This window comes from Ursus americanus, chromosome 15, assembly GCF_024610735.1.
Source record: "Ursus americanus isolate L20-20 chromosome 15, mUrsAme1.1.p, whole genome shotgun sequence".
Classification (NCBI taxonomy): Eukaryota; Metazoa; Chordata; class Mammalia; order Carnivora; family Ursidae; genus Ursus; species Ursus americanus.
Window position 1 is genome coordinate 44,305,910 of NC_142141.1, and position 144,179 is coordinate 44,450,088.

The window sequence follows — 144,179 nt, forward strand, 5'->3', positions numbered from 1 at the left end:
GTTCTTCAGCAGTTGGTTTATCTTATATTTTAACTTTTTCTTCTAAATTTAGAGCCTTAAAAATATGGCGACAGCCTTAAGGAGCCCAAAGTTTAGGTTTCAAATGACTGAAACTATTCTGAATCTTTATAAAAATATTGTATTTATGTTTTAATGTGAGTTCCCTGGAAAAAAGTTCAAAGCATTCATGATATTCATGGAATTTTTATATCACCCCAAAAAATACATGGACTGCTTAAGTCCATAAATTAGAATATCAATATTTAACAATATTACTTTATTGGAATAAGAGTAAAAATGCAGTAGGCTGGTGATGTCAATAGACCTACAGCTTCTTCCCAGCTCCATTTACTTGTTCTGTTTTGTTGGTAGGTTATCTTCATTTCTGGGTGCAAATTTTCTCATATATAAAATGCAATAAACAAAAAGTTTAGATAGGTAATACTTTATGGTTGGAAAGGGCAAGAGAGTCCTGGGGTCAGACATCCAAACTATATGAGCTTTTTTGCCTAGGAACTTCCTGTGTTAAATTAAGATATTAGCAGTATTTACATTATAATGTATTATGAGGAAACATGATTGTTCCTAGAATAACTTCTGTTATTACTATTATATTATTAGGAATATTATTGCTCAGGTTTATTATATTCAGGTAAAGATTATTGGGACTCTCCACGTAGAAAAGCATAAGAGAACTAGCTTAATTTGATGACTAATTTCTTTGTTCTTGAAATTAAGAAAGATAAGTCTAGAAGTCAGTTACAACATTATGAATGTATACATCCATATAAATCATATGGCTCCTTAAGTTGACATAACATGCAATGAAATATTTTGTGTTGTAAATATATACATATTAAAATTAATATGGAATATTTACTATCATAAATAGAATACTAGAAGGTTTATTGCTTGAGGTTAGAATGAGTATATTACACTTGGATCTTGGAGACATGAGTGAGTTATAAAAGTCTTTTAAATATAAGTAACATTTGGTAAATTTTCAATGGTAATAAAATTTAATAGTGTCTCATATCATCACATATTTTTTTTTCATCACATATTTTAAAGCCAGGTATTTAACTTTCCTTTTTCTAGCATTTTTATGGTTTCTCCCTTTTATTTATTGAATTATATTATGAGTACAAAGTGAATGACATTCTTGACTTTAAAAACGTGGTTTATTTGTGCAAGAATTCATTCTGGTGTAAAAAAAATAGTTCAAACAAAAATAGTGGTAATGATTACATGCTCCTGAATAACATTCATTAACATTAACTTGAAAGCTATTTTTGTGGTGAATGTTAACAATTTGATAGTTTAACCATAATCTGTGTAAGATAGAGTTAACATTACTTATGAAACATAGAAACCATTTTAAGTTATACTATTTAGTAAATTTGTTCTATAATCAGGGATGGATGCCAAATATTTATTCAACCTTTACCATGCATGCAGCATTTCCTGGGTGCTGAGGTTATAGCAGTAAACATGATACAAAGAGACTCTAATCACAAGAAGATACTCTCTAGAGGAGTGCTACAAATAATAAATGAAATAAAGATGGTATTGATAAATGCTAAGAAAAAAGGCAGTGTGATGGCGAGTTACTGAAGGGGTAGGTTGAACAGGTTGTATGAGGCAAGTTTTTTTGAGAAGGTGAAATTTGAATTGATTCTGAATGGAGGGAAGGAAGTATTATGAGAAACATTATTTTAGGTAGAAGAAATGGCAGACTCAAAAGCCTGGACTATTAACAGATTTGGTAATTTTATAATACAATCCTAATTACAATTTTAATTTTAATATATAAGCATTGCATTGTTATATTATGCCTACTTAGATACTTATAAACTTAGTAATAAGAATGTGAACTGAACATTATCCAGTTTTCATAGTAATGTTTTAACAATAACCTGCATTCTTTTTGCCTCATTAAATACTTAGTTCCAATATAATATATTTATTTTTTATGTATACAAAGTTAGACTTTCACTAAATGTTACTATTTATACAGTAGTGGGAATTTCAGACAGCTACAGTAGAATATTTAAATATTAACTATGAGTGTTCTAATTATTACGTTCTCAGTTTCTGCTATTATAAGTAGAAGATGCACTGAAGCTGAGGCAGGGAAGATTATCTAATTGTGAGGAAACTAATATGCCTGAATATATCTTTGTATATTTCTATATTATTATCTGTAATGATAAGGGACAGTTAGTCTTACAACTCTTTCTTCCCCCCCCTCCAATCCATAATAGGATTGATCCTCCTTTGTCCTGAGTTTTGAGGGAGATTCTATTCTTTTTGAAGGCACTAGAAATAGCAGAATCTGTCCTAGAATTTTCTCAAATGTCTTTAAATGTGGATTCCTTCCTATCTGTGTGATTTTATCTTAGACATGATTTTCATACTTCTAATATAGTTTCCAAAAGAAAGAATCTAATTAAGTGACTGAAATTCTTCTCTACTTCTGAGGATCTGCTTCCTGTAGGTTCTGTTTCCATCACTTTGTCTGTTAGGTCATGCCTACCTTTATTTTTTGGTGCTTTTCTGCCTTCTCTTTCTTTTTTACTGATTTCCTCTCTTCAATGATCTCCAGTTAAATTTTCTGAGATAACTACATTAAACTAACTTTTATTTCTTTGTACCAGTTTTCAGTATTTTCCTAACCATATCTAAATTAGATGACCCCTTCATCTTTTCTTGGGTACCGGATATACAGTGCATCTACTGAAAAAGTGACCTTTAACCTCACAAAGACTGGTTGGACACCCATCTTTAAAAGGACCCGTGGGGGCGCCTGGGTGATACAGTCAGTTAAGAGTCTGGCTTTTGGTTTCTGCTCAGGTCATGATCACAGGATCAGGGGATAAGCCCCACGATGGGCTCTGTGCCCAGCGTAGAGTCCACCTAAGACTTTCCCTCTCTCTCTGCCCTCCCCTTCCTCTCTTTCTCTCAAAGAAATAAATCTTAAAAAAAAAAAAAAGACCTGTGGACATGGTACTCAATGTATATCAAGAGGTCTATAGCATTTGCACAAAGTAAACAATTGTAATGACAACATTCTCTCCCCAAATAATGTGTATATAATATGCTTCTCATCCTATATAATAGTGTTTATTTGGCTAAAATGTATTTTATAGCTGTAAAATAAAAACAGAAATATGGCAATTTGGAGTTTTAAGATTATATCATGAAAATTTGTTGTTTTCAATGAGGAAACACAACAATGTGTTATGGGTGAACCACGTTTTGCTAAATTATTCCTTTAGTAAGTTTTACATTGCTTAACTATGAAACTGATTCATACACCGCATTGGAAGGTACGTATATGTAACTTTTGGTCTGATCCTAATTCTATATCTCATAACTCCCTGCATCTCTCTTTGCTAACCAAAATCTGACTGCCCTTCTCTTGAGCTACAAAGTTAGGGAACAAATCCCCACAGAGTAGGGAAAAATGATTATTTAAATGTTAACTGTAATGGTTAAGAGTGCAGATTCTTGAACTAGAAACACCAGCTCCACCTCTTGCGTCCAGCATGGTCTCAATTATTTTACTTTATCTTCCTAAATTTCAGTTTCCTAATGTGAAAAATGTGGATAATTGTATTCTTTAGGATTGTTGTCAAGAATGATTATGATAATACATGCATCAAAGTGCTTATCATAGTAGCCATTTAATAGATATTAATTTTGCTTACTATTAGTAGTAGTAGTAGTATATTCACAGTATACTCAAACTGTCAGTTTCCAGCACTGTTTTTAGAGAATGTTACCACTGTATTTGGGAAAAGTAATTAAATATTCTGTAAACGTTTTAGGACTCTCCTTGTCTAAACTCTTAAAAGAAGTTAAAAAATTAAAAATAATTATACCTCCAAATAATTGATGGAAAGATGCTTTTGGCCTATGCTAGGGTTTTATTTGATTAGGCAACATATTTTCTCCAAAGAAATATACACTGGCTTTTAAAAGTACCATATGATCAATCATGAAAGCAGAGAGTAGGAGTAACAATATGAACATATTGGAAAAATGGAAGAAATGTTAAAAATTATGTAAGCAATCACACTTTCAAAAGGCACAGGACACTAAAAAAAACACTCCCAATTATAAAAGCATGAGAAATGAGTTTGGAAATGTATGAAAAATTTGAATCTTGGAAAATATTTGTTTAATTTTCATTATTAATAAAAACAGAGCCAAGTTATCATAATGGTTTCTAATAATATTACATGCTATTTTAAAGTGAAAAAAAACCCCCATATATTCTATAAGATGTGATCTCTCTCTTGAAAGAGAGATTTTAAATTGGGAAAAGAATGACTCAGTATGACCAAGGATTATTACAGCAAGAACTGACATTTTGTTTAATTGACTCATTTTACAGATAAGGATAACAAAACACCAGGGAATTTGTTCAAAGTGATCCTAAAGGAGAAAAACCAAGAGCAGAATCCAGGTCTCCAGGAATAGATTATGTGATTAAGATTATTTTATCAATGTCAATCATTATATTTTTACAAAGTTGTTCTAGATTCATGACCCTTCGCATGTAAAATATGGGATGTTAGTAGACATGGGTAGCTGAAGTTAAATAATGACTGCCATTTGATTCACCTCTGTGGTTGGGCCTACATGTCTTCACAAATCTTGCCGAAAGAATAGGATGAACCTATTGAACTTAGAGAAAGAAAAATAGGTTCATGCCAACTGATACGCTGTCTGCGAGAACTAAAGTGGAGTTGACTAACTGTCCAAATTTTGTATGGTGCAGTAACACTCCAATCTATTGTAGTAAAGAGAACAGTGGATGGAAAATAAAAAGACCAGAAAACAGGGGGTGTACATTCATTTCTTAAACTGGAATTTAATTTCTGCACTCTAAAAATTATAGACTAGAAAACATCTAAAGGCTTTTTCAGTTCCAAAGATCCATTTGGATGTGGATGTGGATCCACAGATGTGGATACCTCTGTGTGTTAGGTCTAATTACATGTGTTCAGTTGACCTTCTCCATATTGCCTAAGTGTCCTCCACTGATACCAGAATTTCCATGTATAAAAAGAATTTGATTTGGAATTTCATTACTGTTCACAAATATTCAGAAATGTATTCCTTGGTCATGTCCACGGCATCACTCTGTTTCAAACATATTCTGTCAGTCTATTCACAACTATAATAATGAATTCAAATTATCAACCACCTGAGAGAAATTCAAGTTTCAGTCATGTGTTTTAAATCATTTTTTGTGTATAGATAAATCGAATAGTGTAATCTGCTCATTTGACTGAACTTACATATATTTCTGCAGTTTTACAATTGTGTTATTTTTACATTATTTATATATACAAATTATTTCTATATTAAAGCAAAGATTGAGGGATATGGAACAATTTGTTAATACAACTGTTCAATCATTGGGAAAAAAAGAAAGTATGTCAGTTCATTAGTTTTAAAGATAAAATTGGATTCATTTGAAGGACATGGTTCTAATGTCAAATCCCCCAAAAACATTCAAAGAAATAACTAACAAAGGCTAGTTATTTCTTTGAGACATATTTTGGCATATTTTAATAAACCTATCCTTGGACACCGTTTCATTGATTTATGCCAACAAATAATCTATCAGCAACTTCAGGTTTTAGACCCCCTCAGTTAAACCTACAAGAAATTACTATCCTTAGCCATGTTTTATCTACAGTGTTATGACAGTAATAAGAAAAGCATGAGTATGTAAGATAAGTTCTCCCAAATCACAAGAGCAACACCCTCTGTTTCAATGTAATGTCCTGAGAAAATATAACAATACAAATATCTGATAGTCAAACATTTTGCCTTCACAATCTATTTACATGAAAATTAATTATTTATAGGTAAATTATCTCCTCTCCTTTTGATTTCCTACTGGAGTTAGATTTCCTTCTCATGTTCTGAAGAAGGAAATTAATCTATTCATTAATTAAATTAATCTTATTGAAAAATAACATTTGTAATAAGGAAGTACAGATTCTGATTTTCTTTGGCAATGAACCTTTATTTATGTTATCTTGCCCCAGCCTGTGGGGAAAATGGATAGCAGCTGTGTTAGATAAATCACATACACAATTAGCATACAGGATCTCTTTGCCAATCATATTGCTGAATTTATGTAAAGTACCATATATTCCTGGTATAAGTTTTATAGATACATCATATTTTATATTACTTTTAAGTGTTTTCATGTACATGGAAACAACCTCAATATTATTAGTCCTATTTATATAAACATAGAGAAAAATCATGTGATTCCCCTCCTTCCTCTAGACTCAATATTAAGAGATTTACTTAATGTTTCCTCCATCTTTTGTAATTTATTTTTGTAATTATATGATGGTTGAAAAAATAATTTTCTTCTAGGGGAATATACAATCTTAGGACCATAAGTACAGTACATAATACATCAATGTTAATAAGCCAATATCAGACCCAATTAAATTTACATCTAAACACAGTGTGCAATTCATATGTGAATCTGATTCAAAAATCTCAAAGTCATAAAATCAAGCTGTTTAGCACAATACTTTAGCTCCCTCTTTTGGATGGCCTAGACTGCAATACAAAAATATGAGAAAATGTCCTAATATGTCCTCTTTTCAACTGTGATTATATATTTGAGTTAACTTATTCCATTATTACACTGCATACGATTAATCATTTTAATCTGTTTTCTAAAAAATAGGTCAAATTTACTTCTGGAATTTTTTTTTAACTGAGTGAATGCTAAGTTACTGAACACTTCATTTTAAAGATGTATTTTGACAAAGTGTTTTAATATATATTATTTAAAATGAATTAATATTTACTTAATTCTATAAGGATTTTTCAGTACTATTTCTCCAAATAAAATATTTGAGATCGGTTGTCTCATAAACTATGTACTAGTTATCCTTAAAATATGTAATAACCAAGAAAACTTTTAAAAGTATTGAGCATCAGACAGTATAAATTTGGTGAATTCTTAATTTAAAGATTCTTAACTGCTTTCAGTAAGGACATAAACAATAACACATCAAGATGTATAAAAGAAGTAATTCGTGTAATCTCTTCGACATATGTACATTATGCAAGTATGTGTCGTGTGTGTGTGTATATATATATGTATATATATATATAAATGTGTGTGTATGTATGTGTGTATAACTACACACATACAGTTAATGCTTCAAGAACACAGATTTGAACTGCACAGGTCCACCTATACATGGCATTTTTAAAATAAACACAGTATAGTACTGTAAATGTATTTTCTCTTATGATTTTAATACCATTTTTTTCTCTAGCTTACTTTATTATAAAAATATAGTATATAACATTTACAAAATATTTGTTAATTGACTGTTTATGTTATTGCTAAGGCTTCTGGTCATCAGTAGCTATTAGTAGTTAAGGTTTTGAGACTTCAAAAGTTATGAGTGGATCTCCAACTGGGTGAAGGTTTGTTGCCCCTAACCCCCACACAGTTCAAGAATCAATTGTATATAATAAATATTAAAATAGTTATATCTATATCTGTATCTTATGCTATTATATTATCACTGAAAAGTTTAAAACTAACACTAAAATAATTCAAGCACCTGAAAATGAAATGATAGTATTTTGTTTTAAGCGTTCATATTTCTTGCAGTGATTGAACTCAATGCATTAAAGCATTTAATATTGAATAGCCTGTCAATTATATAATTATACTGTAATTGATGGAATTTTTGCCTTCCAGAAAAAAAAGATTAAGTTATAATTTTACATATCTGAAAGTATAAATGAAGGTGTATATTGTTTTTGTACTTTTTTGCAAATGAAATGTATTTTTTCAGCTTTATTTTGGAAATAGAAAACTTTTTAAAAGAACTGAATTTTTTAAACAGTAATTGTCACTATACTCAATATAGTAGACAATTAAGACAAACTTCCAGATTAAAATATCTTAAAATTACATGGAACCTCCTTAAGACTCTCTCTTCCTCTCTCTCTGCCCTTCCCCCCAGCTCTCTCTCTCTCTCTTAAAAAAACAAAAACAAAACAAAAAACCTATTAATGTTATAAAAAATTATATATTTTCCAAAGTCCATATATCGTCGATGAACACTAGAAATCTTTGCATGTAGGGAAATAACGCTCACTCTTTTCTTAAATATCCTATTAAAAAAAATACTGAAGGTATTTAAAATCATTGTTTCCAATGAATGAATTTAATAATATACTTCACCTGTGCTTATTTATATATTATTTTCATATTTCTTGATTAAATGGCCATTTTTCCCGCAGCTAAATATGAGTTGCCTGACATCTTTGTACTAGTTTTTCTGTTCTGTGCATCTGTTGAAGTAGAAATTAAATACCAAATATGCAGAAGCTTCACCATGAGCTTGCTTTTGCATGTATAAATGCTACCTAGGCAATTACATCTCCTCAATTTATTCACAAAATGGCACCAAGATCATACAAAGACAAAACCAGCACATTTACTAATATTTTATAATTATAGAGGCAGAAAAGAGAGAAATATTTGGAGAAATGGGCTGAAACTAATTCTGAGTTATGAAATGTGTTCAATATGTTATTTTTCTAATGTTACGTATAAGGAGTAAGATGAATTGAGCATTTTAGAAAAACCAAAGAATGTAAAAAAAAGAAAAGACAAACCAAAGAATAAAAATTACAAAAAAATGCAAAATTTCGTCACTTAAAGAAGGTCATACGAAACTGTGAGCATATATATATAACATATATCAGTTTCTCAATCTATCAATATGAACCTCTTCAAATCTATATTCTCATCTGTAAAAGCAGATGCATACCTAATTTTTCTAGTCTTTAAAGCTGTTTTTTCCTTTCATAACCAAATACCTAATTCTAGTTGCATGATAAAAGCAAATCTAATCCACCCTAACAATTATTTCTTTAAAATACCTATGTGTGTTTTAAAAATTCTGGATTTCACCTGTTACCATTTGCTTAGAATTGCTCTTCAACTTTCTCAGCCCATCTCAATGCCTAACCCTAACTAGGCTCCTTGTTTCCCTCAGCCCTAATACCAGCACAATATAGTAGTGAATAATTATAATATAATTTAACACCCTTGATAGAAGGATAAAGAGAATGAAAATAATGTTAGGGAACCAAAAGGCATCCGGAAAGAAAAAAATTACACGCAGCACATCACTGCTAGATCTGAATTTCACAGGCCATGTAGTTTCCCAGGACAGCCTCCTGGCCACCTCCATCCTTTGCTCTCAGGTTGCTGCCATGCAGTTGGAGACCATTTCTCTAACCAGCATGCATTACCTTGACAGTAACTGTTACTTGGGAGTTCAGAATCCTCAAGCGTTCTCAGACTATGGGAAAGTATTTTAAAAAGTAAAATAATTTACTGATAATACTATTTCAGAGCATATGTGTTAGGAAATAGTGGGGCCTGAAGTTGAAAAGGTAGCATGAGTTCAATAATAGACCTCTGGAATAACAAGCAGAGGGATTTGAACCTGCTGTAGGTGGCAGTACCAGAGGCTCCTTTACCAACATAGACCAGAATTTACAATCTTAGGCTCTGAAACTAGATCATCTGGTTTCCTATTCCAATGCTGTCATCCTAGAGGGATAATTTGATATACTGAGCCTGAATTTCTTTATCTATATAAGCAACCCATTATAGTTTTCCCTATATGTTTATTTGTGAAGCTCAATGAAATAAACTTGAAAAGTATGTGCCCACTATGATAAAGGAGATATAAGGCACAAAAGTATTTTAAGAAAAGTAGTTTAATGTATATATGTGAGAAATCAAAGAAGAGCCAGATCGAGGAAAAAACAGGATATATGAAAAGTAGTAAGGTGATGAGTTCCCGTATTTATTAAACCTGAAGCTTGTCATGTTGTAGAAGAAAAGACAAAGAAGGAAAAATAATAATCATAAAACTTGATAACATGCTGGCACCTGAAACTGTAAGTGATCTGAATACAACCCTTTAAAAAACTATCAGGGTTATTTTAAGTGAATGAAAAATATGTCTTTCCTGTCTGCAGATTAAGAAACAAGGTGTTCTTTGAACCTTTCTGTCTGCTTCCTTAATTTTTCTCTCAATCTCACCAAAATTTCATAAATAAAAAGTTATCATACCCTAAGTTTTTGACTCAAAAACATTTTTAACAGCTGGTTGAAGAAAACAGAATTTCATTTTCTGGATAACTTCCACATTGGACTTAAGTTACTCTTGAATTAGGAGAAAATTCCGTGGCCAGTCATGCTGAATTTCCTCCGAAAATGGATGGAAACAAATCCTCAGAGTTAAATTCAATCACTGAAGAATTCCAGGGTCACAAATAACTAAGCTTTAAGTAACCATTCCTGTAAGAGGAATAGCATAGAGGTTTCTAAATATATTGGCCAAATGAGTTCTCCTTTTGAATTGATGGCCAAGTGTAAAATTCACAATGATTGAACTTTTTTAAATATGAATCTTGTAATGTGTTCACATTGTGGCATTTTATGATGAGCGATGTGTTTTTTTCAACAGTCTCTCTCACCTTCCTCCCTCTCCTCAACCTAGTACAGTCCATTGATTCCAGTACTGTGTTGTAGAAATGACTTGTGAATGTATGGCCAAAACCCACACTTGATACTGCACTAGCGTTCTGGAAAAACAAGATAAAAAGTTTACTAATAATAGGTACTCATGCTGGTACTGTCTATTAGAGATTTATTGAGATGCTACAATATCAATTTCTGCAGATGCATTCAGTTAAGGAAAAAAGTAAACTGCTCAAAATCTGTAAAATGTAGAAATATTAAAGGTTACATTATCTGACTAATAAAAATTATATAAAATGTTGGTATACATTGTATTCGTCTGTATACATCCCCTCTCCTATTTACCTACATTAGTTCTGATGGTGATGGTGACAACCATCATCATGATGAGATGATGGTGGTGGTGGTGGTGGTGGTGGTGGTGGTGGTGGTGGTGGTGGTCTCATTAGATTAGGATGACAAAATCATGAACTAAAAATGATTTTTCATTGAGCTGTTACCAGGAGATTATGACATACTGAATATTCTGAGTCACTGTTGTTGACACAGGTGACCTTATATGCTTAATAAGCAGAATCCTATTAGTAAGACAGCTATGTCAAGTGTTTGGCAGAGAATATGGTTATAATATTATGCAACAAAAACATTAATTAAATCTGTGAATCACTATTAATGTCCAAGTAACCAGATCTTACATTTTAGAATTTACATTTAGTAACAGACACCTTCCTAAGAGGCAATATTTGAAGATATGTTTTTGGCTTTGATGAATATATTTCATATCTCCGATGCTTAATGATGCTATTTAAGCAGCAAACATATGTTCCTTTGGCAAATATATAGAGAAAAAAATAAAAATAAACTGGTCTTATCATATGACAGATTGAAATGAGTTTCCTACAGAAAGGACCCCTAGCATGAGGTGTAAGAAACTTCAGTAAGGCCTAATTTTAGGTTAACTGAAGCATTTTTGCTTTTTAGTTTTCTGTTTACAGCAAAGAAAATATGTCCTAATGAAGATCAGTAGTGAGAGCATGATTTAATGTGAAAATAATACTCTCCCTTGGGAATGCTGCAGGTTATAGAGATAATTCAGTCCTTTATTAACCTCTTTGGTTGTGCAGGATTTCTAAGTAAATTTTAAGCATTTTTAACTTTATGGTCCTTAAAAAATTAGATTCAATTATGTCCAATATGTGTAAAGTGAAAGATAACATGTTCAAATTATTGAAATAGTTAGCTACAGTTAGGTATTCCTTTTTTTTTTTTTTAGTACTTTATTTATTTATTATTTATTTATTTATTTATTTATTTATTTATTTATTTCAAGTTTTTATTTAAATTCTAGTTAGTTAACTAGTTAGTGTTTCAGGAGCAGCATTTAGTGATTCATCATTTACATATAACACCCAGTGCTCCAGTTAGGTATTCCATTGTATCCCATCTTATAGGCATAGACTAAGGACATTGAGTCATTTGAACTCCTGATCCATTATTCCTCCACCAAATCAGATAATAATTCTGCACAAACCTCTGGGTACATTATAAGGGTAGTTAATTGTTATTGTAAAACCCTTTTGATTCACAGATTATTTGTTGAAAAATCTCAGGAAAATTAGGGTAGCTGAGAGTAGCATATGGAAATAAAAACAAAAATAAATCAATGAAATAAGAAAAGGTCCTTGTATGAACAAACAATAATTATAATAATTCAACCGTATGCATGTGAAGTTGGGGCAGTGGGGTGGGAACTAAAGAAATTTGCCTTATAAATTTATATATGTATTATATAATACATATATATGGGTATATATATATATATATACACACACACGCACACCCCAATAAATCATATCAGTGACAATTTCACCACACTGTTCTTTGATATTTTGTTTTAATTCAAATCCCTTGATTTGTTCAGTAAAGGAAACAGCCTATGTTAATTACCTTATTAATTATCAATATTCATACTCCTTTATTTGGACTACAGCACAGTGATATATCATGGGTACTAGAGCCAGACTTCCCAAGTAGAAATCTCAACTACCACTAGAAAAGTCCAATGCCCCCTCCCCAAAAAAGGGAAAAGCCCAATGCCCCAAAGATCACAGAGAACACAGCTGCTGTCAAAGTTAGGTGTATTAACTTCCTGCAATAAGGCATACTGCCCATCATGGGGAAACTGGAAGTAATCTGGTTAGAGAGAGTAAGGATAGGCTTATTATAGAATTTGGGAATATGCTGAGGCATTTGGAAAGTGCTTATAAAAGCAGAGATCAGCACTTGATTGGGTAATATCAGGAAATCAGAGCAATTCTATAGATGTATATTAATTTATATATAGAAACCTGGAAAAATAGTTTGAAGTTGTCTTTGATAAAGAAGTAGTAACCAAGAGAGGAAGGTATTTTTTGGTCATTGTGGGGCTACGTAGTGCCTCTGCTTTTGCCTTACTCATTCACAGCTACTGAGTGAGTTCATCTGATGATGATATTCTGTTAAATTGTTGGTGTTCAGCAGGGGATACCATAGCTTAGTTCCGAGTCACCAGGCCAGGTACCAGCTGTCAGCAATCACAGCTGATTTTTATTTTCTCCCTCACCACCTAATGGATGTTTACCTTGGACAATTTATTTAAACGCTGTGAACGTTCATATTTTTTGTGTATAAAATGGGAATAATTGCACCATCAAGTAGATTTTGAGAGTGTGATTTAAGTGATATGTGTGATTTATGATATACGCATCAGTCCTAAAGGCCTAGGGTGTGCAGTTAGTTTCAAACAAAAAGTTTCTTTTTCTCTCCCGTTATATGTGGGGGAGCCCCTTTTGTCCTTATTTTGGGTCCTAGGCTGGGACGTCTTGCCATACTTGGTATGACAAAGGAAAAAAGATCATGGCAGGGTCGTGCAGCAGTTCATAAACCTTCTCCTCAGAAAGAGCACATTGAATACCCACTCAATCTTCACTGGCCCAATAGCCACAGGAAACTTAAAGATGGAGGTGAAACAATTCCAGTGGGCCAGGAAGAGAAAGACAAGGCTGTCTCAAAACAGAATGAATGATTATCAAAGCTGTAAGGCACTTAGCACAGTGCCGGGTCTATAACATGTACTCAACAAATGCTGGAGAGAACAATAGCGAACGACTGTTACTATCATCTCCAGTTTCCTTCCTGCCTTAAGATTTAATAATAACAATGTATTTATTATATGTTAGTTTATTTTCAGATAGACTTTCCAGATGATATAAACACTGAATTTCTGGGGTGCCTGGGTGACTCAGTCAGTTAAGTGTCCGACTCAGGGCATGATCTCAGAGTCATGAGATGGAGCCCCACCTCCGCACTGCACTGGGCATGGAGCCTGCTTAAGATTTTCTCTCTTCCTCTCTCTCTACCTGCCTGACCCCCACGCTCCCCACCCTTGCTTGCACATGTGCTCTCTCTCTGGATTTTTAATAACAGTGTCTGACAATGACACATAAGGAAAAGTTTTCGTAACTGTGTTGTGCTTGAATAGGTGAACTCCAAAGGTAAACATGCTAATGGATTTTCACACTAAAATATTTTTAAACTTTAGAGAGTATTTGAAATTTGAAACCTAGGAATAGTTCATGGTTGTTGCTTGTTTCACTTTTATTATTATTATTTTTTTGGTCTGTTTAGATTTCATTTGACTGGTAAAATTAAATAATCTGTAGATCCATTTTGAAGTTGCCAAATGGCACACCAGACTCATGTTATGCTGTGACTGTGTATCACTAATTGAAAACATTACCATTGGTGATTGCTATAGTAACATTTAAACTGGCATCAGTGCCAAGAAATCTTTACTATCAATCTGATAGAGCTCATTTCACAGTGCATTTCAAGAACATAAATGGAATTTTGCTGGTGTCTTTATTCATACAGGCTGAGGAAAAAGAAAAAAATACATACGTGTGTTTTAAAAATAAAAATATATATTTAAAACTAAAACATATACATGTTTTAAAAATAAATATGTATGTCTTAAAATAAAAATACATTTTTAGAGAAATGCTTAATGCAAGTGGTTGTGATTTACATATAATTTTATATTTTAGTATCTGAGTAGCTTATATAATTTTCTTCCACATTATGTTATTCTTCAAGTTGAATTGTAAAAATAATGTAATATGCTATATGTAATTCAATATACTGAGTATTAAGTATTTAAATTAATTAAATTATCTAGTCAACACATTTTTAAATCTTGTGTTCTGCACTGTGCAAGTTGATTAATATATGGATGAAAAAAATCATTATTCTGATTTTGAATCCTAGTCAAAAGTAAAAAATCATAGTCAAAAGAGATAGTCATAAGTAATTTAAAAATAACCTTAATTGAGCATTTTTCTAATATTTTAGAGAATTAGCAGCAATTCCATGAGCATTATTGTTATTATTATATAATAATATTTGAATATTTAGAGATCATTTGGAAAGTCCAGGTAAAGGAAGATATATATATTTACTCATAAAAGCACTGAGATATAGTCATTACATAGTAAAGATTATCGTTTCAATCCAATGGTCAATTTCCAGTCCCCATATTCCTGATCACTTGGCTTGATGTCACTATCTCTTATTATTCTTTCTTTTTGGCATATAAGAACCTCCCACCCTCAGCCTGTCCTCTCGTCCCCTTCACTTACCTTTCTCAGAAACAACTAAAGCAAGACAAGCACTCCATTGTTGTAGGACCTTTGCGTTTACTCTGGGTGAAAATATTTCTCACACATATCTACTTGTATAGCTCCCCTTACTCCAAATTTTTACTCAAATAATACCACCCCAATGAGGCCAACCTGAAATTTCACTTCCCTTCTTTTACCCAACCCCTATGTTCAGATTCCACTATATTGCTCCATTATTCCCAATAGCACAGATTACCTTCTCTCTACTGTTTTCATATTCATTATGTTTATTTGGTAGTGTTTGTCTTTTCCTGCTTGAATGTAAGTTACATAAGGGCAGGAGTCTTTATATTTTGTTTGTATCTCAAACACCTATGTGTCTGGCAAAAGTATACACCAAATAAATATTTGAAAAATAACTGGATGGCTCACTTCTAACAGAGTAGAAGTTCATCCAGACCATATATATACAATCTTACGTGTTTCCCTAGAACTAGTCTGAGACTTGGATTTGGGTGTAAATGATTGATTAAAACTGTGCTTTTCAGGAGAAAACTGTAAAAAAGGGAATAAAACAGGAGAAAGAAGGAGAAAACACACTGACGTGGTCTCAGATTGAGTGTAGCCTTGCCTGATCCACACAGAGAAGGATCCAGGCATAAAATGGAGTAAGAGTTGACCCACCTTGGGGCAAAGGATCTACCTATGTGTACCTCATTGTCATTGATGACAATGGTGAGCAGAATAACTTCCCTAGTTTGGTGGTTCTCACCAGTCCAGAAAATTTCTTAGAAGAGGTTAGCTATAAGCAGTTAGCAGGCAAACCCAACAACAGGTGCCTAGTGAGTACGCTGGCCTGGTAAATGGAATCTGTGTGGAACACAATAGTGTCTACCACAGAATCCAGATTAACACTTAGAATAAACTATGGATGTACTTATGCCTTTAAAATGCTTAATGTAATAGTTTACAATGACCCTCTCAAAGCTCATTTATAGTTTCTTAGGCAAATGCATATTATTTTATTGCACACTAACAGAATATAATTATTTAATGACCTAATCAATAGTTTCAGTCTGAAGGAAAGGAAGACTATAATTATGTATTATGAATCTACTGTTTTTCAGATTCTTTTTATACTCATGGTTTTATTTAATCATTTTATCTCCTTATAAGGTAAGTCTATGATTCCCATTCTAGATATAATGAAAATAAAACTTAAACTTGCCTAAGCTCATTAAGAGAGTGACAAACTCAGAATATTAATCCATATGTCCTCCCTCTGGATTTACTGTTCATTCCACTCTTCTGCCTACATCTACAATGTCACTGTAAAATTACCGATTTTTCCAAACTTAAGTCCCTTTTATTTTGAAACTAGCCCTAAGAAATCTTAACATCGAATTTATATATTTAAACTGAAAAATATTACATCAATACTCTAGTCTCCAGCTGAAATCTAACATCTGTCTCAATTATATTTATGGGTATGAATACACAGAAGTATTAGAGATTTTGTGACTTTATCATCAGCAGAAATTAAATATCAACCTAAGTACCTTGTATGTTCATTTTTTTTCTTTAACACTGTGGTACTAATCAGATCTGCTGCTGGGTCTTGTTATTTATCGCATTAATTAAGAAGCATACATATTATTTTACCAAAATTAGTTTTTAGAAATAATTTGATAGCTGTATTCTAATAAAACAGATTTCCTTTTTAATAGTTATATCCTGTATCTTAATTCATGCTTTAAAAACATTATTCTCTCAGATTGACAAAATGTTCATGAAACAAAAGACTGAGATTTCTTTTTAAAATCTTTAATACTCTGCAGAATATTTGAAATATTTAAAATATTTAATTAAAAAAATTTAAGATAGAAAATATTTAAAGTATTAACTTCTATATATCTCCGCTGTGGAAACTATTATAAATGTTTGGATATTTGTGCTATAATTTGCTATTCCAGAGCTATTTAATTTCCCTCCTTTCCTCAGTACTGCCAAGCACATCCTACCACCAACCACCTGGTCCCCATTTCCCCCCCTCCTCACTCTAAGACATAAGCAGGCCAACAGTTTTGTCCGAACCATTGGTTTCTGGACCTAACTCAAGAAGGAAGCTCTGTCAAATCAAATACAGTTTTAAATATGAACAATTTTTAGTACTATGCACGCTTTCTTAAATGAGAAATACTTAGTGTAGGCTGATGGCATGTGAAACACTCATTAACTTGAATCTGACAGACTGTGATGTTCATTTCTATCACTGGAAGCTGACATGAAACCACAGGCAGGAAATGCACTTATACCTTTCTCTACTAATTAAAAATCTGAGATATAAGTTTTTCTTTCATTTTCCCAACAGATTATTATTAAATAAATTCAAGGTGTGAGATATATATATGATTTCTATATTTGATACATATATATCATGTATAGTGAAACATTAAGCCATAACAAAACGAAATCTTGCCATTTGTGACAACATGGATGTACCTAGAGAGTATTATCCTAAGTGAAATAAGTCAGACAAAGATAAAGACTGTGTGATTTCAGTTATATGTGGAATCTAAGAAACAAAACAAACAACAACAGCAACAACAACAAAACCCAGAAGAAAGAGACTCATAGATACACAGGGAAAAAAATGCTTCTATTGTCAGTGATCTCTTCAGAATTATGTCATAAATAACTCCGGTTATATACGTATAGACGATATTCCTAGATTGTAAACTCCTCAAGGAATCTGCTATTCTGTTCATCTAGAAAAATGTCTAGAAGAGTAGGCATTTTGTGTATATTTGGTAAAAAAATTAGCATGTAGGTTTTTCTGATGACTTCATGATGTCATTATTTTACATGTAAGTTGCATGATTTACTTATCCTTCCCCTACTCTTAGACATTTAACTCATTTCCAACTTTTCTCCAATGTTTCTGTCAAGATCTTTTCAGGAAACAGATGACATAATTGGTGATTGGGAAAGGTTTAATAGAGGGTGTGAGCAGGGTTAAAGGAACTAATTAGGGATAGTGCCATAGCAGGAATTCATAATAGCATAAACCTATTATCCCTCCTGGCCCTAAAGGAGCATGGTGCTGGATAAACACTACTTCAGAGAGAGTACTGGTTATTCTAACAGACACCAGCTATCTGAAAGGAGCTGTGGCTCACTGTAGAGAAAAGAAACCAACTCTGGGGTGCAGTGTGGAGGAACCAACTTCCCTCCTTCCACCCTTCATCTCCTGCTTGTGCCTCACACCGGCTAAATTCAAACAAGGACCAGTGAGCCTACTGATATAGTTCCTAGAAATTTATCTCCTGCTGTACTGAGCAAAGAACTGAGAGTAGATCTGAAGGGGCAAACAAAAAATGTCCAGTACATCCAATAATAAATAATGTTTTGATAAACATGCTTATACCCAAAGCTCTCTTTCAAATGCCTAAATTCTTAAGAAACTTTCCTAGAATTTGACTTACTTAGTCAAACACTGTAAACCATTTTAAGGCTTTGATGCTTCCTAACAAAGTACTTTCAACAAAATTTTATGCATTTTACTCTCATCATTGTAATATTCCTCTTTTTATACCAAGAACTATGCCCATCCTGTTACCCCTTAACAGCACTGAACACTTTCCTAGTTTTTTTCCAGAGTTTAAGCTTTCATTGTCAACTATTAAGCCATGTAACCTTCAACCTTAATTAAAAGGCTTATAACTTTAAATATAGAATCTGCATTTTCTTATTTTCCATTGAAACTGAAACTAGTCTTTTTTTTAAAAATATTTTTAAAAATTTTTTAAGTAGTCTCTACACCCAACGTGGGGCTCAAACTCACAACCTGAGATCAAGACTTGTGTGCTCCACTAACTGAGCCAGCAGGCACCCCAAGACTGTGTTCTTATTTTTGTACTTCATGTGGAATTTTAACCACTCTCGTATCTAGAATAAGATATATCTCATATCTGGAATATACTGATAAAACTCAATATTCTGTCAGTCCTGACAATTCCTTAAATTCCAGACTTGAATGTCCAAATGCCTATGGGTTCTCTCCACTTGGATACTGAATAAGGCATGTTCCAAATCAAAACCTTGTTTCCCTATTCCCACATACAACCTGAATTTCTCCAATGCCTCTAATCAGCAAATGGCAGCTCTAATCTGATGTTCAAGCCAAAGCCTTGGATTCATTCCTACGTCTTCCACTTCCATTAATTTCATCCCAATGAGAACATTCTCTTATTTGGATTACTTTAATCGCCATTTTCTCTGTCTCCTTTCTTGCCTTGTAAAGTCCATTTTTCATATGCCAGTCACAGTTACCCATTTAACATTAAGTTATGCCAGGATTCTCCTCTGCCACAAACCCTCATGTGACTTCAATGTTACAAAGCTTAAAACTCCTTATTATGGCTTGTAAGACTCTAGAAGTCTGCTGCCTCTCAAACCTCATCATCGGTAACTACCTCCTTGTTCACTCAGCTATAGATATACTTATGTCCTTTCTATGACTTGAAGGCTTCTAGCATGAACATGCTTTCCTCCCCCACCCCTTCCATGCTAAGTGTTTGCATTTTGTTAGTCCCTTTCTCAAAACACTTCCCATTGAAATCCTCAAAACTCACTCCTAAGTCCCTTCTGCTTTCTGCTCAGATATCACCATAATCGGGACTCCCCCATTTGACCATATTATCAAAAATAAAAGTAGCTCCCCCAACACACATAATTTATCCTCTCTATCCATTAAACTTACTTTATTTTTCTTAGATTTTATTTTTAGAATAGTTTTAGATTCACAGAAAAATTAAGAACACAACATAATGTTCCAATACATGCTTTACCCTAGTTTCATTTATTACTAACATATGATATTAGTATAATACATTTTTACAATTAATGAATCTATTTTGATATATTGTTATTAACTGAAGTCCATAGTCTATTCAGATTTCCTTTGTTTGTATCTAATAATTTTTCTGTTTCAGAATTCCATCCAGGATCTCACATTTCATTAAGTAGTCATGTCTTCTTAGGCTTCTCTTGGCAGTGGCAGTTTCTCAGACTTCTTTCTTTTAATGACCTAGATAGTTCTGGGGAGCACTGGCCAGATATTTTGTTGGGTGCCCCTCTATTGGAATCTGTCTGATGTTCTTCTCTGATTAGCCCGTGTTTGGCTTGGAGGAGACCATTTTCATGATACCATATCAAAGATATTAATATCTGCTTGATTTAATATTGTTGATATTGACTTTGATTGCCTGACTGAGATAGTATATTTCAGGTTTTTAAACTACAAAAAAATTAATAATAATAATAAATAAAAAAATACTTGTTTCTTCCAATTTTTATGCTATACTCCTTGGAAAGAAGTTACTATGTGCTTCACACACACATGAAGTAGGAATACAGGATCTCCTTGCTTGAGGGCAGTTTCTATATAAATTATTTGGAATTCATACCTAAGGGAGATTTGTCTTCTCTTCCTCAATGATGTATTGATTGAATCATTTATTTATATCAATCTGAATTAGTGGATATTTATATTACCCATGCAATCATAATGCAATACTTTAGTTTCTTGCTCGAATTAATCCAGTTTCGGCCATTGAGAGTTTTTTTGTTCTGTGAACCTTTGACACATCCTGTCAATGTAATGTGTGTGTTTGTGTGTTTGTTAAGTACTCCTTTACTTTCTGGCCTTGCAAGATGCTGCTGGCTCATCTTGTATGTTTCCTGCCCTAGTCCTAAAATCAGCTATTTCCTCCAAGGAGCCCTGGTTCCTTTAATTGGAAAACTATGTTAGAAACAAGATCTGGGTGCTAGGTGAGTTTATTGGTACTGGGTAGCATTGCTGCTAGGCCATTTCAGCTGATAGAACAAAGAATATATATGTGTGCATACTAACTTGTATATATGTACATATCTATAATTATTTCAATATGTAGCCATCTATAAGTATATCAAAGTATATGAGTTTTCATTAATGCCTCCAACTCCAATCCATCACCACATGAATTGTACTGTTCTCCCTTTGCTTATCTGTAAATTCCCATAATAACAGTAAGAAACCTGACACCCAATAGCTGTCATGTATTTACTTAATTGTTCAGTTTCAGTATCCACGTACAGCAGTACGAGAATTGTTAACCTATATCCTCGGGAGACACAACTTTATTAACTAGAAGGCAGTGCATGTGTGCAATCCCTTTCCATTTAGTCTTAGAGACTCCACTCACTTCCAGGGTTATTTAAGTCAGCACATTTTCTTCCCCCTTCCCTTCAATGAAGTTGTTTCAAACATTTGTAATAAGTCAGATTCTCTTATCACAGTCTGCATTCCTTCTTGGAGCTCCATTCCTCCAGCCCCCAACTCCAAAGTGATTTCTTCTTCTTTCTTTTTTTTTTTTTTTTAAAGATTTTATTTATTCAACAGAGAGACAGCCAGCGAGAGAGGGAACACAAGCAGGGGGAGTAGGAGAGGAAGAAGCAGGTTCATAGCGGAGGAGCCTGATGTGGGGCTTGATCCCATAACGCCGGGATCATGCCCTGAGCCGAAGGCAGACGCTTAACCGCTGTGCCACCCAGGCGCCCCCAAAGTGATTTCTTCTTATTTGTGTACATTATGGTTCACTCTGTGTTGTGAAGATGTGTGGGTTTTGACCAATGCATAATATCACACAGAATTCACTGCTCAAAAGTTCCTCTTGGTTCACCAATTTATCCCTATACCCCTACCTACCCCCAACCCAAACCACTGGCAACCACTGATCTTTTTACTGTCTTTACAGCTTTGCCTATTCCCAAATATCATATACGTAGTTTGAATCGGTCTGTATATAGCCTTTTCAAGGCTGGATTCTCTCAACACTATTTATTTAAGTTTCCTTTTTTTTTTTTTTTTTTTTGGTGATACGTGATAGCTTATTTCATTTTATCTCTGATAATATTCTATTAAGTGAATATACCATAATTTATTTATCCATTCACCTATGTCTTGTGCCACTTTCAACCTATCTGTAACCAATATCGTAAACTGACCAGGCCCTATGACTCTTATGATTAAGACGCACCCTCAGCAATAACCATCTGGAAACTTTAGGGGGAAAAAAAGGTTTAGTACTTGCAGCTCCTGGAATGTGCAAGACACACCTGGGGCACAAATGAGGTCCTGGGGAGGAGGCAAAGGTGGATGGGGAGAAAGAAAGAGTGGGGGGATGCTGAGGTTCTGCATTTATTATAGTTGATGATGAGAGCCCAGGGTTTCTCAGGTTCACCATTTATTCGTGAGTTTAAAAATTAAAGATCAGGAATTTAACACTAGTGAAGAGAAAAACAAGCAGCCTAAATGATCAGTTATCTAAATCAAACACCATCTCTAAAACAAAGAATCCTCAGAGGAGGGTGAGGGAGAATCCTGTTCTTTATCTAGTTATGTGACTGGCAATGTGTTTATTTGAGATAATGACAGTTGCAGTGCATATTCACACAATTTTGTTACAAAAGAAAAAATGAAGAAAGAGAGAGAGAATGAAAGGAAATACAACTGTTTGGGCTGACACTACAACTTACTAATTTCCACCCTCCCACCCCCCCCCCCTGGTTTTTGGAGACTATGAATAAAATTTTTATAAGCATTAATGTGAGTTTTTGTATGGACATTATTTTTCAGTCAATTAGTGATATACCTACTATGTTTTGCTTCGTAAAAGACTTACAGTCTTTCGGTGTGCCTGTATCACGGTACATTCCCACTAGCAATGGAGTGTTTCCACATCCACATCAGTTTTTGAATTAAAACCATTTTGAGTTAAACTGTGTGTAAGATACACATTTGTATCTAGATTCATTTAAAAAATTTTGCACGTGGATGTCCAGCTGTTCCAGCAAAATTTGTTGAGAAAGTTACCTTTTCTCCATTGAATTGCCTTTGCCCTGTTATCAAATATTAGTTCACTAAATTTTTGTGAATTGAATTCTGTACTCTCTATTCTATTCAGTCGATGTAGTGTCTATTCTTTTGCAAAACCATGCTGTCCTGATCAATGTAAACTTACAGTAAGTCTTAGAAATTATCTGCCAGTTTGTTTGTTGTCGATGATGATTTGTCTTCTGCTACCATTTCCAAAAGGTAAGGCATTTTGTTGAATTCACTGCTGTGTCCTCAGTGCCTAGAACAGTCTTTGCAAATGGCGTGATTTTTATCAATTTGTTTAGACAATGAATGGATACATGTCCACAATTCATTTGTACTTCTTTTTAAATACTTACATAAGTCCACTATTTTGTCACTAGCTTTGAAGAATATTTCTTACATGTCAGAGTTATTCACTTATTCTCCATAAAGTTTGTTGTCTTTTTTTCCTCCTTTTGTCAGGTATTTAAGAAATTCACCTGATTGTGAGAGGTGTTGAGATTCCAGTGCTCTTAAGACTATACTCTGCTAGCTTAATTGCTCCTATGCTAGCTTACTTGCTCTTTCTCATTTAAAGCCCTCTCTGCATCTGACCTCTTACATCTTCATGGACTCGTTACTGTGCTTTGTGAGGTGTTTTGTTTTGTTTTGTTTTATTTGTGTTTTTACCCTCAGGGGAAAGTGTTATTGCATGTGCTTGTGTGATAGGATGGTGTGCATTCCCACAGGCTTTGTTATAGCCCAATTTCATGCTGTATATTATGTCATTTTCCCATACCAACTTTTAAATTTTTAATCTAGTTTCTAGCGTTTAAGAACACATTGACTAAAAATGTTACTATTTGTTTATGATACTATCAAATCCTATCTGCCCCCCTACACCACTAATACATTAGCCAACATTCTTAAGTCCTGAACATGGACAGCTCTCACTTAACTGTCAATTTTTCCATCTCTGACACTAACTAAAATGATATACTTGTAAGGCATATCTCCAAATTAATATACAAAATAGTACCCCCCAAACTGTCTCCTTTCTTCCCTGGTCCTCTTATATTACAGGGGGCAGAAATATTGAATAGATATCATAGTATCAGGGCAAACTCCAAAGGGGGGTATCTTCGTAGAAAAAGATCATACAAAAGTTTTGATCCTTTTGATCCCCATTCAGGGGACCAATACTGAGAAAAACTTGCCTATTTCTTTTTCACTGAAAGTCGATGGATTTTTTTTATATATCATATAAAGTCATCAATCATTATTTATTTTCCTAATCTAGCTTCACTATCCTTATAGATTGTGATTATTTTTCTCAGATTCTGGAAATAGGTTGTTTATGTCTCTTTATATTGTATAATTCTATATATTTTGTATATGTCTTTACATTCTATTATGTACAATGTTATTATTGTTCTTTTGATAGGACACTGGCAAAACCTGATTCAAGAGCTTCTCTTCTAATACCAGTCTATCCTGCCAGTTTTCTAATGACCTAAAGCTAAATACTAAAAGCTGAGAGTTTACTTATGCTAACTATTCAGAAATCCTTATACAAAGGTGGCAGCTCATATTTCTTCCATCAATTTCTGATTCTCTTAAGATCATTGTATAACATTTATTGAGGTAAGGGTAAATCACAAATTGCAATGTGACCATAACTGAATATGAGGTTGCTGAAAAAAAATCCATTAATGATTTTAGAGACCTTAAATATATATTGAATAAACATAACAAACTAATAATCAATTATATATATTCATATGTATGCACACATATATTTATATAATAAATTAAGAATCATGAATTACTATGAAAAATAGATATGTTAAAATATATATCCCCAAATAGTTCCTTGATTATGTACAACTCGTAATTTTAATGTCTATTCAAATTTATAGAATTTATTCTTTATATATGTGTCATTTACCTAACTGAGCTTTCAGACTTGTCTCTCCAACTGATATTAAAAAAACCCCCATAGTATGTTGGAATGATCACTAGCCAAGGAATCAAACAATATGAATATCACTTTTGCCCAAGCCATAAAATAATTGGGTAGACAAAACAGCTTTCTTCATCTCTCCAATCCTCATATATCTTATCTGGAAAAAGATTCAAATTATATGACCATATCCACATTTTTTAAAAAGATAGATAAGTTAATGTATGTGGAAGTACTCTGTTGATTACAAACAGTATAATATAATTAATCACATACACTTGTGTTATATGTACATTTCATCTGAGAAACTGCCTGAAAAACAAGATTGGAATTTTTAAAATAGTTTATCTGAGTTTACACTATAGGGATAGGAAATAATGATATAATTTAAGTTCAGATGTAGATTTTCTATGCTGAACATCCTACTTAACTACAATAATGCACATTTTTTTGATTCACAAATAGCCAACAGCCATTTTTCTCAAATGCAACTGAAATATAATTATGGGAACAAGGGAATAATAATAAAACAATTTTCAGTTTTTAAAGTTAACAAGATTCAAGTGAATTCCCTGATTACAAAATCAAAGTTTAAGCAAATTTAAAATATTGTACTTTATAATGCATCCGATGGTATTTATTTATCAACAAAAATATGATTAAAATGCAGAACATTTAAGGCTGATAGAGATAATTAAGCATAGAAAACTTAGTAATCAGCTTGTTGCTATTGAATGAATAAAGGATGGGAAGAACTTTTAATAAACCCCATGAGATAAGAGCTTGCTAACTTTAAAACAAAATGCAATAAAAAATGTTTATAATGTGTACTTTTGTCTAAGAGCAGAGGAATGTATGGGTGTTAAATTGGCCACAGGAGGGGTATACTAATATTTCCTAAATGTGAAAGAATTATGCCAAGAATTATGAGGAAAATAAAGAATACATTTAGTGAAAAGGATTTAAGTTCAAAAGTCTATAATTTATACCAACCCTATACTGAAGTTCATACTTAATCCCACGTTATGTACATTTTTATACATATTACTCTTATTTCACTGGAAATAAGGATTGCAGTTCATTTGCTAAGAAAAAACCCACTAGAGTTCTTTCAAAGGCACATTTCCTCCCAGTTCAGCTCTTTCCATATCTCTATTAGCTTGTTTACGCAATGGACTATTAAGTCAATCTCATTTGTGGTCTCAGACTCAAGTTGAGGAATATCTATTTAAGCATGAGTCAATTAATTTTATAAATACATATTAAGTACCTACTGTATATCAATAATTCTTTTATGCAGAACACAGTGTTTTACAAAATATCCTACCACTATACAAGTTACACTATAACTAAACAGCCAATAAGCATACGATCCACTAAAAGAAAGATATCATTAAAATCATGGTAAACAATATGTAGTAAATAAATGGATGGTATGAAAGAAATCAATAGAAACCAAAATAGGATAAGCTATTTTTGAAAAAGTTGTTATAGAAGACTCTTCAAGAAGAAGGGCCATATGCACCCCAATGTTCATAGCAGCAATGTCCACAATAGCTAAATCGTGGAAGGAGCCGAGATGCCCTTCAACAGATGACTGGATTAAGAAGTTGTGGTCCATATATACAATGGAATATTACTCAGCTATCAGAAAGAACGAGTTCTCAACATTTGCTACAACATGGACGGCACTGGAGGAGATAATGCTAAGTGAAATAAGTCAAGCAGAGAAAGACAACTATCATATGATTTCTCTCATCTATGGAACATAAGAACTAGGATGATCAGTAGGGGAAGAAAGGGATAAAGAAGGGGGGGGTAATCAGAAGGGGGAATGAAGCATGAGAGACTATGGACTATGAGAAACAAACTGAGGACTTCAGAGGGGAGGGGGGTGGGGGAATGGGATAGACCGGTGATGGGTAGTAAGGAGGGCACGTATTGCATGGTGCACTGGGTGTTATACACAACTAATGAATCATCGAGCCTTACATCGGAAACCGGGGATGTACTGTATGGTGACTAACATAATATAATAAAAAATCATTAAAAAAAAAAAGAAGACTCTTCAAGAAAGCAGAATATGATAAGACTGAAAATAATGAAATGGAAATGGCTCTGGATGAACCAAGTAAGATCGTTCCAGCTCAGATTGTGAATAAAGACCCTGAATTGGGCAAGCACTTAAAGCACATGAAGGAGGCCCCAGATGGGCGCATATGGAGGAACATTACTTAGCAGCAGTATAATTAGTATCAGGAGCACTGACATCAGTCCAACAGAATTCAAATCCTGGATGCCTTTCACCTTCCCCACAAGTGCCTACCCCCTTATGACACTAACAAGTTACTTTAACAAGCAAAGCCTCAGTTTACTCCTTTGTCTGATGTTTTCATACCTTTCTTGTAGCATTTCTGTGATGGGAGTTAAAGAAACAATGCTTGAAAAAAGACTCAGAATAGTGTCTAGAACACAGAATGTAAGTTAGAATGAATGTTGGTTGCCAACCATACAGATGGAGCAGTGGAGCCCACGGCAAGGGTGTACCTGGATTTAATTCTCAATTCTTCTGTCTCTACTTACAAAAACCTGGGCAAGTCATTTAACCTCCCTGTGCCTCAGTTTCCTTATCATAATATGAAGGATTATAGAAGAACCCATTTTAAAGAGTTGCCATAAATATATAAATTAAATTAAATTAGATTAATAGGACAGTGAACCATTTTGCTTCCTATGATTAATATGGCAGAAATGTTATTAGTAGCAGCAGAATAAAAGTGACCAGAAATAAGTAAAAAAACTTGATTCTTCATTTTTCTAATAGATCATCTTTTCCCTGCTATAAGCAACACTCCCAAAAATAGCACATTAATCTTCTCCGTTCACAAACTAATAATCTAAAAGTTATATTTTAGTTGTCTTTTTTGGCACCTTCCATAATTAATACATGAGAAGGTAGTATCTACTTTTCTTGATACGTCAATATGTGGATTATATTCGGATCTTAGGTCTTGAGATCTAAGAAGTGGATCCTGAGGCAAGGATTTGTAAGCAAGTGATTGTTAATAAACTGCTTCCCGGTCAGGAAGTGAGAGGGAGCTTGGGAAAGCAGTACAGAAAGAAGAATTCAAACAGGGTGTGATTTTGAAGTTCCAGCCTCAGCATAATTCTGTAGGGGAACTATGGGATGTAAATAAAGTGTGAATTTCTATACTTCTGCACCTGTTAGACAATAGCTCAGGGATTTCATGGGAGATGATTATAAACTTGTAGGCACTTTAGGCCCCCTGCGCATGTGAGCAAAGTGGTTCCAGTAGCCAAGGGAAGTCCTCCAAAGAGAGTTGCAGGTGCAGGTCATTAGAGGCAAAAGCATGCAGAAATTGTAGTGCACGTAGAGTGTGTGCCTGTGTGTGTGCATATTAAAGAATGAAAGAGAACCTGAGTACAGTATCAGTGTCCACTCGAACCACTTCTCTATATGCCATTGCCATCTCTTTCTTGACTAGAGAGATAGACTTTAACTGATCTTGCTCCTTACCAGATTTCTTGCCTACCCTCCAACTATTTTCCACTCTGCAGTCAAGTTGATCTTTTCTAAACATTTTGTGTTAAAATCTTCGAACTGATTTCCATTGCACTGAAAATGAATGCAATTTTTTTACTTCAGCTTATTAAGACCTACAGCATACTGGCCTCTGCCTAAGTCTCTGGCTCCATCTAATACAACTGGATTTTTCTGCTTAAAGGCTTATATTCCACCCAAAATGGGCATCAGAGTTAGAACAGACCACAGGAAAGGAAGAAGGCTCTCCAATTTTGCTTGCAGGAGTGGTCAGTAAGAATGATGGTCAAAAGAGATCTCCCAGGGGGGAAAAAGCAGGTGACCAGTGCAGTCAGCTAAGGAATTTTTTGTATTTTATCAAAGTGAGACATCAGCTGTTCTTGAGATTCTCTGGCTGCTCATTTCCCACCTCACCATCACTGTTCAACAAAATGCAGGGCATGTTCTGAGCCAGTGGCTACTAGAGAGTACTTTGCCATTGCACTTCTCCCAAGCACTTTTTGACACTGTAGTTTTCTGATATTTATTTCAGAGTTTTACATCTGTTGTGATTAAATTTACCAATTTCCTGTAGTTTACAGGATTATGAACAGCCACATAAAGTCTTGCTAAAAGATAAGTACCATCACCTGAGATTTCGGAGTCAAAAAGTAATGTGATTTTGATTTCTCTCATTTCAGAGTGTGTGGATTTGTGACCAGACACGTGTACTTTGTTAAGTAAGATGCTTTTTAAATAACAGGTATGGAAATTAGAGCACACATGTGCTGGATAGAGTCAACAGCAAGCATCCATACCATTATCTGGCAATCACCATTCCCTACCTGATATATATACATATACATATAATATATTTGATGTATATATGTGTGTATACAGACACACACACACACACACACACACACACACACACGGTTATACAGAAGCAACCATGGTTGATGATGATGATGATGACATTAACATGCTGAAAATTTCTATGATAGCACTATACTAACCTCTTTACATATATTATCTTTTGTAAAACATACCATTTAAGGCTGTGTGTCTACAAATTAGTTCCAATACTTACTAACTGTACATTTGTCAAATTACTTAAATTCTTCACACCTCAGTTTTCTTGTAGATACATGCTGTTGTATAAATAAAGTCCTTGTGTTACAAATAACTATTACTTTGTATTGATTAAAGTTCAAAATAAAATAAGTAACAATACCTTGTGAGTCAGATACTAATTATCCTCCTTTTATAACAAGTAGTTGAGACCAGTAAACATCTCCAGAGCTCACAGATAATAAGGGATAAAGCCGAGCTAAAGGCATGTGTTTGATTTGTATGCGTTGATAACAACAACTGACTCCAGAGATATATGGTCTAGTGTTAAGCATCTGGCCTAAGACAGGTAAATTAGAGTCCATTCCCAGAATTTTTCAGACTCAAATTAGAAAATATTATCAGTTGTTTTCTGGATTGGAAGATGTTAAATCTGAACTTTAGATATTCCTCTATCCCATCAGGTTGAGGAGGCTTAGTTGAAAGCAAGAGAGGAGAGAGGAGTGAGCGAGAGAGAACAGTACTAAGTACCCAAGCCCCTAATTCTTGTTTTCATGAGCACAAAAGGCCCAGTTGCTTCTTTGCTCCTTTCATTCCTTTCTTTCCACACTTAATTTGATTTGCTAATCCAATGAATTATTCTTTTGCCTATACTAGTTTGATGGGTTTCAACTGCTTACCCAAATCACTACCAGCAGCAGCATTATTATAATTTCACATCTTCTGAATGAAATGTGTCACAAATAAAACCAATTTGCTAATAAATAAAATTAATTCTGAAATACCAAACACACTATCATTTTTTTCACTTCAAGAAGAATCAACTTACTATCTCGACCGAGAGACATTGTTGCAGAATTCCAGATCAAATTACCTCATAGCTGAGACCCCATATCTAATTTTACCGTACCAATTTTGTGTGCTAGTTTTTCCTATTATTTTAGGAAATAAATACGTGTTATTTTTAGTTATCAGGTAATATGTTTCTATTTAGAGCATGCTCTCTTCAGGCTCTAATAAATTTGAGTAATTTATTCAACTGCTTGTTAGAAAAAATACAGTTATAGTTATATTATAATTATATTATATTGTAATTATATCATATTATAAAGAATCAACATAGTATGATGCTAGGTATTGCAAGACACAATCCAAAAATTATACATTTGGTATAATTTAATTTACCTTGAGGGAACATCTTATCATGTTACAGAAGAACAAGGAAGAGGAAGAAGAGGAAGAAGGGAATAGAAGGAGGAAGAAGAGGAGCAGGAGGAGAAGAAACAGATTGTAAAAGTTGATAAATTGTGCACAGAAAAGTGTTAAAATATATGAGCTCATATATATGTATATATTAATAAATACACTAGTTTTATTGGTCTTAAAGACTTTAGGAACACTCAATATAATCTTTGGTATATTGTAGGGCTTAATTTTTTTCATATATAGCATTTTAAATTACAAATGTGTTCTCATTCATATGCTGCAATACAGTGACATTAAAGTCAGCCTTTAATTTCCTGTTTATTTGTGCTACATGTCTCCTTACCTAGCCATGTGATATGTGTGGTTTTAATGATAGTTCACTGATGTAACATGGAAAAATAATGTATATACAATATATTATTTATAAATTTTGATAACATTTAGAAATGTTTTATAGTTTACAGGTTATGTGAAAATGAAACACAACCTAATAAACCATTTTTCTCCCTCTACTCCTCAGGGGCATCAGACAGTATATTGAATTTGATATCCTGCTGAAGCTGCTTATAATGAGGACTTACCACTGCCTATCACTATTCATCTGGACCTATATGTTTTATACAGTTGATGCTATCCCACTACAAGAAAAAGCTAATAGTGATTTAGCAAGCAAAAGGGTAGTGGATCTGACAAAAGATGATGGTAAATTGTTACATCGCACCAAGCGTGGCTGGATGTGGAATCAGTTCTTCTTGCTGGAAGAGTACACAGGTACAGATACACAATATGTTGGCAAGGTAAGAATTTTTATATGATAAATCTAGAAACTGAAAGTGATAGCAATTCAGTTATTTTCATAGCAACTTCCTGTGCCAATTGTTTAAAATAATGAGTATTTAAAAATATTTGACTAATTATGATGTGCAGAAGGCATAATATTGCAAATGTCTGCAGTAGGGTAGAACGGGGAATGTGATTTATTCATGTAGCTAAATGCAGGTCAGTATCCATAGCAAGCCTCAAAATAAAATGTCATCTGTGGACTTGATTCATTATCAATCAACTACATATGACTTAATTTTATCTGTGTGCATCTAGAAGATTTTAAAAACTTACTTCGAAATTTAACATCATGTATAAATAATAACTTAGTGTGCTATGTGAAGTAAAAAAAGTACAGTAATGTATCAAAAATTATATTGGTCTCTACTAATAAACAATTTATCATAATTTGAATAGTATGCTGTGCATGAGAATAAGTACAAATATTTCTATCTAGATGGTCTGTTTCTTAATATCAGTCAAACTGAACTACTTCCTGCCTGTAAGCCAGACCAAACGATTCTATGAGAAGGAGAAAGAATAGAAGTAGAACGAAGGCGGTACCTTTAGGATGGTTAAAGCCATCCTAGCAGCAGCAGCAACAGGTGCTCATTAGCAGTCTGGAACAAATGGCAACAGAGAATATGTAACTCTCCCTTCTAGATTCATAACCTTTGTCTTCCAGTTTCTTCTCTGTCTCAAAATAGATGACACGATCTTTCCAATGTCCAGAATTTTCTATTATCTATCTTCCCCATACCAATCTCATTCATACCATTCTATGTACAGGACAATTCCTTTGTTCACTGCATTGTCCCAGATATGTGCCTAATGCTGAGATATTTTCAAATTCTAAGAATAAAACTAAATAAACAATGATGAATACTAACACTGCCCATAAATCATATATATTGTTTTCTTGATTCTTTGCACATGATACTAGAAGTGACTGTGATGGTCTGAGTATTTTTTGACTTACTTGAAACACAAGGCAGATAGGATAAAATAGGCCCAAAATAAAAATATAAAAAGTACCTGATATCACAAAAGTCATGCCTATTGCTTTTAAACCAGAAATACATTTATTCTATGAAAGTGCCAAAATCTTGATCTAATTTTTCATTTTGTGTGTGTGACAGTGTATTTTTTTTCAAATGTAGCTTCTTTTATCGGAAGCCTATTATTTCCCCCTCTTTAGATATCTCTCTCCCCTGGTTCCATAGGTCATACTCATTTTGCCCCATATAGTTCACTTGCTGATTCCTTTTTCCCTCTCATTTCTCCTCAGGTTAGTCATAGGGCATCCCCCTGCATCCCTCATTTAACATCACTTTCCACACTACAGTTAATAACTAACATCAGGATATTTCAAGTTCAACTGACAAATGTTTGTGTCTAAGGACTTGAAATTGCCTTATGATTCTTTTTCTAAGGCAGTGTATAAAGGACACATCCAGTTCAGGAGGTCTCACATAGAAGGTTTCGTCCTTGGAGATTCACAGATGCAGAAGAATAGCCACAGATAAAGAGAGATACTCAGTCTCAAGGCGATCAAGGCTCTACTACAAGCATTTATTTTAAGCTGTAAACAAAAATGCTTCCTTCTAAAAATTGAGTGTGCACTGATTAACAGATACCATTATTGTGCTGACATTTAAAAATATACACTAAGCTTCAGATCTTTCTGTACCACCCTGCTTATTTTTAATTAGTTCAAAAATCTCAAAAATAGTTACTAAATGTGTGCATAGTTTTATTTAATTAGTCTTCATAAAATATTTTATCACTTGTCTTTGGAAAATAACCTTTTTTTTAACCCATGGACAAGTTAAAGTGTTCAATTTTTGTACCAATTTATCTTTGACAACCAGATTATAAACCAAAAGTGCAAACCCATTATAATAATCAGAAAGATAATCAAACCAAAACTGTGTCAACTATTTTCATATTGTACTTGGAAAGCAACATGTATGTGAAAGAGAAATTTCAACAAAATAAAACACACGTATTACTTTTTTGGGGAAAAAAAAGATTTCTCTGTTTTGTAATAGGGCCTTGTCTTAGATGTGCCATGTAGCATATATTTAGTTCACTCTTAAAGTGGGCTTCCAACTACTTCTTAGTATTCATTAAGTTCTTAAGGGTCTATTAATTCTCCTAACCTGTTCTCCTAGCTTTTGAACTCATTATACACTTGCATATGCAGAGACTAACTAGGCCTTCACACCTCAACTTGGTCAAACATGAGTTCTCATAAGGACTTAACTTTTTGAATGCCAGATTGTTTTCTTTTTGGCCACACTGTTCTGTTTGCCTAGTCTTCTAGGATCCACTGCATTGGTGAACTTCATGTGATGTAAAGACCTACCATATTTACCATGCACCATGATTCAAAGAGAATAGGTAGCTTCTAATGTAAAGAGATTTTCATATTTTTTCTTAGTTCTACAGAAGGTTGGTATTGCAGACAATGTTAAGACCTCTTTTAATTTATAGGTGATATAAAATTGTATAAAGTTGGAAGGATATGTAAGCCTTGCATGTAAAATTCAGGGTTTGATTCTGAATTTAAAGGAAAAAGTTTCAAACAAATAATAAAGTAGTAGCAGCAAAATTTAATAAAATATACTTGTGCATGCACTTAAACATGAAACTTACAAGGGTCAGTTCTGATTGTGCCATTCAGTAATGGTGCAGAACTTACAAGTTAATTAAACTTTCCAAATTGCAAATTCTTTTTAGGTTAAATTGTCACTAAGATTTCTTTAACTGCAAAATTCTGATGTAGTCTAGGATTGTGGATGCAACTGCATTTGAGGGCAAGAAGAGCTAGTAAAAATTTAATGAAATTTGCGTGTGGATAAATCTAAGGAAGTGGGATTGCATATGGCATGGTATGCATATGAAACACGCATGCCAACACACACACACACACACACACACACACACACACACAGAGACTAGCTTAATAAGATGAAGTTAGACCACTGCTGTAAAAGGCCCGGAATTCCCTGCTGAGTTGTTTTTACATACAGCATGGAAAGTGAGTCCTGTTGAAAGCTTTTGTACTAATTCATTATCGATGGATCACAAGTGTGGGATGCTCACTTTGCTTTCATTGTCAAGATGGACTGCAGGAGGAACAAAATAAATTATGATGATATTTTTATAAGAAAAAACGGAGACTATTTCTGTATGTCATTTCAGACTTTTGTAATACAGGACAGAAAAGTGAAGAATGCTGAAATTAAGAGTAACTTTTGTATTTTAACTATACTGGATTTAAAATTAAAAAATTAAAACATTAAATTACGAGTAATTTTTGTTTTCCACAATCATGTAGTCTGGAGTTTGGCTGCTCGTTTTTGGTGGAAGCTATCAGATTTATTAATTCCATTTTCTGTAATGAGGGAATTCTTTCTTAAGAATTGAGGTTCTTTCTTAAGAGGATTACAAAGTTATGACAATTGCCATGTAGTTTCCCTGTAGTCTGAATAGAGACACGTGGCTGAATTACTTAGGCAAAAGAGTAATACTGCTCAAGAGAAGAATTTAAATAAATTTAACAATAAGTATAGCAAAGGCTCCTGCTATTCTGTTAGAGAAACTTCACATGTATTTGATTTCTTACACATTAGATCTAGATCTTGAGGAACTGTCCTCAGGACAATCCCGAGTTGTTGTGGATTAATAATTAACTGATCATATGCCTATTATGCAGAATTGATGTTTGATATCTAGTTATTAAGACACAATTATTACACAGAGCGATACCAAATTTACAGGTATAGTGTTTATTTCTTCTGAAGGAAAACATTAGTATTCATAAAATAATTTGAAATATCAGCTTAATTGATTATTACATTTTAATTCAAAGCATTTGCTTTGCTCAGAGTGAACAACATCGTGCCATGGAACTGCCCGTAACTAAGCACCGTTTAAATACAATATATATATATATTTTTAAAGATTTTACTTATTTATTTATTCAACAGAGATAGAGACAGCCAGCGAGAGAGGGAACACAAGCAGGGGGAGTGGGAGAGGAAGAAGCAGGCTCATAGCAGAGGAGCCTGAGGTGGGGCTTGATCCCTGAACGCCGGGATCACGCCCTGAGCCGAAGGCAGACGCTTAACCGCTGTGCTACCCAGGCGCCCCTAAATACAATATATTTTTTATAGAGTTAGCTCTAAATTTTTTATAGTTTTTTTCAAAAACTTTTACTATTCCATAGCTGAAATCATCATGAGTATAATTAAAGAATTCCAGAATGGAAGAGGATTTTTAACATTTATCAAGCTCTTGTTTACAACTGGGTACAACTGATTGAGGTGTTAACTAAAACAAAGGCAAACACAGGTACCCACAGGAAAACGGATAGGAGTCTGGCTTCTATCAGACTAAGTGATGAAACTGTGGGATGACTCTCTTTTGTACCTGCAGTTATTGACATATGCACTAAATATTGATATTTCCCCAAAGCATACATAAAATAATGTACTCGGATAGGCAATGTTCTCTAGGCTTTCAGAAAATGGCAGGTTGGTGTGTACAGAAACAGAAATAAAGTCTCAAAGTTCCTGAAGGATGTTTGATAAATTTTTATAGTATATTATAGTGTTTTTCAGAATCTAAATAAATTATCTTTATAAAGCTTCACTTGGGCTGCAGTTCATGTGGCAGCCGTTTCAGATTTACGGGCACATTGTATCCCCAAATTCTCTTTATAGGTTAGTTGTTTAAAGCTAAAAACACATGAGAAAAATATTAAGCATTAAGGCTAGGTTCTCTGGACCGCCGACAAAGGCTTATTTCACACTGAGTTCTCTAAAACTCTGCTTTTCTAATAGAGTGCTATCATTTCATTCCGACTGCTAGTTCCCTCGTTGCCAGCACTCCATCACCACTCCACTGAGCCACCACATTAGCTCACTAAGTAGACTTTTTACTTGACTTCACTATTTTTGCAATTCTTAAAAACATATGATACACTGTTTCTTGCATGACACCAATCTCCAGGACAACATATCTATAGAAAAATAACCCAGATTCACTTAAGTAGAACCCCAAGTATTCGATACCCAGCCTACGCTCTGTGTCCCCACAACTATGCAGCTTTAGCTCTGGGCAAAGGGAAATTTCTTCTCTTCCGTATGCTTGACTTCTATTTTATCAGGGTCAAAGGCCTTTTTCAGGGAGTATCTCACCCCTTTGTCATAACTTTATCTCTTCTCCTTGCTTTCAATCCTATCTCACATGCATTCTCCTACAAAACGCCCATTGTCACTCTCTCCAGCTAGAATTTCCTGTCAAATTATACCAGCTATCAACTTATTCAAGGCATAATTTTAATTACTCTGGTCTAATATTTTACCATCTAGAATCTGTGACCTTTGGAATCTGAATTTGTATTGTACTGAATTTTTTCTTCCCCGAAATGTTTGACATATGTATTTATTTACTCAAAATTAATATTCAATTGCTATCCCAATAGACCTCTGTTGAGCATTTATTACTCTGGGTGCTGAGATATTGACACTATGAAACACTAAAAGAGCAGAGAAAGTTAAATTCCCCTTTTCCTGACACATGTTGCACCACAGTCAATTCCTTTCCTATATTTCCATTATACTTGAGGCCCATAATTGCAACCCAGGATCCTCCCATTTTGCTCTATGCCCTCAAACAGCACATACCTTCGAATCACTTTTACTCCAAAATAATCTCTATGTCCTTAATACACATAATCTGAAACAGGCATTAAAAATTAAAAGATAAGATTAAATAAATTCTGACTTTGATTAAGGAACTGTAACTACTTCTAGAAAAATTTACTTTTAAAATTTAAGTAAACTTCTTTTTTCTGGAATATAGCAACTGTTAAACCATTCAAAATATAGTATGGCAGAAAATGCTTATTAGTATTATTACCAAATATATGTGTGATTTTTCCTGACACCTTCCACCAATTTCAGTGCTTCTGAACTATTTCTAAATTTTCAACATTCTCTTCCTCTACTTTCAAACTTGCAGAAGATCACATTCACCTTTACATATCCATCAGTGTTTGGAAAAAACAAAAAAGAAAAAGAAAGAAACTTAAAAAGAAGTAACAGAATCTCGAGGAGGGTCTAGAGGGAGGATTGTGAAAAACTATTTAAGCACAAGCATCATCTATCATTATTATTATTATTAAAAAAGTAATTTGTACTCCTTAAAACAAACTGGGTCCATAAAATAAAAAAATAATGGGAAAAATATCAAAGAAAAATATAATCACACTACCAAGATAAGTTTAAATGTTTACATATTTATGTTTATTTCCTTGTTATATATTTTAATACTGTAGATTTTAAATTACTTATACATATATTTTAATTTGTCTTTCTTAATTAATTCTTTGTTTCTGCGTATTGTTAAAATTTCAGTATTAGCCACATGGTATCATATATATAGTTTTTGATTATTTTTATTTATTTATATATTATACTATATATAAATATATATTAAATATATAATATATAGTATATAAATATACATTTATATTTATTATTTGATTTCATACTGTAATTGAGGTCATTCTAGATATGCCATTGAATATACACTCAGTGGAATTCCCTCAGTAAATATCCTATTTCATAGCCATAATTTTTTAGGGATGTGATTACAAAAATCATCATACTCAGAACTATACACTAAAGGATGCACAAAAATGATTTCAAGATCAATGAGTAAGTGATTTGGCAAATCTAAGGGGAAAGAGGGCTTTTTTTTTTCTTTCTAAAATGGGAAGGGAGATATTTGTAGGTGGCGATTTTGTGTGGAAGTTTTAGCTTCTCTGATGGTTTCTATAACAAAAGCTTTTCTTGAAAAATTAAAAGATTCTCCCATGGTTTATGTTCTATCGATCTTACTCTCTAAATACAAGATACTCTACAAATACAAGTTTTGTGTCTCCTTATTCCAATTCTTACTGTGAGAAGAATATTAAAAAGTTCCATTTTTTAATTCCTCTCTTTACCTCTGTCAGGTTTTCTTTATTTTTATGCAATTATTAAATGCATGGTCAATTATCTTTTATGCTTCTGATTAGTTACTGATGCTCTGTTGTTATGAAATATCACCTTTCATCTTTGATAATACTAATTGCTTGAAATTTACTTTGCCTGACACAAACTTAGCCACACCAATTCATTCGTGATTATGTTTGTACGGTTTATAATTTACATTCTTTTACTTTCAGCCTTTTTGTGCAATTTTATTTAAAACACAGCTCTTGTGGGATGCATGGGTGTCTCAGTCAGTTAAGTGGCTGCCTTCGGCTCAGGTCATGATCCCGGGGTCCTGGAATTGAGTCTGGCATCGGGCTCCTTGCTCAGCAGGGAGCCTGCTTCTCCCTCTGCCTTCCCGGCTTGCCACTCCCCCTGCTTGTACTCTGACAAATATATAAATAAAAGGTGGTTTATTGGTTTTTGCTTTCCTACCATGTTTTGGGTCAAGTGAATGTATTTTTTAATATTTGAATTTGTTTTTTATAATTCATCTTTAACCTATTATTATATAAATCAAATAAATACGATATATTTTAGCATGCAATGCAATAATCTTATAACAATATGAATTTATTTCCTCTGTCAGCCTTTATTCTATATTTGTCATATTTTTTCCATCTGTATATATTGTAAACTGTACCATATTTTGCTAATATTTTATTATTTAAGCATTTCATTATTTATTAAAGACTTAAAAATATAATTTTGTATTGTGTTATGTTATATTTGCTTATGTAATTACCATTTCTGGTCCATACTTTTTAGTCTTTCATATTGATATGAATTTCTGTGTGCTGTCATTTTCTTTTAACCTGAAGACTTCCTTTAGCATAACTTGTAGTTTGGATCTGATGGAAACAAATTTTCTCAGTTTTTCGTAAATCAGAAAATATCATTATTTCACTTCTATTTTTGAAAAATATTTTAACTGGCTATAGGAATATAGATTGGCCTGATAATTGTTTATTTGTTTTATCTCTTAGCACTTAAATTTTTGCTACATTGCATTGTGGATTTTAGTACTTTTAGTAGGAAGTCAGTCTTTATTCTTATCATTGTTGCCCTATATGTCATGTGTATTTGTCTCTGGTTGCTCTTAAGGTTCTGAGTCTTTTGCTCTCTGATGCTCTATTTCAATAGGGATTGTACTTAGATACCTGGATGTGTGCTGGTTTTGTTTTATAAAGATTTAATCTACTTATTTATTTATTTAGAGGGAGCAAGTGGGGGGACGAGCAGAGGGAGAGCGAGAAAAAGAATCTTAAGCAGACTCCACACTGAGTGCAAGCCAGATGCGGCACTTCATCTCACAGCCCTGAGATTATGACCTGAGCTGAAACCAAGAATCAGATGCTTAACGAATTGAGCCACCCAGATACCCCTAGATTTTTTTTTTGTTTAACCTGCTTGGGATTCACTGGCCTTTTTAGATCAGTGGGTCTTTTTTCATCAAATTCTTAAATTGTATGCATATTTTTATTTTTATGGTCTGCTCTATTTTTGGCGGAGGAGGGGAGAACTCCAAAGACAAGTATATTAGGGCATTCCACATTTTCTCATACATCGCTGAGACCAGGCTATATATTTTTTCAATATATTTTTATATCAGTGCTTTAATTTGGTTAATTTATTTTTAATGTCATCAAACTTGTTTCTTTTGTTTCTGTGTCCAATCTACTGTTACACATTTTTATTACAGAAGCTACAATTTCCAGTTCTAGGTTTCCTTTTCTGTCTGGTTTTTCATATAATTTATGAAATCCCTTATACACTCACACATTATTTTAGTATGCCCTATAAATTCTTTAATATACTTATGACAGTTCTTTTTAAAGTCTTTGCCTGTTAAATTTAACATCTGAGTTATTTTTATCTATTTCTATTGATTTTTCTCTTGCTATATTTTTCTGCTTTTTAAATCACTTCAAAATTTAGATTACATACTGGGTATTATGGGTAACATACTATGGAGATTCTGGATTTTGTCTTCTTCCTCTGAAGACTGTTGAGTTTTGTCCCAGCAGGAAGTGAAATTGTGGGATTTTACTTAGATTCTACGTAGGCTTTTATAATTCATGGCAGACTCTTTTGTTTTGTTTATTCCCTAGTCCTGTGGTGTAACCCTAAATCCTAGTACATCATCCTAGCTCCTAAGTTATCACTTTTCTGCTGTTTTATTGGATATCGCAAAGTGTTTACCAAACACATTTACCTACAAGGAGCATTAATCTTAACTCTTCATTCCTAGTATCTGAAATGACTAAAATCTCTGCTTCATTTTTAACTTTCAGACTGTTCCTCTTCTCTGTATTCCTTGGAGTCTTAGTCAATACATGGCCAGTTTAGAAGTCAGCTACATGATACATGTAACATGCATTCAAGGTTCAGATCTCTCTCCTCTGTGGCTTCCTCTATTTCTAGAATTCTTCTCAATTTTTAGCCATTATGGCATCCATGAATCCTGACCTCTGATTTCTCAATTTATAAAGAGTGCCGCTTTCTGCTTGAACTTTCTCTGCCTTCTGAATGACACATGAAATGAGATATACTTGCAAGGAAAGAGGGTTAATATGGAAATCACTTTATCCCCTATTTGCTAGTAATCCTCCCAGTTTCTGTTCCTGGTTTTTATCTACTGACTTTAAAGTCTTTTTTTAAAAAACTAATTTGTAAAGAGTTAATTATTTCAACAATAAGAGTATTGTTCCCACACAAGTTATGTTCCATGACTGGAATCAGAACTCCTACATATTTTTTCCTTATTAAAACTTGTGTTTCCTGTAAATATATGTCTTATGATTGAATATATGTATAAAAGGAAGTCCTATAAGATATATTCAGCAATGCAAATGCGGTTTAAAGCCTATAGGTTAAAAATTATTTCATTCCATTTTCATTTCTTGAGTAATTTTTCTTTTCCACAGCATAGGAAGAACTGAAGAAGGACCTGGGCATTCTTGTAAAGTGCCCTAAGAATACCACATAAGTTTTAAGTTCCTGTTTTAAATGACTTTTTTCAGATTTTTAATTGAAATAGTATTGTCATAAGAAAGATGGCTGAAGGAAGCAAATTGCTTGAGGAGAATATGAAGTCATTAGCATATAGTATTCCCAACACTATATGGGAATAATGGCAGTGACTAGGCAGAAGTATGTATTTGAATATAACCCTTCTTTATATTCACCACTTTTCCTGGGTTTGTTGTTTCTTCATCGGTCAACCACTGTTGAAATTCAGCCAGTATACTTAATAAGTTAAAGGATAATAAACTTTTAGGGGAAAAAATGTCACAAGCAACTCTATTTCAATCAATAACTATTTTCCAGTAATTGTGTTGATTTATGATGTGAAAACACATTGTTTAAGTTCTTTCTTGCTTAGAAAATCACTCTTTGTAGTCACTGTAGTATATTTCATATTAATAACAATAAAAATGCAATATTAAATATCTTTAAAGCCCCCAAATACTCGCTTACTTATTGTGATAAGGGTTTTCACAAATCTCTGGGGAAAAAAAAAAAGCTTTATCGACTTCTCTATGCTTATCCCAATAAAGCATGTCTTAAACTGTCTTAAAGAAAGTCTTCATTTCAAGTAAGTGAAGTCATTTTTTTATGTGTACATGAAAAAATAAAAGTGTCTTGGTCAAATCACAGACAAAAGGTATTTGTTTACATATATTATGAAACCAGTTATCTAATATACAACAAAACAAAATAGACTATACTCCATTTGTCCCAAAATTTGTCATGAAATATATTGATTTTTAAAATAAATTTTAAATTCTAATTTACAATGAGCTAAATATGATTTCCACACAAATGAATATATATGTTTTACTTCAAAATTAATATAAAAAAAGGAATGGTGAAATTTTATTATAAAACGGATATTAGGGAAATCATTAAAAGGAATATAATGAAAGATCACAAATACAAAGTTATGTCAATATTTCCCATAAATTCATTATAATGGCAGCTCTGAAGTAAGTGAGGAAACTTCAGTATTTGTCTTCAAATTACATGGACTGAAGGTACTGGAAATTTTTCATTTTTTTTTTTCTTCCTACTCTTGTTAGTCTGATATTAGCAATGAACAACTTGTGTTGCTGGTGATAAATTGGAAGATCAAACTGAAAGTTAAAATCTTTGACCATCCCCAGCCAGAGAAGAAAGGCAGGGTCAGAGATGAGAAGGGTACATATGGTCTTAGGCACTGCCTGGCCTTTATCTCTGCAAAGTACCTTGTCTGGTCAGTGTTTATGGGAAGAACACACAAAAAATGCTTGAGTCAGAAAAGTTTGTTTTGTTTTGTTTGATATAGTCCCAATAGTTAATTTTTGCTTTCCCTTGCCTGAAGAAAAATATCTATAAATATGTTGCTAAGGCTGATGGTTAAGTGATTACTGCCTGCTTTTGTATTAGGAGACTTATGTTTTCAGGTCCCACATGTAGGTCTTTAATCCATTTCAAGTTTATTTTTGTGTATGGTATAAGAAAATGGCCCAGTTTCATTCTCTTCCATGTAGCTGCCCAGTTTACCAACACTATTTATTGAAAGGACTGTCTTTTTCCCATTGTATATTCTTGCCTCCTTTGCTATAGAATAATTGACCAGTTAAGCATGGATTTATTTCTGGGCTCTCTATCCTGTTCTGTTGATCTGTTTGTCTGTTTTTGTGCCAGTACCATGCTGTTCTGATTACTATAGCTTTTTACCATATCTTGAAATCTGGGATTGTCATACCTCCAGCTTTGTCCTTTTTTCTCAAGATTGCTTTGGCTACTTAAAGTCTTTGGTGGTTCCATATTAATTTCAGGATTATTTATGCTAGTTCTGTGAAAAATTCTATTGGTATTTTGATAGGGACTGCATTGAATCTGTAGATTGCTTTGGGCAGTATGGACATTTTATTGATATTAGTTCTTCCAATCCATGAACATTATGTATCTTCTCATTTAGTTGTGTCATCTTCAATTTCTTTCATCAGTGTCTTAGTTTTCAGAGTATAGGTTTTTCACCTCCTTGGCTAAATTTATTCTTAGATATTTTATTCTTTTTAAAAGTGCAATTGTAAATGAGATCATTTTCTTAATTTCTCTCTCTGCTACTTTGTTATTAGTGTATAGCAATGCAACAGATTTCTGTATAACTTCATATCCTGGAATTTTACTGAATTCATTTATTAGTTCTACAAGTATCCACTGATGGATGAATGGATAAAGAAGATGAGGTCTATATATACAATGGAATATTATTCAGCCATAAAAAGAATGAAATCTTGCCATATGCAATAACATGGATAGACCTGGATGATATGCTAAGTGAAATAGGCACAGAAAAGCAAATACCATATGACTTCACTTACATGTGAAATCTAAACAACAAAACAAACAATAGGCCCTCAAATACAGAGGGGAAGTAGGAGGGAATGGGCAAAATGGTTGAAGAGGATTAAGAGGTACAGTTTTCCAGTTGTAAAATAAATAAGTCATGGAGATAAAAAGTACAGCATAGGGAATAGAATCAATAACATAATAACGCTGTATAGTGACAGATGGTGACAACACTTATCATGGTGAGTATTGAGTAATGTACAGAATTGTCAAATTACCATGTTGTATACCTAAAACTAATGTGACATTGTATGTTAACTATACTTCAATAACATATTTAATGTACTGAAACTGTGTAACATTCAGAGTTCCATTAAGTTCAAGACAACAGTGCTAGAGTGGTTGATTATGAGAACTAATAACACTTAGAATTAATTTCATGAAGATTAGTTTTTGACCATTTATTAGAAGTTTTAGAGAAATTGAAAGAAAGTTGGTGAGGCATAAATGCACATTTAAAAATAACTCTTAGAGATGCCAGGAAATTGGTGTTCCATATTTGTTCCCCAGATTTTGCCTGCTAATTTTATTCTCTTTGCTTTGGATCATTCAGCCATTATCACTGTGTCCTTTGGTATTCTCTTTAAGTTCTAAGTCAAAGGCAGTAACACAAAATGTTAAGATTTGGAATGAGAGTGCAAAAAGTTCAGCTAGAAAATTGTGGATAATTAGAGTTGATCAATAATAAAACAGTCTCCTTTCTAAAGTAATAACACTCCCTCTCTCAAGTGTGAAGGAGGGGATAAATGTACACTGATAGTGGGGAATTTATAAATGATGAAAAAAAGTAAAGAAGAAAATATAACCCCCAAATTCACTGATAACCGTGGTTATGATGAGATAAATTCCTCTGGTAATATTTTTTATCATAAAATTTGTATGTAGTAAATATCTGCAAAGCACAAATTGTGTTCTGCCTGTGTACCTAAGATTAAAGTGTGAGCATATTTTGATGTCCTAAATGATTTTCTAGAAACAGTTTTTAATTGCTATGTGACATTGTGTCAAATAGGAAATAACATTATGAAGAACCCCATTACAAATAATAAAATAATGACTGTAATAAATAATTCTGGAACAACAGATAAGGATTTTAATGAATGCATGTGTGTTTGTATGGGTCTGTGTTGCCAACTTGGTTGGTTTAAGATGTACATGTACAAACTAATGTATGCACATCTTAATTGTACAGCTCAATGAGAAATTTATTTACCTATTTGCCATTTCTATTTACTTATGTTAATATGACCAAGATCACAATGTAAACAATGTTTGGCATCTAAGAAGATACCCTCTCATTTAGCCCTTTCTAATCAATGCCCTCCCAGAGGTTACCACTTTGCTGATGATTGTACAGTACTCCATTGCTTAAATATGCCACAATTAATTTATTTATTCTATTGATAAATGATTGATATGCTTCTAACTGGACGTGATTATATATAAAAATTGTGATAAAGATTCATGCACATTTTTACTGTCACATGTGGATTCATTTCCTTTGGGTATATTTTAAAAGCAGGATTGCTGAATCACAGAGTGGGCACAGATTTATCTTTAGGAGATGCTCAAAGTGTTTTCAAAGAGATTGTACCAACTTACACTTCCTCCAGGAATTTGTGAGTGTTCCATTCACTTACTAATACTTTTATTGCTAACTTTGCCTTGCCACTTTATAAAGGTTTTTATATATACAAGTCATTTTTTTGAGAGATACTGAAATTATTTTCTCCTAATTTCAGCTTACTTCTTCGCTACCATCATAGTGTCTTTTAATGAATAAAGTCTCTTACTTTTAATTTGCTTCTATTTATCAATCTCTTCCTTTGAGTTTATTAATTTTGGTGCCCTACTGAAGAGACATTTGCCTATCATTAAGACAGTATCTTTTGCTTTTTTCTGGAAACTTCATTGTTTTATCCACCATGTTTAGGTTATAAGCCAATTTAAATTCATTTATGGACTAGATGTACAATAGAGATCAAAGAGTGGATACAGACCTAGATTTGCTCCAGTATTGTTTTTTTAAAGACCATTTCTGTATCTACTTCTAATGGTCACATTTGTGTAATTCATGTGGCTGTTTATGTGTGCATGCGTTTGTTGATCTTTTCATTTATTCTTATGTTAATACCAGCTTGTGTTAATTGTCAAAGCATTATTGTTTTATTTTTTAATCTTGTCATTAAAGTCCCTCAACCATGTTCCTCTTCTTTAAGATCACTGTGGTTTCTGCATTTTCATAAACTTTTATAATTAGCTTGTCAGTTTCCGCTAGTCTCAGGAACAGTATCAGATTTAAGAGACTAAAACAACATACCTGTTTTAGGAAATGTGTGACCCTGGATTGAATACTGAATTTGGTAGCATATTATCATAAATTCACTATTAGAACAACTGGCATATTTGAAGAGGGACTGTTTATTTTAATGTTAAATTTAAATTGTTTTATTATATTATTGTTTAACTTTATAATTATACCATGATTATATTAGACGATTTTCTTGTTTTTAGGTTATGGATGCTGAAATATTTACTTGGAGGTATCAGTTGATAAAAAGTCTACAAACTGATCAAGGCAATTTTAATACATATACTACATGCCATAATAGGTATAACAAATATCATATACCTACAGAAGTATATAAATCAATAAGGAAAAGATGAACAGGCAAACATAAAAATGAGCAAAATGACTGAATAGTTATTTCACAAAAGATGATACCAAAGTGGCCAATTAGCATATATATAATAAGATGCTCAACTCATTAGGGAATGCAGATTGAAACCACTCAAACACCAGAATGACTAGGAGTAAAAAAATAAATAAATCCCAAGGGGAAGTGATGACACGAACAAACTGGAACTCTCACAGATTCAGAATGAACTACAAATGCTAGAAACATTGAAGGAGACTTATCTGGAAAAATACAATATGCCTTGATGTTGGAAGACTAAAAATTTGTCTGAAGATTAAATGCCATCCCAATCAATATCCCTGTGTATTTAAGTCTATTTTGAAATAATTTTAAACTTCCAGAGGGTCACTCAAATTGTTCAAAGAACTTCCATACACCGTTCAGCAGGATTTAGCAATTATCGATATTGCTAATTTGTTTTGTCACTCTTTCTGCTTGTACAGATTTCATATTATGGCAGAACTATTTCAATGCTGTCTTTACTTCAAGGATGTTTCCCTTCTTGAGCTCCTCAGAAGGTCTGAAGTATTTGCAAATGTACACGAAGTTGGCAATAACTGAAATCTAATTTCTGTTTCCTACTGATAGAATCTGTTCAGTTTCTTAGCCTTCTTGCTGACATTTTCTAGGAAGTATTTTGGAATTGGATCTTGAGCATACGAAGTTTAGACATCAACCTGGAGATGTCAGCAGAGAAGTGGGGGGCTCCGTTCCCTGTGACTCCTAAGATTGTGCTCTCCAATTTCTAGCCCCCTGACAAACCCAAATTCTGACCACTGTCTTCTCAGCCAAATAATACCACTTCTCTCTGCCTAGACTCTAACCCCGTATCATCACTAACTCCGTAACTGGAAAGTACCCTTTGGGGAAGAGTCCGGTAATGGAATACGCCACAAAAAGCATAATTCAAGGTCATATCCTTTGCAATACTCCCTCTTTTGATTGGTCATCAGTTTTGTCTGTCTGTCTGCATATCTGTTTTTGATCACGTTTTCACAATTATTCCCAGTGGGTGTATTTGTCCAATGCAGCTAAATACCAAGATTGCTTTCGAGAAACACTTCATAATGTGAATGCAGGGTTCATGCACCACTAAGGCTTATAATATTGTAAGATTTAAGTATTTTTCCAATGTGCCTATTCAAAATAAGATATACCTATTATTTCTTTTACTATTATTTATTTATTTGAGAGAGAGAGAGTGCAAGAGAAAGAGTTAGAGAGAGTGAGAGTGAGCACCAGCAGGGGTAGGGAGAGGGACAAGCAGACTCCCCACTGAGCACGGAGCCAGATGCAGGGCTTGATCCCAGGACCCCCAGGATCATGACCCAAGCCGAAGGCAGATGCTTGACCAACTGAGCCACTCAGATGCTCCAAGATATACCTATTATTTCTGTTTCTTGTTTTATTATATTAGGTAGAACTTTCAGAGTGTTTTTTTTTTTTATCATAGGTGATAGTGTTAATGCCACTCTAAAGGATAAGTCATTGATATTTTGAGATTTTCTAGCTTCTTAAGACACATGTTCACTCTTTCCTTTCTAGGCAAAAAACTCAGATCTTCAAATGAAAATCTGCAGTGGCCATTTGTAAACATTTTCTATTCATTTCCTGTCTGGACCAGCAGGTCTGCTTTAGAGTTATTTGTGCTCTTCCAGTCGCAGCATCTCAAATGCCTTGTGAGATCAGTGATTAGTGACCCTTCTTTCCAGGGCAATTTTGAACACCTTCACTCATTCCATCAATATATCAGCGAGACTGTGAGGGCAAGAACTCAGGTGTCACTAACTAGCCTTTATCTTTTGAACTATCTAATCTTTCCTTCTACTGTATATGTAACAGAATTATGTAAAACAAATGCCAACATCGCCAATTTGTTTCTACTGCATTTTATAAAAACCTTTCTTTTTTTTTAAATAAAAACCCTTCTTATCTATTCAGATGGTTTACTCCTTGAAAAAATAGATTTTTTTCCTTATAGTTCAGTGACTGACACATATTAGCACTCAGTTCAATGTTTATTTTAATCCACGTTTTTGAGCACAGGACTGTGATATTATCACTGTTATCACTGCACTCATGAAGCACAAGAGAGAGCTAAACTAAACTGGCAGATATTTTCCAAACTCACTGAACTGTTTTACTGGAGTTTCGCAAAGGGGAAAAATTATATATCATGCTTATTTACTAAGTTTTCTTCATAAGTACAAAAATCATCATTTTGCTCACTAAATATGCCCTTAACATGAAGACATGATCTTAACAAAATGAAGCAGAAAGACAAAAAATTAAGTTTAAAAATATTATGTAAGATAATTAGGCAAAAATGAGCCATATTAAGTAATAGAAATATTACATATTTGTTGGTTGATTTTTCAATGTATTTTAAATTGTAAAAATGCATTATAAACACTTTCTGGACCTTAAATTCATTAATGATATTATATTAAAAAGTGAGAGCACAATACAAAATGAAAAAAAATCCATTCAAAGAAATATCCATTTACAGATATTCCCTAAGTTGTATTTGGTAGAGAGACAGACACTCAAATTGGTGAAACGTATTGTTAGAATCACTTGAAAGGCTTCAATCATGAAGAGGTTGAAATTGATAGATAATACTCTATAATTATATACTTGTGATAAATTTAAATTCAGTCTGTGCTGGATATCAATAGTTGATACAGCTTGCACTGCTAATCTTCAAGGAACTTTCTTCAGTAAGAGAATACAAGATAAAATAGTTGCCATAAAAGTGACTGCAGGTAAAGAACAAAAGCAAATGATGTATTTATGCAATCAGATATCTAGCACAATATTTTAAAGGTTACAGACCATGGGTAGCTTAGCTTTTCCAAATTTTTAAGGCATTAACTGAAGCCACAGTATACAGCTAAAAGAGCACATTCAACAATCAATTTAAAGCCCATCTCATGACCAGGTATCATTTCGAAGCCAGATAAAAATATAAGGTTACTATTACCTTGCTGCAGTTAGCAATCCTAAAATTAAGAATCATCATTCTCACTCTTTAGTTTCTTCCTCCTACCCCCAACCTGCAACTAAAGTGCAGAACTAGAAGACATTTTTAAATGTGTGACCATATGCTGTGAGTCCTGATAAATATGCTTTTAATATTTAGCCTGACACGGCCATGGTAAAGCATCTAATACACAAAATAGATTCAAGAAAAACAAATGCATGAGTTTATTCCTCTTCTGTGATTGATCTGGTCCTATTAATTTATCTTTCAAACTCATAAGTATGGTGACATATCTGTTTCTGCTGTAAGCAGTCTCTCAGTGTCTCTTGTCAGTTTTCTTATATTAAATCTCTAACTGGTCCTATTCCCTCTGATTTTCATTTTGTTTTTCAAATTACCTTTATATACTCTATGAGAGTACTTTTTCTATATCATGTTATCCTCTTCAAACATTTTTAGTGGTTCTTGCCTAGGGAAAAACTCAAATATGTTGAGATTACTGTTATTTTAAAACCATTAACAACAGGGCATTCACTATTCTTCATAGCATAATCACACCATATTTAATTTACCATTTAATCCCCACAACTCCACAGTTTATTTATACCTTCCATTTTATTCTCTGCATATTAAATCCTGTTCAAATTTAAAAGGTTTACATTTGATATCATTCTTACGAGGGGTCTACCCATCTGCCAGTCAGTGGTTGCTATTCTTTGTCCTGTTTCACTTTATTTTATAATGTTTTTATATCTTCGTATCACACAGTTGTATCTGTGTGAATGTGTGCACACACAGGTGCATGTGCATGAGTTGCTGTGCTCGTGTATGCTGTGAGTGATTTTTGTGCAGGCTATGAAAAGAAAAATTAATCTTTTACATTCCAATGCCCTGGCACAGTGCAAGCAGATACATACATGCGTGTGCGCAAGTACACACACACACACACACAGACACACAGACACACACACACACACACACTTGTTAGAGAAATAAGAACAGCTTTCTCTGTAAAGAGACTAAACATCTTGAGCAAATATCCTAAGGAAAATTCCTGTTGTCAAAGTGTATTTCAGCCATTAGTTCATTTTAGCAACATATACAAATAATAATAAGTTGCATGAAAATAATTCACTCTAAATGCCCTTCTTTCTGACTTATATTTAATAAATTTTGTGCATTGAGGATACACTGGACAATACCATTTAAAGTTGTTCGTACTGAAGAGGTATTTCTCTAAAGTTGGAATGAAATAGTGGGAGTGATAATACATTGCTGCAGTTAGCACTCGCCAGAGTATAATAATTGCCTCTTGAAAATGATGTGTTCAAGGCAATAACCTTCATTTGTATTCTATGAGATATAATATGACCAATGAGTGAATCCTAATTTTCTCTCATGTCATTTCACTCCTGGTAATATGTGCTTCATCTTGACCATTTTCATGGTGAATAATGCTGGAATCATACAGTACACATTCTCTTTTCTGACTTTGTGGTCAAGGCTAGAAATAGAGGCTCCCATTTTAGCTTTGCATAAAGCTGAAAAGAAACAGAGTTTGCGCTTATGTCAAAGGAATTTCATAGAATAAAAGGTAGCTGAAATGTGTGAATTGTGATAAGAATGGCCCCTTCTATGTCAGAAGTATTTCTGAGGTTTTTACTGCTAACATTCTTTTCCCCGCTATGGATCAGAAAATTTAAAGGAAATGAAAGTTTAAGTTAGTATTCAATTTGAGTTATAGGTAAAGATCCCAGGACCATTTTTTATTATATTCACACTAGACATCTGAGTCAGTGTAGGACTTGTAATATTTATGAGAAAAATCATCTTATTTACATGTATACAGGTATACAAGACAAGGTCAAATTTCCAAAATGAGTTTTTTTCTCGAATAAATAAGATCTAATCCATGTAAATCAATGGAAAGAAAATTCAGTGAAGGCAGAGAAATGAAGGTTCTGATTACTAGTGCAAAAACTTCAGGATGTACTCAATTATTCTATCATACTTCTTTGGAGTTGTTAAAATTATTTAGTTATTTTCCATATGTATTTTAGATTAACAAGCCTGGTAAGTATGATGTAACTTGAAGAACAAAGCTTGATCATGAATATCCAAGCAATGCAATTTTGGGAAAACCATTTATTTGAATATGGAACCACATTCATCATGTATATGTATATATATTATCCTCGCTAAGGTTACTTCTCTTTACACATTTCTAAAGTTAGGTGAGTTGTTAGAAAAACAATAAATAAATTGATGAGGATTTATTTTACTCTTAAAACAGTGTGCTTTATGTTCATTTCTTCATTAAGCTATTTGAAAATTGACTTGAAAATTAATTCATTAAGCTATTTGAAAATTGACTTGAAAATTAATTGACTAGTAAAAACTTTAGGTCAGTAACTATAATTTAAATTGTATGTAGTATAAAGAAAAAGACAATGACTATTTAGTTTTGTGAAATTTCCATAAAAACAAAAACCTGACATCCCTCGAATTACTAGAATTAAAAATTTACTACCACATTTTAAAATTTATTTTTTAATTAAAAATTTAAAAAGTATCATTAAAATTTTCAATGATTTAAAATTGGCTTTTCATGAAGAAATTTTGAAATGCAAAAGACTTACTTTGAAAAAGGTATATAAATATACATGTATACATACATTATATACATACATACAATTTCTCTTTCAATCTACTAGAGGAATCAGCAGAACAAGAAAAATAAATCTAGGGTTCTTGATGTCAGAAATAAAACAAGGAAAAAAGATTTAAAAGAAATAATAGATATATAGTATAGATATCAAGAGAAGGAAATTTTGAATTTTTAAAGTATCGATACAATCCAACTCTACAACTATGTATTTTTGGTCTGTAAGTTTTAGACACTATGCTAGGATATCTCAGGTGTACAGTGAATGTTGACAAGAATCACATTGTTCAATAGCAATGGGAGTAGGAGCATATAAAGGCAAAAGCTATTTTTTCACTCTAATTTATTATACTGGTATTTCAAAAATTTTAAGTGACTATCATTCTGAAAATCCTTTTCTGGCCAATTAATATTAAAACAGATTCTCCACCCACAATAGTAAAAATTATATCAAAACGATAGTGAAATGAGGTTCTTCTTCAATGAGCCTTGTAAAAATGAAAAAGCCTGATACTTGGCAAGAGATTTTGAAGTACATTGTAGCTGTAAGTATCCACAACTAACACAAAAGAATAAAATAATAGCTAACAGTTGATACAGCTATACCCCCACTACAAATTTTCCCAGGAGATATATTCTTAGACATATATGAAGATATATGGACCAGAGAGCATTCATTATAGCACTTGATATAATAACCAATGACAACAATGAAGGAACCAAACTAACTACCCATTCAGTGAAAATTACTTAAACAAGAATAAACAATTCCTTCATTGTGGAAAATGAGTACATGAAACTATATAAAATGATAGAAGAAGTTATCTGAGATAAATTAGTGAAATATTTTTAAAAAGTGCCAAGAGATTTTAAGTATCAGGAGGATAAACAACGTCAGTTAATAGTTACATATTTATACCTCTGATATATTAGACTGTGTTTCAGGTCAGTGAGGTGAGGACAGTTGGGATCTTTATGTTTACTTTGGTTTACATACTTGTCTAATATCTCAATTCTTTATCATTTTCATATATTGCTTTTATAGTAAGACAAAGTACTAACACCTGTATCTAATTTGCATGGCATGAAAACCTGTCCAGACTTGGCCCCATCACTCTCTTTAAATTCTATCCATTACCCCTGGCAAAGGTTAGACCCCTGACCACACTGAAATGGTTACTGTCTTCAGATCGTGTCATGTTCTTATACCTCTGGCATTTTATAAATGGTTTGTTATTTTTTAAGTGTTCTAAACCACCTCCCACCTCTTTGGTTTGCCATTTACATAATATAACACCTATTCATCTATCAAAACTCACCTCATACACAATCAATTCCAGAAAAATTTCCCTGAAATCTCTCCAGGTTTCTTCTCTTTTCTGAACATACTTCTATATGTACTCTAATAATACCATTTTGTATTTCCTTTGTTGGAATACCTAGCATTCCATTCAAATGTAATGTAAATCCATTAAATGAATGTTATTTTTATCTCTCAGATACAATGTATTGCATAGTTGATGGTTCACAGTGGGTCTATAATTTGTATCTAATGAAAAGTAAAATAAAGATAACACAAAATAAAAAATAAGAGTTTGAGGGGCGCCTGGGTGGCACAGCGGCTAAGCGTCTGCCTTCGGCTCAAGGCGTGATCCCGGCGTTATGGGATCGAGCCCCACATCAGGCTCTTCCGCTATGAGCCTGCTTCTTCCTCTCCCACTTCCCCTGCTTGTGTTCCCTCTCTCGCTGGCTGTCTCTATCTCTGTCGAATAAATAAATAAAATCTTTAAAAAAAAATAAGAGTTTGAAAAGTATGGACGTAATGTAAACTAGGATGTGAGTACCTCTCGCTGTTTCTCCCTAATGGAATATAAGTTCCATTTAGCAGGCATTTTCACATGTGTGGTTCATTGCTATATGCACAGTGCCTAAAAAAGTGCCTGGAATATATTTTGATACTAAACAAATGGACACATTCATAAGTACTCTTTCTGAGGAAACTTGTAATTCAAGTCATTAAATAACTTTCTCAAGGATTTTGATTTATAATCAATTTAAATTTGGATAGATACAGTTTTAATTTCCAGAGAAGCAGTCCAACAGGTCTTCGTCTTGAATCTTTTTGTTGTTGTTGTTATTGACTTGGTCTTGAATCTTATGAGCAAGGCTACTCCTTAGAGAAACTTACTCAGGTAAATACTCTGTTTGATGACAGTGACAGGAATTAAATGACCAGGGTAACAAGTATAAGGAGAGAAGACAAGAGAAAAGAACACTAGAAAAAAACAACAGAAGAGGACTCTAAGACAGAAACTAAGGAAGGCATATATTTTCAGACCAAGAGTCAGAAAAATACATATAAAGACAAGCTTTGGGAGAACCACAAAAATTCATATTGCAAAGCTCAAGCAAGGATAATTTGCAATAATTGTGTAGTAAATGATGCCACAGTAATGTATTTATTTAACTGGGCTAAGAGAAATATTGGGCTTGTTAACTGTAAAAGAACATTTCAATTTTGTGGGTAGAAGCCAAATTGTGAAGAACTCTCTTGGGAATGTTAGAAAATTAAGTGGAGAAAGTTAGTAGAGACTCTCTCATTTATTGTAGGAAAAAAGAAAAGGAAAAACAAGTGGTAGCTTTACAGAAATTAAATATTTTGTTCTTTGGATGGGTAAGTGGATGAAATCAGATGATATATGTTTAGAAGAATAATCTGAATATGGATTGCATCTTCGATGGTTTCCTACAACAGCACATCCTGAGACAGAGAGCTCTGTATGAAGATCTCTCAGGAAACACTCTGAACCAGAACCAAAATGGAAGTAAAGATACAGGATTGGACAGAGGAAGCTGAACAATACCATGGTACAAAAGCCAATTCCATGAAGAGTTCTAGATCTAGAATTGCCCTTCACAGCTACCCCAAATTGAAACAAGGAGTGTGGGACTTTGTACTGTGAATCAAGCACTGGCTGTGGGGAGCCCAAGGGAAAGGGTTTAACCTTTGGGTGAGGTGGTTTCCTTTCACTAAGCTGCAATAACAATAGAACTTTATCAGTGACCTGGGCAAGAGTGCCCTAGTTCTGAAGAGAACAGGTTGATCAGAACATACTGGCTTAGAGCACTAAATTCAGTTGGCAAAAACAGCATATAATATTATGATATAATAGTAGTATACATAGATTTAAACCCACCAAAAAGATTTATAGAGTTGTTTAACATTTTAACTGCTTATGAAAATATAAAATGTTTTGTTTTATTTTATATTGTCACAGAATTACTTTAAAACCTTTAATTTTGTTGTTGTTACTACTGTAGCAATGCTTTTGAATCAGTTCTACATAGAACATGAGAGAAAATAAACCAAAAAATCTAGTACTCTAGCTCTTTCTGTCACTATGGGACAAACCCAGAAGTGTTCACATAATTAGGTTAAAATAATGAATTCAGTTTCTAGTTGTCCAATTACTGTTTCCTGTTCATAAAGCTCAAAAATGTATCACCAACTACAAAAGAGAGACATTTTATTTTAATGATGTAATAGGAAAACTACTTTACAGATACAGCCTAGTTAGAAGTCAATATTTGCTGGATGTTTTAATTATAAGAGACTCCATTTTGGGGGGAATAGATTTACAACTGTTTTGTTAAAAAGGAATATCATGGGTAAAGGATATAACAGTTTCTAGTAACTGATTAGTCTCTTCATTGTCTGTCCCAGTAAAATCACTAGGAGACCAATAAGAATTAAAGTTATTAGCTAAAAATTCTTACCAAGGGAATAAGTGACTGGAATTTTGCTGGATCAGAAGCTTTTCTACTTATCTCTTACAAAAAAATTACAAGGCTTCAATATAATGGCATTGAGAAATCTATTTGATTCATGAAGATGAAATTCTTTTATTCAATCAACACACTATTTTTCTGGGAACAGAAAAAGATTAAAATGGACAAAAAATAGCACATAATTTATAGTTTTATATATTTTATGACTTTGATTCCTGTGTATTCATTGAGAAAGGATATGCCATAACTCAGTAGACCAAATTTCTAGAGAGTAGGAATAACTGTTTCCTTGTGATGCTCTTAGAAGTTTGGCTTTAGTGAAATGTAGAATTAAAAAATATTTCTCAATCTTCATGTTCTAAATGTGTGTATGTGTGTGTGTGTGTGTGTGTGTGTGTGTGTGTGTATGAATCATCATAGAGGCTTTCTCTATATTGAACTTAAGTTTTATGAAGAGAATCTTTCCTTGAACAAAACAATAAAACAAAACACAATGACAGCTCTATTACAAAGCTTGTGAAATACCATTCACAATTTCTTGATTACATTTAACATAGGTACTCATATCTTTTTTTTTCCTTTTAATGGAAAACCATAATATTAACGCTGCCATGAACCTTGAATGTAATTTGGTAAAAGCCCTTCAATTTAGTGAGATGGATTAAATGTCTTTTCCAAAATCATACTAGTATTTATTCAGAAAGATTTTCAAATTCCTAATCAGTGCTATTTCTTTCTAATAATCTTTAAGCATACACTAGGAAACATAGAATTGGCATTCAATGTCTTTGTGCTTACTCTTATTTTTTCTATGAATTTTGAGGGGGTCTAAGATGTAAGTGACATATCAAAATTAACTTAAAAGTCCAGCAGATAGCTTCTCACAGGGGATTAGAGCCAGAAGCTGATCCACTGCTAAACTACAAAGGAATGTAAATTATTTTGATACTGTTTTATTTTCTACATTTTCCTCTAAGCAAAGCAAACACTATCCTTGAAAAAGGACAAAGTCCAAATACTGTAGATTGAAGATCATATCACTACCAGTAACTCTAAGTGATGAATTCTAATATGATTTAATGAGTTCTGATCAATTGTCACTGAGTATTTTTAAGTATTATAGTAATTGTTTTTGCAAATAATAGTAATATGGGTAATTGTTTAACTTCTTTTATATTCTCATGAAATCACTGTCCAGATTAATTTGTTCAGAGGAGTTTTTTTGGGGGGGTAGGAAAATATATTGACTTAGCTGTCAAGAAGGTTCTTTTTATTAAGAAAATAATTTTTTGTTTACAAAATATTTGATAAACTGATTACAGAGTGAGATATTTGAGGCAGAATCTCAATCAATGAAACACTGTTAAAAGGATAAAGTTTGGGGCTTTTGTCCTGCTGATGGTTTGTCCAAAAAAGGAGGATAGAGATCAGGGAGATTACTGGTGACTGGAGGCTACCTGTTCTGTGTGGTGAAAAGTCCGTAAAAGTCAGAAAGAAAACCTTGGGTTTGACAGCAAGAGGGGCTTTAACATACTGAACATACAGTGAATGCTAGGTTTCTGTGTAGTGGTCAAAGTACTGTGCCTAGTCTTTTGTATAATAAATAAATCTGTCCTTTTAGCTTTTTTTGTTGGTTTTGTTTTATAATGCATTTTACTCTGTTATTATGATAAATCGATTTTGAATAACTATCAATGATGAAATGTTACAGTACGCTGTATCCATTTTTAAGAGTTAAAAAAATGAAAGTGAGACACAAATTTCTGATAAATAAAAAGCTTGAGAATTAAAAATAAAACAATAACAAAAAATCCTGGGTCTGTTTATTTGCTTTAATACTATTAAAGCTTCTATTTTCATATGCCCCAAATAATTAAGTATATAAATAAGAAGGTCATAATGCCAAAATGAGAAATATTCTGCATTGAGGTACCTTAATAATCTTTCACATATGAAATGATTCTAACTCTTGTCTGTTAGGGACAAAAATAAACAGAAAACACTAAAATAAATGGAGTTGCTACAAAGAAGGAGACATTTTCAGAAGACATGATGAAAAAGTTTCTGCTTCCTCATTAAGCTTTTCAGCCAACATCTATAATTAAAGTCCTATCTTGAGTGGAGCTAGACTCTCGTGGTTATTAGCATCAGTTAGAGGGTTAGTCTTCAGTGTGGCCTGGCCAAGATCTTGCACTCAACTGTGCTTCCCTTTGTTGCTTTTGGACCCGATTAAATAAATAAATAAATAAATAAATAAATAAATAAATAAATACCTCCTTCAATAAAATAAAAATAGTAAACGGATCTGTTAGTAGGTATGTTGGTTGGTTCATTGATTAGTTTGGTTGGAAATCAAGTGGGTTAACTGTTTTTCTTTTCTTTTTTCTTTTTTTTTTGTTATTATGACATGTTAGTCACCATACAGTACATCATTAGTTTTTGATGTCTGGGATGACCTGGAAAACATACAAGAGAAAAGTGATGGAATACAGGCACTCTTGATAATCGTTCAGCTAGAGAGGGCTTTGGATTTTAATAATACAGTAAAAGGGGATTTGTGCAGTTTTATCTAAAATATGAAGGTCTAAAATATACCAGCTGATACCCAATTTACAATTGGAGCTATAATATATATTTGAAAATTAGTGTCACCTAAATAACAAAATATTCAAAGCTTCAAAATCATATGAATTTTCTTCTATTCCTACCTACCAGTTATTAAAACCATGCTACTTCTTAGTTTGTATTCTAATTGAACTCCGAACACTTTCCAGAGATTTTTGTTTGAAGTAATTTGTTATTTTCTTTTATGTTGAGAAAATTTATAAATACCATTCTCAACAAAAAGCCTCCTGTAAATTATATTATTAGTTTATTATTAATGTAATTATATTATTAATTATATCATTAATTGAAAATCTAATATGATGTCTAAACTTTTCAGTTGTTTTATGAATGACGTGTGGGTGGCAAACTTTGTGTTCATGCGTGGATTATCTTGATTTTACCCTCACATTTAATTAATAATTTTATTGAGTATGGAATTTAGTTTCAAAATAATTTGAACATGGATATAAGCATGCACAACAATGAGCACTCGTTTATCTTTTAGTTTTCAAGATTGTTGATGACAAGTCTACTGTTTACATAATGCATACTCCCAGGCAAAGTGATCTCCTCACTGAAAGCATTTAGGATGCCTTTTCTTTATGTAGTGTTGTAAAAGTTCATGATAACAGAAAGGAAAGAAAATCAAATTAAAGAGGATCGAAATTATTGTTTCACCACTTTATCTCTCTTTAATTTTTTATGCAAGTACTGCTAACATAAAATTAACCATTTTGACATATATAATTCGGTGGAATTTAGTACACTTTCAACATGCAACTATCACTTCTACCTAGTTCCAAAACATTTTCATTACCCCAAAAAGAAAACCCATACTCATTAAGCACTCACTCAGTAGTCCCCCTGGCTCCAGCCCCTTTCAACCACTAACCTATTTTCTGTCTCCAGAAATTTATCTATTCTGGGTATTTCATATAAATGTAATCATATATTATGCCATCTTTTATTTCTGGATTCTTTCACTCAGAATATTTTTGAGGTTCATTTACACTGTGGCACATATCAATATTTCGTTTATTTTTTCTTTTTATTCCATTGTATGAATATACCACATTTTGTTTATGCCTTCATACATTTATGGATTTTGGTTCCACCTTTTTGCTACTGTGAATAATGCTGCTATGAACAGTCATGTATAAGTATGTTTTTCAATACCTAGAATCTGTGACTTTGGTACATTTATGTGGCAAAAGAGAACTGAGGTTGGTTATCAGCTGACCTTGAGATGGCTGGAGGGGAGTAGGAAGTTCGGAAAGATGGAGGGAAGAAGGGAGGGAGGAAAAGAGAGAGAAAGGGAGAAGCACAAAAGTTTCAGAGAGCTACCATGTGAAAATCACTTGACCTGCTATTGCTGTTTTTGACGATAGAGGAGGGAGAGAGCCAAGGAACCAGGGCGCCTCTAGAAACTTAAAAAGGTGACGAAATAGATTCTCCATTAGAACTTCCAGGAGGGAATGTGACCCTACTGATATCTTGATTTTAGCCTGATTAGACTTGTCAGACTTCTGACCTAGAGAATTGTAAAAGCCAAAGATAATAAATTTGCGTTAGTTTAGGCCATTGAGATTGTGGTAAATTGTTACAGCAGTGACAGGAAATTAATACAGAGTGTAACTAAGGGCTTCTGAATATTGGAACATTTAGCCTGAACCTTGAACAGCAATCAGAAATTAATACTGCAAAGAAGTGAGGATGAGACATTTCAGATAGTAAGAGCTAATGTTTGAAAAGAGAGATGAAGCCAACAGCTAAAAAAAAGAATAGTTGAGGAATGAGAGATTATTGATGTTTGGTTTTAGTTTACAGTGAGTATTTCACAGCTTGTTACGAACATATTCTAACAGTCCAATATAAATTATTTAAATTGAATTTTATGATGACATACATGACAGAGCCAGAGTCTGATTTTATGAAGTTTTGTCACTGTTATTATAATTTAAAAACTGTCATTTAGTTTTCTTCCTTACATCACTACTTTTTATCTTCACCACAGGAGGGGAGTTCTTATTTATTTATTTATTTATTTATTATTTTTTTTAAAGATTTTATTTATTCGAAAGATAGAGACAGCCAGCGAGAGAGGGAACACAGCAGGGGGAGTGGAAGAGGAAGAAGCAGGCTCATAGCGGAGGAGCCTGATGCGGGGCTCGATCCCATAACGCCGGGATCACGCCCTGAGCCGAAGGCAGACGCCTAACCGCTGTGCCATCCAGGCGCCCCAGGAGGGGAGTTTTTAAAATCCAAAACGTGATGGTTTAGTTTTCCAAGAATGGGAAAAATTGGGCAGTTACCAAAGGGAAAAGTGATAAGTTTTTCAGAAATCTAGTTAGTTAATTCATAATCGATAATTAATCACAAATGAAGGAAGCTGTGGTGAATGCTGTTAATTGGAATTTAGGTATTTATAGAAAAGAACAAACAATAAGTCATCTTTCCACAATAAAATTCTAACATGACTTTAAACAAGATAATTAATCTGTCATTCTAAATCGAAGTGTTTTTGATCAATTATATTGAAATCTACGGTGAAAAAAGAAAGCAAATGCAGGTGTAGTTTCAGTGAGTGAGGAGGAAAGTAATGACTAGATAAATTTGGAGAGGTAGAAAGAGGCAAGGTGAGGTGGGTTCTTGAAAGCCATGGTAATCTACTGGTTTTCTTTGTGTTTTGTGTTTGTTTGTTTTTATGTTTTTTTTTTTTAATTGATGTGTGTGTGTATGTATGCGTGTATACGTGTGTGTAATCTAGTTCAGTGAAAAGCCATAGGTGTGTTTTAAGCAGGTGATTCATATAAACTGATTCTATTTTGAAAAGAATCAGTCTGGCTGTTGTGTGGAACATGGATTCTAATGGAGAACGAGATTCAAGGACACTGAACAGGAGGCCACTGAAGTAACTAAGGTGGTCAACAGTGCTGGAAAAGATAAACTAAGTTGAACTAAGATATTAACAGAAGAGTTGAGACCATAATAAAGAGAAAATGACTTCAGTGTGATCAATTGTACAAAGACAGCACTACTTCCCACAGTGGAAAAGCAAGGTAAAGGGATGAGTAGTGGATGGCTCAGAGAGAAATATTCATTTGGCCCAATAAAGTTTTATTTTATTTTTATTTTTAAAAAATATTTTATTTATTTATTTGAGAGAGAGAGAGAGAGATCACTAGCAGGGGGTAGGGCAAAGGGAGAAGCAGACTCCCTGCTGAGCAGGGAGCCCGATGCACGACTGGATCCCAGGACCCTGGGATTATGACTTGAGCCCAAAGCAGATGCTTAACCAACTGAGTCACCCAGGTGCCCTGGCCATATAACATTTTAAATGGTTTATTTGACACACTGATAAGTATAAAAGGCAGGCATTTAAATATTAGATTTGAAAAGACAGTGGAAAAATTAGGGATGAAGATATGTATAATTTGCATGGAAAGTCATTTGACTAAGTAAACTACTTAGGAAGAAAGTATAAATAGAAGACAGGGATAAGTACTCTTATTGGATAATGATAAATTCGTTAGGGTGGTATCCATGGCGATGTCTAGGAAAGAATGCTTTGTGAGCGTACTTGCAGTATACTGGTGCATAAGTTTTATTTTTAATAAAATTTTTGATGTATAATAGAGAAAATTTAATAGAATAATAGTTAAAATTTCAAATTGACTCTGAACCTAAATTATATAATGTCTTTATATATATCATGTTACTGACTTATTAGGTTTTCTAAAAAAGAATGTTTGATATATTACTAAGTATGACCTTTAATCTTTTCCAATTAAAATGAGGAAATATATTGCAGAATTATAAAAACTTCTACAAACACTGAGATTATACCGAAGTTAATGCGAAGAATCTACCACAGGCAAGTATGTTTAACTCTGAGACTGCACAGAATATCAATTATATAACATGCTTCCTAATTACATATTTATTTAATTTTCTTTACTGTTTTAAAACCTCCTCACTACTCAACTTTGTTCTCTCCTTAAACTGTGTGTTCTTTAGGAAATGGAGACATTTTGGTTTAATACAATGAGAATTAGTCTTAGAACAACAAAATTCCTATGGATATTCTTTTCTTTTAAACTGAACCTATGTGTTGAAGATGAAAGTTTTGAGAAACTTTTATTTTTTTAATAATGATTTTTTATTATATTATGTTAGTCACCATACAGTACATCCCGGTTTCCGATGTAAGGCTCGATGATTCATTAGCTGTGTATAACACCCAGTGCACCATGCAATATGTGCCCTCCTTACTACCCATCACTGGCCTATCCCATTCCCCCACTCCCCTCCCCTCTGTATTGAGAAACTTTTGAACCAAGGAAAAAGATACCTGTGAGAACAGCGTTAGGATGTCTCTGATTAAGGAATTATAAATAATTGTTCTTTTCTTTGGAGCTAAGACAAGTGATTGGGAATTGTCAAATCAGACTTGTATTGATCAGACATATTACCCAATATCAAGCCTTACTAATAATTTCAAGGATACATTCAATCTATAGAAATACATGAAGGAGAGAGAGGTGGAAAGATTCAATGCAGCAACCCAGATCCCCGCAGGATGCATCTCCAGCCAATGTCTAAAGAAGAGGTCTCTAAGTGAAAAGAATAGTCACCTGCTCTAGAAAACCAAGTGTATTTAGGTTACGAAGCACCTCTATTTTGTACGCAAATCGCTCACATATACTCACATGAGACATTTTCCAGAGAGCATGTCTCATTAATCATGGATTTTTTTTTTGTCATTGACTTAATAACTATAGGCAAACCTAAACCAGAGATAGCTCACTAAAGCATTTAAAAGAGAAGTATTATCCTCCTACCAAATACCGTTAGTTTGTTTTTAGGACCTCTATTCTTAACGTGTTTACAATGAGGTTAGGTCATACTCACATGCCTTCTTTCAACCTAAAGAGGGTCTCTGTAATAATGCAGAGGAAACACGTTCGAGGTAAACTGTTTAACTTCCTAGACTAATCTCTGTCCTCAGTCAATATCTCCATATTTCTAAGATACATTTTTATTATCTCTTTTATAGCATGTGCTATATTTTCTACAAAGATTAATCTTACTAACAACGTGACAATGAATGGGATTTGACTCATGCAATTTTAAATAGGAATTTCCTTTGCAAATCTTGTTAAACATGATGATATCCCCTTTGAGTTGTTTTAATATTCTTTTATCAGTGTAATTTCTCTTATTCCCCTAGTGACGACAGTCATTTGAACTTTTTATACATTGATGTAAGCATTTATTGAATGTGTAATTTTTATAAAGCAACTTTACTTCCTTTTCTGGAGAATCATTTTCAGAGTCCTTTCATCAAGTGGTGGCTTCAGTTTAGCTCATAAAATATTTTCTCCGCCTGGAGAATTATTATATACATAAGTCTGGTTCTAATTTAATTCTCTAAATCATGTGTTCATCATATAGCTCTGTCAGAGAGATTAATGTCGTAATTTCCCTATGTCCCATACTTTCTGACCAACTGAGATGGTGACCAAAGAACATTATTCTGTGAATTCTGGGTTATGTTTGGATTTGTGGACATAAAAATGTTTCAGTTACCATGGGAAAGGTACACTGGCTTTCATGTCTCAGCACTGTGCACTATTGTCTCCTACTCCATCCGTACCCAGTAGAGATGACTAACTAAATTTTGCCCCTCTATTCAAACTCAGTGATTTGCACCACAGTGAACACTCTTTTTTTGTAATATTCAGGCCATCAGAAAACAATGATAAAAACCACACTTCTTTGTGATGACCCCACTATTACTTAAATTTAATATAGTATTCACACAATTGAACTTCCTTTTTTGCCTCTCTACGCCACAAAGTCATCGACCTTTAAAAGCATCAGAGATTATGATATCTGGTAGTCTTTCCTTGTAATGAATAAGCTCTCTGTACTGAGTAAGCTCTCTCGTTGTTGACAGCTCTGCTAAAGTTATTATTAAATTAAGCCATATAATTAGAGCTTTGTCTTCTCTCAAGCCCAGTTTCTAGCCATTGCCAATCTCCTGGAAAAGAGCATGTTCTAATGTTCCTATTTGGATAAGCGAGATGTTTTCATCATGCTGACAACCTTCTAGGAATGTTATTTCAATCCTACTGAGAATGTCCAGGTGAGCTTCTAACATATCCACAGAACGTTTAAAACAACGGGGCCAGTGCTTACAAGTCAGCACATATGTTTTTGCCAGAGCGTAATGAGCAAGAGTTCAATAGTTCTTCTGTGGGAATAAGAAGTCCTGAGGTTTCCCCTTCCACGCACCAAGGGTCATCATGAGCTCTGAGAGGGATAACTATAGGTTTACTCTCTCGCTCGGAGATGCTCCCCTGGAGACTGCACCGCTGCATTCCTTCCTGGTATATCAATCTTTTTATGGACACCTTGTCCATTTCGTGGTATGTCTCCCATTTCTATTTATTACCTTTCCACCTAAGGTTGACTTTTATACTTAGCAGGCATGTTATTTACCCAGAGAGCTGGTATTAAAAGTTGTTTTATTAACACTTCTTATCCATCCCTGCCACCAGCTCTAGACAGATTTGGGATCTGACAGGTAGAGAATATTGGAGGTAGAGAATATTGGACAAACCCTGCTGTTTGATAATGAAATTGCATTTACAGGTAGCCCTAATTAGGCCACAAGGGTTGATGTTACGACTCATCCCAAAATACCTTTAAAAATATGCACTGGTAAATTCAGTGACATTAAAATTAGGTCTTAGGTGTTCTTTACATATACCAAATATTTAAATAGGTCTGACATCACTGGATAAGTAAGGATGGAAGAAAAAATTTCTTAGATGGAAAGACGAAGTGCTTTGTAATTTCATTTCCCCATGCGTCTATCCCTACCTCTAGAGTCTATGAACAATTCTTGTGAAGATCTCACTTTACTTCCTCTCATACTCAAACGTAAGGACATGTTCACTTGAAGTATTAAGACAACCCACAGAGACTTTTCAGTCACCTGTTTTGAATAACAAGTGTTTCAATTGCTTACTGAATAGAGCACTTCTCTGTGCATAATAAGTACTGTGATATGCTTACAAAATTTGTTTCCTTGATTCTATCTATAACAGCATAAAATTATGTAACTTCAGTAGAAGAAATATACCTCTGTAGCCCACACTGATGGAATTTGTTGTTCTAATCCTTTAAATGTATCCTTTGATGCCATATCTGTTATGTGATTAACAAAACTAAGAATCAGTGTCAGGCCCTGATAACATATTTGTATCCCCCAGGGCTGTGCATAGAGGTTGGGTGGTATGGGTATGCACGATGTCATGCCTAATACTTCAGAACTTTAGCCACAGCCATTTCAAGCAATTATTTTTCTGTTGATATTGGATGGATTTCTGGACACATTCGATAGTTTGTTGGATGCCAAGGGCATTTGTTATCTCCCCGCACATCAGTGACTGGCTGAGCCCCAGCATGTCCTTTCATTTTATAAACCCAGATAAATAACTCCAGATATCTGACTAAGGCACTGTCTTGGCATTTCATAGCCTTTATGGGCTGTTATTTTATTGTTGTTTAAGGAACAGCATTTTATAGTAATTTTTAGTCATAATTTACACACAATAAAAAGTAAAGTTACTCTTAAGAGCTTGATGATGTCATATATGTTTGTACATGTACAAACACACATGCTCACGTACACACACATTAGTGACTACCTCTCAGATTAAGGTATAAAAAATCTCCACCATTTCTGAAAGTGTCGTTTTGACTTTTCAAATCAATACACCAATAGTCTGATTTATATCATCATAAATAAATTTTGCTTGCTTTTAATCTTTTTATAAACGAACTTATAAGTATTTTTAAAACTTTTTTAGTCACTGTAAAGTATTTGAGATTCATACATGTTACTGAATGCATCAGCATTTTGTTTTTTGATGCTGAGCAGTACTGAATTTTATCGATATGCATAATTTGTTTACCATTTCTACTATTGGTTGTCAGACTATTATAAATAAAACCTATATGAACAAATTTATACAAGTGTTGGAAGGGGGCATTGGCATATATGGATATATAACAATGCATACCCTTGTCTTAGGGTAAGTATATAATTGATTTTATTAGAAAATGCAGAAGAGTTTATCAGATCATGATACCAGTTACCCTTTAAATCGAACAGTGTTTTTCACAGCCTAAACTTATCAGGTTAACTTTTAACTTCAGGTATTCTGGGATACGTGTACTATTCCCCACTGAGCTTTCACAGTTAAGCATTTTGATGAAGAGTAATGCCATTGAGAAAATTCTATATGTTTATCTACTATTCAAGTACCTACTTTTATGAAAAGCCTCTTGTCCTTTGACCCACTTTGTATTGGTTGGATTCTTTGTCTTTTGTTTACTGACTTGTAGCATTTTCATATTCATGGAGATGAGTCCTTTGCTATCATATACTCTGCAGCCTATAGCTTGATTTTCACTTTCTTCACATGGACTTTTTTATAACTTTGTATTTCTTGTTTTGTTTTTAAATAATAGACTTTATTTTTAGAGCAGTTTTGGGTTTGCTGAAAAATGGGTCAGAATGTGTGGAGTTCCCTCTCCATTAACACCATGCAATAGTGTGGTATATTTGTTACCTTATAACTGATGTCCATAGTTTACAATAGACTTCACTCTTTGTGTTGTACAGTTCTATGGGTTTTGACAAGTGAATGGTCTCCTTTATCCACCATTACAGTGTCATACAGAGTAGTTTGACTGCCCTAAAAATCCCCTAATCTATCTATTCATCCCTCCCTCACTCTCCTGCATCCGTGGCAACCACTGGTATTTTTATTATCTCTAAAGTTTTGTCTTTTCCAGAATATCACAAAGTTAAAATCATACAGTGTGTAGTCTTTTTAGATTAGCTTCTTTCACTTAGTAATATACATTTAAAGTTCCTTCATGTTTGTTTTTTTAAAAGACTTATAATTGATATGCTGAAAGTAGAGAGAAAATGGAATATAGAAAATTCTCAATAAAACCAGAAAAAGGCAGAAAAAGATCAAACAAATAAACAACAAAGAAATAAAGAACTAGCTTTTAAAAGAAAATAATTACAAATATGGTAGCTATTAAATCAGCTACCAAGCTCTTTAAATGTGAATGGTCTGAATATACCAATGGTAGAGAAAGTGGATAAAAAAATACAAAACTTCACCATATATTATCTAAAATTAACCTACTTTAAAATAAAGACACAGACAGATTAAAAGTAAAGAGATGGAAAAAGGTATTTCAAGCTAACGGTAATCTAAGGAAAGTTGGGGTAGCTATATGAACTTCAGATACAGCCAATATTAGAACAAGAATATTAATCAGGGATAAATAGAAACATTACATAATGACAAAAAGGTCAGTCCTCCAAAATGACAACAACCCTTAATGTGTATGCACCTAACAGCAGAGCATCAAAATACACTGTCTTCTGGGGCGCCTGGGTGGTTCAGCCATTAAGCGGCTGCATTTGGCTCAGGTCATGATCCCAGGGTCCTGGGATCAAGCCCCGCATCAGGTTCCCTGCTTGGTGGGAAGCCTGCTTCTCCCTCTCCCATTCCTCTTGCTTGTGTTCCCTCTCTCACTGTCTCTGTCAAATAAATAAATAAAATCCTTTAAAAAAATACACTGTCTTTTGATGAGTATATTTTAATTTTTATTAAATAAAAATATTGTTTTTATTATATTTATTGTTAGCACCTATTGATTTTGTATAAGAAATATTTGCTTACCTCAACATCATGAAGTCGAGGTCATGTTTTTTCCAAGATGTTTTTTTTGTTTGTTTCAGCTATTATATTTAAGTCTATAATATATCTCAAATTAATTTTTGTGGATCATGTGAGGTATGAATGAAGTTTCTTCATTTTTTAAATACTGCTGATCAATTGAGTTGCTAAAGAATTTTGAGGGTTCTTCTGCAAAACTGACAGAAGTGTGTGTGTGTATATATATATATATATATATATGAATGTGTGTGTGTGTGTATATATATATATATATATATGGATGGGAGTGTATATATATATAGAATAGACATAATACAGAGACTACATCAATAGACTGTGGGCCAGATATTTTAGTTAACTTCAATCCAAATTAATATATAGTATAACCTGATGAATGTTACATATGTACTTGAAAAGAATGTATATAATGGATATCTTAGGTATTTGCTATAGAAATGTTATTGGGATTGATTTTGTTAATAGCATTGCCCAAATATTCTGTATCTTTACTATTTGTCTTTCTGTTCTCTAATTATTGAAATTAGTATGTTAAAATATCCAAATATAGAAATACCAGAATGAACTTTATATTGATACAAGTGGTTTCATATACATATACATATATATATATATATATATATATATATATATATATATATATTGATACAAGTGGTTTCATATATATATATGTCTATATGCAGATTAGTATTCAGCCATATATTTCATTGTTTTGTCAGGTGAGAGATTCTAAAAGCAACAACAACCCAAAGCATATCTAGCATTCAGATCTTGATTTCTAATGTCATTCTCCAGTAAAAAGAACCAGGGCTCCTTGAAATACTGGCTGATTCTAGGACTAGAACAAGAAATACACAAGATGATTGTGGAATATCTTGTGCGGCCAGAAATTAAGGAAATGCACACATGCAAAAACACACAACAAAGAGGAATGCGGCAAAAGGATGCAAGAGCTGACTGTAAGGGCTCCCCATGGGCAAGGGTGAAAAAAAACGGAGCAATGAAATACAGTGGTATTAGACCATAACCCAAAATATAAAATAAAAACATCCAAGAGTCCAGACTGATATTAATAAATAATCATAAATAAGTAAATGGGAGAGAATAAACAGGTCTTCCATGTAGAGCAATTCCAAATGATTTATGAAGATACCCCTCCCCTTTGAAGAGGTGTAACGCCCCACTCCTTAAATGTTGGCAGAACATAGTGACTTCCTTCTAAAGAATACAGTAAGAAAAGAGGGAAATAAAGTGACTTTATAGTGGAGACACTAGAAAAACACCAAGTCAACAAAGTTAACATCAACAGTGATGTATCATGTTGACAATATATACCCTTGATATGATGTGATAAAAGTGGCACTTTACTACTGTGGTCTTTCTCCCCAAAAACACATAGTCCTAGTACAATCATGAGAAAAACCATGAGATAAATCCCAATAAAGGGACATATTACTAAACAGATGATATACTATACTCCTTAAAACTGTGGAGGTCATAAAAACACAGGAAATCTGAGAAACTGTCACAGTACAGAGAAGCCTAAGGAGCATGAAGACTACATGTAATGTGGATCAGGTAGAAGATATTGGATGAAAAGTAAGGGATTCTGAATAAGATACAGGCTTAGTTCTTTATAGTTAAGAGTCTGTTTCTTGGCTTTCCTCTCTTTCCCCCATCTTCTTTTGTTTTAGTTCTTAAATTCCATATATGAGTGAAATCATATGGTATTTACTTTTCTCAGGCTGACTTATTTCACTTAGCATAATAATATTTAGCTCCATCCATGTCATTGCAAATGACAAGATTTCATTCTTTTTTATGGCTGAGTAATATTCCATCATATATATATATATATATACACTGGTATATATATATATATATATATATATATATATATATATATATATATATATATATATATATACACACACACACACACACACACACACACACACACCACATCTTCTTTATCCATTTAGCAGTCGATGGACATTTGGGCTCTTCTCATAATCTGGCTACTATAGATAATCCTGCTATAAACATCGGGGTTCATGTATCCCTGTGAATCAGTATTTTTGTATTCTTTGGGTAAATACCCGGTAGTGCAATTAGTAGATCATAGGGTAGTTCTATTTTTAACTTTTTGAGGAAACTACATAGAGTTTTCCAGAATGGCTGTACCAGTTTGCATTCTTACCTATACTGCAAGAGGGTTCCCCTTTCTTCATATCCTCACCAACACCTGCTGTTTCTTGTGTTGATTTTACTCATTCTGATAGGTGTGAGGTGCTGCTATCTCATTGTGATTTTGATTTGTATTTGCCTGATGATGAGCAATGTGAAGCATCTTTTCATGTGTCTGTTGGCCATCTGTATGTTTTCTTTGGAAAAATGTCTATTCATATCTTCTGCCTATTTTTAAATTGGATCATTTGGTTTTCTGGGTGTTGAATTTTTTAAGTTCTTTATGTATTTTGGATATTAACTCTTTATCAGATATGGCACTTGTAAATATCTTTTCTCCCATTTCAAAGGTTGCCTTTTAGTTTTATTGATTGTTTCCTTCAATGTGCAGAAGCTTTTTTTTTTTTTTTTTTTTTTTTGATGTAGTCCCAATAGTTTACTTTTGCTTTTGTTTCCCTTGCCTCAGGAGACATATCTAGTAAGAAGTTGCTATGACCAATGTCAAAAAAGTTACTGCCTGTGTTCTCCACTAGGATTTTTATGGTTTTAGGTTTTTCATCCATTTTGAATTAAGTTTTGTGTATGGTGTAAGAAAGTCATTCAGTTTCATTTTTCTGCATGTTGCTGTCCAGTTTTCTCAACATCATTTGTTGAAGAGACTGTCTTTTTCCCATTGGATATTCCTGAATACTTAGTTGAAGATTAACTGATCATATGGTTGTGGGTTCATTTCTGGGTTTTCTATTCTGTTCCATTGAGCTATGTGTCTATTCTTGTGCTAGTACCATACTGTTTTGATTACTACAGCTTTGTAATATAACTTGAAATCTAGAATTGTGATACCTCCAGCTTTGCTTTTCTTTTCCAAGGCTGCTTTAGCTACTGAAGACTTTTGTGGTTCCATGCAAATTCTAGGATTGTTTGCTCAAGCTCTGTGAAAAATGGTGTTGGTATTTTGATAGGGATTACATTAAATGTGTAGATTGCTTTGGATAGTATAGACATTTTAACAATATTTGTTCTTCCAATCTATAAGCATGGAATGCCTTTCCATTTTTATGTCATTTTCAATGAAATCATAGCAATTTAAAGGAAAAATATCAATCTTTCTCTTTTAGATTTTACAGTTTAGTGGGCATGGTAAACAATTTCACCAAATGTGATGAATATCATGATAGGACACTGAAATGTGCTTTGTAATTACATAGCTGGCATATCTGTTCTAATCTAGAGACTCAGAGAAGTCATCCCTATTTTAAATGAGTTATGATAAACATTTAGTTAGGAGACAAAGCAGAGAAGGGGAAGGGTATTAAAAGGTAAGAGGAAAATATGCAAACATCAAGTATGAAAGCTGAAATAGGTCCTCTGGAAATGAAGAAGATAGTACAAGGCAAAACAATACAAATGGTCTGTACATAATGATAATGAAGTGGGTGAGAATGATAAAACTGAAATGTTTAGTATTCTCACACTGAAAATTAAGATAACCATTGCAATCACTCTTTCAGTGATGTTATGTGGAGACAAACTGATATGTGCCAAAATTAATTTTTTTCTGTATTAGCAATGCATGTATTTATAGAACTTTTCTTTTCTGCCTCTCTGAAGCTTCACACCGACCAAGATAAAGGAGATGGAAATTTAAAATACATATTAACAGGAGATGGAGCTGGCAGTCTATTTGTTATAGATGAAAATACAGGAGATATTCATGCTGCAAAGAAATTAGACAGAGAAGAAAAATCCCTATACATTCTTCGTGCCAAGGCTATAGACAGAAAGACCGGGCGGCAGGTGGAACCGGAATCTGAATTTATTATTAAAATCCATGATATCAATGACAATGAACCAAAATTCACCAAAGACTTATACACGGCGAGTGTTCCTGAAATGTCTGGAGTCGGTAGGTATATGTTAATCTATGTAAACTTAACATTTTTATTTGTTTGTTTGCTAAGGTGATTATTACGGACATATACTTAACATATGTAGCCCCTTTCAAGATAAGAATTATATATATTATATATAACTGAAAACTACTGTTTAGTTTTAACTATCTCACTTCTAATTATTTTCAATTTTATAGATTTTTAAAGATTCCTGGGTTGTAACTTTTACCTAAAATGGTATCTAAAAATACGATGACTGAGAACAGTTATTCCATTGCATTTCAACCAACATCTTCACCTCTACTCAACTGCCATTCAAATGGCAGTCAAGCTGAATGTATTTTTGCTTGAAATAGAAAAGGGATATCAAATAGTGTCAGCAGTTTTGCAGAGTTTTGGACAGTTCTGCTTGCATTATTTTGCATAACAACTAATGCTTGCATTTGACTAATTTCTTTTGATCATCTCATTTGATCATTGAAACAACTTTATGTGGAAAGCACGGAAACAGAACTTTAAATCCTCATTCTGTTAATTAGGAACTCAGGATTCTGAAAGATTAAGTACCTGAATTAAGATCAAATAACCTCGTAGCATAATAACCATATTCCAAGTGTTTTAATGTTATTTTAGCTGTGTTCCACTACCGAATAATAGTTTATTATGCAAACTGAAAATAACTGTTTCATTTTTAAGGCTGTTTACAATTTTAAATATCATCTGTTATTATGCAATTTTTTACCTGCATGTGTAAGTTTAGATTTGTTAATGAGATAAGAGCTGTTATCAAGTCATAACATATTAAAAAAGAAGTGATATAAACTTAACATTAATATCCAAAATATGCAACCGATTTTCAAAATTTGAAACTATTTAGTTGAATATTATCTCAAAATCAGTTTTCAGTGATTAGCTTTGAAATTATTACAATTAATACATGTTTCAGTCTAAAATGGTTTCTTTATGGGGAAAAACAAACTTATATCCATCTTTACTGAGTGAATGATACAACATGTTTCTTAATTATTTGTGTCATCTAGCCAGAAGAACCAGGGGTTTGTAAAGAAGTTCTTTCCTCTAACCTCAATTGAAAACTCTTCCATCTGAGAAAAGTGCAGTTCTACTGCCTTTTCAGGTACTCATTAAATAATATGAAAAGGAGTTATCAAATTAGACAGGAGTCCTATGAAATCAGAAAGCCTAGATGAAATACGAGTGGTTGTGTTTTCTTTAACATTTTAAAATATCTGCTAGCCCAGTATAGTTCCATGGAAAGTACTGGACTGGTCCATATAGGTCGACCAGTGGGCTAAGGTAGATATATATCATGATCTCTTTATGGACTTATATTTGAGATGAAGATACACCTAAAACTGTACTCTCCATTTCAAACTTCCTATTGATGAGCATTCTAAGGTAGTCTGGTTTTCTGATTAACACACTTTAACCTTTATAAAACATTATTGTTTATTCCGTATACACATTATTTTGCCAGATATTTTAAAAAATATTTTACTTATTTGTTTGAGAGAGGGAAAGAGAGAGGACAAGAGAGAGGGAGTGTGAGCAGGGGGAGGAAGAGAGGGGGCGTGAGAGGAAGAGGGAAAGAATCCCAAGCAGACTCTGCATTGAGGGGTTGGGCTCGATAGCAGGACCCTGAGATCATCACCTCAGCCAAAACCAAGAGGTGGATGCTTAACTGACTGAGCCACCCAGGCACCCCTATTTTGTCAGATATTTTGACACTTAATAGTACAAAAACTTTCATTTATCCTTCTGGAAACAGATTTGATATACCTACAGGAATAAAAAGCATAATTTGGATGACAGATATTTGAATATGACACATTTTGATAATAACTGATTTATATTTGAATAACTTTTAAATTTTTCAAAGAGTTACCTCGTTTTAAAAACCAGAATATTTACTTATCAGACTATTAATACTAAAACTCTAATAACCTGTATTTTCCCCATATTATTTTGTGCTGTTTAATGGAATATTATTAACTCTCTACTCTGTATTCCTATCATCTACCTAATTCAAATATATTCTACATTATTGTTTTATTAATATTTATCAAGTATGTAATAAGATCAGCACTAGAATAAGCACTTGAATATTTTATTAAAAATAAAAGACTTCACTTGTTCAATACCCATAATAAAATACAGAATATATAAGTGTATACATGGAAGAAGGCTTGCAGATTACATTGTCCAAAAAGCCCTTCCTGTAAGGCAATCTATATTTCATTTATATAAACTTTAAATTGTGGGCAGCAAAATTTCTGGTTATTGCAGGCCTTAAAAATGAGAATTTAGGTCATTGTCAATTGCACTGCCTCTGTGCCTACAATTCCAACAAAACTGAAAAAAGGAAGAAACATATAGCAAGTAGCTGTATTACTCTGGTTGCAGCTTTTCATATTAATAAAAGAAGATTTAAAAAGTGCCAATAAATCTTTGGGCACCCAGAGGGCCTAGGCGGTTAAGTGTTGATTCTTGGTTTTGGCTCAGGTCATGATCTCAGGGTCCTGGGTTGGAGCACTGTGACAGGCTCTGCACTCAGCTCGGAGTCTGCTCAAGATTTTCTCTCTCTCTCTCAAATAAATACATATATAAAAACTTAATAATAAATAAATAAAAACTAGAGGTAAATCTTGATCCTACTTATGGAGGATAGTTATTATTACTACTAACATTGACATCACTGCATTAATTGCTTCCTGTTTGACCCACGGATAGACTTTGTATGTGTGACAATTTTTAAGTATAAATGTACATATTTTATGCAAACACACACACACACACACATACACAAGACACCACATTACACCTCTTCTAATAAATAAGTAAAAATAAGTCCAAAAGAGTTAAACTGACTTGCCACAAAACATGCAAATTATTACTATACTAGTTGTAAAAAAAATAATAAAAGCAGGGAAAACTGGATAATTTTAATGCCTTAGTATTTCCCCCCACTGTAAAATAGTTGTGCTTATTATGGAAAACTTCTAATTTTATTAGCCTCTTAGTAACTCCTCAAAAGCAGCATTTTTCTTTTTTTATTTAAATTCAATTAGCCAACATATAATACATCGTTAGTTTTTGAGGTAGTGTTCATTGATTCATTGGTTGTGTATAACACCCAGGGCTCATCACATCATGTGCACTCCTTAATGCCCATCACCCTGTTAGATACCCCATAGTATTTTTCTTATTTTATTCTTTTAATTCAAATGTCCTTCTCAAAACTAAATACAAATAACAGGAAGGGGAGTGACTGCATTTTACATTAAGATTTTAGATCTATTAATGTATAAAATATCTAAATAAAAAGTCTATGTATTTTATATTTTAAAATTATATTGGTTTATTGTTGTATGTTTCCTTTAAAGGAAAATTAGTATTAACTCAGTATAATTTTGTAAATGTGATTGTCTCTGTTTTTACTTACACAGCTAATCAATTACAGAGAAAAACTAAAGGGTGATACTTGGGAGCTTTTTCAAGCTATGGGTAACCTATATACTAAGAGTTAAGACCCATACATAATCAAATAATAAAGAATGCTTCTATAAATGAAGTAATACACAACAATTCGATTCTAATATTATTTTCATTATATTAGTGGTTTTCATTTAAATCAGAGCTAAGAAAAAAACCCCAAAACTCGTGTTAACCTTGGAGGTAAATAAAGTCTTATGAAATAAAATGAAATTTGTTATTATCCTACCCTTCTCCCCAATAATATCCTCTAGTGTTCTCCTCCATACTGTCCCCTTTTCCCTGTTTATTTTTGTCCTAATTGTCTCTTCCTTTTCTTTCTCACCAATTCCTCTCCTTGTTTTATCTTTTTTTTTTTTTTAAGACTTTATTTATTTATTTGACAGAGATAGAGACAGCCAGCGAGAGAGGGAACACAAGCAGGGGGAGTGTGAGAGGAAGAAGCAGGCTCATAGCAGAAGAGCCTGATGTGGGGCTCGATCCCATAACGCCGGGATCACGCCCTGAGCCGAAGGCAGACGCTTAACCGCTGTGCCACCCAGGCGCCCCTTGTTTTATCTTTCTGCCCCTGTTTCTTTCTGTCAAAACCATATGCCATATTCCATTGTGTTTCTCAGAATCACATGCTTCTCTCCTTTTCAAAAGCTAAAATCAAATGACTCCAATTCTTGAAATCTGAAAGGCATTCGCATCTTCTTATCAGAACATATAATCTGGATAATATATAAGGATATATAATGAAGGAAAATGGGATATACTGATTTACATATTTATGGTAGGCCCGACTTTTTATATTTTTTAATTTTTTGTGGTCATTATACCTTGACTAAAGATTATCTATCACCTTTCTATATTTGCATGCATTCATCTTCATCTAGGCAAAATCCTACTGTGTAGATTTGCAGGGTTTGATGCATACTTTCTCATGGACGGGGATTTCCCCAAACGGTCTCTCAAAAACTTATCCAGTTCCCCTCCCACACCATCTCCTCAAGAAATCCCTCCATAGTTTTCACAGTTCACATGTAGAACTCACCAATGAATCCTTTATGACTTAATCCAAGCCCTTTCTTAGGGTTCACAGACTGTAGATTCAATAATGTGTCTAATCACAGCCCCAATGCCAGACAAGCCATTTAACGAAGTAGTTAGAATGGCGCTGCTTTCCTCAGACTGGCTACGGTGAATCCCATCTCTATCACCTACTAGATGTGTGGCCACGAGCAACCTCTCTGTGGCTCAAGGCCTTCATCTCATGCTTCTCATGAGAATAAAGTACTCATATAAAGTAAGCGTTGAGTATTTTGCTTAGCCTACCTTAAGCATTCTGTAAATGTTCATTCTCATTAAGACTCTCTGCTAGAAACTCTGCTGGGCTTCAAAGATAAAATGTTGAATAAAACCAGACATGGCCTCTGCCTTTGGAGAGTTTACATCATACAGGACAAAGCCTACAAATAACAAATATAATAAATGTGTTGTTCAGGCTTCACTATACTTAATTTTTTAATCGTTTAATATAAAAGTAAAATACTTATTTTAAATTATTTGAGAACAAATGAAAATTATAACTATTTCAGAAAATTCAGAGGGATATAAAAATCACAATCTTTTAATCCATCTTTATAAACACACAATTATAAAATCATTACAAAAAACATAGAAACTACTTTCTAATTTTATTACTAAATAGCATTAACTGTGCAATAAGTTTATGAAAAAAAATACAACCTATGAAAGAAATACCACTATCCATTCCCTAAAGTCCAACATACTAGATATTTCTTTTTCATTCTACCATTATAAATATTGTAATAATATGCTGTCAGTGTTCATCAGTGTTGAACAGCATTCCTAATCATTACCATGATTCTAAGAGAAGGAATAGTCCTAGTACTATACAAGTGTTTGTAACATTTTAGTCACATAACAAGACTGACTTTTATTCCTTAGATTAAATTATTTGTCTTTTTTAGGTCAAGTATTTTTGGATATGTTCTAAGATCACATACCCACAATAAAAAGCAAACAACAGAAAACAGATTTAACAACGAAGTGTATTATTATAAGTGTCAAAAGGTATAGAGGAGTATTTTTCCCTGTTTTCATTATTAAATGATATCCTCAGTAAAAGAAAAATGAAACTTATAGCAAAATACATGTCATGGAATTGATGAATTAACTACTTGCATTTAGCATACTGATTACACTGAATAATTCATATTTCAAATAATCCTCAACTATGAAAACAATTCTTATTCTAACTAACATATGTTCACATAGGTTTATATAAAAAATTCAATATAAATCAGAAAACCACTTTAGTTTAACTTCTAAACATTATTGTGGGGAGGTGGAGATCACTTTATTATTTCTGCCTTGGCCTGGCTAGGATGTGAGTAGGTGTTTTTTAAATGACAAAGGAGAACAACCTAGGATCCACGGAATAAGTCACAGTGAGTCCTCACCCAGAATGAACCAAGTATCAATTCTAGGCCTCAAGAGAAACAGCTCAAGTTCTCTTATGTTAATTAATTTTGAAAAAAAAAAACATAAAAAAGACTGCTGCTAAATTCATGTGTTAGTATTCAGATACATTGATGGGAAATGAGCTGTTAGTTTAATCTTAATGTACAATTAATTAATTTTTAGGATTTGCATAAGCATATGCATGCAAATTTTGAGAAACATTCATTAAGAGTCAATGAAACAAGTTTTGAGTGTGTAACATATGGGGTGTTAAATTAGGTGACAGGGCCAAGGTGGAACTTACCTCTGTCCTAAGGAATTTTAAAATGTATGTAAGAATCAGAGTCAAACTTTGGAAAATTGTATGTAGTATACTAGAAAATGTCATATAAACTCATTTTGCCCAAGGGATACATAGTAGGTTTTAGTTAATAGTTTTACAACCATGCTTTGAATCTTTATAGTGATCAGTGAAATATCAGAAAAGCCCATTAATATACTACATTATGTTAAGCTCCTGAAACTAGCCCCTTTAAAGTCTTTTTATCTTTTTAAAGATAATTTGTGATAAAGTAAAAAGAAAATGGTTTAAGTTTTATAAAATAAAATTAAACAGAGTAGTGTTAAATTACAGTATTGCATGTCACAGAACTATATACTTTCTTAACTTTTGGGGGAAATATCTACTGATTTCATTATGTGCAGCAAATAATAGGTAGCATACCAATAAATATAATCATATATGACTTTGGTAACTACATTTTAAAGGGAGACACAGATACTTAATAATCATTTATATCTTAAACACACACAAAGTTACAGGTCAATTTTATGTCATTTTGTTTTCTATAAATACAGGGCCCCTCTATTTTTTATTCTGTTTACAATACACAATAATTTACCAGAGTAAAAAGCAAGCCTGGGTGTTACCAATGCTGGTTTTATCTTTGAATACACATTTCCAGTTATCAATAAATGCAGAGTAGTGTTAAATTACAGTATTGCATGTCACAGAACTATATACTTTTGGGGGAAATATCTACTGATTTCATTATGTGCAGCAAATAATAGGTAGCATACCAATAAATATAATCATATATGACTTTGGTAACTACATTTTAAAGGGAGACACAGATACTTAATAATCATTTATATCTTAAACACACACAAAGTTACAGGTCAATTTTATGTCATTTTGTTTTCTATAAATACAGGGCCCCTCTATTTTTTATTCTGTTTACAATACACAATAATTTACCAGAGTAAAAAGCAAGCCTGGGTGTTACCAATGCTGGTTTTATCTTTGAATACACATTTCCAGTTATCAATAAATGCATTAATTGAAAATTGCATATGCACTGTATTCAGCGAAAAATTGTTCCTTACAATATTTTTGATCAGCTAAAAGTGCAAGGCATTTGTCTAATTATGTTCATTTTTATGATAAAACAGGTTGTTGATTTTTTCTCAGCTCAAACCATAAAATTAAGGGATATTGAAATTTTAAAAAAAGAATGAAAAATAAAAGTGTGTGTTTTTTTGGAGGCAGCATCATTTAAACAAATTTCTTTAAACATATACCATTGTCTAACACACAACACAACTAGCAGTAATTTTTCAGAAAGACAGTTTTTGAAGTTAGAAGTATTTAAGTGTCTGTGTTTGGGTGGGGATTCGTGTAGGTACATCTGTTATACAAGTGACCGCAACAGATGCGGATGACGCCAACTATGGAAACAGTGCCAAAGTGGTCTACAGCATATTGCAAGGACAGCCATATTTTTCAGTGGACCCAGAATCAGGTAATAACATTTAAGACTTGGTCTCTTTCTCATGTTGTAATACATCTAGATGCATAATTATAGATTTTTCTGAATTTTAAAAGCTATTGATTCAGTATCATGCTTTTACTTACACCCTACAGGTATTCCATGGAAATAAAAGCAAATTTCCTATTACTTAAATAGATTATTTGAACTGTTAGCTTTTGAGAATATTATTTAGTGAGTTTAAATTCATGACACCAAATACAAAATTTCAGAGATTTAGCAGTTTGTGTGTCACAGGAAATACTCAAAACCTAAAGAATGTGACCAATCATCAAAATCAAGTAAGCTTATTAATCTGAAGATTTTTGAATGAAGTTAATTTTTTCATCAAAAAGATAATTAAATTGATTTAGCAAACCTTGTTCCCTGTATAATAGCCAGTGGAAGAATTCTTTCCGTTCTGTAAATTACAATTTAATGTTTATGGATTTCATACATTTGGTACACCAACTTTTTATCTGTTATGATGAACTTCTGTTCATCATATCAATAGATTTTGCATAGGTTAATCTTAAAACTCAGTGATTGAACTGTAAAACATTTGTCTATTTTTTGTAAAAGGCATAATAAAAACTGCACTACCAGACATGAGCAGAGAAAACAGAGAGCAGTACCAAGTGGTTATACAAGCCAAAGACATGGGCGGCCAGATGGGAGGCCTTTCTGGAACCACCACAGTAAACATCACTCTGACGGATGTCAACAACAATCCTCCTCGATTTCCCCAGAGTAAGGAAGGTTTTATTTATCTCATGTCTGAAGTCTTCTCCAACACACTACAAATAGAGGCTAATATTTGTACCGGTATTTTCACTATTAGTTTATGAAGAAAGGCAAATCCACAACCTGTCCCCCCAACAAATTATCACAGTTTCCACAAATTGATTTCCCAGTATTCACTATGATCATCTCACTCTTTTTCTTACCTCTTTTATGGTTCACAGTGTGGACTCTCAGTTCTGACTTCCTGGTTTCAAATTCATGTCTGTCACTTGTCTCACCTCAGTTATCCTGTCTGTGTATACAAATAATATTCCCTTATTTAATTGATTCTAAAACACACACTCAATGTTTTAAAGTCTCATAAAATCAGATACTGTATCAAAATCAATGCAAGTTGTGTTTAATTGGCAGCATTTGTTTTTCCTAATGGCCCCTAGAGTTATGGTATATCTTAGTTCTGATGGCATCTGAAACATGTTAAAGTTTGCTAAAATCTGTTACCTACTTGTAAAGATTAAATTAGTCAATACCATTTTAGTTATCACCATTTTAAGCATATATGTTAAACCATGGATGCTTTGCATGTCATGAGTTCCTATAAAAAGATTCTAATCCTTTGCTGCAAATGTTTCCCTTTTACAGTATATAAAAATATAAAGCTCCCTATTTTGAAATGTTCAATTAAGGGGTTTCAAATTGAAATTTATGATATTGAATCTAATACATTAGAGCATTCTCCAAACTAGTCAAATTTAAAATATTTGATGATTCAACATTGGATGTTTGACATATACATCTGATAAATGTTTTTAAGTTTGCTGAGAATATAAATAATAAGCTTAATTAACATAAATCTAAGCTTTGCATTCGGTTTCCTTAAATATAAACTGAAAGAGTAGGACTTGAATTCTCAAATGGTTTGCCACTCTATAATTCCATGCTCTTTAATAATCTTAGCAAAAGGTTTAGAGCTACAATAGCAATAATAAAAAAAGTGTTTATGAAGTAGCCATGGAATAAACATATTAAAGACATAATTTCATGTAATTCTCATAAAAAAAACCCTATGAGTTAATTCCTGTCATTATCACCCTGTTCTTACCGATATAGGAAATCAAGGGTTAGAGAATGTAACTTGCCCAGTGATGAGAATTCCAATCCAGGCAGTTGGATTTAGAAGTCCTTAATCACCAAGCAAATTGGAAAGAGTACAGACTTTGAAGTCAGAGAGACTTAGTTAATCAACCTGCATTTCTCAATTTCATTGGATGATTTCCTTGAGCCTTATCCGTGAAGATCATGTACCTACTACCTTGGTGTTTTGAAAACAAGTGTTAGAATTAAACAAATTAATACAGAGAGCCTTTGGCCTTATACAGAGTTCAGCACATATTAAATGTTTAAAAACATTTCTAACTTCCATTAACTCTTTTTGTAACTTTTTCATATTGTCTCTTAAATAAATAGTCACAAACTAAAATCCTTTCAAGGACAGCAAAGTGCAATATAATGATTGGCTGAAAACTGCAGGATAAGGAAACATTCATATTCCACTTTAAGGCATTAATTAAGAAGCAAAAAAAGAAGGAAGGAAGGAAGGAAGGAAGGAAGGAAGGAAGGAAGGAAGGTAGGAAGGAAGGGAGGAAAGTTTCTGTGTATGGATTTAGTTTTCTATCCCTGACTTAGGTTATAAGAATAAGTCCATGTTTTTTATTAAACTACATAAAAATATATAATGACAATACTGAAAGTTCTAGATATGTAGTAAATGATCAGTTTTCTTGCCCTCTTGAGCAAAAGTTCTAGATTCTAATATCATGTCTACCACTTATATCTAAATAACCTTGGAATGTCCACTTAATCTTCCTGGAACTTATATTTCTCATTTACAAAATGAGAGTGTTCTGCCTTTATAAATTATTTTTCCAACTTAATAAACCTATAATTTTTGACAGTTTACAATTACAATTCAATATGATGAAAAGCTCTCCAACTTTAATATTAATTTATTGAAGTAAAAAAGGCAGAAGAAACAAAGATTTTTGTTATCTAGAGATGAAATGTCAAAACACCTCTGATTTAATTTTCAGGTACGTATCAATTTAATTCTCCCGAGTCTGTACCTCTTGGAACCCATCTTGGAAGGATAAAAGCCAATGACCCTGATGTGGGGGAAAATGCTGAGATGGAATACAGCATTGCTGAAGGAGATGGAGCAGACATGTTTGATGTCATCACTGACAAGGATACACAGGAAGGGATTATAACTGTCAAACAGGTTTCTTTACGCTGTCTTCATTTTTTCATTGAGCGCTTATAGTTTATTTTTGCTTTTCAGTTAAGGGAAGAAAAGCCTAGGATTTATTTCTCCCATCCTTTACACACTGTCAAGCTTTCATAGAAGTGGGTATGGTTGTGGTTTCACCTCAAATAAGTGAACCATCATCATCACTGATACTTAAAAAGTAACACAAAACCTTAACTGCTTGTGCTTTTAGGTAGACAGACTAGGATTAGATAGCCTCAAAAGTACTTCTACATTTTCTGTGGCCCCAAAAATAGGCATGCAGCCATAACTTTATCTCATGCGCTTTTCAAAATATTTAAATTAGCTTCTTCAAGCTGATGAAACCTGAAGATGCTGCATGTTTTATGCTGGATGCAGTGGGAGAGAATATTGTGAAACTTTACATACTATAATCCAGCTAAATGTGTATTATGTTCTATTTTCCTAATTTTTGTGTTTTCATTCACATCTTGCTTTCCAGTGTTCAGATTAATGAAATATGATTTTTTTTTCTTTTTAAAATAACAGTTTTAGAAATGTTGGACCTAAGGAAGCAACTTATATGAATAGTTTGATGAATCTCTACTTTATTCTATGTTTTTTTCTGATTTTAACTTTGTATAACTTTAATAATAATAATCTATATATCCATTATTAGATAATACATTTGCCTGTGACCATCAAAATGTGAAATGCATTAGCAAGTGGGAATTGATCCTAATGTTATATTCAGTTACCCTCTGTGAATAAGTGTAAGACAAAACAAAAAATTACTAATTTATTTGACATACCTATAAAGCAATAATTGGGAAAGTTTTTTAACCACAATTACTGGTATTATTAACAGAGCTGGTTATTAAATTTTAATATTGTCTTCCATTGTCATGTATTCTATATTATACTAATTTTTCTTATTTAACTTCAGAATTTAGATTTTGAAAACAAAATGCTGTACACTTTAAGAGTGGATGCAAGTAACACCCACCCTGATCCACGATTCCTACACTTGGGACCTTTCAAAGACACAGCCGTGGTCAAAATATCTGTGGAAGATATAGATGAGCCTCCTGTGTTCAGTAAACTTTTTTACTTGATAGAAGTAGATGAAGATGTAAAGGAGGGCAGCATCATTGGACAGGTTACAGCATATGACCCAGACGCCATGAACAATTTAATAAAGTAAGTATTTTATGAAACTTTAAGCCTGCAGAAAAATCTTCTTACTATTTATTAGTGTGTGTGAAAAAAATTACGTTATACTACGTGTTATTAAGTACAGTAACAAGACTAAACACTTCCAGAGCACAAACTCTTAACTGGACTGCCTTCTAAGTGATCTCAATATATTATGTGTTTGACTCATCACTTTACAAGGTAGATCCTATTATTATACCTGTCTGCAAGTCACAAGATTAAGGTACTAAGCATTTAAATAACCTGCAAAACAATTAGTGAGCGGCAAAGCTGGGTTTGAGAATCAGGCCATCTGGCTCCAGAGTCTGTGATTTTAATCCTCTGGTTGCTGTGATTTTTATCTCATTGTGTCTCTTGGAGAAATCATAGTTCAAATAATAAGTGATATAAACAAATGAATTAGAAAAAAAATGTTCTAGAAATGCTATTAAGAGGTAATTTGAAAATGTTGAAGCATCTTTTTTGTTTGTTTTTACACTACGTTTTTTTCAACTTTTTATTTAAATTTTAGTCCGTTAACATACAGTGTAATTCTGGTTTCTCCTTTAAAGATAGTCACTCGGCATACCATCTATTAAAATTTTGGAAAAATACGGTATGTCAATTATATTCTAATAATAACAGAATTAGTAAAGAAAGTAGTGATATTTGAGAATGGCAAACATTAAACTTAATATGGTATTGTGAAATATAGTGTGATACTTTCCCAAAGTTTGAATATTGTATCCACCTTTTCAAAGCTAAATATGCCAGAATCTTCAGTGATTACTACATGTGGTTCTTAAGGGGAATGCAAATATAGTTATGAATGGATAGGATGGGTGGGTGAAGATGGGTAGCTATGTCTAATTGTGACATTAAATTCATGACACGAGACTGTCAAACATTTTGCCTATCCCTTCTGTAAAATAATTGTTACCATTTATTGAGCACTTGCTATAAGCTAGAGAGTCTAAAGAGATTTATATTTATTAGCTCAGTTAAGCCTCACCATAACTTTAATTAGGCAGGTACAGTTGTTATCACCCAAATTTTATAGAAGAATACACCGAGATGCAAAGGGTTAAAGGACACAGTACAAATAATTAACAGACTGAGGACTCAAACTATTGTTGATCCGAATGCACAGCCAATTCTTTGGCAGACATACTCTGCTTTCTTAATGACCTGTTTACTAATTAGAGATAATTAATATAATGTTCCTCATTTGTAGACTAATTGGACTGACTTCAGTTATACAAGGCAGATCCCTCAGGGACAAAATTATGCAAAGGGCAAAACATGGTTTTTGTCCCTCAGAATTTGGTCTAGTGTCCTTTCATTTATCCCATTGCCCACAACAGGGAATTTCATAAGCTCCAACTATAGACATGTTAGCTTAGAAAATTACAGCCTTTTTATATTTTTTTTAACTAATGTATTGAGGCATTACTGACCAACAATAAACTGCACAACTTTTATCTGTATGATTTGACAAAATCTGTATATTCATACACGCACTAAAACATCAAAATCAAGATAACCCCCAAAAGTTTGCTTGTGTACTTTTTAATACCTTCCTCCCAAACTTCCTAATACCCATCCCTCAACCCCCACGCAAACACTGATCAGGTTTCTGTCAATATAGATCAGATTAGATTGGGTTTTCTAGAATTTGTACAAATAAATGCAATTATACAGCATTTATTCTCTTTTGTCTAACTTGTTTCACTTAGCATAACTCTATTGAGATTTTTCCAAGTTGTTAAGTGCATCAATAGTTTATTCCTCCAATTGCTGGAAAGTATTCCATTGTATAGAGATACCACAATTTGCTTATCTGTTCACTTATCAGCTAACATTTTCAGTTGTTTCGAATATTTGGATATTGCAATACCTTTATACACATTTGTATATAAGTATATATACAAACATCTGTGCATCAGAATTTGTATAGGTATGTGCTTTCACTTTTCTTGAGTAAATACCTAGAAGAGATACGAATGGACCATAAAAAGTCAACCTTTTCACTGTAGCCATTCTAATAGGTGTATAATAGTATCTTTATTGCCTATATGACCAACTACGTTGAATTTTTTTTATATGCTTAATATGCCACCCATACATGTTCTTTGATGAAGGGTTTATTCAATAATTGCTCAGATTTTACTGTGTTATTTCTTTATTATTGATTTGGAGATACACACACACACACACACACACACACACACACTTCACACAATAGAGACAAGTCCTTTATCAGATACGTGATTTATAAATATTTTCTCCCAGTTGGTGGCTTGTATTTACATTCCCATAAAGTGACTTTCAAAAGGCAAATGTTTTCAATTTTCATGAAATCTCATTTATTAACTTTTAATTTATGGATTGAGCTTTTAGTTCCTTATATAGAAAACATCTGCCTGATCCCAAAATTCCTATTCCATGTTTTCTTCTAGAAGATTATTGGTTTCAGTATTACATTTACATCCACGATTCATTTTAAGTTAATTTTTATATTGTATGAAGTATGGATCAGTTCTTTTGCTTTTTGGTATATGGATCCCCAATGTTTCCACCACCATGAGTTCCAAATACTATTCTTGTCACTGAATAGCCTTCATACCATCGTCAAAATTCAATTGCCCATGTATATATGGATCTAACCCTGGACTCTCTTCTATTCCAATTACATATTTATCTTTATGTTTCCAAAAGTCACAGTTTTCTGTAGCTTTATAAAAAGTGTTGAAAGTAAATACTATTTGTCATTTAACTTTTTTTTTCTTTTCTAAATTTGTTTGGTAATTCAAGGCCCTTTATATTTTCATATATCAACTGCTACAAAAGTGTCTGCTAGAATTTTGAGTTGAGTGTGTAGATTAATGTAGCCAGCATCATCAATGTTACTGAATCTATTAACCCAAAATAATGTATTTTTCTCTGCATATACAGGGATTTTTTTCAGCTGTGTTTTGTGGTTTTTATGTCTACAAAAACATTTTTTTTATATTTCTTTTTATTGCTTTATTGCACTGGCAAGAACCTCCAAAACAATGTTAAACAGAGGCAATAAGAACAGAAATCCTTGCCTTCTTCCTTGTCTTATGAAGAAATCATTTAGTCTTTCATCATTCAGTATGATGCCATCTGCTGGGACAATTTTATTCTATTCCTTTTGTTCTAAGCATTTTTATCAGCAATAGAGTTTGAATTTTGTCAAATGGTATCTTCTGTCTCTATTGAGATGGCCATATAGTTAAATGATGTATTATTTGATTTATTTTTCAGATATTGAATAAGCTCCATATTATTGGGATAAATGCCACTTAGCCAAATCATACTATAATTATTATATATTGTTGAATTCAGTTTACTAAAGTTTAAAAATAATTTTGCACCTACTTTTACTGGGACATGATTTTGCAGTTTTGTTTTCATGTAATGTCTGTTTGGATTTGGGGTCACAGTAATACTGTCTCACAGAATGCAGTCAGAAGTGTAAGATTCTCTTAATTTTTTGGAAGAGTTTGCATAGAATTGACAGTATTTTTCCTTAAATGTTTGGTAAAATTTAAAAGTAAAGGACTGTATTATCTTTTTTACTTGAGTTATTGCTACAAATTCTATTTCCTTAGTAGTTGTAAGGCTCTTCAGATTTTCTTAATTCTTGCATGACCTGGTTTGACTTTTTTTCCTTTTTCTTCATCTTTCAGGTATTTTTTAATTTCATCAAAGTTGTAGAAAGTTGTTCATAATATTTCTATTATCCTTTTGATACTCTAGTAGTGATAGTCATCGATGTTATTGTTAATTTGTATCTACTTTCTCTTTTCTTTCGTGGCCAGTGTGACTAGACTTTTTTAGTTGATTGACCTTCTCAAAGAACAAGTTTAATTGCTTTTTCAATAGTCTGTTTTCTATTGTTTGCTTGGCTTTTTTTTGGCTCTGATCTTCATTCTTTTTCTGCTTACATCGAGTTTCATTTGCTCTTCTTGTCTATGTCCTTGAGTCAGAAGCCGCGTTCATTGATTTGAGACCTACTATTATTCTCATATGTACATTTTAATGATAATTTAATTTCCCTGTAGGTACAGCTTTAAATGTGGTGTTGTTTTTTTGTACCAATACAATAAAAATTTTGCACTGTCCTTAATGTTTATTTTTTTCTTCGTACGTTGTCAGTTATTTCTCGGGACACTTCTAAATTGTGTCACTGGTTTTAAGCAAGTGGATTATAATGTACCTTTCTATAATGTGCTTCAACTATTTTGTACTTGAAGTTTATAAAGATCTCTGACTTTATGGCTTTCCTCAAACTTGGAAAAATTTTCAGCCAGTCTCTTTAATATTTTTTTGCCCTATATTCTTCTCTTTAAGGACATTTAATTATTAATTATGCTAGGTCTCCTAAATATACAATACAGTGCACTGGTGCTGTTTGTTCAGTCTTTTTCCCCTCTTGGCCATTCTAAATAGTTCCCATTCATCTTCATCTTCAAGTTCACTAATCTTTTTTTTTTTTCCCCCAATATCTAACCTGCTTTAATTCCATCTAGAGTATTTTTTCATTTCATAGATTATAATTTCTTCTCTGGAAGTGTTATTTCTGGGTTGTTTTCAACTGGCAGAATTTTTAAAAAGGCTTTATTTGGCGAGAGAGAGCACAAGCTTGGGGGTGGGGGGCAGCAGGCAGAGGGAGAGGGAGAAGCAGGCTCCCTGCTGAGCAAGGAGCCCAACACAGGACTCACTTGATCCTAGGACCCTGGCATCATGACCTGAGCTGAAGGCAGATGCTTAACCGAGCCACCCAGGTGCCCCTCAATTGACAGGTTTTTCCTGGCAGTCATATTTTCTTGTTTTTTGCATGCCTGTAATTTTTGATTGGATGCCAAACATTGTGCTTTTACTGTTTAGTGCTAGGTAGCTTTGCATTTTCTTTTTCTTCTTCTTTTTTTTTTTTAGCTTTGCATTTTCATAAATACTCTTGAGCTGCATTCAGATGTCTGTTAATTTTTTTTTAAGATTTTATTTATTTATTTGAGAGAGAGCATGAGTGAGAGAGAAAGCAGGAGAGAGAGAAGAAAAGCACACAAGCAGGGGGAGGAGAAGGGGCAGAGGGAGAAGCAGACACTTCGCTAAGCAGGAAGCCCTGGGATCATGACCTGAGCGGAAAGCAGACACTTCACTGTTTAACCGACTGAGTCACCCAGGTGCCCCTAAGATGTGTGTTTAAATTACTCACATCTTAATCTTTTTGGACCTTGTTTTTGTCCTTTATCAGCAGCCCTTTTTCTAGACTGAATTTTGCCCCATAAATCAAGTAAAACCTTCCTGAGTAGTCTACCAAAGCCCCATGAGTTATGAATTTCTCCTCTTTGGTTGGTGGAAACTAGAACTATTCATAGTTTTGCTCCCTCCTAATCCTTGTGACTGATTACTTCATTGCTCCACTTTATCTGTTTCCAAACATGTTCTAGTCAGTACTCAGCTTAAAACTTGAGTACTATTTTCTTCAGATTTCAGTAGTTCTCTCTTCGTGAAGCTCTCTCCCATGAATTATTCTGCCTTTCAAATTCTAGACACTTTGTTTTCGACATGGACTATCAGCTTGAACTCAGTGGGTTGACAGACTCCATCCTGCATCGCACTTCCTGTATTATTTTCTGGAACCTCTCCCTGCCAGCAAACTAGGAAGTTTTATGGATCACATCATATCTTTCTCTTTTCTCTGGGATTATTGTCATTGTTCTCTGGTGTATAATCTTTCAAAAATAATTTTTATTTAGTTTCATATATTTCATTTAGTGTTAGTGGGTTTTGTGTGTGTGTGTGTGTGTGTGTGTGTGTGCATGTGTGGCGGGGGCAGCTGGTAAATCCATCCCTTGTTATTCTATAGTTGCTAAAAAAGGACATTCAAATATCATTTTAAACATGTTTTAATTACATAATTTAGTCCCTCTTGCCCACAGGAAATTTTGTAGTGGAGAAGACATCTATAAAATTCTCCTCTCAATAGATACTTCAGTGGTATTTTATTCTATTTTTGTCAGGTATTAGAACTTTCCATTTATCAACCACCTAACTAACTTTAGTAAGTAGAGATCATTATAATACACATATAGGTTTATGTATTTTTATTAATTGTGAATATTTGATAATGCCATTAAACTTGTTAATAAACTTTTGTATAAATTGTATATTGTATTATATAAATAACACACTATCATGTAGGTGATACATGATTGCTGGAAATTTAGTTGCAGTCTATCAATCTATATATATCTTACATATATATATAGATTAGATATCGATGTAGATTGATATAGACACAGATATAGAAATAGGTATCAATAAATAATCTACCCAATCTATATAAATATATCTTTTCCTATATCTGGAATTTACTCAGGATACAATTTTAGGAGTAAAATTTCCAGGTCAAGGGGCGCCTGGGTGGCACAGCGGTTAAGCGCCTGCCTTCGGCTCAGGGTGTGATCCCGGCGTTACGGGATCGAGCCCCACATCAGGCTCCTCTGCTATGAGCCTGCTTCTTCCTCTCCCACTCCCCCTGCTTGTGTTCCCTCTCTCGCTGGCTGTCTCTATCTCTGTCAAATAAATAAATAAAATCTTTAAAAAAAAAAATTTCCAGGTCAAATACTGATAGTAAGATTTGCAGCCTTGCTCTGTAGTATATAAAAGTGGCGGATAAATTTTTAAGTTCATAGTCCTCTCTAAAATATTTGTGTTTAATAAGGTACTCAAGTATAAAGAAATAATGAACAGTGGTTTTACATATAAAATCTCAGAAATTATGACAAAAATAAAAATATTGAAAGAAACAAATTTATCCCAAATTATGTTTCTACCCCAACTCTGTCAAAACATATAAGGCCATGCCTGAAAATATAGTATATAGGCTGGTTCCTGTTTGTATTAAGATATATGCAAAAAAAAATACCTTTAGATATCTTATTACACTGCGAGAAACTAGCAATAATTCAACAAGGAGACAACATTGTAATGCGTGACTCTTTTGTTTCCTCCTATAGAATTTAGAAGGAGGACTGATCCCCAGAGCAGAAATGGGCTATGATAAGCATCATGGAGAAATATTTTCCAGGGAAATCTTAGGAACTGTTTCTCACCCACCAGTAAATCTGTTCATCAAACATACTTTCTGAAATACATCTGCCGCTTACAACATGAGATTATGATTACAATTAGCAGCTGTTGTCAGCTCTGCTTCACCTCATTAGTAATCATGGATTTCCCAAGTTATAGGGTTGATTATAGCTTTACAGGTTCTGAAAGAACATGTTGTCTCATTTCGCACCTATTTTATGCTCAACATACTTAAAGTTCAACAAATTTTAGAATTTGTTTTCTACTTTTCTACTTGTTTTCTACTTTTCTACTGCAGTCAAACTGAGAAGTACACAACAAACTTGCTGGAAAGAAATGCTTTTTTAGTTATGCTTCAATAAAATGTACATGATTCCACCCTAGCTGAAATGAGTGAATAAATGGATGTGTGTGTGTGTGTATCAGTGTTTCTCTAATACTTGCTTGAATTTATTATAGAGAGTAAAATAATACTGATTTATTTAAAAATCATGACTATTTAAAAATCATGCCATTAATCTCGGGAAAAAAAAAGATTTGAACAATTTGCTCAAGTACTGTATAGCCACACTTTCCTTTTGAAGGGCAATGAAAGTTTCATAGTTCATAGATAGAAAACACATTTCTGGAATGCAGTAGCTGGAAAGGAAAGAGCAAACTTATAGCCTAATTATATTGACTTAGTCGGTGGAAGATGTACCTGGAATTCAGTAAAGGAAGAGAAGTACTATCCTTCACACATTTCTGCATCCTGGACTGATTTGTTCCGGTGTTTGTAATTTAATTTACGTGTTTTATTGTGATAGATGAAAATACAGGGATCTGATATTCGTTGGATTCTTAATGGCAGAACACGAAAAATGAAAAGCAAACAAAGTAGAAGTAGAGTTCAGCTTCCACAGGCTTAGTTCTCTTGTGCTCTTTTTCATTTATTTGCTGTTTCTGCAGATCCTGTTTCATTTAAAGAGTTACGCCAGTGGTCTTTTTATTTTTTTAACTTATTGCTCAAAATTAAATGTAAGGAAATAAATAAAATAGTGTTGTTTTAGTAGGCCATCTGCTGGAACATAGAGATAGTTTTGTCCTGTGTTGTTTATCAAGCTTCTTTCTGGTCATCTGTGGTAACCAGTGTATTTATTATTAATAGGTAAACCAGAATGTCCCATCCTGTGTTGAAAATAGAATATTGGCTGCTGAATAAAAGAAAATTATCTCTGGGCTTTGACAAATTGTGAGACATTATTTGCATGAGGGCAAATTTCTGAATATATACCTGGAAGTGTGCAATGTTAGTGTTAATTAAGTGAGCTATTTCTAAATTGCCAAAGTGGCTCTCCAACATGAATTCTTAACTGGGAAAGTAGTACCTTTCAAGATTAAATCTATGAGTAGGATAGTCAGAAACTTACTCTGATCCCACATAAGCTCCAAGTATATCAAAGCTAGACTTGCATAATGTTAGAATTGTTACCTATTCTTCAATCATAGAAAGCCCCATGCTAATCTCTAGGGCAAGTAGGAATGAGCACAAAGGGATTTTTATTTTCTATTTTGATCTTCAATGCTAACAGTAGGAAGAAATCCAATGTCTGTTTAGCAACAGCTAATGGCTAGCTATTGACTTTTCCAACAATGGAAAGAAATATATTCAGGCAAATATTATAAATTGAATTCCACTCAATACATACATGTGGTTGGGTTATATATATATTTTTTACACTGCTTTCTTTGTGTTCATTTTAGGTTTGTTTTATTCATCAGCAGAATTTGGTGTAAGTATTTAAGAAAAACAGAACATTTAAAAAATGTTCTACTGACTTTCTTAGCCCACATTAGGAACTTGTAGGAGGCCTGACACCTAGAGATAGGAAGCGCTGTATTTTTTTTTTCCATTTTAGCATTTATCAAGCAATAGAGATTAAAAAGAGAAAATTTAATATGACTGCCATACTCAATTTTAGTACAATAGTTTTTTTTTTTTTAAATAAGATCTATCTCAGATCCTTGTCTGACAATGAATTGTTAGTTAAAACCTGATATAATTTTTGATCCTAGGAAATGTACGTATACACCATTATGGATTTTACATATTTATTTTTGTATCTAGTTTCTAGTTATCCTCTATCTCTTTAGGAGTTCCCACACCAGAAGTATAGCTACTCTTCAGCAGTGACCATATATCATACAATCAATAATTGGACCATATATCAAAAATCTCTCAAACTTTTTTCATAACAACATGTAGGAAAATTATAATTATGATTATAGAAGAAGTGAAACGATTCTGCCATTTCCCTGTGTCTCTAATGCCCATGCACAACCCTTCCAAAGGACAAGAAGGTGACTGGACTGGTTTTATATTTTGAGACTAGGTACAGAAAGGAACCTAAAACCAACTATATAAAGCTTTTAGCTATTCCACATTTGAGATGAAATCCAGTATATAGGGGTGCCTGGGTGGCGCAGTTAGTTAAGCGTCTGCCTTCGGCTCAGGTCATGATCCCAGGATCCTGGGATTCAGCTTCATATCGGGCTCACTGCTCAGCGGGGAGTATGCTTCTCCCTCGGCCTGCCGCTACCCCTGCTTGTTCTCTCTCTTTCTCTCTCTCTCTGTCAAATAAATAAAATCTTTTTAAAAAATCTTGGGGCGCCTGGGTGGCTCAGTCGTTAAGCGTCTGCCTTCGGCTCAGGGCGTGATCCCAGAGTTCTGGGATCGAGCCCCACATCAGGCTCCACCGCTGGGAGCCTGCTTCTTCCTCTCCCACTCCTCCTGCTTGTGTTCCCTCTCTCGCTGGCTGTCTCTCTCTGTCAAATGAATAAATAAAATCTTTAAAAAAAAATCTTTTAAAAAAATCCAGTATATATATATATTTTTTCCATATGCTCAAATACTCACTTTGAAATATTATCTGTCAGTCTCAGAAACTCATTTGATAAAGTTTAGCAGAAAATAAATTAAGCACACCCCATGATATTAAATTATTAGAATTATTTTGGAAATTTAATTTCAATATAGTTCTTAATAGCAATAGACTAAGTCATGGGTTCTTTATTAAAACAATCAAGGCAAACAAAAAATCACAGAATTTAGATAAATAGATTTTCATTCAATATTTCTAAAATTACAGAGGTTTCCCAATCTTTAAAACATTGGCTGCTCAATATCTATTACTTATGTTTGTCAAAGTCAGTGCCTGATAGTGAATATACTACATTTATAATGGAGTTGTAATTTCCTAATTCACCAGATCAAAAAGGAGTTCATTTGCTAAGTGACTTTAATAAGATACCTAGAAAAATGAGAACTGCACCAGATGTTGGTTAGTCTGTTAGTTGTCTCCTTTCTCTTCCTTTTTCTTTGTTCCAATCAGTTTATTCCATGGTATAAAACCTTGCTGTATGAGCCTTGTCCATAGACTTACAACATGCAATTCACCTAGGATGTTTATTAGAAATAAAAATCCCAGCTCGGACACCAGACCTACTGAATCAGAATCTGTTTTTAACAAGATCCCAATATAATTCATATGAAAATTAATGTTTAAGAGACACTTATTTTCCTAAATGGCTTAATTAGATACTCAGCAGCAGAAATCTCAAACAGATGTAAAGTGTTAGTATAGCCTAATATGGCCTGACATAACTAAAGGATATTTTTACAAGCTAGTCTTTTAAAAGATCTTTCTAACTAGTATGTTGCAGCCTTCCATTGCTATCATAACAAATTACCATAAACTTAGTGCTTAAAGCAACTCAAATTTATTATCTTACAGTTTTATAGGTCAGAGATCTGGGAGGACTCTCACTGGAGTAAAGTCAAGGTGTTTGGGCGGACAGGGCCACATTCCTGTCACAAAACTGTAGGAGAGAAATTGTTTCCTTGCTCATTCAAGTTAGCAGATTTCAGCTCTTTGGAGTTGTAGGACTGAAATTCTTATTTTCTTGCTGTCAGCTCAAGGTTCATTCTGAGTTTCTAGAGGCTGCCTGTATTCTTTGGCATGTGGCCCCTTTCTGCCATCCTCAAGCCAGCAGTGAAAGGTCAAGTCCTTTTCATTCTTTAAATCTCTTTCTTTCCTCCTATTTCTCTAGAGCCCATCTCTGCCTTCTTCTTCCACTTTAAATGGTTCATATGAATAGTTAAGGCCTATCTAGATAATCAAGAATAGTCTCCCTTCTCAATGACTTTAACCTTAATTGCATCTGCAAAATTACTTTTACCATGTAAAGTAACATAGTCCCAGGTTTCAGGGATTAGGAGGTGGGCATCCTTTGGGGAGGCGGGAAGGTATTATTTTGCCAACCATGGAGTGATACAGAGTTTATGGTGACATCTTCCATATCCAGCCTTGATGAAAAGAGTCCTAAAACTCTGTGTAATATGTCATTTCATTTTTATCTGCAACAGGTCAGAGGAATAGATTGGAGGATAACCTTTGATTCAGCTGAGATGTTCCTTGAATAGAGAGCCATTCAAGAGCAATGTACTTTACAACAGCCTCTCTCTATTCACTTACAGTCATAAGGACTCTGTGGACACAAGTTCTTATGTTTTTTTTAACATAATTTCACTTTATCTAATGCAATTGACTCTATCAAATTTAATATGACTGCTTAATATGTCTCAAGCACTGCAATAGGTCTATGATAGATTAAGTAAATCAAGTGACAATTAAAAACTAACTTAAAGGTTTCCACAGGATTCATGATAATAAATAATAACTCTAAAGTACACATAATCATAGAATAGTGATGATGGAAAAGGTGGAATATATCAAATTGTGTAAATGACAATTATATTAAATAAAAATTCATGAAAATTGTCAGCATTTTACTGGTCATGACTTTATGAGAACATTGCTTGAATTGCCTGTAACATTAAGAAACAGTAGATGAATTAAGAATAATCTTAATGCCTAGATTCATGAATCTCTTTTCTACCAGATACTCTATTGATCGGCATACTGATATGGACCGGATTTTTAGCATTCACTCTGAAAATGGCTCTATATTCACTTTGAAACCCCTTGATCGGGAATCATCTCCTTGGCACAACATCACCATTACAGCCACAGAAATAAGTGAGTGGGAAATACATGTGCCTGAACACCAAAGTGGTAAAATAATAGCATTAAGTAGACTTTACTTCTTGAGTGAAGTAATTTTATCATAGGCAACATCAGAGTGTGTTGGATACTTATATTATTTTAATGATTATCAAATATCCACTTTTTAAACTTGATTTTCTTTTACACCTTCCTCTAGGATAGAAATAGAATCTAACATCATAAAAATAAATTAATCTGTCTAAGAAAATTATGTCTTACAAATAATACTTCATTCTCAATCATATTCTCCTCTTTTTAATCATGCTTTCCATCTGGACCATGTAAGAAAGCTGAGCTATTCATCAGCAATCCAATTGAGAAAGTGAATATCTGTTGCTAAGTTACAAATGGGGTGAGTGGTATCACCGCTTCTCTGTAAATGAGACTGAAGTCTTACACATGTTCTCGTTGCAGATAACTCAAAACAAAGTAGCCACATCCCTGTCTTCATCAGAATTCTAGATATCAATGACCATGCTCCGGAATTTGCCATGTACTATGAAACATTTGTTTGTGAAAATGCAAAACCTGGGCAGGTAAATAAAATTATTGTAAACTTCAAAAAAAATATTTCCTCTTCACAAAGGCAGATAACATTATATTAATTCACTTGCGCAAAAATTTTTGTCAATCCTCTTTGTTGCCTGTTCATCTCCCCTTACGAAAACACCCACAGTGATTCAGATGACTTCTGAAGTTGTTTTTATTATAGAACCCATGATGTAATAGGAAAAGTTATAATACATGCTTTAACTTATATATGGGGTATATAATGAATATATATATATAAGTTCCTCCCTGGATTCATAATTATGCTGATACTGAGTTATATTCAAGAAGGGAATGGAAATATATTACTAAACAAAACATAAAGTATGAAAATGAAATTGTTCTGTGTTAGTATAAAGGGAATCACAATAATTGTCTCGTTGATTACATTTTTCCTCTTTTAATCTCTCAGGCAGGATATTTTGGTTTGATAAATCATACTTTGTGATCATTCAACTTTAATATTATTGAAATAAAAAGAGATTGTACAAGAGTTACAAAGTCCTCTTGCAAAGTCCCCCTCATATATAAGAGATCTCTAAAGTAACTTTAAGCAAATGAGGAATATGTTCATTTTTGACACTAATATAGTATTTTACAAATGACAGCAACTGCACAATTTTCACTGAAAGAAATTTTAACAAGTTATTTAGATACCTCTTTAAAGAAAAAGTAGATAGATGTTAAGACTCATATACAATTCCATCGTGTCTATTTAAATATAGAAAATGAAAGTGAAATACTATCCTCCTTTTATTCCAATGAAGATTGCAACGGACCAAATGTTCATTTGAAGCCCTAACCCCCAATACGGCTGTATTTAGAGGTGCACTTCTAAGGATGCAATGAATGTTAAAAGTGATCCTAAGGTTGGGCCTCTGATCTGAGAGGATTACTGTCCTTTAAAGGAGAGACACTGGAGAGAGATCACTCTCTCTTTATATATACACACACTCAAAGGAAAGGCAATGTGAGGATGTAACAAGGAGGCAGCTGTCTGCAACCCAGAAAGAGAGCTCTCACCAGAAACCCGCCAAGCTGGTACCTTGATCTCACACTTCCCGTCTCCAGAACTGTGAGAAAATAAATTTCTGTTACTGAAACCATCCAGGCTGCAGTGATTTTTAGGGCGGCTCAAACAAGCAGACTAAGAGATTCCACTTACATTCACGAAAATAAAAATGGGGTATAATCATTATTTGCCAAAAAAGAATCATTACACATCTATTTGGATTAAAAATTGTTATTCTTTTTTCACTTTGCAACATGTAATGGACACACTCTCAATTTATTAAATGATTCTTTTTAATTTGATGCTGAATTTTTGTAGCACAGCTATACATTTACTAGCTTATTCAACTATCCACTTACTAATAGAAATTTGGTTGATAAACACAATGTTACTCTAGCAGACAGCACTGTAATGAGCATTATTATACATTTATATTTATACGCTACCTGGTATTCTTTTCCTTTGATATAACCTTTGAAGTAAGAATAATTAAATTTTATATATAAATACTCATCAGTGTCTCCAAACAGCTGCCCAAATAGGTCATATACCTAGTGGATGATTGCCTATTTATTGGAACACTAGACTTTAAGCGTTCACCAAATAGTAACATCTCACAATAATTTTAACATGGATTCTTACCAAATTATTCAGGCTGAACATTTTTTCATAAATGTGTGGCCATTTAAAAATAATCTTCACAGGTGTATTAGTTTCTTAAGGCTACCATGAGAAACTACCATAAACTAGGGAGCTTAAAACAACAGAGATGTGCTCTCACACGGCTCTGGAGGCTATGAAGTCTGAAATCAATGGTGTCAGCAGTCCGTCCTCTCTGTAAAGACTCTAGGAGAGGACTCTTGCCATTTCCTAACCTCTCTAATTGCACAATCACTGGCATTCCTTGGTTTATAAGAATTACTCCAATCTCTGTGCACGTTGTCACATGGCATTCTTTTTCTCTCTCTCTGTATCCACATTTCCCTTTCTTATGAGACTCCAGTCACTGGTTTAGGGCCCACACTATTCTGCTATGGCATCATCCTAACTTGATCGCATCTACAAAGAGCCTGTTTTGAAATAAGATCACATTAACAGGTACTGAGAATTAGGATTTGAACATATATTTTGGAGAGACATAAATCAATTGACAATAGTGTATACACAGTCTCTACTTATTTGTCTATTAATATGCTTACCTTTTGTTAATTCATGTGAGTAATGGATACATATTAAAATTAATAGTTGATAATGATAATGTATATTGATATTAACTAATAATTATTTTAATATATACTACTACTAAAATTTCTTTCATTGTTCATATACTTGGTGGAAAACAATTTGCTTGTTAAAATTAACAAGGCTGAAAATACAGTTTAAGCTACTGATACGTATTCTCTGTTAAAATATGTGTAAACAGTGGCCCATCTAAGCATTTCAAGAACTCAGCCATATAACCAGAGGACCAATGTTGTTTATGATTTAAAATATTACTAAAAATTAGATATATCATTGCCAATCTGGAACAAGAGGTTAAACAAAAGTATTTAAGTACTAAAAATATTTTTTCTATGTCATGATCCAACTTCTAAGGAGAAAACGTGCATTAAATTTGTATTAATAATTGTGCACTTTCAGAAACATTGTATAAAGAAAAGTAAGGTTCTATGCCTCTCTGTCAATAAAATGAATGAAATCATAGTTAATATTAAATTAAAGAGGGAAAAGTATTTCCTAGTGAGTATGCAGGTTAGTATGGCTACAGAAGGTATACAATAACCAAAACAATGGGTATGTCAAACTACTGTGAAATTCCAATAATTGTTCATCACAGAAGTTGCACTATTTCACCCAGAAGTGGTGCAACTTTGCTTTTTTGGAAAAGAAATCTGAAAGTAAGAGTAATTAAATGGCTGTGATTTCAAGTTACACAGATGGCAGACCCATGACTAGAAAAACAGGCACCCCGATGTATAGCTTAGTGCTTTTTCCACTATACAATGCTCGATGGAATTTTCTGCCTGACCTGTTATTTGCCGCTCCATCTTCACACTATGGCTCACCTCTGACTTATAGCGAGCACAGCTAAGAGGTGTTGTAATTTCTCAACTTCGACACTGGTTTTATGAAACTTGAAAAGCATTCATTTGTATATCTTTCTAAACTTTGCAAATACCATTAAAAGGAAAACAAATACTTTGGATAAAATGCAAAATGATTGCAGTTAGGGTGTCCCATAGCTTTAAAACCTTTTGCTTTCTGGTATAATGTGGCATATTGCTTATTTTTCTAAAACTATATCCATAGTGCTCTTGATCTGTAGGAGTAGTTGTGCTAGTCACTTTTGTTTTTTAAAAATGCATCTGTTATGTTCTCTGCCTTTGAGACAATCATTATTTAGTGGAGGCAACAGATTGGTAACCAATTATTAATAAAACAGACTGGTGCTTTCTAACAATGTTAAAAGAAGATAGATGTTGGAGTGATTATATTTTTCTTTAAGGTTGGATATTCCAGTGGCTGAGAATCAGACAATGATTCTTAGAGACACCTTGCACAGTAATACTTGATGAACATATTTTATCCTTAACTAATTGTTACATTACACAGAACCATAAAAAGCTTTGGCGTAATTTCTGAAAACGGCCTATTTTTTGTTTCTTTAATGCCAATGATATACTTAAAGCACAAACACTGACTTAAAATGTCCTGTAACAACAAGAATTGCATTTATTTAATTTACTGATTTGGTTTCAGTTGATCCAGACTGTCAGTGTCATGGACAAAGATGATCCTCCCCGAGGCCACAAATTTTTCTTTGAACCAGTACCAGAATTTCCTCTCAATCCGAACTTCACCATTGTAGATAATAAAGGTACAGAACATTTTTTAAAGCTAAAATTGAGACTTTCAGATCCAAAATTAAAAACTGGTCTGAGTCCCCCCACCTCACTGTTTTGTTTTTTTTTTCCTAGATAATACAGCAGGAATCATGACTCGAAAAGATGGGTACAGCCGCAACAAAATGAGCACCTATCTCCTGCCAATTTTAATCTTTGACAATGATTATCCAATTCAGAGCAGCACTGGTACACTCACTATCCGTGTGTGTGCCTGTGATAATCAGGGAAACATGCAGTCCTGCAATGCGGAGGCCTTGGTCCTAGCAGCTGGCCTGAGCACGGGGGCCCTCATCGCCATCCTTCTTTGTGTCATCATCCTACTTGGTAAGTTGTATGTAAAAATGCTCATTTCACTCAAATAAGTCTCTCCCTTCTAGTTCAGTGATGGTGCAACCGAAAAGCACACTTCTCTAGGGCTAAAGGCTGAAATTTTTAACTTTTTATTAAAATGGTTCTTTCAATTAGAAAAGAAACGGAGTTCTCTTCGAGGATAGGTCTAGCTTTCTAGAGATGAAAAACAGAGATAATAGCTAATGCTATATATAGAGAGAGACACATATTTTTAAATCTATTTTATATTATACTGCTTAATGCTAACTAACCATGGTCACTGTTCTAAGGACATTTAATTTTATAACTGATTTAATTTTCATATCAACTCTGTAAGATAAATACTTTGATTCTTCTCAAGAAAGACTAAATATCTTATACAAATTCACTCATTTAGAAAGATTTTAACTAGCATTTAAACACAGATAAGTCTATATCAGAATTTTCCTTTTAAACCATTATTCTCAAAACCAAAGACTACCTTTACAAATAATATTACTAGCAAATACTAAGTAATGTCTATTAGACACCTAATTGGCAAGTGCATTTAAACTGTCTAGAGAAGATAAACTTTTTATTCATACAATTTGTTATACATAGGTGTAAATTATAAGTTTAAGTTCATTTTTAAAAAATATCACTATCACATTGTGGTCCTACTTAGTCCTGCAATGTTTTCTAAAGTCATGCTTTCAACAGCAAATGCTGTATTTGAGCATGCCCTAACAGGACAACAATTTAATTCAATTAAACAGTTGTTCCACTGTAAAACATTCCCCCCAAAATTGTTTCCATCAAATATTCATCCAAAATGCTTATGCTTAGGGCATGCGAGCCAGCCAAATTTATGTTCCAATGCTCATATGTGCTGGCTCCTTTTCACTGCAAATCCTTTCAAGCTATCTGGATGAAATCCCTTTGGCCAGATATCCTTGCAGGACTTCAGTGGGGGATTGATGAAAGTGAGGGGAAAACATTTGTCTCAGCTAAAATGATCCAACTATTTAGAAAAACATTTTCTCAGGGTGCTTTAGAACATACATACCACCAATCCACATCTCAGAACTGCTGCTAGAAAGTTCAACTCTTCTGTAAAATACTTTTTTCTCCCCATGGAAAATAGATCTTGGCTTACCTTTCAGCTAAGTGCTACTGGTATTATATTGTTTTATTTGCTCACATAGTTCTACTTTCCTAATTTAGAACATGGACATATGTATATTTCAAATTTCATTTTTAAAATTTCTGTATTAAGATAATACAGACACAGACATAAAGATATGCATGCACACATGGGGGAACAAAAGCACCCCCAAAATCAGCTTAGATACTGTAACATTACGAAACTAAATTGCATAATACTTTTTCTATGCAGAAATCCTAGAAGGCTGCTTCGTTATTCTGAAAAGTCTGCCACCTTTCTACCCTACACAATATAGAAGGCACCCACTTCTTGTTTTCCACCTTCCCAATTGGTTGCCCATATATGTATGGAGAGGTTTTCTATTATTTTAGTTAAAATTGGTTCCAATTCAGGTTTCATTATCAAAGTTCCTAAAGCATTTTTGCTGTGATTTCATCTTTTGTTTTAATGTTTTTATTTAAATTCAACTTAGTTAGCATACAGCATAGTATTAGTTTCAGGTGTACAATATAGTGATTCAACACTTCCATACATCACCCAGTGCTCATCACAAGTGTGCTCCTTAATCCCCATCACCCACCCATTTAACCTATCCCCCTGCCCACCTTCCTTCCAGCATCTCTCAGTTTGTTCTCTATAGTTGAGTCTGTTTTATGTATGTTTGCATCTCTCTTTCTTCCCCTATGCTCATGTTTTGTTTCTTAAATTCCACATGAGTGAAATCATATAGTATTTGTCTTTCTCTGACTTATTTCACTTAGCATAATACTCTCCAGCTCCATCCATGTCATTGCAAATGACAGGATTTCATTCTTTTGTATGTCTGAGTAATATCCATTGTATATATATATACACCACTTCTTTATCCATTTGTCAGTCAATAGATACTTGCACTGTTTGCATAATTTGGCTATTATAGATAATGCTGCTATAAATACTGTGGTATATGTATCCCTTTGAATTAGTATTTTTGTTTCCTTTAGGTAAATACTTAATGTGCAATTCCTGGATCATAGGGAAGTTCTATTTCTAACTTTTTGAAGAACCTCCATACTGTTTTCCAGAGTGGCTGCACCAGTTTGCATTCCCACCAACAGTGCAAAATGATTCCCCTCCACCAAATCCTCGCCAACACCTGTTGTCTGCACACAGTTACTAAATTTCTAACTAAGTTTTTATAGTAAAGAGAGTCTGCCCTTTGCAAGACAGTGATACAGCATGGGCAATGATATTTTAGACCTTACCTATTACAGTTTGAAGAAATGTAGTTCTTAGAGTATGTCTATGTTACAAGGCAAAGCCAAGGATTAAAACCTGAGGCAGGACTTTTAAATTTTTTTGGTTCCTTAGACACCTTGGGAGTCAGATGAACCTTATGGGAACTATTTAGAATGATAAATCAATAAGAATAGGATATATTAGGCAAAAGGAAATATGTGTATCCAAATTAAACAAGAAACAAAAGCAAAATGTGCTTAATTATTGTCATACGTGCCTTGTTCTAGTGCGAGTCTGATGATCATTTGAGATATGTCATAACTAAAATGCAATATAAAATATCTGTGCTTTCTATTGATTTAATAGTCACACATACTCTTACTATTTCTATAGTAACTGTATATTATGATATTCATAATAGAAATAACAGAAATACTAAACTTCAGTTAAAGATTAATGAAAATAAGGATACACTTTTTTCTATTCCTTATTTTAACCTTTCTAAATTCCATTCAATTAATAACCTCAGCCCAGGGAAATGAAGTAGATGATTTTGACCCAACAGAAGAGAAAAAACTAAGAACAGGTTCTGAGGTCCATTTGTGTGAGTTAATAAATATTGTATTAGCTAAGAAACCTTTAAAATAATTTGACTATATTGTTGTTCCTTTATAGTCAGAATCTATAAACATTTTGAGGAAAGTAGAGAATTTATAAATTAATTCAATATTAAACTTGGAAGTTTTTTTTTACTTCATCATTCACTAGATTGGTGGATTTCAGATCTATGTTGGAGTTAATTAACTTATTTTCATCGTTTTATAAGGGAGAGTACTGATATGTTCCATTTTTATTGAAAAGGTCTTTTTTTTTAATTGTCTCCAAGATGATTCTGAATATAGCTCAGCACCCATAACCTATTTTGTGGAGGTTAACTGAGGATGCTTCTAATGAAATTTTTTTTAATTCTTTCTACCAATTAGTAGAAGCTAAGGAAAGTATGTTTGCCCATATGACAATCACATTGGAAAGTCTTCTAATGGAGTTACAGGGCACTCAAGGGTCATGGTGAAATGCGGTCTCAACGTAAATGAGTCTGCTTTGCGTAATCTCAATACAAAAATAGAGAAAAGAAATGACAGATTTTTGAGCCAACATTTTCTTGTTTTTTAATAAAACATAAATAGTATTGACAAAACATTTAGCTGGTAAGGGGAACCTGTTTTTTATTTCTCCCATGCAATATGCAAGTGTGCTTTAGCAAGATTATCTTTATTTCTTAACTTTTCTTATATATAAAATTAGGGACTTGGTCCATTTCCATTGGAAAATTTATATTTTGGAAATCATGTGTTTTTTTTCTTATTTTTAAATATATGTGTAAATTGCAAAACATATTTATTTTGCATATGTTCACTGTCACATACACGCATATGTTAAATTTCAGTAATATAACAAAAAGCAAGAAAGAATATTCTATGTGGGGAAGTTCATAGTTAACCTGATAACATGGGTATGTAAATAATAAAAACATTATAGTGAATAGAGGGATTATAATTAACATTTTAGCCAGAAAGTTCCAATGCAACTGTATAAGTCAAGGAAATCCTCAGTAACAAGATAATTAGTCTGAGCTGTCTTATAAGATGAGACAGACTAAAGATAAGTTAGACTTTGAATTTTATATTGTCACTTATAGAGTTATAGTTCAGATTTTAAGTAGGCTTTCAAAACCAAGTCAATAAAGGAATTTAAACAGGTATGAGCTACTGGAAGGAATTAGGTAGCACGTATATATTTATGTATTTATATACACACATATATATGCATCTGTATAATATAAACACATATATAATGCATACATATGCATATAGATGAATAATGTTTTGCATATATTCCCTTGAGTCATTAAGAAAAAATTAAACTGGTGCTCAATTTCTCTTGGGATAATAATGACTGCAGCTTTAGAATTTCAGTATTTTTAAGCAAGCATATTGTTGAGAGGAATGAGATATCACATAATTAACAGTTAGCTAAATGAATTAGCCATACTGAGTAAGGCTTTTGCAATGCCAGAGCTCTACAGGATAGTGAGTCTTGAAAGTAAAAAAGGGATTTAAATATCGCTCCTTTACCAATACAGAACATTTAGTCACTGGCCCAAGGCACCCTGTATTTGTGTAGGGTAGATTACTCTTTATCCAAACAAATCTCAGCATCTCTCATACCACACAAACTTCCCTCAGCAAAGTGTGATTAAATTAAAATTATTTAATTTAAACCTGAATCATGGAATCTCACTATTTCCTCTTTGTTGTTGTTGTTGCTAATAGTTTTAGTTGTGCTGTTTGCTGCACTGAAGAGGCAGAGAAAAAAGGAACCTCTGATAATTTCAAAAGACGATGTCCGGGATAACATCGTGACCTACAATGATGAAGGTGGTGGGGAAGAAGATACCCAAGCTTTTGACATTGGCACATTAAGGAATCCAGAAGCAAGAGAAGACAGTAAACTTAGAAGGGATGTAATGCCTGAAACTATATTTCAGATAAGGAGGACTGTGCCTCTGTGGGAAAATATTGATGTACAAGATTTTATCCACCGAAGATTAAAAGAAAATGACTCAGACCCAAGTGCACCACCTTATGATTCACTGGCAACATATGCCTATGAAGGGAATGATTCCATAGCAGATTCACTCAGTTCTTTAGAGTCTCTCACAGCAGATTGTAACCAAGATTATGATTACCTCAGCGACTGGGGGCCTCGTTTTAAAAAGCTTGCTGATATGTATGGGGGTGATGACAGTGACCGAGATTAAGAGTATTGTATGACTTGATCCATGTTTTTGGAAGTACTCTCCTTGTTACTAGATTGAGTGGCCTGCATTCTCTTCCTTGGAGGAAATTTTTTAAAAATTGAAATTACAAACAATACGTAGGTGTTGTCTTAGTAAGGGTTTGCTTAATCAGTAAGTTTCTGTGAATGAATACGAATGATATAGATTTAAAAAAAAGTAATAATAACCAGTTCACTCTCTTTGCCTAACAATCTCTGAAGGAAAGTATATCACATCAATAATCAATAAAAATTACATAAAAGGCTTTTTGTGCCTTTCCTTAAATATAAAGACTTTATAAATGTTTTCTTAACTGACTTACAGTCACCTTTACTATTAAACATTGTGCAACTGCTTTGTAAATTAATATGAAAAAATATATCCCTAAAGAAATAGGAATGACTATTACTACCATATTTATTTAGTTGAAAAATGTCTTTGTGTTAACTCATTCATATTTTTATAAATGTATATTTATATTTTTGTATTTTTATGAAATAAACTAGTATTTATAAAAATAAATATCATTTTATTTAATTCCTAGAAGCAGTTCTGATCTCACTTACAAGAGAAATTTTTTACATCTTGATAGGCAAAACATGATTCACTCAGGGAAAAAAACAGCTAAGTTACTGCATGTGATTTGGAACTAGAATGCAGCAAGACTGTAAAAGAGCTTTAGTATAAGTAATGGTGTTTTGCTTCTGCCACTTAAACATGGACAAGTGTTTATTGAACCACTCATATTTACCCATCAGTAGGATGTGAGACCTTGGAAATATAAACTATTATAAATATGCTTGTAAATGATTACATTTTCTGTAGAGTTTTTTCCTATAGAATTAACCAGTGAATTTTATTTGAGAGTATATGAAGTACATGTAAGGAATGTTAGGTAGATGATAAAAAAAATCTGAATCACTCTTCCTTCATCAACAGAATAGTTTTCAGAATGAAAAGTAATAGTTCTGATTTTTTTCTCCATGATCAGATAATTCATGGAATATAATCTGGGTGACATTTAAAATGTGTATCAACAAACTAGAGGAGTTTGGGGGTTTCTTAATAGAAAATTTTATTGAGGAGATTCAAAGTCACTCTATATTTGAGGAAATCTTGAAAGAACTAGTGACATGTCCACTGGAGATAACAAACCTTAGAGAATGTGAAGTTTTACTAATGATGGGGCTTGTCCAGAAAACAGAATATGGACAAATTAAGACATGGGAAAGAAGAAGAGAGAAAAAGGCAGAATTGTACATAATAATTATTTACAAATCTTTAAAAGATTGCCAGAAATTTGCCTTGGTTTAATCTGGAGAATAAAACCTAAACCAAAAGATAGAAACTTCACAGGGAGATAGTGTATTATTCATTTTCTGTGCATGAATTATCTTTTTCTTTCTCTTTTATTATTCATCTCCTAAGGAGCAAATATCATGCCCAGGGTGATTCCTAGAGTGGAATTTATATAGAAATTTAACATCGACTAGTCTGTTACCAGGCCTTTTTAAATAGCAAACACCAATTATGAACAAACTTATGTATTCTGTGGAATTTATATAGAAATTTAACATCGACTAGTCTGTTACCAGGCCTTTTTAAATAGCAAACACCAATTACGAACAAACTTATGTATTCTGTTACTATGTTATAAAATTTTTGAAGACCATTTCAGTAACTTCACCACCAGCAGCTAACACATATTAAAGACTCAACCTGATGCTGAGAAAATAAAACATAACTTTGCACTTAATAAATCTGTGAAATTTTTCTCATCATTGGAATTTCCCAGAAAACAGAAAGTTTTTAGTTTTAGTTTTCATTTCGAAAGTTTCAGTTTTCACTTTAGAAAGTAATTAGATTTCCCATTGCTAGAGCTATTTCAGCATGAATCGGACAAATATTTGTGGAAGATGATACCGAGTGGCTTAAAGTAGTCAGAAAAAATGAATTCGGTATCTATTCATACCTCTTATAATCCCTTTATTCTATAATCACTAGAAGAGTAAGTGGCAATAAGTAAACAAATTAAAAAGACGCCTATCATGACTATGTGCAACACCTGATTAGAAGAGAAAAAATTACATAGAAAAGGGGAATTGATAGTTATATCGAGTGCCTGGGTTTATCTTGCTTTAAATACTAAGCGCATCAAAACAAACCAAGCTACCTGTAAGTTGTAAACATACAACTGCTATGAGAAAATCATATTGAGACTACATAGAATAAGACATTAAATTTTTAAGCCTGGTTATGAAGAAATGTTCATTTGACCACCATTTTTCTTTAATAAACTGGTTTGTGTTCTCCCTTTCCTTGATCTGAGAATGACTGATACACTGAGTGTTTATGAGGACAGATCTAACTGATTTCATTCTTAGTAAGTAAGTACATGATTTAGTTGAAAACATGATTTGTTTTTGGTATAAATCAAAGAGTATGATTTGATTAAAAAAATTACCTGAATTGTGAAATATTATTACTTCCTATAGTTTTCTAATAATCTATGAAATTCCTCTAACGGGAAAAATCCATTTAGGAGTCCGATCAGCTTCTTTTTTTTTTTTTTTCTCATGCACTTTGGCATTGGTAAAATTTGAGGGAAATGAATTCTTAATGTGTCTACTTTCCAAACAAAATAAGTCAGCTAGCTTTGACTGTTTAAACTTAAGATAGAATTAAAGCTAGATGAGTCACCATTTTTTCCAAACACAATTAAAACTTTATCATTGTTTTACTTTGTATATTTGATAATTTTCAGAATAATAGATGTCTATATTTATATTAGAAGTTTTTTTCTTTTTTCAGAGAGAGGAACCGATCTACATTATTTGAACTTTAATAAGTAGTTTGGATACTATTACCTTCAATACTGCTCTCAGGCATATGAAATAGATTTCAATGATTTAAAAATCAATGTAGTAAAGAAAACAAAACAGAATTAACAACAAAAGCAAGCAAACATATGGGAATAAAAAATCCTACCATAGCCAGTGGCTGAACTGACCCAGCTGATTATTCCCTCCAGTTTGGCATAAGCACCAGAGCTGGCTTCCAGATCTTTCATTATGTCGGTTACTCTTTTACTTTACTCACTCTGACTGGCTTCTTTCTAACTCTATTTTAGAGTGGTCCACGTCATTTTCTTTTTTTTTTTTTTTAATTTAAATTCTGGTTCTGGATGATCTACCTACCCTCCCAGTCACTATACATATCTATATCAATATCTATGTAGACATATAGACACACCAATATAGAGAAAAACTGAAAATTCTCAAATGTAGACCTCCATCTTTGCCTCATTCTTATAATCCAAACATATTTCCAACAACTATTCTAAATTTCCACTTGGATGTCTAATTAAGTGGGACAGACCCAAATTCTAACCTCCAGTTTTCACCCCTAAATCTGTTCTACTCTCAACTTGGCCCAAGTTGGTTTAAAAAAAAAAAAAAAAGGCAATAACATTTTACTACTTGTCCAGGCCAAAAATCTTGCAGTCATCCTTCATTCCTATTATTCTATAATCCTTCATATCCTATATTTTAGGAAATCCTGTAGACTATACCTTCAAAATTTGCCTGGTATAGAATGGTTTTTTTTCATCACATCCCCTGTTACAACCCTGGTCTAAAAGGTTTACCTGGATTATTGCAGTGTACTTCTAAGCGTTCTTTCTGACTAGCTTTTGCCCTTACCATCTATTTGAACACAGAATACAGAATGGGTTGCATTTCTTTTTCTCATATCCTTCCTTCCTCCCTTCCTTCCTTCCTTCCTTCCTTCCTTCCTTCCTTCCTTCCTTCCTTCCTTTCTTTCTTTCTTTCTCTCTCTCTCTCTCTTTCTTTCTTTCTTTTTCTTCTTTCTTTCTTTTTTCACCCTTCCTTCCTCTCTTCCTTTCTTCCTTCCTCCCTTTTAATTAAGTGTGAACATCTCATTTTTCTATTCAGAATTTATCAATTGTTCTTCACAGTGCAAGTCAGTCTTCACAAAGGATCCACCATATCATAGATCAAGTACCCATTATCTCTTCGATCTTATTCTCCTCTATTTCCTTAACTCATTTCACTTTAGTTATTCTGGACTCCTTGTTGTTCCTTAAAAATGCTAAGCATTTTCCTTGTGAGCTGACTGATCACTATCCTTGGAATTATTTTTCCCCAGATATCCATGAAGTTAACCACAGATCTTCCTTCAAGTCCTGGTTAGAACACCACTTTTAAAACTACACCCCCCCCCCCCCCGCCAAATCCATTTCTCTTTTCCCAACTTATTTTAAAATAAATATTTTCCATAGCAAATATCACCATTGAACATGATACATAATTTATCATTTAATTTTTTCATCTGCCCACTTCTACCAGAATGATTGTTAGTCCACACTAGCTCCTCTATACCAAGGGCAAGGGGAGATGGAAGAAACAGGCAGGGCACTCCAGATTGGTAGGTGGCAGATTTAATAAGGAAGGGAATTTACATCTGAAGGTTGTCTTGGGCAGCAACAGGACAAGTAGATTTCTGCACATGCCTGCCAAAATCTTAAAAGTTTACATAGAGGATTTAACTGAATTCGGTCATATACTCAGTCTAGACAGTCTCAACAACTCCTTACTCTCTCTCTCAAGGCTGCATCACTGAAACAGCTCCTAGTGTGGGAATGGTGGGCACTGTACATTCCAATGACAGGGGACAGTTATGAGGAGCTTCTGACTGCCCAGGGTCCAATTTTGGGGTCAACCTGAGGTCACATCCTCTCAATGACCTCCTCCAACAATGATTGGTCCCAAATCATACCTTGTTGACATGCAGCAAATATTTGTTAAATGTTAAGTGATATGCTCATTATTTAGATATGATACTTTTCTTAATTTGGTAAAATATTATGAATACATAGGAGATTAAAATAAAATAAATGTAAACAAAAAAGGAAATATACTCGAATTCATAACGATGTACATGCCTTCAACACAGTACTGATTATAGCCTAAACTGTTAAATCTAGGTCCTGTATGCTGAATTCTGCTTGATCATAATTAGGTCAATTTTGGGGTCAACCTGAGGTCACATCCTCTCAATGACCTCCTCCAACAATGATTGGTCCCAAATCATACCTTGTTGACATGCAGCAAATATTTGTTAAATGTTAAGTGATATGCTCATTATTTAGATATGATACTTTTCTTAATTTGGTAAAATATTATGAATACATAGGAGATTAAAATAAAATAAATGTAAACAAAAAGGAAATATACTCAAATTCATAACGATGTACATGCCTTCAACACAGTATTGATTATAGCCTAAACTGTTAAATCTAGGTCCTGTATGCTGAATTCTGCTTGATCATCATTAGGTCACTATTTAAAAAGATCTTTTCAAAATTACAGAAAAGCATGACTAATTTTTTCCAGTTTTAAAAAAGCCTCACTAAACTAAAATTGTATTTAATGATCTGTGCTTCTAAAAGAATATAGTCATGGGATTTTACCAGATTTTGGGCCATCAATTCTAAATGTCCAAATCAAAACACAAGCCAACACAAAGAAAGAATCAAATAAATAGCTTTATCTCTGCAGTTTTAATTATCCTTATAATCACCTAATAATTGGGCTGTTCTTGGCCCTCTTTTCTCACATTTGGGTAACAGTTTGTGAGTAAAGGGAAGCTAAACAATGCTATGAAAATGTTTTCTTACTTAAATATGTTTAATTTCATTATAAATTTCAGTAATAATGTATATATTTTAAAAATAAATATTGTTTGATAACGGTTTATATGGAATAGAAACGCCAGCTATTTAAGCCATTATGTTAAAACTAGCAATGTACAGACATTGGGCCTTATCTTACCTGCAGTCTTTGTTACAGTTGTTGTTGGACAGAATATTATTACCTAATATAGTACTAAGAAACAAAAGTCACCATAGTATTGCTAGCATTTAAAAGTCAAGATATTTCACCCATAAATAATTCCCTCTCGATCTTCTTATGGAATCTACTAGTGAAATTAGGCAGTTTTCCGTTATTTTTATGTGTCACCCCGTAAATTTCACAAATTGCCAGTACATGGCTGGTATTTTCTTACTGTTTCTAAACACATAATTATGTAATTTTGATACTAGTCATTTTTCAATAACATTTACTATAAATATCTTTCACAAATATGTGACTTGTGTTTTCACTGTAATCAATTTCAATGTAACCAAAATTATATATACTGCAATTTATGGTTTCCCTGCTATTTTTTTTGCTTGGTTTTCTATGTATTCTTATTACTAATTCAGCTCCAAACTGTCAATTGAGTAAATTTTCTCTCTAGAGATTCAGAAGCATAAAAAAGTAGAGAGCTAATGTGATCTCCTTGAAGAAATCTTTCCTTCAGTCACTGAACTGCTCCAGTGAGAGGGACTAATTGCCTTCTATGCCAGGTGCCTCCTGGTACGTCCCTCTTACCATTCACCTTCCTGGTTCTCTCCTTCAGAATTGGAGTCCTGAGTCCTGTATCCCATGTCACGCACTTTGTTTTTCTTGTTCCTTCTTTCCACCATGTTAAGGATAATTTGGTCTATTTATCTTTGCAATGATGTTACTGCATATCTCTGTCCAATATTGTAGTTCCATTATGTTTTAGACAAACAGAAATTCTTTAGGAATCTATTGTCTTTTTGCTCTATTTCATACTCTGAAGTTTCACTAGTTTGAAGGAAGCATTTCAACTCCTTGGTCACCAGAAATTTCTCTATGGATATTTACGCAACTGCTTTATTAATATATATGACCTGCCTGTTCCTCATAGGCATTAAGCATTTGAGTTTGTAATGCCTATTATATAACACTGACCAGAATTCTAAAATATTTATGAATGCTATTAATAGATCTTATTTGATTTTTAATTATTATAAATTTACTATATGATCATTACACTAATAAATAATAACCTCACATATATGTATTAAAGGAAATATATTCTTGACATGAATATAAACATTCAGATCCAGTTTTGTCTATTTGGCTTTATTATGCCCTTTCAATACTACTTTTCAGTGTATATTATCCTACAAAATTCACTTAAAACCTTTCACATACTTGGAAATTCAGTATGCTCACATTCATTTAATAATCAAGTACAACATGCTCAAGAACAGTATGCATATAAACAGCAAGTGAAGCCAAATAAAGCATATATCTCTATATACTTATTTGAATTAAAAGTAATAATCATCAGAGTATATCACATTTATATACTCTAATACCAACTTTTAAAGAATGACTCAGCTGTGTGATATGTTAGTTTCAAATTTATTTTTTCATAGGAAACATATTGGTGCTTTTTTTCTATTAATTATAGGAATAGTTATACTGAGAAAAGCAATGCTTTTAATGAAAAGTATTCTTTCAAATTATAATTTACTTTTTTTCAGGATGGTATATCACACGAAACTTCATTGACAGGATATTAGATAAGTTAACAACTAATTTATTATTTTGTAAATCCTTATTAACTGCTAGCATTATGTCACACTAGTTGAAAAATAAAAACAAAAATTGTACAATACAGAACTAATTCCTTTTAAGATTTCAGAATTCAATTCAACAGACAAAACATAAACACAAGTAACTAACTATAACGTGGTATGTGATTAGGGTTTAGAAATGGTATAAAGATAAAGGATAAAATAATATTTTTTGGCCTCACATGTTTCACAATTATACCTTTTAAAAATAGGTAAATGAGAATTGCTACATCCGGTAAAAGTCAGTCAAAGGAATCTCTGAATAGAATGTAGTAAGAAACTGTTTCTACTTCATTGAACTCAGTAAATTTTGATATTGAAATTTACAGTAACAGTGCAATGAGGACGCTGACACCATTTTTTGATTTTTGACTACTGACAGTTTTAACGTCATATCCTTCATCTTCTTGAGCCCCACATCTAGACAAGCTGATAAGAAAGTCTGGGTGTTCCTTCCTTGGCACAGACAGGAAACTGAATTCACATACATCCTACCCATAGAAGCAACCTTTCATCCAGCCCTACTTTCTAACCACAATAAAAACAGTCATTTTGGACTTACTTGAGAGGCTTTCAGTGTTCTCCCCAGAGGAGTCAATTATAGAAATAACAAAGCTTTTCATACCTCATTGGGGTACTTGCATGACGTCTTTGGTCTCCATATCCAAATTACACTTTGAGCAGGACTCCATCTACCTGTGCAGGAGAACGCAACACACAAATTACAACTAAGTTTTTGATATCTAAAAATGGTAATTTGACAAGGATAAAAACAGATAAAATGGGTTTTTTTTTGGAAAAGATTTTATTTATTTATTTAGAGCATGAGCGGGGAAGGGGCAGAGGGAGAGAGAGAATGACATGAATGGAGAAATGGGACTTTCATCACTGAAATGCTTACTATTAAATAACAACATGAACAATAATCTCTACTTTATTTTAAAAAATCCAATGAGTCAGTAAATAGTTTTACTAATTATATAAACACGGCAAATTGTTAGGATAATGTCCAAAAAATATCACCAACAGTAAAATCTAAAATGCCACAATATGGACAAGATTTCTATTAATTATTTTTTTTCTTAATGGGGAAATTAACCTGTGATTGGGGGAAACTCCCAGAGAATTTTATATATTATTACTATGCCACCTTGGAAAATACATCATATGGAGCATGTGTAGATTAGATATGTCTACTTTTCTTGAAAAACTAAAATATATTTGGATTTATTTTTAATCTTCTGTTAACACTAATAATCATAGGTAAATCTGTGTTCACGTCTTGAAGCCAGGTAATAGTGGGAAACGCACCCTGTTCTCTTGCGTAGGACTGGGGCAGAGGCACTAGAAAGCGTCAGCAAAGATCTGAGGTCAGAAGTGAGACCTTATGTCCTGCAGTTCCATATCGTGCTTTCAAACCTCTGAAAGACCACTTCTGAATTAATCTAAAGAGCAAGCAAATTAAAATGGTGCCTGGCAGCAATTAAATCTAATCCCAAGAAGGACTATTGAACATCACACTTATCATAAGCCACATTCATTCTAAAGAAGCCAATCTGGAATTTAGGAACATCTTGAGAGGATGAAAGAACAGAGGAATGGGCAATGGTGATACTAGTCCCATTACTTTTTCCTCTGGAACCTGATTAAAATATATGGCTTCTTTTCCCATGTGTATTCAATTAAAGCAAATCACAGAGGTGAGCCAGGAGATATTTTGATGGCTCTCCACTCTGCACCACACACATATCCACCTATTCCCCAAGTATGATTATTTTTTATATTTTTGTTATTTGAGTATAGTTGACACACAATATTACCTTATTTGCAGGCGTACAACATAGTGATTCAACTTCTCTACATTATGTTATGTTCACCACAAGTGTAGCTACCACCCATCACCATACAATGCTATTACAATACCATGGACTATATCATCTATGCTATGCCTTTTACTCCTGTGACTTTTCATTCCATAACTGGACACCTGTATATCCTCAATGATGGAAAACGTCATACATTGCCAAGGGCAAAACTAGAATACATATAATCTAGATAGGTAGGTAGATAGACAGATATAATATTTACATCTATATGTATATTAAAGCATCTATACAACAATATCTTCTGAAAGTATAGAGGATCATCCATATATGTCATCTGAGAGTGTTTGTACACTCAAACTTTAATTAAAAAAAAATATACTCTGAATTACAACTCACCAAATCAATAAGAAAGAACTAGTGGTGAGGTTTACGGTATTCTAAATATTCCCTATTTTCTTGGTGAATGGTAGCTTCCTGTATTGATGGTATCATGCTAATAAATTGCCTAACTTACAAAAAATGTTGCTAACAAATTCACACTTGTTTCAGTTTTAGAACTGTTGATGTATTTGCTTAATGAAATAAGGCATCTTATCAAGAAATAATCATGTAATATGATGTAGTTCTTACTTGGGTATTTATTTATTGAATTATGTTAACCTAATGAACTGCTGGAGATGTTGATCTAGTGCTACTAGATCAGAGAACAGACATGCTCTGAACAGGAGAGTTGATTATACTGATCTAAGCGTCGGTTAATAAAATAGTGGGGAAGTTATTTCCATTTCATGGTCTGTAAAATTAATTCCTTAACCTTCCAGCTATAATGAAAGATCGTATTTTGCATTTTTTCATTATTAATCTACTCTCATACTTACTTATTATCATGAAATTATATTAAAAATTCTCAACCTTTATTCATTAAAACTTTAATGCAATAACCATCAGTTTTACTCACTGAATAACAAATAATTTAGAAACAATGTTAAAAGATATTTAAATGCAATTCTCTGTTAAATGAAAAGAGTGATCTGAATTCCTAAAAAAAATTATTTAAAAATCTACTCTAATTCAGTTGAAACTAATAGAGCTAAACTGCTTGCTGTTAGATCATATATGACAAATTAATTAATTAACATGATTTGTTTTTGTTTTCAGCAGTATAACAAGAAATACGCTTTTATTTATTCTCTAAATACTATATTCATCTTCCTTTTAAGAATAAATATACATGTCACCAAGCAACAGAAACCTATACATAAAATAATATTTCAGAAGAAAAACTAATGTGTATTTAACAACTTTAGGCATATATTTTTGGTAAATTTCTGCATATGCAGCAAAAACACCTTTGTGAATTGGGATCAAGGAAGTGAACTTAAGATTAAGAGGAAATTCTGCTCATCCTTGAGAGAAAAGCTCTTTTTATAGATTCCTATGAAAGGCCCAAGAGGAAAACCAGTAAATGCAAGTGATCAAAAAGAAAAGCTCCAAGCTAAAAAAAAAATATGCTATAAATCTCAAAGGGTAGTTGCGTTTTCAAGATTTTTTAAAAGTAGAATTCTATTCTGAGGAAAAAAGAAGAAAGTTCATCCTCATTCTTCTTCAATTTATGAGGAAAAGGAAATTACCTCATTAAAATTTAATTTAAAATTAAATTCCAAATAGAACAAAATCAACCACAGAAATGAGTTAAGGTCTAACCCACTGAGAACAAAGATGATTTAAGGAATAATATGTTCAAAGGAAAGTTCTTATGTGCTCTTACAGCATTCATTATCTTCCACTGTACAAATGTCCTTTATCAATACAAAGCCTAGCAATGCACCTTGATAGGAGAAAAAATAAGTAGCCGGAAAGACAGTAAACAAGAAAGAACACACACCTTTCCCCGGTTTATCTTGCCTGTCTTATTTAAATTTTATTTTTTACCATTTCCACTTTGGGAGTTGCCAATCACTAGTTTACTTAGTTTACTATGAAAGTATTATCTCCTTGACTTTAGGCACTGAGTCAGTTTTTGCATACTACCATTTACTGATTTGCCCAACTATCTTCTTACTCACAAATCAAAATTTCCCTATTTTCTCTTTACTACAGGCAAATTTTCTATGCTTTTTGTGCTCATTCACACGGTACTTCAGAAGTTCTAAGATATTCTTTGCCCTCTACAGGTCATAGAGAATGTGGGGGAAGGGGGCAGAATTCAGGAACTGGAATATAGCCTCCATCTTTTCTGGAGGTACTCTGTTAATCTATACTTTGTTCTTAGCCAGCCCACTACCAAGGGCTATTTCATTATCAAAGCTTTAAGCATCTAGACAGTAATGGAAAGGGCCTCCAGAATTTTGCCCACTCTTCAAAATTATGAGATACATGTTGGGACTTTTCCAAAAGCATCCTGTTCTCTCTGTTCTGCTTTGATGACAACAATAAAGTAATGTTCCTATTCAGGAACTTAGTCAACATTTAGTATTTTGTTAGTATATCTCTGATCTGTTTATGTTAATTTTGTTTGATTCTCATGGAGCAACATGTCCACCTAACTTTCAGAGGTATGACTATGGTACATTGAAAAACTGGACATAGATTGCCTAAAACTTCTCCCATCAAGAACTGTAATTTATTTCCCCATGCCATGAATTAAGGCTGCTGGCTGGCATTCGCACTTGTTTAATCTAATACAATATGGCAGAACTGACTTGTACAAGTTCTGAGCTTATCTTTCAAAAAGACTTGCAGCTCTACCCTTGCCCTGAGAAATAGTTCTCTGTCATATAAACAAGCCCAGCTACTTTCCTGGAGGATAATAGATCATACTCTTATACAGAGAGCCTCTAGCTACTCCAGCTAATCCCCCAGAACTGTGATCAAGCCCAGAAAAACATATCCAGGCCAATATGAGAAGGACCACCCACCTTAACCTCAACCAAATTGCCAATCCATGGAATGGTGAGTTAAGTGAAATGCTTTTGTTATATACCCATAAGTTTGAGGTAGCTTGTTTTATAGCAACAGGTAGCAGAAGCACTGGGAAAGAATCATTTCCTACCCTGCACATTGAGGAAGGGAATCAAAATGTCAGTTTTCCATGGACAAGATCTTTGGTAACCTTTGACATCTCATGACTATCCCTGTTTCCCCATAATTTTAAGTACATAAAATTAGGTGAAGAGTAGGTGTTTGGTGATTGGAGGGCAGAGATATTTCAAGGGTCTCTTTGTAAGCCTCAAAGAAGTATTTAATGATACACTTTTGTCTTCATATTTAATTTATCAAAAAAGAAAGATGGCATATTCAGTGTGTTCAATGTGTTTAACTGAAGAAAAGGATTATATGCAAAAGAGAGGACAGCGTTAAGAGAACCAAGGGAGAGTAAGTGACAATGAGAAGACTTTTCACCCATAGTTCAAAAAGAATAAGGAAACAAGCAGTGTGACAGGAACAAAGTTTGGAATAGGGTCCCTGTGGTTAAAGAAATCTGTCTAATAGCACACCATGGCAAACAGAGAGGGACATCAATATTTTGACCTGGATTCTTACCCCCTTATCTATTTCTGGTGCATCCCATTGGCTAAAACCAATGGAAAGCTAAAAGATAAGGAAGCATGTTAGCATCAGCGAAGATCAGCAAAGCTTGGAAAACTGACCTGGAGAGGCAACAGAAACGGACCATCAGGTTGTGTATTATGAGACCTTAGTAAAAGTCCCTTTCAACATCCATAACACTCTACACATATTAACGTTTCCTAAACAAACCCATGTGCCAGGTATCGTGCTAAGTGTTTTATGCATTTATCCCTCTTGGAAACAGTATGAGGTTAGTACCATTGTTATCCCTGTTCCGTGGTTGAGGAAACCAAAGCACAGAGAGTTATTTCCCAAGGTCATAGAGATAAAAGGAAGATTCAAACAAAAGATACTCTGGCTTCAGAATATGATTTTGTTCACTTCTCTGAATTGCTTAATTACTGGTGAAATGAGTAATAGTGACAGCCCTGGAAACTTAGAACTAAGAAACACTACTGAAATTAACAGGGAGAAATTAAAAGAGGTTTTTCAAAAGGAACCCAAATTCTAGAGGTACAAGTACTACCTCCCTATCATTTCCCACAAATACTGAGCAGACTCAGCCAGGAGTTACCTTTACACATACACTCAGTCAGACTGGAAGAGATGGTCATGCTCATTCTACCCCTATCCCATACAAATTATCCCCTAAAATCCAAAAGCAAACTCTAACACAGCGCTTTGTACTAAAACTTGTTTAATATACACCTTGGAGGGGCTGTTCAGTCAGCAGATCACTCAACTGTCCTAAGCATGTCTCCTAAAAATCTCCTAAGGGGATTCTGAACAAGCTGAATGACTGTTATGTGTCAACTCTTTCCAGAGGACCCAACCCTAGTAAGCATTCTTTCAACTCAAGGCAGACAGTACCTCTTATCAACCTGAAGATAATATTATGGGACTATGATTTGCTTCAGAAACTTTAAAAGAAATCGTCATATTGTTTATAAATCAAAGATTATTCTCGAGAGAAAACTATTTCTAATTATTTTACTTTATTTAAAGATTTTATTTATTTGAGAGAAAAAGAGAGTGAGTGAGCACAAGCAGGGGGAGGGGAGAAGGAGAGGGACAGACACACTCCCAGCTGAGCAGGGAGCCCAATATAGGGCTCCATCCCAGAACCCTGAGACCATGACCTCAGCTGAAGTCAGACACTTAACAAACTGAGCCACCCAGGTGCCCCTATTTAAAATTATTTTCAAAAGATATTACCAAAATAGCCAATCTATATAAATTCTTATGATTTCAATCTTCGTAAGAAATGTAAAAATTTAATTTATTCCCAATTCTAAATGTCTGGGATGGAATTACAAACTCCTATATAAATTATAACATTCTGATGAATCAAACATATGTAAGGAAGCAATTAACTTACATGTATAGACATCCTATTAATAGAAGACATTCTGAAGGTCAAACTACAATTATGTAATTATTTCATAGTCCAAAAAATATATACTATACCAAAAACAAAAGATCGTTTGGGGGAAGTATTAGACTTTAGCATTGTGGCAGTAACTTCCTAATGTTAAGAAACCTGTAGATACGTAAAGACTTTTGGACTTCTAAAGTCTGAAAGTTAATAAATTCTCATGAAATGTGACCATGATGATCAATGATGATTTAGCAGGCTTCTGTAATTTATTAATCTTGACACTGTTTCAGTAGAAAATATGAGAAAGAAGGATCCTTTATCTAAAATAAATGATTCCTGTTTATTGGTAACAGACTGTCTTTTAAAATACAGTGACTGAAAGTAAAATAAGGGGCTTTTGAAGTTCAAAAGTCAACCCAAATAACATGCTGGATGAATGTATACAATTTCTTTTGTTTTTCAAAAATTTAATAAATTAGGTCCCTTTAATGCACTAGCTACACAGCGTACTTTTTTTCATCTTCAGCCATCTCTCACACTACTGTGGTGACTCCAAGAGAACAGAGAGTAAATTCTACTTATCCTTAGCACATAGCATATGTCAATACTATGGAATTAGTAATGGATGTATTTGTTGGCTACCTGAATGGAAATATTTGGATGAATACTCCTCTCCAAAGAGGAGAGCAGACTAGGAAAACCTTACCTCATAAAACTCAGGGAATATTCAAAATGATACTGTAGGAAGAAAATTAAGTGAGTGACAACAATTTTTCCAAAGGGACTGTCTCTGCTGAAAGGACTTGCTGAATAATAATGATAAGGTCAAAGCTCATTTTCCTGTCCTCTGTCAGTGAGAAAAGTAAAAAAAGGACAATCAGTGTCAAAGAATCTGTGAAGATCTTTCTTAGCAACAGTGCCTATAGGATCAGTGAACCAATGCCTGAGACAAGTACTGCTATTCTGAGACGTGATGGCAAAAAATAATTCAATTAAATAAAGACGATATCTGGAGGAAACCACGTTTCTGAGAGGTTTACTGAGTGACAGCCCTGTTAAATAATATCTCTTTTCAGAAAGAAAGACATGAGTAATTGATCACAGAGAAACTGGCTTACTTGATTTTATATCTAAAGAACACTTTCTCTAAATCACTAGGATGAATCACCAGTTGGCATTCATTGCAGTCATATACCACCAGTGAGAGCAGATGGAATATAAAATGGTATGAAACATGTCTACTGAGAAAACAAGCATTTTAAAAGTTAATGAAAGACAAAATAACAAGGGTATAAAGTAGGCTTAGTGAATGTTAATGTAATTACAGCATAAAGAGAACCCCTACACTTTTAATGATTATCCAAATGGGAAGTAATAATAGTAGTACTAATAATATCAGTAATACACTCACCATTTTTCTAATTATCATCTTAAGCACTTTAGGTATACCACATTACCTGATCCTAAAATAACATTTGAGAGGTATGCTTTTAGTAATCCTATTTTATTGAGGAGGCAAATGTGACTCAGAAGTTAAATAAACCTTTAGGGGGTTGAAGATCCAGCATTCAAATTAGATTCATCCGAATATGTTAGTTCACAAATGTTATGCTATATCAATTACAATAAACCATATTTTCAGTATTGGGTTCTTTGTATTAACAAATAGATAATGTAAGAATATTTTGTGGAATGCCTCAATATTTATTAACTCAAACATTTCAGTGCTTACTATTTACCAGGACTTTTGGGTGTTAGAGATAAAACAGTAAACAAAAAAGACACATTACCTTACTTTACCTCAAGTTACTTAATATTTTAGTGGACAGTACTCAGTATTATTTATTGAGCATTTATTATGGCTTTGCTACTATTCTAGGCTCCTTAAATCTATTAATTGATTTAATATATCATTGAGGTATGACTATTATTTTTTAATTTTTATTTATTTTTTTAAAGATTTTATTTATTTATTTGACAGAGAGAGACAGCGAGAGAGGGAACACAAACAAGGGGAGTGGGAGAGAGAGAAGCAGGCTTCCCGCCGATCAGGGAGCCTGATGCAGGGCTTGATCCCAGGACCCTGGGATCATGACCTGAGCCAAAGGCAGATGCTTAATGGCTGAGCCACCCAGGCGCCCCATGGTATGACTATTATTTTTTTAAGGACTTACTTATTAATTGAGAGAGAGAGAAAGTGTGATCAGGGGGAGGGGCAGGGAGAGGGAGAGAAAGAATCTCAAGCAGACTCCGAGTGCTGAGCCCAGAACCCGATACAAGTCTCCATCTCATGACTCTGAGATCATTACCAGAGACAAAACCAAGAGTCTGATGCTTAACCGACAGAGCCACCCAGACGCCCTTGAGGTATGACTATTATTACATGAATTTCTGATATGAGTAAACAGACAAGGAGACATCAAATAGCTTGCTTAAGTTCTCACAGTTAATAAATAACAAAGCTGAAAATATCCCCCAGGCAGTCTGCCTCTAGATTCTGCAGATGGGACTATTACATAATAATCCAGGAGTATTCCATCAGAGGGCTTTCACAGTTTCTAAACTACTTATTTTAGTCAACCCAAAAACCTGCTTCCTTCAGGAAGAATTAAATAATGGACTCTAAAGATGAAAAAAAAAAAAGGTTCCTGAATAAGTTAAATAGTCTATAATGGGAAGATAAACCAGCATCAAATATCAGCCAGAATTTGTGGAGCTAGAGATCAGGGAGAACACAGCCATGCTTCTGTGGAGCAGAGCTGTCTGTGTGCCAACTGTAATACTGACCGTGATTTAGTACATGAAAGAGAAAGAAAACTCCTATCCTTTTTAAGTAGCTAAATTATTGTTGTATCTCTGTTACAGCCTAACTGTACCACAACCAAAAAAAAGATGATTATTAAATAATTTAGTTCAAGTCTTCTCTCATTATAAAAGGGTATAATTAACTACCAAAGAAACCATGTATTTGGAAGAAAAAATTGAATCTAGCTTATGTATTAGCTGTCCTCCAAATATAGAATAGGAGCAATTTTAGATTTGCGAACATTTACCAAATGTTATCCTTGGGGAACTGGAATCCTAATGCCATTTAGATGAAACGCCCCATACTAAGTAAATTCTATCTGGAAATCCAGCCAAGGCTTTAGTATCCTATTCATTTTGCTATTTCCCAGCCTGTATTATTTATTTAAACATCAGAATAGGGACCTGCATTTCTACTGAACTTTTCTTAGAACTTTTTTCTCTTTTAATATATGCTGCATTTATGAAAATGATATGACATTAATTCTGTTCTGATTTTGATCCAGACTGAGGTCACTCAGTAAATTTGCCATGCTAGAAAAAGGGCTGAGTTCAGTTGTGTACATGATACCTACAGTCAGATCTTGTGTATTTTTCAATGCCAGAGGTATTTTAACCATAGTATCTCATGAACTATTGGTATGTTTTCAACACTACATAAAATGAGGTGGAAGGATCTGAAAGATAAGCATTATTTGTATTGGCTTGCCTCTGCTTCTGAATTTTAAGGTCAGAAACGGAAGTAGGAGCAAATGGGTGCCTGTCTGGTTCAATTGGTTCAGCATCGACTCTTGATTTCGTCTCAGGTCATGATCTCAGGATTGTGAGATGGAGCCCACATCTGGCTCTGCTCTGGGGGTTGAGCCTGCTCAAGATTCTCTCTCTCCCTCTGCCCCTCCCCCCAGGCTCTCTTTCTCTCTCTTTCAAAAAAAAAAAAAATCAAAAAACAAACAACAAACAAGTAGGGGCAAAAACAGTAGGTAAGCACACTTACAAGCCTCTGCTAACACAGAGTCAGGGCTGCATAATGGCTTTCATTAGCCATAGGAAGTTTTGCTTTTGTGGGTCCCTTTTTCCATAAAATAATTAAATTTTTATTTTACATTTTGAAATAAAGATCTATTTCATAACTATAAAACCCATTTAGTGTGTACTACTCAAAGATTTTTAGTATTTTCACAAAATTGTGCATCCTTTACTACATTTTGTTTCTACTACCACATATCCAAGAAATTTTAGGACATTTTATTATCTCCCCCAAAACGCCATTCCCTTCTATTTCCACTACCCTTCTATTTCCCTTCTATAATGTGTTGAACCACCAAAATGGTATTCCTTGCCTATTCTATTGTCTCTAATGTAGTAAAGGTGGAAATGTATGTGTAAAGGTAAACTACTAGGGATAATGATGTAAGAAATAGAGGGAGCAGAGTCAATACACTAGCTCAAATCTTTATATGATAAAGAAATAAACCTCTATCTTGCACATAGGTACACAGGTAATAAGTTTCCCTCCCAACCCTAGGCAAACAGTACCATGCTTTTGATCTCTATAGATTTGCCCATTCTATACATTCATATAAATAGAATCATACAATATGCAGCCTCTTATGACTTGCTTATCTCATTTAGCATAATGTTTTCAAGGTTTACCCATGCCATATAACATGTTATCAGCATTCATTTCTTTTTATTGCCAAATATTATTTCACTGGATATATCAAAATGTGTTCATCCATTCATCAATTAATTTGTTTCCACTTTTTGACTATTATGAATAATACTGCTATGTACATTTGCAACAAGTTTTTGTGTGTAGATATGCTTTATTTCTTGAGAATATAAAGATTTTTGTTAGTTGTTGTCTTTTCTATTTACTTTATTAAAGACTATTTTTAGGGCAATTTTAAGTTCACAGCAAAACTGGAAACTACTGCTAACTGGATTTTCTCCCAACCACTCCTTCATGTACACACCCACAGACAAACTCCAACTAGGCAAAAACAAGTTCATAACTTGTGTTTATTTTATTTTTGTCACTAGTGACAACTATACTCAATATAGTTATAACACAAGAAAATTAGATGGGACAGGAACTGGAAGCAAGAGATTTTTTATGTTGTTTCTATGAGTGTGATATGAGTAAAACTGTGTCAGCAGAACCATGCCACAGTGAATTAAATAAGGGAAGAAGAAGAAGAAGAAGGAAAAATGACACAGGTAGATGATTCCATCAAGAAATCTGGGAATTAATCTTAGAAAAGGGTTTTTGTTGTATTTACTGAGTTGACTTTTTTTTAAAGTCACTTCTTTGTATGTATTACTCGTATATTGAAGACCTGTAAGATATAATGAAAATGCAATTACCTATTTAAAATTAATTTAGTAAAAAAAGGTACAAACTGCTAGATTTTTAAAAAAAATTATTTACTTGTTGTTTAGAGAGAGAGAGTGCATGTGCATGGGAAGATGGGAAGAGGAACAGAAAATCAAGCAGACTCCCCGCTGAGCACAGAGCAGGCCTGATCTCACTATCCTAAGATCATGACCTGACCCAAAATCAAGTCAGACACTTAACTCACTGAGCCACCCAGGCGCCCCTACAAACTGCTAGTTTTAGTCTAGTATTTCTTACTGCCTTCCTTCAGAGTAATTATATTTTTAACCTAGCAAATGGTCATGCCCGATAAATATCATATCCTAATGCCCCTTGCAGCTAGTGTGGCCATTATCACTGATAGCAACCATTAGAATATGAGCAAGATTCATGTGTTTAACCATGAAAATGTTTTTTTTTGTTGTTTTTTTGTTTTTTTGCCTATTCCATCACCTCTAATGAAATGCAGTAAAGGTGGGAATATATGTATAAGGAAAAATTACTAGAAATAATGATGTAAGAAACAGATGAAGCAGACTTTTACATGATGAGTTGTATTTTTCATCTTGTACATAGATACAAAGGTAGTAAGTATGCCAAAAGCCATTAAGTGCCAAAAACATGGTATCTGTTTAGTTATAGGTTTTGGAATGTTCATTTCCTCAAAATTATCAAACTCTGAACTTGTTTTAATGTCAAATATCCTCAGCCACCCAAGCTAGAGTGTTGTGGATTAATCATTTGCTACGAAGTTTAGTCCATCTTATCTCTTTGGTCATTTCCTCCCTCACCTGGTAGCTAACTTCTTCTTTTTTTTTTAAAGATTTTATTTATTTATTCAACAGAGATAGAGACAGCCAGCGAGAGAGGGAACACAAGCAGGGGGAGTGGGAGAGGAAGAAGCAGGCTCATAGCAGAGGAGCCTGATGTGGGGCTCGATCCCATAACGCCGGGATCACGCCCTGAGCCGAAGGCAGACGCTTAACCGCTGTGCCACCCAGGCGCCCCTGGTAGCTAACTTCTTGACCCTTCCAGCTTTGACTCACGCAGGCACACACACACAGGAAAGGAGAGATAAGAAAGTTGCTATAAAATAGCTCAGACCTTTCTTGGGTGGTCCATATCTGGTACAAACACACATGTACACTCGAAACTTTGTGGGCAAGTGTTTGCTTCCTAGATTTGGTAGGATGTTTCTCCATTACATCTCTTTCAAAGTATCTGATCAGTAACTCTTATCACCTCCAAATTTCTTAGGCAAAAATTACCTTCCACAAGTAAATATGGAAAAAAGCCAACTTGCATATCCAAACGGCTTAATTCAATATAAATGAAATTTATTTTGTACTCATTCAACAGTTCGATAAACACATAGCCATTTAAGGGAAGTTGGGAACTATAACTTAGATATAGTCCCAGGAAGAAAAAGAAATTATTTTGGTGAATTGGTAGTCAGAGTAATAGCATTCTCCTACTCCAGACCACTGTGGCTCCCTAACTTTAGTGATACCTGTCACCCTCTTCCACTGGTCCCACTGAAGTCTTTTTCTCTACACCTAAACTATAAAAGAGCATCTTTTCCATCCATCTTCTTTTGTAAGAAGATTTTAAAAAGATCTTGGATAGAGTACTGTAACTATACCTCCAGAAAAGTCCTTGCTATTAAATCTGTTGTTTGTTTGTTTTTGGCAATTTTATTTCTTTAGGTTTGACCTGGAGTCTCCATCTGAGGGATTCTAGACTCACATTAAAGATTCTAGGGCAACAATTTTGACAATTCGTATTTGAAACTGATATCGTAATTGTGCCTCTGGCAGAACTTCAATTCTAACATCTTACGGAAGAGTAAACTCTTAGAGGAGAAGATTAAAAGTAAGTAAAATTGGGAGCACCTGGGTGGCTCAGTCAGTTAAACATCTGCCTTCAGCTCAGGTCATGATCTCAGGGTCCTAGGACTGAGTCCTGCGCATGTGGCTCCCTGCTCAGTGGGGAGTCTGCTTCTCCCTCTCCCTCTCATGCTCTCCCCTCTCTCTCTCTCTCTCTCTCAAATGAATGAATGAATAAATAAATAAATAAATAAATAAATAAATAAATAAATAAATAAATCCTTTTTAAAAAGTGAGTAAAATTAGAGAGACTGAAACCATAGGAAAAAAACTGAGGTGGGGGAAATTTCTGAGAAGACGAAAGTCAATGAATTCAGAGCATAGTTGGAGGTATTTCTTCAGATGGGAGAAGAATGAAATGAATCGATGCAAATACAAGTAATTACGCTGGATTCCTGATAGGAACTTGGGTGAGTTTCTACTTATTGGGATCTGTTCTCTACTAAATATTAGACAGGAAGAGTTAGAAATGGGAAATTTGGAGAAAATGGAGAGGCTCTGAAATAGCTGACTGTAGAATATATCAAAGTATATTTCATGGAATATCCATCTTGCAAGATGCACTATAAGAAAAAGATTCTGTGGTTAAATGTAGAAAGCATTAACCTGCATATCCAATGAAGATTCTCATGCTATGTTAGCATACAATAGCGTCCAGATTTTGGTGCTGAGAAAGGACATGTCACCTATGTTTAACGCAGTGATTCATCAAAAACATTTAAAACTATAACTTTCTTTGATCACCGCTGATCCTTGAACAACATGGATTTGAACTGCACTGGTTCCCATATAGCTATATTTTTTACAACACAGTACTGTAAATGCACTGCCCTTCCTTATGACTTCCTTAATAACATTTTCTTTTCTTTGGCTTACTTTATTTGTAAGAATAAATTCTTACTTTATTGTAAGAATATAGTATATAAAATATGTAACAAAATATGTGTTAATCAACTGTTTATGTTATTGGTAAGGCTTCCAGTCAACAGTAGGCTCTTGGTAGTTAAGTTTCAGGGGAGTAAAACGTTATACAGGAAGTTTTAACTACGTGGGAGGTCAGCACTCCTAACTTCTGTGTTATTCAGGGGTCAATTCGGTATCTATTTAAATACAATCGAATTTAGCATTTTATATAAAAAACATGAGAAAGTCTTCTCAACATATTTTCTCAAGTGATAGCAATTATTACGACATTCTCAAAAATTAAGAAAAAAAACAGATTATGTGCATCCAATTTGTTTTCTCTCTAGACATATAAACATCAAACACAATTATCTCAAGCCTTAAAATGGTCAAGCTGAACGGATATGTGTATGACTGTGGACTGACTCACTTTCAGTATGTGAGAACATACTGGCAAGAAGGAAAAACACATAGAGGTTAAGTGCAAGCTTGTTTTCCAGCATCTAGGAGATATATGTTTACTTCTGAATACTAATACCCATAGTCATATTCTTCCTACATCTGATTGGAATAAATTTACTATTTTCCCATGCGGTTAGTTTATCAGAGGGCCATGGTGAAATGATTGGCCCATTACATTTCAGAGTGAGAAAAAAAGGGGGCTAAAGGTAGAATCCCTTGAGGGTTACAGGATTTTATGGTTATTTATTGAAGCAAAGGTTCCTAATGTATTCATTTAAGAAGACAAAGGAATTCTTCAAGACCAGATGAAAGAAAATGTTTCCCAAAGGATGCAAAAGTTACTGAATATGTCAACTTAATAGCATCATTTCCAATCTCACGTAAACTCGGCCTTTTTGCACAAGCCCACAAACTATTTTGCATAATAACCACTTAAGGCAATTATTCCCCCAAAAGGGATTGTGAGAATCTGTAATATTTCTCTGGATAATATAATCTGAAATTCTCATTCTCCTAAATTCTGAGAGTTATGTGATATATCAATTGATGCTGTGCAATTTATTGTGTTCCAAATTCTAAGTTCAAGTTTACAATAAAATTCCACATCTGTCTTTCTAGATGCCAACCTGACAATTTGTGCACATAAAATAATTATTTAAAAATAACAGCTTACATTTCACAGAATGAAGAGAAGAATTGCATTATCAATCTAATCAACGATTCCAGGGTTTAAAAAAATGCTTTAAACACCAAACTAAGTGGTTATTCATCATGGTTTCAAGATAACTACGAACAGCAGAAAAATAGTTAACATTTAAGGTGATTTGCTCAGTTTACCTCAATTCCATTGACATGACATGTGTCCCCATTTTAAGCCAAACAAAATATGTTGTATAAGCTACCCAACATAAAATGTAGAACAAAGAACTTAGTTTATAATAAAATTTATAATTAGATTTATAGTCATTACATTAAATATTATACATTGTGTACAAATAAAAAACCAAGGGAAGTCAAAAAGTACAAACTTCCAGTTATAAAATAAGTTATGAGGATGTAATGTATAGCATAGTGACTGTATTTAATAATATTGTGCTTCATATTTGAAAGTTGCTAAGAGAATAGATCTTAAAAGTCTTCATCACAAGACCAAACAAAACAAAAAAACCAACCCAAACAAAACAAAAAACAAACAAAATCCCCCACACTTATCATGGCAATATATTAAAAGTGTAGTCATTCAATTTTGTGTCAAACTAGGTAGTTGGTAAGGCTCTATTTAGGAATGAATTTTATGAATCTCTTTCTTTTCTTTGGTCCATGTTCATACAAATTGTCTTCTGTTCCTCTACTGTCTTGTGCCACATTTGTTTGCTCTGAAAAGGCTCTCTGCAATGCCTCTCTCTGAAATGATCCAATGTGTAAAAAAGGCTTAATTCCATGAAACCTCCATTGTACTCACTGAGAAAATGTATATGCTTTCTATATCCTTTGCTCCCATTTTTTAAAATGCTTTTATTTTGCTCTGAAGATTCTGCTTGTGCCACTTATCATGGCTCTTTTCTCTCTTCTTGAACTTCCATCCCACTTCTTGTAATACTAATATCAATGCGAAATAGATTCCATTATGTAATGTGATCTCTTTAAAACTTTACATTTGAAGGATAGTTAATTTACTTCTTTTTGCACAGTAAGAACATTATATATTTTTTCTTAAGGATTCACTAATCATATTTGATTTTAAAAAGCGATTCTTGGCAAAATACCAAAAGGATGATCACACCCTCAGGAAACAAAATTACCTCCCTGTCAATGAAACTCTGGTTATCTCACTCCAAAGTGTCCCAATTATAGCTTCTGAGCAAGATCAAAGAAGCCATTAGAGTCAGAGAAAGTAGGAAATGGAATCAGAACACTTTCACTTTTAACTTTTTATGGCCTACCACGTGTAGATTTAAATGGTACAACATAATCTCAGATCTGCATTGGCAGATGTCTCTACCCATCAGCATTCAGTAGTGTTCTTCCCAGTTTTTAGATAAATGTAGTCATAAGCATTAAACAAAAGGCTCTTGTACTGAATGTATGGTAATAAAATTAAAGATGTAGGCTTATCCTTAGAAAAATGTGGTGAAAGCCTTTTGTGATCATGCCACTTTGAGAAACATGACAATAGAGGCAGTTTTAAAACTTCTTGAAGGCCGGGGCATCAAAAAATTTAATACATTCATTTTTTTAAGTGGCATCTTTGTCTAGCTGGTGCATTAAACAAGTGTTTAGTTTTTCTAATAGTTAAATCTGTAAAGCCTAGAATAAAGACCGTGTGAAATAACTCTGCTAAGTATACTTCATTTCTTGTAAAAGATTTATTTGAGAGAGAGAGAGAGAAAGAGAGAGAGAGTGAGCAGAGGGAGGGGCAGAGGAAGATGGAGACAAGTAGACTCTCCACTGAGCAGGGAGCTTGATATGGGACTCGATCCCAGGACCCTGAGATCATGACTTGAGCCAAAGACAGACACTTAACTGACTGACCAATCAGGTACCCCACTGCAAAGCATACTTTAAAACTATGTTCTCCAATCATAACACTTATTTTTCTGAATAGAAATTGCATGATGGGGGGGTGCCTTGGTGGCACAGTCAGTTAGGCATCCGACTCTTGGTCAGATCTCAGGTCGTAATCTCAGTGTTCCGAGATGGAGCCCCAAATCAGACTCTGAGCTCAGCACGGAGTCTGCTTCAGATTCTCGCTCCCTCTCCCTCTGCCCTCCCGCTTGTGTAGGCGTGCACTCTCTCTCTCTCTCTAATAAATAAATAAATTAATTAATTAATTTTAAAAAAAGAAACTGCATGATAATTATTCTCCCTGGTCAATGACATCTAGTCTTCTTCACTCATTTTGCATACCAATTACTTAACGTGATGCCGAGCACATGATAGACATTCAAAATTATTTGTTTATATCAGGAAATCCTAAATGAAATGGAGTCCTAAGGTTTTATATTTAAACGCAAATAATAATAAATTGTTTATCTGGTAAAATAATAATGAGCCATGTCAACTTTTCTCTTAAACAGAAAAATGTAACTATATTCTGAAGTCATATTTTATATTTCTAGGCATACTTAGGTTTTCTGTAACATCTGAAACCTTATTCACATTGTACTTTTCATTTATTTATTCAGTCTGTCAATTGTTTATTTAGCAAATGTTATTATGAGGTTAATATGTGCTACACATAGACTTGTGCATCATTAATGCAGTTGTGAGTAAAACAGACAACTTCAATGAGTCAATTCTAGTGATTATAGCTTATCATCTGGTGGAGAAAATGCACAAAACAAATACATAAATATAATATAGTGTAAAGGAGGGTTTATTAAGTGCTAGGGAGAAAACAAAATAGGTTAAGAAAAATAAAGATTCTCTTTGATTTTTTAAAATATTTATGTATTTCTTTGAGAGAGGGGCAGGGAGGGGCAGAAGGAGAGAACCTTCAAGCAGACTCCCTGCTGAGCATGGAGCCCTATGTGGGGCTCAATCTCATGACCCATGAGATCTGACCTGAGCTGAAACCAACAGTCAGACGCTCAACTGACTGAGCCACCCAGGTGCCTCAAAAGACAGATTCTTAAGTAGGTATGTAGTGTTTTATATAAGAGTATTAGGTAAAGGTTCCTTGATACGGTAGTATTTGAGCAGACACTAGAAGGAAATGAAAGGACAAAAGTGCTTGAAAATTCTGGGAGAATATTTCCCAGAAAGAAAGAGAAAACAAAAACAAAAACAAAAACAACAACGACAACAAAATGCTAAGTCATCAAGGCAGGAATTTGCTTGGCACAATATTTGGGACTATAAAAAGCACAATGGGGGTGAGAAAATAAAAATGAGAATGAAGGAAAGAGGGAAGGGATAGGTTATAGATGTAAGAGTGGCTCAGATCATATACATCCTGGAAGGCCTTCTCATGGAATTTGGAATAGGAGTAGGAAAACCCTGAAGAATTTAAGCAATGTGGTGAGACTTATTTTTAAAGCATCAAATCTGGTGTCACAGACAATGATGGCTGAAGTGAGGTGGTGAGAACTGGTCAGACAAGGATAAATGTCAGTGGAACAATCTATAGTATTGTTGATGTACTGAATATGAAATATTATGGACAAGGCTCAAGGAAGATTCCATAGATTGGGTCTGGGCAAGCAGAAGAATGAAGGTATCCCTCTACTGAGATTGGAGTACTACAGAAAGTGTAGGTTTGATAGGGTAATTATAGTTTCATTGTGTACACATTTAATTTGAAGCGCCTTGTAGACAACCAAGTACAAATACTTTTCTAGAGTTAAGGAGTAAGATGTGGGCTCATGATATGAATTTGCAGCTGATCTATATAGAGAGCATTTAAAAGTTAAGAGATTGGATAAGACCACTTAGATAAATATAGGTTTTGTCAAATGCTGCTGATAGTTGAGAATGATGAAGTTTTCAAACTGTCCCTGGAACTTGGCATCCAAGGTCTATTAGTTATCCTGAGAGGAGCTGTGTCAGTGGAGTCATGAGAAATGAATCATGACTGAAGTGTTTCCAAAGGAAAAAGAGAGGAGTAAGCCAGAAGATTTAAAAATTTAAAAGTGTATGTTACTTGGAAGGGGTTCAGAGTCAAGAGAGTTTTTGAGATTGTGAGATATGAAAGCCAAGATATATGTTAATGAAATGATTTAACAGAAAGAAAACACACTGGTAGAGAGGTAGCAAGAGGGAATAATTTTTGAAGTTACGGTAGAGAAGGGAAGATGTAAAAATCACAAGCGGGTATTTCTGACCTATAAAGGACCCAAGCAGCATATCCACTGTGACAGAAAGATAAAAACACAGATTCAAATAGATTTGATAAATATGGTGGTAGATACATGTACACATTCTCTTCTCATTGCTTCTATTTTCTCTGTGAAAAAAGTGCTAAAGTTATCTTGGATCAAGGAAGGAAAAAGGAAATCTTAAGTGATTTAGGAGAGAGAAGAAGATGTGACATAGGCATCTAAGAGAGTGCATCTCTGCCATCAACTGCACTCAAATTTAATTCTATGTGAAGCAAGAGCACTTACTCCTTTCCACCCCTTTAAGACTCTAACCCTCACCTCCAAGTACAACGGACCATACTTTCCTTTGGGTTACTACTTGACCCTGAATACTGTTCTCCTCTGATAGTACTCTCTGGCACTTTAGCTTTATACTGGTCTCATTTCTGATAAACTGTTAGGTGCCACAGAGGTAAGAAATCTTGTCTTATAGTTTAGGGCATTCCAAGTGCTTTTTACATAATATTTTCTTACTATATGTTTAATTGAAGGAACAAAAGATATTTCATCTAATGAGGAAGTCTTAGTTAAGAGATTCGATTTGAAGCCTTCATTATAAGCTTTATGTACAATTCCCACAGCCTCATAATTAAGGAATATCCCAAACTGCACTATTTACATAGTCCCAGAAATCTAGGGCACAAGCACCAATGTCTTTGACAATCCACTTGGAGTAAGTAAAATGTCTATTGGTGCCTCTGAAGCCTAAATCTTCACTAACAAAGTAATCAAATGTCCCTGTCTTGGGTGATGAACTTTATTTTGGCATATATTTGAATATGCAAGTATGATAAGAGTATTCCATTCAGATATCACTATTTGTTTTCCTTCAATTAGATTGTAATTCTTACTTGAAATTTCAATATGTTCCTAAATAGTAATTTAAAGACTGGCATTAATTTCAGAATAGAAGAGGTATTTACTCATTTGCATAGCAGTCATATTTGAGAGTGGATTTCGGATGCGATTACATTAAATTGGCTTGGGATGAACACAGTTTTAATAACTGTTCTACATTATCAGCCAAAAGTGCTTTCTTTTTTTTTTTTTTTTTTTTTAAATAAAAGTTACTTCTGGCCAGATCTGCTTCCACATATAAAACACTTTATCATAAAATACTCTTAGCTCTAGACCTACAACCCACTTGCCTACTTGAATCACTCCCTGGCTGATTCAAAGGCAAATTAAACTCAACAACACCAAACTAAAGTCATGACCTTTCTACCCTCAGAAGTGATTATCTTTCAGCTTTCCCTATCTTCTTAGTAAATGACAAATGATTCCACCCACTATATAAGCCAGAAAACATAACATCGCACCCTCCCGCAGTCTTCATTATCTAATCCATCATCACATTCCTGTCCATTTTTTTTCTCCTAAACACTGTTCAAACACTGTGTCTACTTCTTTCCACATGCAAAACTACTTCTTACTCCAAGATACTTCCATATCACTCCGAGAGTCAGCAACAGCCTTTTGACTCTCAGTGCCTTAGGCACTTACAAACCATTTTATCTGTGCTGTACATGGGAATATTTTTATAGAGTTGAAATTTTATCCATGTTGCTCCATATCCTTAAGAATAAAATTTTAAAAAATTGGGCACTGGGTGGCTCAGTCGGTTAGGCAGCTGCCTTTGGCTCAGGTCATGAACCTGGGTCCTGGGATCAGCCCCACATTGGGCTTTTTGCTCAGCAGGGAGCCTGCTTCTCTCTCTGTCTGCTTGCATTCCCCCTGTATCAAATAGATAAATTTAAAATATCTTTATTTTTTTAATTAAATTAAATTTAAAACAAAAATCAGTGCACTTCCATTGCTCTTCAACTCTTCAACACAACATAGACAAGGGTTGGCTCCTATATGCCTCTTCAGCTTTGCCCCAAATACACTCTCCACTTTCTTTGGATAATAGCCATTTTATCCTTTTTATATTTCTGCAAATGTGACATGCTAATGTTCAAAGGCACTTTTAGTTGTTGCTTCCATTTCTTGGGACACTATTAACTATACCTCACACATTCTCCCACTTTGTGAAATTGTACTCTTCCTTCTAATTTTAACTTAAAGATCACATCTTCAGAGATTTTTCTGGTCTATCAAATGATTAACTCCTCCTCTTACACCATTTCAAGGTTACTTATTTTATATTTATTCAAGGTTACAACATGTACTGTTTCATCAGAGCTATGGTAGTTTACATATATTTGTATATTTTTGTGATTATTTGCTTGATTACAATCTATTCCATTAGATTGAGACTCCACAAGGTTAAGAACCTGTGTGCTTTGCTCACAATTATCCCATTAATGTCCACTTTGAACTAAGCACACAGAATGTCCTCATTAAATACTTGTTGAGAGAAAAACTGAATAAAAATACACAGAAACCCTGATGTCAAGCAACGGTGTTCCGTAGAATATATAACAACTTCCCAAAGATAGAGCCATCATAGGCTTACTGGAAGCATTCTGGTTTTAAGCTAACTTAATCATATTTTAGTTTTTTTTTTTTTTTTGCTTTGTTTTGTTTTGTATTTCCCTTTTTAGAAGCAAGGAGCCAGAGGTATTCTGGAACCAATTGTTCAGAAATTCATAAGCTAAAAGAGGATTCTGGAAACATTTTTGTTTCTTGGTTTGGACAGATGGCAATTGCTCATATAACAAAATACATGTTATGTGAAAAAAAATGAAATGAATTAAAGTCAAATAACAAAACATATTTAGGTAGACAATACATCTACCTATAGAGAAAACACTTATTTTTCCAATGATTGTTTATAAATCATTATTCAAATTTTTCATTTTCTTGGTCTAATTTGAATTGAGTTCCTTTTTCAATTGATAACAAGATGAGGAATTTCTTATATGTAATTATTCTGTTTTGTTTTACAAGAAATAAAATATAAATGAATTATTTAATGAGCCCAATTAAATACATATAAAAGTTTATTCACTAGAATTTTAAAATTAAGTATCACTTTTAATCAATATGAATTTTAAACATAACATTAATGGGAAGTTTCATAAGGGAATTAGTTTCTAGAATCAAGTCTTTTTTTAAAAAATAAATGCAAGCCAGAGGGGAGGTGGGTTAGGGGATAGGCAAATGGATGAAGGGGAGTGGGAGATTCAGGCTTCCAGTTATGAAATGAGTAAGTCACAGGAATAAAAGGCACAGCGTAGGGAATACAGTCCGTGATATTATAATAGCCTTGTATGGTGACAGATGGTAGCTACATATGTATACATATGTACACATAAGCATAATATGTATACAGAAGTTGAATTTCTATGTTGTGTACCTGAAACTAATGTAACTTTGTCAACTAAGTCAAATAAAAAAGGTTAAAATAAATAAATTCTGTGTAAAATCCTAATTTAAGGATAATTCCTTCAATTTGTATTTTGTATTTGTTACAGCTTAAGTAAAATTGTCCCTGAAAAGGAAGAGGAAGAATTCTAACTATTTCCCTGGAGGCTGTGCTACTCACTACCTACTTGGCCTTGGGCAATGCACGTGGGCTCCTGGATCTTGCTCTCTCCCTGTCTCAAATGAATGTGCTATTCTTGACTATTTCCAAGGGAACATTCAAAGCCATGATTCTGTGGTTTGATTTTCTAATTCAAATAGAACATAGTATTAATGTAGTCATAGATTTTTATCCCTGGAGTTTCTTTAATGGGGAAATTAGAGTAGCTTAAAGAAAATCACAAAAGTATAAGCAAAAAGGATACGTAGATCTGGGGATGATTTCCCAATTTGGACAATTTTGTTGCTGAGAGATTGTTTCCATGGTACAGATTCTGTCAAAATCCCTCAGAAAAGATGTCTATATCACCATTATTTGCTCTGACAATATCGGCTGCTAACAGTCTTACCCTTCCTTTTCAAAACAGAGTTTGAAGCAAGGACAAAGAATGAAATGGTGTAAACTCATTACTGTGCCAAAATTTAATTCAAACTCATTATCATTTAAAAACTATAATCTTGTGCTCTCTCAAGATGAGATACTCACTCAGGGATACTGCATCATTATCTTTCCTTAGAGACCATTAAAAGAAAATTCTCTGCAGGGAAGTGAAGGCCAACAAAAATTACCATCTCATCTATTTAAAACTAGAACATGGTCCATCTTTCAATGTATTAGATTTACTTAGAAATTAAATTTTTCTTTTAAAAAATTAAATCAATTTTTATATTGCAACAAATAAATTACATGCAATAAATTACATGTTATGTGTATGTGCAGATGTACTCATATGTACATATGCACACATCCACATACATATTTTATGAAATCGGAGCATTTATCATTTAGTAAAATTGTCCTCTGACATAACTTTGCCAGCTTATAATGAGCCGTAGATACCCACTGAAGTATATTAATCAAGATCTAACTCACTCCTTTTTATTTTTTATTTATTTATTTATTTATTTTTTAAAGATTTTATTTATTTATTCGACAGAGATAGAGACAGCCAGCGAGAGAGGGAACACAAGCAGGGGGAGTGGGAGAGGAAGAAGCAGGCTCATAGCAGAGGAGCCTGATGTGGGGCTCGATCCCATAACGCCACGATCACGCCCTGAGCCGAAGGCAGATGTTTAACCGCTGTGCCACCCAGGCGCCCCAACTCACTCCTTTTTAAACAGTTAATTATTCTTTACATAATTTTTTTCTTGAAAGTAAACACTTGGAGCAACTAAAATTAGGTAACATACTTTTGTATTCAATGTATTTTTGTATACTACATGTAATCAAATTGCTGAGTTCTGCTGATACACCATTTTGTTAAAATTAACCATTATAATGAAACTTTTCATGCCTTAACTGTTCATTACATTTTGCTGAATTTGTGTTTTCCTTATATATTGTGCCATTTTATACCTGTGGTACATACCAGAATATAAAGTCTGAAACAGAACAAACACACTGCTGTGGTACAACCTTTGATACAATGTATTCAAAAGGTACACTGCATTAGGTTAATATTAATTCTGTTCTTTACGTGAGATATCTGAAAACTTAAAGTTAATTAATTTAGATTCAAAGTGTTCGGTAGAGAAGCTAGACCTGAGCTGTAGAAGCCATGCCCCGAGGCAGAGTCCCAAGTTCCCGAGAGGGAGTGATAGAGACCTGAGCTGGAGCAAGAACGGTGATAAGTAAGCTACACATTAAAAGCCCAGGACACAGCATCCTGATCTTGTGGCTTCTGACACCTTGGGGCTGATAGACTGAAGAGCCACAGGTGCGGAGCAGGAGCTCTCCTCTTCCACCTCGCCCCCAGGGTAACCCCTAGGCCCATTTTAATTCATTTGCATTGCAGGTGCAGCACCCCATGGACAAAGGCCGCTCTGACAGTTGCGGTACTAATCTTGTAGGGTCAAAAACTCCCCCTCCCAGCCTGTGGGAGGAATCCCCCAAACACTGGAGACTACCCCACTGTATGTCGCAGCTGCTCCCAGTTCAGAAAGACCTGATAATACCCAATCCCAAAACAACCTAGGGGCTGGTTCCATCTACGGGAATCTGCCCCCCTCCCACCTTGAGAGTGTAGTTTCACTTTAATAAACTGCTTTGTGCTGGCTGCTTTCCTTCTGGCTGTGTTTATTCCAGCACGGATCCCCACGTAAATCTTCTCATGGGGAATCCAAGACCTCCATTCACACAACGCAGACTCTTTCACTGGTAACGAAAGTATTTTTCAGTAAAACTAGTATATAATTTTAGTGAATTTAATTCAATCGAAAATAAAATATTTTAATGTTCTACTACAGATTCTTTAAATTTAGTCACCCACCCATATACAACACCTGGCACATACTGATTTATACATGCATACATTAATACACACCTCAAGCATATGCATTTCTTTTCATTTGAACTTTGACCAAAATAACCTCATCTGGAAATATTTTTTGGTTTGCTCTTGACTTGCTAGTTTCTGCTCTTACTCAGTCATTTTCATATTTCAACACTTGTACTTAGTGCTTGTGTTTCCTCTGATTTATCCATTTTTCTGACCCTTATTTTGACGTTTGTTTACTTTGGCTTACCATTGTAATTATAGCTTTACCTGATCCCTGACTGTGATGTTCCCCTACAGTTGTGAGTGTGAATCCCCCTACTCAAGGTTTTAGGCTAACATAAAGGCTAGCCAAGACCCCAGGTTACACAAGAGGGGTAATTAATGTGACAATTTGTCATGGTTCTTATTGATGCAAACACCTGCTAGCTGCAAAGAACAGAGACTTGGCTGTTCTCCAGCCTCAGTCTCTGCATCTAGTCCAGAACTCAGACTCAAATGGTCTATTAAGTGATGGTTTAGCTCAAAATTCAGTTGGTACTTCCAGTAAGTTTGAAACATTCCATTCTGGTACTCTTTCAATCACCAGAGACTGAGATAGGATAGTAAATTTCAATAATGTTTCTCCACATTTACATATGCACAAGTGTTCAGGACTTTTGGCTTGTGGTGGGTAAAGAATGGATAAACTTTCTTGTAACTGTTTAATCAAACAAAGAGGACATTTATACTCCTGTAATGAGTAAAAATCCTTTTCTTAGAGGATTACAAATAGACTAGTCCATTACAAGTGGTTACTTGCCTCCGGGCACAGGCCACAGGAGGAAGCACATTGCTTTAATATTCTTCATTTGCATTTCACTAGTTAAGTGTTTGCCTGCAATTTTGAGACAATCCATAAAAAGAATTGCAAATCTTTCCAGGCTTCAGGTGCAAATTTTAAATTTCTATCTCTAATTGCACTACTTTTACTGATTGATAAAATCATAATGAATTTAGAAAGGTCAAGAAACTTTTTTCTTCCTTCTTTCAAGCAGCAAGAGTGTGCAAAGTGGTAAATCCCTTATAAACCAGAGATACTGTTTTCTTTTCACTGTTTCTGCCTTCCTGTACTTACTATGACTAAAGAAGTGAGCTAAAGAAGTGTATCTGTTTCCTACTTGATCAGAACTTCCAGCCAGCCACTTTCTTTGGATAATGCTAATTCCTTCAGTCTCTTAGCTTGCAGGTAGTAATATAATGCTGTCATGGAATGAACTCTATCCCCCCAAAAATATATATGTTGTAGTTCTAACCCTCAGGAACTCAAAGGATGAACTTTTTGGAGATAGGGTCTTTATAGAAGTAGTCAAGTATTTAAAATGAGGGCCTTAGGGTGGGCCTTAATCCTGTATGACTCGTATCCTTATAAAAAGTGGGAATTTGGACATTGGAGACATACAGGCATAAATGAAAATGATATGAAGAAACACAAAGAGAAGATGGTCTTCTACAAGCCAGGAAGAGGCCTGGAACAGATTCTTCCCTTTATAAGAATAAATTTTTTAAAAAAAGGAAGAGTTTCAATTCACTCTCTTCTGAATAAAAGAGACATCCCATCCACTCCCCTTCTCTTAAATCATTTACTTTAGAAAACTTGAGAGCGTAAGTTTTTCCTTTGTTTCTTTGAAATGTATACAAATAATTTTAGAAAATAAGTGAGGTTTTTTGGTCCACTTTAAGACTTAAGAATATCTTTATTTTAAAGATCTGGTGCCATTTCTTTGAAATCTAAATATCAAGAGAGATAGCACCCCCATATCCCAGTGTCTGTGGAAGGAAAGGAGCCTAACTTCCATGAGCATTTGCTCCAAATTGCAAAACTCCCTCTTGTGTCATAAAGACATGAGAAGTGTGTTTTTCCTCTCATTAAGCCAATTAGCTAACAGACCATGGTCACCCCAATTACCAGGTGAATCTGGCATAAACTATGTGCGAAAAATGGTGCTGTCAACTACTTTTTTTTTTTTTTTGCGGTTTTATAATGTTATTTGACAATCAGCGATTAGTTCTCATCCACATTAACTGTCTGTAGATTTTTGAAAGTGGCAACAGGTACATAGGCAACCAGCATGTAGAGTCTGTTTGGTGATTCTTCATCCCTGTTACGTTTTCTGGACAACCGCACACGAATATGGTATGGAACATTATTTCTTTGGCCCAGACAGCTTTGTTGAGCCTGGTGTCAATGCGCATATCTAGACTTCCATCTCCTTCATGGCAAATTTCCGGATCTCTCCGAGTACCCAAGGGGCACGCTTCTTGAAACCCACTCCACAGATGCACTTGTGAATGTTGATGGTGTTATTCTCTGGTCACTATCTCGTTGATGGCCACCCTTCTTCGCAGGAGTCATTCTGCCGGGCCCTCTGCTGTCAACTACTCTTACTCCAAGACTAATTATTGTTCATCTTGAGAATACATATCTGCTTATCCGCTTGACTATGTAAAAGGCTGAGATTCCTTTTGTCTTTGCAACCTCTTAGTGAATTGCCTGTTAGAGCATCACATTCTGCTTTAATGATCATTCAATAACAAAATTATTTTCTTTCTCTACTACTTTTTTGGGGAAGGTTTCTGGGATAGGACAGAATTTTGGTTTTAATTATATTTCCCAAATATGTGATAACCCCTCATAAGGAATGAACACTGACAACACCTTGATTTTGTATTTTGTGCCTCTAGAGTCTTGAAAAAAATCATCTCTGTTGTTTAAGCCAACCAGTTAGTGACACCTTAGCAGACTAATCACATGTTGAGGCTGGGGTTTGAGTTTAAGGACTGGATAAAATTAAAATCTTAATCCCAGGTTGTTAGATCTCTATTAAAAATTTGCCTATTTTATTCTAAACACACATTTCCCTGTAATTTTTCCCAGGAATGAGCAATGTTGACAATGTAGGATTCTGATATGTCTGGACTTTAAGAACATAATACTTTCTTAATACACATTTTACCATTATTTGACACATATTTGATAGCATTACATGTTTCACCTACTGTGTTAAAGATTAATATCTCAGAAGCATATCATTGGCTTCTGTAAAGGAATTCTCTAAGTTTTCGCAAGTCCTTAGTCTGATTGAGCCTTTAACTATTCCAGAACTTAAGAACTGAGCCCCAGTTTCATATCCACCCAAAAAATGTCATGATGAAAAATGATCAGTCAAAAGAGAGATTTTTAGATTTCCTTTAGTAACCAACCAAAAATGTCTTCAGAAGCCTGTCATAGTTTAAAGTAACTTTGTTCATTTTGGCTTTAAATCTAGCACTCACACTACCAGAGTGAACCACTGAACATTCTCCGGAGTGATATGAATCTCTCTTTCCTGCCAAATTAATAAATTCAGCCTTGATACAAACTATTTTTTGTGGTAGATTTTTTTGTTACTCTTCAATACCTCTATTTGTGGTGATCAATAGAAAGACAGACAGAGATGACATGTTTATCTCTCAATCCATGATGAGGCAGACCTCAATAGAAGAACATCACAGTTTTGGCTAAGACTTTTCTTCAACTTTTTGCCATTTAATGGATCTTTACTCTGAGTGCTAACGTGGAGAGGAATCCAGGCAATTCCCCACCTGTCCCAGCTCTGTAGCCCCAATTAAAAAAAAAAATCTATCATGGATAGGGGCTTGATAAAAGCAGAAGGGGCCACATCAAGTGGAAATCTGCTGGGATTTCTTGTCAGAACAAACAGTTGGCCTTATTCTGCCCCTCTCTTTTCAT

At 33.7% G+C, this 144,179-nt stretch overlaps 1 protein-coding gene across 1 annotated transcript; it reads left to right on the forward strand.

The window, feature by feature from the left end:
* Nucleotides 1-31,484: 31,484 nt before the first annotated feature.
* On the forward strand, nucleotides 31,485-107,415 carry CDH9 (cadherin 9). The gene is made up of 11 exons (XM_045787413.2): nucleotides 31,485-31,712; nucleotides 72,522-72,816; nucleotides 80,464-80,583; nucleotides 81,172-81,339; nucleotides 83,424-83,611; nucleotides 84,546-84,799; nucleotides 96,860-96,996; nucleotides 97,438-97,559; nucleotides 101,345-101,462; nucleotides 101,563-101,814; nucleotides 106,516-107,415. Exons 1-11 carry the CDS (start codon nucleotides 31,485-31,487, stop codon nucleotides 107,001-107,003), a joined length of 2,370 nt encoding a protein of 789 aa, XP_045643369.1. The 3' UTR covers nucleotides 107,004-107,415.
* Nucleotides 107,416-144,179: the final 36,764 nt, after the last annotated feature.

What these genes read in the sequence shown, in the direction of transcription:
- CDH9 (XM_045787413.2), top strand. Translation starts at nt 31,485, where the DNA reads ATGAGGACTTACCACTGCCTATCACTATTCATCTGGACCTATATGTTT. An exon ending in ATACACAATATGTTGGCAAG is followed by an intron (nt 31,713 to 72,521) that starts GTAAGAATTTTT and finishes GCCTCTCTGAAG; the next exon opens with CTTCACACCGACCAAGATAA. An exon ending in TTCAGTGGACCCAGAATCAG is followed by an intron (nt 80,584 to 81,171) that starts GTAATAACATTT and finishes TTTTTGTAAAAG; the next exon opens with GCATAATAAAAACTGCACTA.